Source organism: Dreissena polymorpha, chromosome 5, assembly GCF_020536995.1.
Source record: "Dreissena polymorpha isolate Duluth1 chromosome 5, UMN_Dpol_1.0, whole genome shotgun sequence".
Taxonomy (NCBI): domain Eukaryota; kingdom Metazoa; phylum Mollusca; class Bivalvia; order Myida; family Dreissenidae; genus Dreissena; species Dreissena polymorpha.
Window position 1 is genome coordinate 2,548,345 of NC_068359.1, and position 119,072 is coordinate 2,667,416.

At 35.3% G+C, this 119,072-nt stretch overlaps 2 protein-coding genes across 2 annotated transcripts; both read right to left on the bottom strand.

The window, feature by feature from the left end:
- Window positions 1–5,489: 5,489 nt before the first annotated feature.
- LOC127832260 (uncharacterized) lies at window positions 5,490–64,271 on the bottom strand. The gene is made up of 7 exons (XM_052357619.1): window positions 63,850–64,271; window positions 22,776–23,746; window positions 18,954–19,354; window positions 17,944–18,046; window positions 13,126–13,665; window positions 10,510–10,643; window positions 5,490–9,668 (listed from the first exon to the last, which is right to left on the bottom strand). Exons 1-7 carry the CDS (start codon window positions 64,170–64,172, stop codon window positions 8,781–8,783), a joined length of 3,360 nt encoding a protein of 1,119 aa, XP_052213579.1. The 5' UTR covers window positions 64,173–64,271; the 3' UTR covers window positions 5,490–8,780.
- Window positions 64,272–104,275: 40,004 nt separating this feature from the next.
- Window positions 104,276–112,579, bottom strand: LOC127832280 (uncharacterized). Its single transcript, XM_052357681.1, has 4 exons — window positions 111,055–112,579; window positions 107,924–108,010; window positions 106,653–107,198; window positions 104,276–106,366 (listed from the first exon to the last, which is right to left on the bottom strand). The coding sequence occupies exons 1-3, from the start codon at window positions 112,148–112,150 to the stop codon at window positions 106,909–106,911; spliced, it is 1,473 nt and encodes a 490-aa protein (XP_052213641.1). The 5' UTR covers window positions 112,151–112,579; the 3' UTR covers window positions 104,276–106,366; window positions 106,653–106,908.
- Between the last annotated feature and the right edge of the window lie 6,493 nt (window positions 112,580–119,072).

Sequence of the window (119,072 nt, forward strand, 5' to 3'; positions counted from 1 at the left end):
TTGCATGAATATGTAAATAATAAAAACTGTCGTAGCCAATGCTTAGCAATTTTGCTTCAATAATATTTTTTACACTTTTTATGACACCGTCATGTTATATAGTGATGTTACAAGGCGGGTTATTGAGATCCGCGAAGAACCTCTTTTATTGTGCATGAATGAAGTGGTAAATCTGAGTTTTGGGAATTTGTTTTTCGCAGCCAGCCAGTTCGGATAGGCTCAGAAATTGGTATCATTACTATGGCCTTGGGGCTATATATGCCCCAGGCAAAAATTGTATTGTTTATAAATTATTGTCAATTGAATTACCAGTAGATCAAACAATAAAGCCATGCAACAACATTCAGGAAATATGTTTGTTTTTAGCAAAGCGTTATTACTAAAAAATGAGAGTTGTCCAGAAAGTTCATTTCCAAAGTGTGACAACTTTATACCCACTTTATACCCATGAACCAATATATAGGTAAGCAATAATACATGTAAGTACTTTGAATTATTCTTAATCAGAATATTATGCATTTTAATCCTTTCTAGTAAGGGAATGTACATTTAAGATTTTAGCACGTACAGAGCTATTTTAAGCCTTTTATTAGACAACTTTAAATTTTATAAACTGAGGGTGCATACTTTGAACTACAAAAACACATTTCAGAATGCAGATTACAGAAAGGATTTCATTTCCGGTTCCCACAGAAGATAAGTGAGAGAGCTGGACATCAAACCTGCAAAGAATAAATTTGTAGTCATGCACTCTATATACTCAGGTGGTATGAACCTAAAATAGCACCTGTTTTGGTATTTCTATACATCTCTGACATTATTAAAATAACTTTTGGATTAATTATGGATTTTGATAATGACTTTATTTATTTAGTGAACAAGGATGTTAATGAAATATTTGATTCTTTTAAGAAAACAAACATGCACATACATGTAATAATGTGAAATTTCCGATCTTGAAAATAGCACATCAGGACTATTTCTGACAATTTTGGGAACAATGCAATTTCAGGATTGCATATTTTTCGGCAAAAAGTCAACTGATTTTGGAAAACCAATTTAATGTAACTCTTTCATATTAATCCAATAATAAGAACAAAATTGTTTAAATTATAGTTATATACTTAGTGAGATGTAATTAAAATAAAATAGAGATGTAATAATAATTCAAATTTTCGTGGTAAATATTCTGCATGGGATTTGAGCAACTTGACTTTTTTTTAAAGCCTGCATTTGAGTTTTAAACTGAAGATTTAGAGAAATTAAGTACTAGTATTAGGCTGGCACTATGGCATTGCGTTTTTTGTTGAACATATTATGGGTAGCCAATAATGCAGATTGTTTTTAAATGAAGAATGCTCCATTCCAGTGATTGCATTTTAGCCACAGACACAGCAATACTAATGATGTATGTGGATTGCTTGAAGATGATAAGTCACTTATAATCCTTGCCACTTGAAGGTATTAAAATACCCATTAAACAAAAATCTAAAATGTATGTTTATAATGTTGTTAAAGTAATGGTTTATTATGCTCCTCCACAAAATTTTGGGGGGAGCATATAGTCACCGCTCCGTCCGTCCGTGTGTTCGTCCGTCCGTGCACAATTTTTGTCCGGGCTATTTCTCAGCAACTAATGACCTGAATTCAATGAAACTTTATGGGAAGCTTCACTATCAAGAGGAAATGTGAATATTATCAGCGGGTTTTGTTCGGATGATTTTTCACTGAGTTATGGCCTTTTGAAATTTTCCATTAACTGTACATATAGTGCAATTCTTGTCTTGGCTATTTCTCAGCAACTAATGTCCGGAATTCAATGAAACTTTATGGGAAGCTTCACTACCAAGAGGAGATGTGCATATTATCAGCGGGTTCTGGTTGGATGATTTTTCACAGAGTTATGGCCCTTTGAAATTTTCCATTAACTGTACATTAATGGCAATTCTTCTCTGGGCTATTTCTCAGCAACTTATGACCGGAATTCGATGAAACTTTATGAGAAGCTTCACTACCAAGACGAAAAATGCATATTATCAGCGGGTTCTGGTCGGAATTTTCACAGAGTTATGGCCCTTTGAAATTTTATATAAAAACATTCTTGTCCCCCCAACTACTGTGCCCTCAAAACGTTTTCTTTTATCTGAATATATAGTGCACTATTGTGACAAAAAAAACTTTGGGGAGCATCACCTGTCTCCGACGGTTTCTTGTTCCTCCAGACAGTAATTTAAAAATTAGTTTTTTGTAAAAAAAATTCTTAAATATGTTATCTTTGAAGGAAAATTTCACTCCAACCAAAACTTTTTACTTTTTAGAAAATAATTGATTCCAATGGCCTTTGCTAGTTTGTTTGACATCAATATGTTTGTAGACAATAGTAACAAGAATGGCATTTCAAAGTGGTAGTTTCACAATAGATATGAAGTGGTCATTGCTGAAATGTAGGTTTCATTCTTTCCTATGTTTTCTTCCATTCCTATAGATAAAGCATACCACATATCTTTTAATTAGTAAACAAATTATGTCAGTGTTACTTATTCTATTAGAACAAGTGTTATATGATTTTATCAAAATTATTACAAAAAATATGTTTTCCAATCAAAATGATGACTGAAAAGATCAAATGGAGAATATATATTTTTTAAATCATACATGATATAGTACCTTCAAAGAATTGGCCCGTACATAAGGAAATATTGGAAATGGAAATGTAAATTATATATTCTTCATTTTATTTTGAAGACATACAAGTAAAATGTTGCTTGCTCATTGAGTATACAATGTTCATATAAATCTTTAGTATCTGTATAAATCGAAAAAGATGATAATTCTTGTTTGGCAACAGAAGTGTGTTCACTAGTGAAAAAAATTATTCCAGAGTGTTTGGACTCATTCATACTTTTCACAAAAAACTTTCTGATGCACTTAAGTTGGCACTTAATTGTCTCGGGACTAATGGTCTGTGGACAGAACTGATATGAATTAACATTAAATTTATGATCCAAGCAAATCACTGTACTTATTTTTCGAAATAAATTCAGTTTTTAATATATTTCTCGTTAATGACATTGATTATGTTGTGTAAAAAGTGTGAGAAAGCATTTTTATGCCAATCACTTGAACATTGGCTGATTTTACTGAAAAGTATGCCTTTATTCTTTAGGCTGAAAGTGCATGATCTTTGAAGATTTTTCAAGCATGTTTTGTTATTCCCATGACAGCTTGGCCAGCCACTTGTCTTAATTTCGTATCAGTATATACAGAGTCCAGACTTGCTTGCCTTTATTGAATTCATTTCAGAATATGTGTGTCCTGGTCTAAAGCCTCAAAAGTTATATCCGGGCACAGACCATGGACTGAGAGCTCGTTTAGGCCTTGATTGGAACTCAGAAAGCGTGGCTTACCATCTCTGCAAGATTGATAGAATTTATATAAGCTTGATTATTCACCACATAGTCTGAGATATACTTCCCACCCAAATTTTGGTGTCTGCCTCTGTTGCTCTGGCTAAGGTATGCATGCAACATCTCTGTATCACTGTTTGTACTACAGGAATTCAATTAAAACTTTACATATGATTGTAGTATTGGAATCATTGTGGGATGGCACTGACCAAGTTCCATTGCTCTGACATGCTGTTTAGCAAATTACGCCACTTTTTGTATCTCAGAAAATGCTGATTAATGTTTGTGTGCTACAACCCAATATTTCATATATTATCTACATGTACTACACATATTGCACATTAACGTACACATATGTGTTCAGGAACAGTCACTGATCAAGACAAGGCATAAACATAACTGTGACCAGCATTTTAGGACCATCATTCCCCTTTTTTTACTTCCAGTTAAGGGTTGCGTGCAAGATCAAACACAGTTTTAAGGTTTGTGCGTGAAAAGTGTAAATAACTGTAACTACTACTACTGGAAAAGGGGGGGGGGATGCTACATTTTTGGTCTTGTGCATGTATTTTATGTTAATGGGTCTAAAAACGTATTGCGTTTAAGGTCAAATATTCTATTGTTAAAAAACAGCCCTGTTAATTGTTATGCCTCCAATTAGTGGGTGCCATTAAGGATTGCAATTGTCCATCCACACATGCCAAAGCTTGTATTTTCAAGTCCTCAACGACTGAGTGGATTCTTCTTATACTTTGTCATCTAAATGACCTTAATGTGATTGATTGTGAATGAAGGAATTCTTGTTTTAGGTAAATTATTGATGGCCTTTTGTTTTCACTATATAATTTTGTGAACCCAACGCATCTGTACATATTGTCAAATCTCATTTAAACTTTCATACCTGAATGACCGCCATGATTCTGAAGAGGTAGCCATATTGTAAAGGAAGAAAAAATTCTGTGTCCACTTTGGTAGAGTTCCTCCTGGTATGTTTCCACTAAAAAATACATTTTGTATTTCAACATGTCTGTAACTGCTTGTTGGGTTTTAGTATAATGTTCACAGCTGATTGACCATAATGTGTAAATGATCATAAACGAGGGAATTTGGCTGTGACTTTTTTGGTAACAATAGTTCATCTGTTGCCACCATGTGCTTCATACTTCATTAAATTATGACATTTATTGGTTTGTTTTTACAGCATTAATTATATTGAGATGCCATTTTTGGAGGATGCAAAATCTCACTATCTGACCTGAGGTGATTTGTCCGTATCCAGACGTTTGTTGTTGGGGCACCAACGTGTTCTGTGATACATCTACTTGTATTTCAATTAGTGTTCTACTTAGAAAGATAGTATAAGTATGTTTGTACTAAATGTTGCTAAATTGGGGTTATATGTTAATTTTGTGCCATTTTAGCCACAGGTGGTTAGTGTGTGGCTATGATTTAATTAGTAAAAACATCATTTTGAGTGAAAATTAATCAATATAACAAAAAAAAATCAACTTCTCTGAAAAAATATTTGGTAGTGAATTTTTTTTTGAAGAAGTAGATTTTTCGTTATAATTTGAATATTTTTCATTCAAAATGATGTTTTTTCTAATTATCATAGCCATATGCTATATAATTTGAATATTTTTCATTCAAAATGATGTTTTTACTAATCATCATAGCCATATGCTAACCACCTGTGAGTTTAGTCACACATATATTTCAGACAATGGAAGAAAAAACAATGCAATTAGCATAAGCATATTGTTTGATGACACCAGTGTACAATTTTCAAGTTGTGATGGCAATATGGAAGTGTTCCCCATGATTGGGATACCACCTCAGCAGACTTAGAAGTAAAAGGTTTATGTTCATGTGTGTTTAAATCTTTAATGTTTGAGCATATTTATCAGTTGTAGGGATTTAAAACTTTAAATTCAAAATTTGGGAGTGACAATATGAGGGCCTTTGCAAAATATGATATGGAAGAATTTTTGAGGAATTCTAACTTAAACTGGTGTGTTTCGTTTAGGAAAGTACCTCACACGACATACATCATTAACTGTGAATTATAAAATAATACTGACATTCGGTTCGGAGAAATTTTTATTGCAGGCCAAAATAGGATGATATATAATATAAGTGATAACACAGGGCAAATCTGGGCCAGACGTCTGAAAATAGCACAAATTGAAATAATAACATCTATATTAAAATCTTTGCAAGAACTATGGTTGCCATCATCAAATGCACAAACAAAATCGGTTTTCCAATAAATGTGATCTCTCCAATCATTCAGGGCAAAACCCTTAAAGTGTTGCAATTCTTGTATTTGAATATTCTGAATTTCCGTCCCCAAAAGTTGTTAATACTGTTACATATCAAAGTTCATTATGAAAAAATATTTTAGAAAATTGTATTTCGAAATTTTATTAATTTTTTTGCTATATCATGCAAAACAAAATTGACATTAAGCTAACTACAAAGATAAACATGTCTAAAAATGCCAAAATAATGATGGTCTTTAGAAAGAAGTGAAAAATATTTAACACTTGGTAGATTTTTGTAAATCAACTTAAGCATTACACACTTATGGGAAACGTTGTATATTTTATGATTTTTTTTTATTATTTTAAAATTTATTTCATGTTTTATGCACTCTAAAGTTGTATGTGAAATTACCTTGGGACATGCCTTTAGGTCTATGAACAAAATATCAATATTTAGCATGAACGAGTCATGTACATATAAAAAACTTAAAAGTCATAGTCATATAAGTTGGAACATTTGCATTCTAACAACACAGAATATATTATTTTAGTTCAAATTACAGATAAAACAAAGTATTACAAATACAAATTGTGGTGTCATATAAAACAGTAAACATAAATATAATTATGAAGTGTGTTTAAACACCGTTAGTTTAAGATTTTACTATGGTTTCCAGTATTGCATGATTCTTAATTCATATTAAGGTATGCATGAAAACCACAGAACAAACAATAGACAAATCAAACTCTTGAATAAGTGTAAACCTTGAACAATCCAATCATGTTAGTTCTTTTATTGAAGCATACATTTATTGCAGCATTTTATAGTGTTCATGTACCATCCTTACCAGATTTAGCCAGTTGACCATTGACTTCACGTTGAACATTTTATTAACCAGGTTTTTCGAAGAAAAAAACTGGTTATTAGATTGGCGAATGTCGGCGGGCGGGCGGAACAAGCTTGTCCGGGCCATAACTCTGTCGTTCATTGTCAGATTTTAAAATCATTTGGCACATTTGTTCACCATCATTAGACGGTGTGTCGCGCGAAAGAATTCCGTCGATATCTCCAAGGTCAAGGTCACAATTTGAGTTTGAAGGTCAAAATGGCCATAAATAAGCTTGTCCAGGCCATTACTTTGTGATTAATTGTGAGATCATTTGGCACATTTGTTCACCATCATTAGATGGTATGTCGAACAAAAGAATCGCGTCGATATCTCCAAGGTCAAGGTCACAATTTGAGTTTGAAGGTCAAAAATTGCCATAAATGAGCTTGTCTGGGCAATTACTATGTCATTCATTGTGACATTTTAAAATCATTTGGCACATTTGTTCATCATTATTGGAGGGTGTGTCGCACGAAAGAATTACGTCAATATCTCCAAGGTCTAGGTCGTCACAACTAAAAATAGATTGATTTTGAAACAACTATGTAACTATGAAAGGATGATAACTCAAGAACGCTTAGGTAGGCCTAGGATCATGAAACTTCATAGGTACATTGATCATGACTGGCAGATGACCCCTATTGATTTTCAGGTCACTAGGTCAAAGGTCAAGGTCACGGTGACTTGAAATAGTAAAATGGTTTCCAGATGATAACTCAAGAACGCTTAGGCCTAGGATCATGAAACTTCATAGGTACATTGATCATGACTGGCAGATGACCCCTATTGATTTTCAGGTCACTAGGTCAAAGGTCAAGGTCACAGTGACTCGAAATAGTAAAATGGTTTCCGGATGATAACTCAAGAATGATTACGCCTAGGATCATGAAACTTCATAGGAACTTTGATCATGACTGGCAGATGACCCGTATCAATTTTCAGGTCACTAGGTCAAAGTTTAAGGTCACAGTGACTCAAAACAGTAAAATGGTTTCCGGATGATAACTAAAGAATAACAAGAGGGCCTGAAAGGCCCAAGGTATCCCCCGCAACATATGCTTTGTTTGAGGATGGGTGCAAATCGGACGGATGAACATAATGATAGATGGACAATTACACAAAACTAAGACAAAGGAAGGTTTTTAAGCCTTCACAATTTATTTAGGTGAATTAATAAGTCCTCTGGCGCGGGAATATATTCATTCCAAGTTTCAAAGAAATCCGCCAAAGCGCTTCCAAGATATGGCTCCGGACACAAAAATGCCTATAGTAAAAAGCATTTTTTCAAGATACAAAGGGCCATAAGTCTGTTTTTAACAGATGGTGTACAATGCCATTTGGCGTGCATCATCCTTTTATGCATATATATACTCATACCAAGTTTAAATGAAATCCACCAAAGCTCTTCCAAGATATGGCTCCGGACACAAAAGTGCCTATAGTAAAAAGCATTTTTTCAAGATACAAAGGGCCATAAGTCTGTTTTTAACAGATGGTGTACAATGCCATTTGGCGTGCATCATCCTCTTATGCATATATACACTCATACCAAGTTTCAATGAAATCCGCCAAAGAACTTCCAAGATATGGCTCCGGACACTAAAAAGCATTTTTTCAAGATACAAAGGGCCATAAGTCTGTTTTTAACAGATGGTGTACAATGCCATTTGGCGTGCATCATCCTCTTATGCATATATATACTCATACCAAGTTTAAATGAAATCCACCAAAGAACTTCCAAGATATGGCTCCGGACACAAAAGTGACGGACGGACAGCAGGACGGACGGACAACGCCAAAACAATATCCCTCTGCCTCTGGCGGGGGATAATTAGGCCTAGGATCATGAAACTTAATAGGTACATTGATCATGACTGGCAGATGACCCCTATCGATTTTCAGGTCACTAGGTCAAAGGTCAAGGTCACAGTGACAAAAAACATATTCACCCAAACAGCCCTTGTTTTCTGATTGAAATCAAGGTCAATTGTACACAAGAGGGTTAACAATACACATTTTGAATTGTCTCCCTTTATCAGACTTTTTCAACTGAAAACCTGGTTTTGTGACAATTTTGTCCCTTGTTAGGCATTTTTAGGTTTTTGTAAAGCTCACTTATCAACACTAGTAATAAAATACATACACACCGGTACATACAAACAGGTACATATGATGCAATACAGATAATTGCACTATGTATATGAATATAAATACTGAATTTAAGGGGTAGCAGCAGCATCTTCACACATTTTAAATTCTGACTCGTAGAATTCGTTTAATTCTGCAAATGCTTCTTTGAGAAGAATGGCAAAATATGTTGGTTGCTTTGAATTTTGAAATTGTCCAATTAGCATGGCTATTGTGGTTAGTGTGCTTGCTTCGCTATCAGTTGAACATACAATTGCTCCACTGTCACCAGGTTCGCTGAATGGCTTATCAGGAATACGATTATGTATTTTTATACACTGTACACCTCCAGCATCTTGCATATCCATGATACTGTCCAGCATCCCCAAACCAGGTGCACTTTTTGCACCCCATAAAAAGACTGGCAGTCCAATTAAGCAGTCATTGTTTTCTGGTAATTGACCATGCATCTGCTTTTTAGCCTCAGTTTGAAATCTTGTGTTGCATTCCTTTATAAAATGTTCATGAATATCAAAAGGAACTATATCAAGAATACCTTTGTGAGGTATTTTGTGTATTTGCCCAACTATGTTATTCCCAATATATAGACTTGCATTTTCAGTTGGAGTAAAAGCCTGAGCAACGTGCCTTGAAATCAATGCAACGAGTTTTCCTTTTGTGCCTGGGCTTTTTAAACTGCTCATCCTATCTGCTGCTATGCTGTTGTATCTTGTTTTAGGAAACCTCTGTGCAAAACCTCCTAGTGTCCCCTCTCCCGCATAAACTGGGTCTCCGGGTGAAAGAAAATGTGAGAAACTGCCATATTCAAATGTGGCTCCAATTTTTTCTTTCATGAGCAGCTGTTTAACCTGGTCAGTAGTTTTATCTTTGTCTTGTTTACTATCAACAGAGACTTCAAGGATTCCAAATTTCTTTGAGCAGCCGACTACGCCTTGTATTCTAAGAAGTGTTTTGATCACCTATAAAAAAAATAGATCAATAAGTTTGGTGCTCACTGGAATAAAATGTATAAGTATAAATTGTACTTCCACAAGCAGAAATTAAAGGACATCAACTGTCAAAATACAGCACCTTCTTGTCAAAAAACGGCTTGTCTTCTCTGTCATGCTTTAAGGATTTTGAAAACAAAATGCAGAAATGTTCACTTTTATGAGCTTCGGCAGGGTGCATAAGAACCAAATGGCAAGCTTCAAACATAGTCTAAGTCAATCAGTCGAGGTCAGATTTAAAAAACAGTATTGATTTTCAAAATAGGGGTCATTCCTTATACCTGTAACTTTACTGTGCACTGGATGATTTTTTTCATAACTTGGCAACATTTTTAATCAATATGTGTTGAAGAGTTACTCACAGGAACATTATTTGCTAACTTCAATTTCAAGGTTATTCTTAGCAGTCAAAAGTAACAGAAAATCAGCTTATTTTTCAAACATAGGGCTAGTGCAAACGATAAGTGAATAATGAACTTAAGGATGTTAAAATAACGTTCCACAAAAGTTAAAATATATGAGAAAGTTTTAACCTGCAAGAACTACTACTACCTTGAAGGTCAGACTTTGTAATCAAGTCATAATGCTGAATGTTAAGACATGTATGTCTGTCTCAAGTTTATGTGGGGGTATCATTGTCATCAAAAGCTCTAGTTTAAACCCATTATTATATGGTAATCTAATGAAGTGTTTCAACTAGAGCTATCAACAACAGTGACTAATGTTTGGCCTCCGTGATTCACGTGTGTCCTTTTAAAAACGTTTAGCATAAACTGTATTTCAAAACAATCATTGCAAAATAAATACGCACGTCATTAATATTTTCAGGATAAGTATAAGTGATGGCTGGGATGTTCAGTCTTTCACATTCTGGTAATTTACTTCTTTGATATGCTGCCCTTGAATAGGCATACACACTTTGCAAGGTGCTTTCTTTCTCCAAATCTGAAATTTGATTATTACACATACATATTTTTGAAAGTCAACAGTCATACATGTGCATGTTTTAGCATTTTCAATAAGTACAAGCTACATTTACAAGCGCCTTGACATGTTTTTATCTCCCCCACCACTATAGTGGAAGACATATTGTTTTGGCCCTGTATTTTGGTTTGTTGGTTTTTTATGATTTGTTTGCTCTAAATTTAACATTTTGCCATCACTTTTGCAATATTGAAGATAGCAACTTCATATTTGGCATGCATGTGTATCTCATGGAGCTGCGCATGTTCAGTGGTAAAAGGTCAAGGTCATCCTTCAAGGTCAATGGTCAAATATATGGGTCAAAATCGCTCATTTTATGTACACTTTTGCAATTTTGAAGAAAGCAACTTGATATTTGGCATGCATGTGTATCTCATGGACCTGCACATTTTGAGTGGTGAAAGGTAAAGGTCATCCTTTAAGGTCAAAGGTCAAATATATATGGACATAGTGTTTCACAAAAACATTTTTTTTTCAATGTTTTCCATCAGTATTTTGGTCATGTTTGTGCATTCCTGTTGGGGTTTTGTAAATATACAAAAAAAATGATGGCTTATCAAAATTGCATGTATAATATTCCTTTTTTAGCAGATTTTGTGCAAGTGGTCTGGTAAAACGATGGATTAAAATTGATTATGGCAAAAAGAATGTCATTCTTAGATAATTTTAGTTTACTAATAGGTAACAATCATGTGAGCATTTTGATGAAATTTAATATTAATTAAATATAGTTGTTTTAAGTAAACTTTACTGAGTTAAATATACGGTAATAAAGTTGGGTGTAGATGATTTTACTAAGATAAAAATGCATCACCATTTCCTAATTGAGAGGATGCTATTTTCCTTTACTAATATTTAACCATTGTATCTTTTATATAAAAGGTCTCATTTAAACATTGCTGAAGAAATATTTTCTTCTTACAGGTGAATGGGCTCTAATGTTTGAGCATAATATATTTTTCTACATAGACAATCTGATCTTGTCCTCAGTAAAATAGTGTGATTTTGACCCTATACTACTGTGTAAATTGTCAGCATGGCAAGGTGGGGTTCATTGTGTGCAGAGTTACAGCCTTGTCTAGTTTTGCACCTTATAAATCATTCTGGAGATCACTTCATAGAAACCCTGGGCTGGATTATAATGATACTTCATGGGATTTATCTCTACTAAGATGCACATATCTTGATTCACATGTACAGATTTTATCGAAGAGGTAAGGCTGATCAGAAAGTTTTTAACTCACAGACCCAATGTCTGCCATTGTTAGCTCACCTGAGCATGACATTCTTAAGCTAAGCTATAAGTCAGTCTTTGTCCAGTAACGCTTGTTGTTTCATCATCAACATCTTGCTTGTTTCAGGTTAATATAAATCAGTATTGATGAATGTTGGGCAGAATGTTTCATCTTTACAAAACCTAAGCCAACTTTTACTTTGGGTCATATTGGGATCAAAACTAGGTCACCAGGTGAAACCTTTGAAAAACCTTGTTACCAGAGACAACAATATTGTCTTATTCTTGATTTTACATTTTAAGCCCTAGATTGAATATTTGGGATCATGAGAGGTAAAAAATGTTTCAACTGGTCAATCTTATATTGAATAAACATTCTTAAACCAAGCACCTTATAAATTACCTAATTAGGGTTTAACCTTTCAAATTGGAATGTTTGAACTGATCAATTTAAAACTGGGTTACAGTTTATGTCAAGTCAAAATGGTACCATGTTAAAACGCTTTAAATGTTAACATTATTGCTTGTTTTGACAATATTATGCGCCAAAAGCAAAAATTCCAAGGATTACAATCATGTAGTTGCTACTTTTAATATCATCAGTGTCAGAAGAATTGATATTGGATTGTTGTATGTTGTTATTCTTGTCATATTTTGGTAAAATATCAAGGTTAAGTATACCTTATATAAAAGTACTTAAATACTATTTGTAATGTAGTGTATAAACAAATTCTGTGTCAAATAACTTGTTTTTAATGAAAAAAGCAAAACTAATTACTTATAATGGTTACAGCTTGCTCAATTATGCAACTCTAAGTTTAACAATTTTAGACTTTTTTAATATTGTCCATGTATAGGATGAATCAGAATATATGACACAGGCACATTTTGTCTGGAAAAAGTTGCATCTTATATTCCAGAAAATACAGTAAAATACCAAGTCAAGTCCTACGTATACTGTATCACTTTCACTCTGGTAAGTGCCCTAGAGCCTCTATTACCCACTTTTTTGTCATAAACATAATGACTTGATATGAGAACATAAAATTTGTAAGTTTTAAGCAAAGTTGTTCACTTAGCCAGTACATCTTCAGTTTTCTGTTACCGGGTATTTCATTGTAAGATAAAAACACTTTTTTTTATAGCAGGTAGTCCTTAAACATAATATTTATAAATATAAATATAAATAGTCATTGTGATGTATCTTACCAGTTAAATCTGTTGAGGTTCCATACTTTTGCATCAGTGTTTTAACAAGGTGCTTCAAAACTCTATAAATTGCTCGTTCTAGCAATTTTTGTGCAGCCATCATTACCTCCCACCTATTTGCATTAGTCAGAAATATATTATTCTGTGGGGAACGATCAAAATTAAATATATTGCCTTTGCAAACTACAACAACACATAAACCAGTAATATTTTTGCGAATGTTACTTATCCAGTCCTCGATCATGTATTGGTGTTTCTCTTTCACAATAACAATAGCAGGAAATAAAATGTCTTGTCTGCTTTGCTTGTAATCTATTGTTGAAATAATCTCAGGACTGTATGCCTCTATCTTTTTTAATAATGAGGCATTCGCATATAGCTGAATACATTCACAATTCATCATCTGGTTCTCTGTTGCACTGAAAAGATGCCAGTCTAAAATGTCTTTGCCCTTAGTGACAATCCCTTGAAGTGCTGCACGACCATGGGAAAATGCTGTAAATGAGTCAGCTTTACATTCTGCCCTTGCATCTATGTTGACTGCAAAAGTAATAGTTGATTATACAAGAAACTGCATTTACTATAATGTCTTCACATGGGAAATTTGCATAATTGCACAGGTGAAATTACATCAGTCTCAATTTCAGAGCTCTTACAATTCCTACATTTAAAATAAAAATAGGTATTACTAAGTATGTTTTAATTTCAAAAGTGTAAAGTGTTTGTTAAATTGTGTTGATTTTGTCATATTCATTCTTGCAGAGCTTTTGTATAAAAATGGTATGGATATTTTTTATAAATTAGTTGGAAAAAAATAATCAAAATTTTGTTGAGCATTTAATAAAAATGTATTGAAGCTTTGTTAACAAGTTGTTGTTGACATTTTGAATCAAATGATGAAAATGTTGTAGAGTGTTAAATCAAAATATGTTGGAGCATTCAAAAGTTGTAGATTTTTCCCAAACTGATGTAGAGCTTTTTTTATCAACATTTTGTTTAGATTTTTTTTCACAATGTTGTAGAGGATTTTTAACAAAATTTTGCAGAGCTTTTTATCAAAGTGTTTTTGCCCTCAAATATATTATCAAAATTCTTGTGTAGCTTTTCATCAAAATCTTGTGGCACTTTTTTTTATAAAAGAGGACCAAGATGGCCCTAGTTCGCTCACCTGAGAAGAGTCGGTTCATTCAATCTTTACCAAATGTCAAACTTGACCTAGATATTGTCCAGACAAACATCCTGGTCAAGTTTCATCATTATTTCATCTGGGAGTCATGATCAATGTACCTATGAAGTTTCATGATCCTAGGCGTAAGCATTCTTGAGTTATCATCCGGAAACCATTTTTCTAAGTTGAGTCACCTGACCTTGACAGCCATTGTGTGAATACGTTTTTTGGCACTGTGACCTTGACCTAGTGACCTGATAATCAATAGGGATCATCTGCGAGTCATGATCAATATACCTATGACGTTTCATGAACCTAGGCATAATCGTTCTTGAGTTATCATCCAGAAACCATTTTACTATTTCAGGTCATTGTGACCTTGACCTTTGACCTAGTGACCTGAAAATCGATAGGGGTTATCTGCAAGTCATGAATAATGTACCTATGAAGTTTCATGATCCTAGGCATAAGAGTTCTTGAGTAATCATCTGGAAACAATTTTACTATTTCGAGTCACTGTGACCTTGACCTCTGACCTAGTGAACTGAAAATCAATAGGGGTCATCTGCGAGTCATGATCAATGCACCTATGAAGTTTCATGATCCTAGGCCTAAGCGTTCTTAAGTTATCATCCGGAAACCATTTTACTATTTCGGGTCATCGTGACCTTGACCTTTGACATAGTGACCTGAAAATCAATAGGGATTATCTGCGAGTCATGATCAATGTATCTATTGATTTTCATGATCCTAGGCCTAAGCGTTCTTGAGTTATCATCCGGAAACCATTTTACTGCTTTGGGTCACTGTGACCTTGACCTTTGACCTAGTGACCTGAAAATCAATAGGGGTCATTTGCGAGTCATGATCAATGTATCTATGAAGTTTCATGATCCTAGGCATAAGCGTTAATGAGTTATCATCCGGAAACCATTTTACTATTTAGGGTCATCGTGACCTTGACCTTTGACCTAAAGACCTGAAAATCAATAGGGGTCATCTGCGAGTCATGATCAATGTACCTATGAAGTTTCATGATCCTAGGCCTAAGCGTTCTTGAGTTATCATCCGGAAACCATTTTACTATTTCGGGTCATCATGACCTTGACCTTTGATCTAGTGACCTAAAAATCAATAGGGGTTATCTGCGAGTCATGATCAATGTATCTATGAAGTTTCATGATCCTAGGCCTAAGTGTTCTTGAGTTATCATCCGGAAACCATTTTACTGCTGGGGTCACTGTGACCTTGACCTTTGGACCTAGTGACCTGAAAATCAATAGGGGTCATCTGCGAGTCATGATCAATGTATCTATGAAGTTTCATTATCCTAGGCATAAGGGTTCTTGAGTTATCATCCGGAAACCGTTTTACTATTTCGGGTCGTCGTGACCTTGAATTTTGACCTAGTGACCTGAAAATCAATAGGGGTCATCTGCGATTCATGATAAATGTACCTTTGAAGTTTCATGATCCTAGGCATAAGTGTTCTTGAGTTATCATCTGGAAACCATTTTACTATTTCGGGTCACTGTGACCTTGACCTTCGACCTAGTGACCTGAAAATCAATAGGATTCATCTGCAAGTCATGATCAATGTACCTATGAAGTTTCATGATCCTAGGCCTAAGCGTTCTTGAGTTATCATCCGGAAACCATTTTACTATTTCAGGTCATCGTGACCTTGACCTTTGACCTAGTGACCTGAAAATCAATATGGGTTATCTTCGAGTCATGATCAATGTATCTATGAAGTTTCATGATCCTATGCATAAGCGTTCTTGAGTTATCATCCGGAAACTATTTTACTTCATTGGGTCACTGTGACCTTGACCTTTGACCTAGTGACCTGAAAATCAATAGCAGTCATCTGCGAGTCATGATCAATGTATCTATGAAGTTTCATGATCCTAGGCCCCAGAGTTCTTGAGTTATCTTCCGGAAACCATTTTACTATTTCGGGTCATCGTGACCTTGACCTTTGACCTAGTGACCTGAATATCAATGGGGGTCATCTGCGAGTCATGATCAATGTACCTATGAAGTTTCATGATCCTTGGCATAAGCGCTCTTGAGTTATCATCCGTAAACCATCTGGTGGACGGACCGACATGAGCAAACAATATACCCCCTCTTCTTCGAAAGGGGGGGGGGTCATAATGAGAAAACTGCCCCCCTCCCAGCAGCCATGTTATTCAACTGACCGAAACCATTTTTGAACTCAACTCTCGTATTAAGGAAACAAATGTTCTGAACAAATTTCATGAAAATTGAGCCAAAAATGTGACTTCTACTGTGTTCACATGTTTTCACTATATACATATAGAGAAAAATGCCCTGCCTACTGGTGGCCATGTTTTTTCACCGACCCCGACCATTTTCAAACTCGTCCGCGATATCAATAAAACCAATGTTTTTACCAACTTTCATGATGGTTTGGCAAACATTGTGACTTCTAAGAGTGTTTACAAGGTTTTTCTATAGCCAAATAGGGAAAACTGCCACTACATACATATAGAGAAAAATGCCCCGCCCACTGGCGGCCATGTTTTTCCACCGATCTCGACCATTTTTGAACTCGTCTGAGACATCAATTAAACCAATGTTTTGACCAACTTTCATGATGATTGGGCAAAAATTGTGACTTCTAGAGTGTTTACAAGGTTTCTCTTTAGCCAAATAAGGAAAACTGCCTCCCCCCACTGGTGGCCATGTTTTTCAACGGATCGGAATCACTTTTGAACTCAACCAAGACAAACATTTTGACAAAGTAACATGAAGATTGGGCATGAAATGTGACTTCTACAGTGTTAACAAGGTTTTTCTTTTTTTTGACCTAGTGAACTAGTTTTTGACCAGGCACAACCCAGTTTCGAACTTGGCCGAGATTTCATTGGGACCAAGCTTCTGACCAAGTGTTATGAAGATGGGACAAGAAATGTGGCCTCTAGAGTGTTTATGAGCAAATGTTTTGGAAGGACGGACGGAGGGGCGGACATATGACGGACCAAGACCGGTCACAAAAGCTCACCTGAGCAATCAGGTGAGCTAAAAAATTGTCTGGAGCTAACCATGTTTAGTTTGTAAGAGTTTTGTACAAATAATTGGCTGCATTTTTGTAAAATCATATTTTTATGCACATTGCCATTCATATGTCAATAAAAGTGTGCATGTTATACTGTGTACTTATACAAGCTGATATTTCAACATTTTTAAATATTCAGACTTTTAGAGATTGTTGTATGTGAAAGATGTTCCTGCATAGCAGTAAATGGGCACATGTAATGAGCGGTTATTTCTGTTCTGTAGTTTTAATGCAAAACAATCATTTAAAATTAATTCTTATTATTAATGCCAAAGACCAGAGTCATAAACAATACTTATTCTCTTGGGTGTAAGGTCAAATACTTAATACACGGTCCTATGTAATCAATTTTAATTTCCACATTTTTACTTTCCATGATTAATTTTTGTCCAGTTGCAGTATTCAGTTACTAGTGTACTGCCCTTTTTACATACGAATAATTTGGAGTCATATGTCAAATCCTGTAAAATGATTTGAAAGTTGCAATATATCTGTCCTTCCTATTGCATTTCTATTACTAAGTACTCTACATTTATCAGTTCAATGATGTTTTAAAAACACCTACGTATTCTCAACAAGTCCTTGAGTTCTTCATCTGGTGTCTTTTGTGCAATTAACTCCTTTAATGCTTTCGTCTTTTGTGCAAGCAACACATTTACAGCTTCCTCCTGTAAAAATAAAAGTCACTTGTGTTTGCCTACAAGATAATTTTATTGAAAAGGTTCTTCATTACAGGGTCCTCAACTGAAGTTTTCTCAATAATTATGTTGTTTTACCCAAAAAGGTCAGTTCAACATATAAAAATATGTTTTTAAAAGAGAAAATTCCAAACAAGCTCTTTGCCTTAACCACCAGGTAGAATTTTATCACACTTAACAGTCTCAGATGTTCCTCTTTAAGATAATATAAAATCCCACCTTCTATGCTTATTATCACATGAACTACAACAGTTTCTTTTTTATACTAAACACTTAACAGCCTTATTCTAAATAAAGTCATGTCTCAAGAATGGAATCTCATATCTTAATTACAAACATATTATTTAATGCTTTCTGGTGGTTTATAGAGAAATATCAGTGAATTACCACTGACAATTCACTTTTTCAAACTGTGAAAAGTAACAGTGAAAATAATCGATAATTTTCGCTGTTTTACTGTGAAATGATGTCAATTTGTTTACGAAGCGACGTCATTATTCCAGCGTTATTATTAAGCTAAACTCTTTAACAATGTAAATAAACAGTAAAAAAGCATACAATAAAAAGAAACTTTTGTTGGATTAGTTGGAATATCGATTTTAATTCACAAGTGATCATAGAAAGTATATTTTTTCTATGATCAGGAGTTAATTAAAATCAATATTCCACCTAATCCAACACAATTTTCTTTTTATTTTATGCGTTTTAAAATATTTATTTACATTATTACAAATATCCGCTATTTTTCACTATATTATTAAAATTATTCGCTAAATCTTTATACAGGAACAAATGTAAGTGTTCATGTTTATGTAATATGGTGGTTATCAAAGAATTACCACACTCAACACCATTTAAATAAAGATACTTGACACACCTTCATTTCAGTCGAAAAAACCAGAATGTTGTTAGTGTGCGCCATTCCCACAACAAGTGATTGTGTGATTCTGCTGAAGTAGAAGGATAGTGGCCATTTCACATCATCTATCTCTGTTACCATCTCTACCAGTATCTGCCGCCCATCTCTGTCCACTTGTATTATTTTATGGGATCCACACACTAGAACCTGTCCCAAGTCTGTCACATGGAGACCAAGAAAGTCTGGTTCGAAATACGGATGAGGGTTCAATGGTATTAGCTGTTCCGACTTCATGGGAAAGACAGTTAATCTGGAGATCACTGTGCCATCTACAGCCAGTGTAACAAGCTGGTTACCGGTCCTCAAGGCCACATATATCCTCCCTCCATCAGGACTGACAGCACATGATCCAATCATGTCTATGAAGACATAAAAAAGTATGATTGCTACCAGGTTATTAGTTTCTTGAACAAATAACATATACTAATTACTTTAAAATTAATTTACACAAACATCTGATGGCAAATAAGGTACATATTGTAAACACAGCTATAATGATTATAAAGTGAAGTGACTTGTACATATAAAACTATTTCGCACAAAATAAATTCCCAATATAGACCCATATAAACAAAGCAATGTAGTATTGTGTATGATTTCTTCAGCTTGTTATGAAGTTTCTTTCAGATAAATCTGTGTTTTTATCTTCATGTATTATGTTTAGATGGTATCCATTAGTTACCAACTATGCATATGTTTAGAGATTTAATATGAATTGTTAGCTTATACAAATATGTAAATTAGCAGGAGCCCTGGAACACTGTCTTTGCCTTTAAATTAGTGTTAGTCTCCTAGAATTTCTTTGTCAGTTTTGGATAATAAACAAATGTCATGTTTCAATCATTTGTTGCCAACTTAACGGTTGTGCTAGCTCTTCTTAAGTGTGTGCGTGTATCTGTCTATTAAATCAATAAGTGTTTTCCTTTCCGCACAAGTAATTATCATACCAATATGCATGATCACAGATCAATGCTTTCTCAATTTAGTGATTAGAAACAAATGTAACTTATGTTACAAGCTTGAGTGTTGCTGTTCTTGGACCTGTTGACCCCAAAATGTTTCATTTCCTCTCTCGAAAGAATCATAGCACTCTAGAAAGAATCGTACTAGCAATATGCATGATTGTAGCTACCAGAAAGGTCACGCTGTATAATGTCAATGTCACAGGGTTTTGTGACATGTTTGCACAATATTCTGAGAGTGCTTTGTCTAAAAAATAAAAATAGTGTGCTAGTAACTTAGGCACAAATGAGAAGAAGAAATGTACTTATGTATTTTTTACTTTTGGATGACAAGAGGGCAAAGATGGCCCTAGTTCGCTCACCTGAGAGGAGTCGGTTCATTCAATCTTTACCAAATGTCAAACTTGACCTAGATATTGTCCAGACAAACATCCTGGTCAAGTTTCATCATTATTTCATCTGCGAGCCATGATCAATGTACCTATGAAGATTCATGATCCTAGACGTAAGCATTCTTGAGTTATCATCCGGAAACCATTTTTCTAAGTTGAGTCACCGTGAATACGTTTTTTGTCACTGTGACCTTGACCTTTGACCTAGTGACCTGATAATCAATAGGGGTCATCTGCGAGTCATGATAATTATACCTATGAAGTTTCATGAACCTAGGCATAAGCATTTTTGAGTTATCATCCAGAAACCATTTTACTATTTCAGGTCACCGTGACCTTGACCTTTGATCTAGTGACCTGAAAATCAATAGGGGTCATCTTCGAGTCATGATCAATGTACCTATGAAGTTTCATGATCCTAGGCATAAGCGTTCTTAAGTTATCATCTGGAAACCATTTTACTATTTTGGGTCACCTTGACCTTTGACCTAGTGACCTGATAATCAATAGGGGTCATCTGCGAGTCATGATCAATGTACCTATAAAGGTTCATGATCCTAGGCCTAAGCGTTCTCGAGCTATCATCCGGAAACCATTTTACTATTTCGGGTCATCGTGACCTTGACCTTTGACCTAGTGACCTGAAAATCAAGAGGGGTCATCTACGAGTTATGATCAATGTACCTATGAAGTTTCATGATCATAGGCCTAAGCGTTCTTGAGTTATCATCCGGAAACCATTTTACTATTTCGGGTCATTGTGACCTTGACCTTTGACCTAGTGACCTGAAAATCAATAAGGGTTATCTGCAAGTCATGATCAATGTATCTATAAAGTTTCATGATCCTAGGCATAAGCGTTCTTGAGTTATCATCCGGAAACCATTTTACTGCTTTGGGTCACCGTGACCTTGACCTTTGACCTAGTGACCTGAAAATCAATAGGGGTCATCTGCGTATCATGATCAATGTACCTATGAAGTTTCATGATCCTAGGCATGAGTTATCATCCGGAAACCATTTTACTTTTTCGGGTCATCGTGACCTTGACCTTTGACCTAGTGACCTGAAAATCAATAGGAGTCATCTGCGAGTCATGATCAATGTACCTATGAAGTTTCATGATCCTTGGCATAAGCGCTCTTGAGTTACCATCCGGAAACCATCTGGTGGACGGACGGACCGACATGAAAAAAACAATATACCCCATCTTCTTCGAAAGGGGGGGGGGCATTATGAGAAAACTGCCCCCCCCCTCCCAGCAGCCATGTTATTCAACTGACCAGAACCATTTTTAACTCAACTTTCGTATCAAGGAAACAAATGTTATGAGCAAATTTCATGAAAATTGGGCCAAAAATGTGACTTCTACTGTGTTCACATGTTTTCACTATATACATGTAGAGAAAAATGCCCCGCCCACTGGTGGCCATGTTTTTTCACCGATCCCGACCATTTTCAAACTCGTCCGAGATATCAATAAAACCAATGTTTTGACCAACTTTCATGATGATTGGGCATGATTGGGCAAAAATAGTGACTTCTAGAGTGTTAACAAGGTTTCTCTATAGCCAAATAGGGAAAACTGCCACTATATACATATAGAAAAAAATTCCCCGCCCACTGGCGGCCATGTTTTTTTCACCGATCTCGACCATTTTCGAACTCGTCCGAGACATCAATTGAACCAATGTTTTGACCAACTTTCATGATGATTGGGCAAAAATTATGACTTCTAGAGTGTTTACAAGGTTTCTATATAGCCAAATAAGGAAATCTGCCCCGCCCACTGGCGGCCATGTTTTTCAACAGATTGGAACCACTTTTGAACTCGACCAAGATATTATTAAGACAAACATTTTGATAAAGTTACATGAGGATTGGGCATGAAATGTGACTTCTAGAGTGTTTACAAGGTTTTTCTTTTTTTGACCTAGTGACCTAGTTTTTGACCCGGCACAACCCAGTTTTGAACTCAGCCGAGATTTCATTGGGACAAAGCTTCTTACCAAGTTTCATGAAGATGGGACAAGAAATGTGGCCTCTAGAGTGTTTACGAGCAAATGTTAACGGACGGACGGACATACGACGGACAAAGACCGGTCACAAAAGTTCACCTGAGCAATCAGGTGAGCTCAAAACCAACTTCCACTAAAAAAAACCCAGAATAAACACAGTTTTATGTTGGTTTAAGTGGGTTTTGGTATGAAAGTGGATTATTTTTTGACAAGGGTAATGGCCTGATGTGTCAATATTTGTTGATAAACAAAACTGATTCGGTCCATTAAGTCGATAAAAAATCCCAAATTTGCCTTTTTATCTCTTTAACAAATCCCAATTTAAACAGACATCCTTTTCTAAAAATGGCTCGAAAACCCCTGTACATAATACAAATGTTATCAGGATGAATCCACCATGATTCTTACCTGTATAATTATCTGGTTTATTTTCATAGAGTTTGCAGACTAGTTTGCCATTTAGTTTGTACTTGTACAGAGCTGTACCAGATCCAATAAACAGGTCTCCCTGATGGTGGGCAATACTATAACAACTATGTTGTAACTCAAGCTTCCTGCCTTTGGTGAGTTGGCTCTGGCTTACTGTGATAAACTGGACCTCATTATTCATAGCCACTGCAACCTCACTGGGTGTGATCTGACACATGTCCAGTAGCCAAGCAGTCACATCCCAGTGACTCACCACCTGGTACCGCTGGTTTAGAAGCTTGACTCTCTTATTATGGTTGTTTACAACCAGGACCTGTCCATCTGGGAGAGCACATATGCCTGTGATATCACATGAATCTGAATCACTTGGTATTCTCACATTGTGCACAGACTTCCGCTGGACGTTAAACATCTTGCCTGACTTTCCTAGAAGAGTCAATGCTTGTTGTATTTTATGCTTACATTTTATGATGGCTATAAGACAGAGCTCCTTATTATCTCCAATTTTCTGAAAACTTTCATGGAATTGTGACAAGTCATTGTGAAGAGTGGTGCATTTATGAATAGAACTTGTAACTGACCCTTTAATGCTTATAACTTCATCTTTCATCTCGTTAAGTTCCTTCGCAGTAATATTATTGAATTCATTCACGATAGAAACAACATTCCTACACAACTCTTCTTTTAAATATTGCTCATTTCCGCCTGATGTACCCACAGAATTAATATCACATTCATCTATGTAAGTATTTAAATTGCAACACAGTTGCTCTATCATAACTTCCCTATGTTCCTTGTATGTTCTCTGCAATGACTGAATGCTGGCCTCCTGACTGATTTGCAGGGTTTTAATTTCCCCCAGGACAGTTTCCAGCTCCACTGACAGCCCCTCTAAGCCTGTGGGCTGCAAGTTGGTCAGCTCCGAAATCGGAGTCACTTTTCTGCACTGGCTGAAATAAACAGTTAAAACATGTACATACCAAGAAATAGTCAGTGATATTATGTAATGCTTCAAACAAGTATGAAGTGCCAAATAAAAACATACATGGACAATAAATTAACGCTTCTTGGGCTTAATATGGAGGTATATAGATTTGCACTTTTCCATCCATCTGTGTGACTTTTCTGTCATATATAACTCAACATGTATTCCTGCAACTTTACAAGTACAGTAACCAGGCATGTGAGCTAATGCGCACCTCTATATGTTGTTTCTGTTGTTTCATCATAATTGTAGTAATGTCTCATATTTATACAAAAATGACATTAAAAAATATGTGTAGAGTGTAAAATAAACAGTATTGTTACAAGAGGACTAACACTTTACATAAATATTTATCATGTAATTTTACCCACATGCATAGTTTGATAAGTCTTTTTTCAACATACCCAGCGTAATGGCCCCTGTTTAGCAAAGAAATCACATTTAAAATTGTGTTGTGAGTAACTCAAAGGGTACAGCTGATTGAGGAATGAACTATTCTTAAAGCATTACCCACCATGTGAAATTATGCACCTTGATATTTTTTTATTTATTTTTTTTACATAAGAAGAGTTTTGTGACAATCCCTTTAACCAAACGATATTTGTTCAATTGTGAGAAGCGTTACTCAAATAGAGGGATACTTCTACAGTAACATTATCGTCAGGTTAGTGGTGCAACTCCATATATTTGTTCATACCTTAGGTTTCTACGTATAGCGCGCTCCCGTGTATAGCGCACAGGCTGTTTTTTAATGCAAAAATGGAGAAATTTTTTTTAAAGACAATAAAACCCTCAAATCGGACCGAAAATGGCCGCCATTTTACTATTGCACAATCCAATAATCCGGGGCATTGGAAAACTTAATTAAGCATTCAAATAAAGAAGCGTGATTATGATTAGGAGCATGGGTTGCAAATCACTATACTTTTCTGACAATTTTGTAATTTTCTAGCAAAAGATTAACAGTCCACATGCATTTCGTGAAAAACGTGAGAAAATAAGAATAAGTGTACATCGTGTGATTTTTCCTCGGGGAAAGCATGGGCATTACCGGTAAATTTGAATGTCGCATGGGAGACAGGGATACAGTTGTTGAGGTACACCACAACGTTCGATATTTAAACACACAAAATGCAATTGCATATCTTCACGTTCTCAAGTGTCAATTAGTGTCTCAAATATCAATTAGCGTCTTAACAAGTCGTGGCACATATTACTCAATAACATCTGCCAATTTCGAAGTACAAAATGACCCCCTTTCACACCTACCGTTACCCGCAAAAAAGACCTCGTTCGCACCGACCCTTGCATGCTCTCCGGAATGTCGACAACAATCCCCATCGGAATTCATCAATAAAGAAGTGTAAAAACACAAACAAAGAAATGTCCGCAAGTTTATTCAAACAAATTTATTTTTGACCAAAACTTCTTCTACCGCGTTCATATCTACCAGTAGCGACTTCTTGTTGTTTCGACAATGGCCCCTCAGTCTGTACGGTTATAGGGTGGTAGTTTTCTGGAAAAAAACATGGGGGCCATTTTGATTATTTACAATTACACAACATATTTTTTTACCAATTTAGCAGCCAGGATAGCGTTGTATCAATGTATAGCGCGAACCAGCTTTTTAATTTGAATTTTGGAGGTAAAACACTGCGCGCTATACATGGAAACCTACGGGTAATTGTTTGACATTAGTGCAGTTGTGGGACAAATTGGATTGTAGAGGTATCCATTTACTAAGAATACATTTCTAGTAGTTTATATTGTTTTCAGTTTTAGTGTCATTGTACACCTTGACCACACTATCCATAATAACACATGCAAAAAAAAAAGATCATTAATGCTCTTCCATCCCACAAAAAAACAAGCATGACGTATATTTAATGTCTATTCCCAAACTCAGTATGTACAATCTAGCCTGTGATGAGCGACATATGACATGCAACCTGGTCTACTATCTCCCAATATTTGTTGTTGTTATTTACCCTATTGTGATTATTTTGCTTTTGTTGTTGTCACGTGATCTATTTGTGGAAAAGTAAAGACGCCATTGTTAAATGTTTGAATGGTCAGGTTAGCGTGTGCAACTCCATATGTTTGTTCAAAATGTTCCTTATTATTCTTGAATTATCATCCAGAAACCATTTTTACTATTTCGAGTCACTGTGACCTTGACCTTTGACCTAGTGACCTGAAAATCAATAGGGGTCATCTGCGAGTCATGATCAATGTGCCTATAAAGTTTCATGATCCTAGGCATAAGTGTTCTTGAGTTATCATCCGGAAACCATTTTACTATTTCAAGTCACTGTGACCTTGACCTTTGACCTTGTGACCTGAAAATCAATAGGGATCATCTGCCAGTCATGATCAATGTACCTATGAAGTTTAATGATCCTAGGCATAAGTGTTCTTGAGTTATCATCCGGAAACCATTTTACTATTTCAAGTCACTGTGACATTGACCTTTGACCTTGTGACCTGAAAATCAATAGGGGTCATCTGCGAGTCATGATCAATGTACCTATGAAGTTTAATGATCCTAGGCCTAAGCGTTCTTGAGTTATTATCCGGAAACCATCTGGTGGATGGATGGACGGACCGACCTACCGACATGTGCAAAACAATATACCCCTTCTTCTTCGAAGTGAGAAATGTGCATGGCTGTAGGCCAAAGCATGCTCTAAGTATCTTTTGGAAATAATTGGTCTACAAACCAAACAACAAACGGACCAAAGGAAAAATGCAAATTAAAATAATCCCAAATCTTAGAGGAGGTCCTCTATATTTATATAAAGTGTCAGTATATACAATCTAGCCTGCGTTGAGCAGCTTATGACATGCAACCTGGTCTACTATCTCCTAATAAGTTTATTTGTAGTTTAACCAATTGTGAATATTTTGCTTTTGTTGTTGTCACTTGATCTATTCGTTGACAAGAAAAGACCCCATTGTAAAAATGTGTTAAAGGAGGATCCAAGAGATTGGCCTATTGTATATTTATTTGTGATATTGACATTTCTTACAGTAGCAAGCCTAAAGTAAATGATTTTTAAAAAATTAGGAAATACACATGTATGAATAATATTTTGCAATTAACTTTATACTACACACAGTAAAAACAAGTGTTCTGCGGTCGGAGGCATATGCCTACTTATTGTGACAGTGACCTAAACCTTTGACCTAGTGACCCTAATTTTGATAGGGGTCATCTACTGTCCAAGGCAAATGCACATGGGAAATATAAAGCCAATCAGTCGATTCGTTGACGAATTATTGATCAGAAACGCTTTTCCCACTTATTGTGCCAGTGACCATGTCCTTTGACCTAGTGACCCCAATTTTGAGAGTGGTCATCTACTGTCCAAGGCCAATGCACATGACAAGTATCAAGCCAATTGGTGAATCAGTTTACCAGTTTTTGATTAAAAACTATTTCACATTTAGTGCGTAACTAATTTCAATAGGGCTCATGTACTGTCCAAGGTCAATGTACATGAAAAGTATCAAGTAGGCTAGTGACCTTGACCATTGACCTAGTAACCTCAATTTTGATAAAGGTCATCTACTGTCCAAGGCAAATGCACATGTGAAGTATCAAGTTAATCAGTCAATTCGTTGATGAGATATTGATCAGAAACCACTTAATGTGATAGTGACCTTGACCTTTGAACAAAAGACCAAAATTTCAATAGGGGTCATTTACTGTTCAAGGCCAATGCAAATGTGAAGAATCAAGCAAATCGGTCAATTTGTTGAAGAGTGATTGATCGGAAACGTTTTTCACAGTGTTATAGTAACCTAGACCTTTGACCTAGTGATCCCAATTTCAAAAGGGGTCATGTACTGTCCAAGGCCAATGCAGAAGCGAAGTATAAAGCCAATCGATTAATTTGTTGATGAGTTATTGATTGGAAACCATTTTCACACTAAGTGTAATAGTCACCTTGACCTTTAACCTAGTGACCCCAATAGGGCTCATGTACTTTCCAAGGCAAATGCGTATGTGAAGTATCAAGCCAATCAGTCAATCAAGAGGCACATGAGGGCCTGAATTGCTATACTGCTAGAAACACTGTGCAAGTTTGGAAAGAATAACATGGAAACTGTGTACTTAATCGCGCAAACAATGCTAATTTTCTTAAATTCAAGGGGAGATTAATGTGTACTTATTTCTCCGATAATGCTCATATTCAATATGGTTCAAGTCCTCATTGATATAAAGAAACTGAGCAAATTAGGAAATAATTGGATGAAAACTGGAATTAATTGGGTGGAATTAATTGGGTAAACAAGCGGGATTTCAAAATTTTCTCATATTCAAGGGGAAGTCATTCTGGACTTATTGCTTCGATATTGCTCTTTTTTAAAAAGAGTTTGAGTCCTCATTGATACAAAGACACTGTGCAAGTTTGCTAAGAATTGGATAATAATTATGGACTTATCACATAAAACAAGAGGCCCATGAGGGCCTGAATCGCTCTACTGCTATAAACACTGTGCAAGTTTGGAAAGAATAAGATGGAAACAGTGTACTTAATCGCGCAAACAAGGAGAATTTTCTCAAAATCAAGGGGAGGTTATAATGTACTTATTCATCCGATACTGCTCATATTCAATAGGGTTCAAGTCCTCATTGATATAAAGATACTGTGCAAATTAGGAAATAATTGGATGAAAACTGTGGAATTAATTGCGTAAACAAGCGGAATTTCAAAATTTTCTCATATTCAAGGGGAAGTCATTCTGGACTTATTGCTTCGATATTGCTCTTTTTACAAAAGGGTTTGAGTCCTCATTGTTACAAAGACACTGTGCAAGTTTGTCAAGAATTGGATGAAAATTATGGGCTTTATCACATAAAAAACTGATTTTTCTTTTTTTTCCTCAAATTCAAGCGGAGAGAATTCTGGACTCCGATAACTCCGATATTGCTCATTTTCAATAGGGTTTGACTCATCATTCAGATAAAGAAACTGTGCAAGTTGGGAAATAATTGGATGAAAACTGTGGACTTTATTGCGCAAACAAGCCTTATTTCACAATTTTCTCAAACTCAAGGGGAGATAATTATGGACTTTTTACTCTGATGTAACCCATTTTCAATAGGGTTCAAGTCCTCATTAAAGGTGCCTTTTCACAGATTTTGGCATTTTTTAACTTATTCCTTAAATGCTTTATATCGATAAATGTAAACATTGGATCGTAAAAGCTCCAGTAAAAAATCAAGAATAAAATTAAAAAAAGGAAAAGAACATTGCCCGGACTAGGTTTCGAACCAGTGACCCCTGGAGTCCTGCCAGAGTCCTGAAGTAAAAACGCTCTAGCCTACTGAGCTATTCCGCCGAGTACACTTAGTTGATGTATTTTATACCTTAAATAAGCAATCTTCGTAGTTTCACAAAATTTAACGACAAAAACAGAACTCTCCAAATTATTCAATCGTTTCGCGTTGCAACGCTTTATAATTTATAGGTTTTAAAATCGTCAAAAGATGCATATAATGGCTATATTAGACCATGGTAAATGTTCAGTATTACTGTTTCCTCACAAATATCATAACTAAAACGAAAATTTGCGAATCTGAAACTACTTTTTTCAATTTTGTCAATTTACCAAAGCGTGAAAAGATCCCTTTAATATAAAGACACTGAACAAGTTTGAAAAGGATGAAAATGACGAAAACCACTCCATGACATAAGCTCTTCAGGCCTTCGGCCATTAGAGCTAATTATTGATAAGCTATTGATCGGTTACCATTTTCACTCTTTGTATCATAGTGAACTTGACCTTTGACCTAGTGAACCCAATATTGTTAGGGGTCATCTACTGTCCAAGGCCAATGCACATGTGAAGTATCAAGCCAATCAGTCAATTTGTTGACGAGTTATTGATCTGAAACGATTTTCACACTTAGTGTTATAGTGACCTTGACCTTTGACATAGTGATTCCAATTTCAATAAGGGTCATCTACTGTCGAACGCCAAGCACATGTGAAGTATCAAACCAATCGGTCAATCGATTGACAAGTAATTGATCGGAAACTAACTGGTCTACCGACATTCAGACTGGTATACCGACAGACATCCAGTAAAACAATATACACAATCAATAGGAGCCTTAAAGTAACCACCTGCTCTACTCTTTATAACAAGCGATAGGGCCCTTAAATCAATCGCATGTACTAGTCTTTCTAATGATTCATAGGGTCCTTAAGGCAATCATCTGCACTACTCTTTATAACAATCGATAGGGCCCTTAAATCAATCGCATGTACTAGTCTTTCTCACAATTCATAGGGCCCTTAAAGTAACCACCTGCTCTACTCTTTATAACAATACATAGGACCCTTAAATAAATCGCATTTACTAGTCTTTCTAACAATTCATAGGGTTCTTAAAGTAACCACCTGATCTACTCTTTATAACAATCGATAGGGCCCTTAAATCAATCGCATGTACTAGTCTTTCTAACAATTCATAGGAGCCTTAAAGTAACCACCTGCACTACTCTTTATAACAGTCGATAGGGCCCTTAAATCAATCGCATGTACTAGTCTTTCTAACAATTCATAGGGTCCTTAAGGCAATCATCTGCACTACTCTTTATAACAATACATAGGGCCCTTAAATCAATCGCATGTACTAGTCTTTCTAACAATTCATAGGGTCCTTAAGGCAATCATCTGCACTACTCTTTATAACAATACATAGGGCTCTTAAACAAATCACATGCACTACTCTTTATAACAACCCATAAGACTCTTAAACAAATCACCTGAACTACTCTTTTTAATAATTCATAGGGCCATTAAGACAATCACCTACACTACATCCATAGGGCTCTAAAACCAATCACCTGCACTACCATTTATGACAATACATAGGGCTCTTAAACAAATCACCTACATTTCTCTTTATTACAAGCCAAAGGACCCTTAAACCAATCACCTGACCAAGTTTCATGAAGAACGGACAGTAAATCTGGCTTCAAGAGTGTTAACAAGGTTTTACTATAGCCATACATAGCCATATAATGAAAAATGATCCGCCCCGTGGTGGTCATGTTTTTCAACGAACTGGAACCATTTTCAAACTGGTCCAAGATTTCATTGGGACAAATCTTTTGGCTAATAGTCATGATGATCGGACAATAAAGGTGGCCTCTAGAGTGTTAACAAGGTTTTACTTAAGCCATAAAAGGCCATATGCCCTGCATCCTGGGGACCATGTTTTTCAACCAACTGTAATCATTTTTGTAATCATTTTTTGAACTCATCCAAGATATCATTGGGATAAATCTTGTTACCAAGTTCCATGAAGATCGGACATTAAATGTGGCTTCAAGATGGTTAACAAGGTTTAACTAAAGCCATATTTAGCTCTAAAATAAAAAATGCCCCACCCCCTGGCGGCCATGTTTTGCAACCAACTTTAACAATTTTTGGACTCGTTCAAAATAAAATTTGGACACATTTTTTTGTTTTCATGATTGATAGACATTACATGTGATCTCAAGAGTGTAAACAAGGTTTCACAATAGCCATATAAGGAAAAATTCTCCGCCCCCTGGGGGCCATGTTTTATAACCAATCGGAATCATTTTCAAACTCTTCCAAGATATCATTGGTACTATTCTTCTGACTAAGTTTCATGAATTCGGACAAAAAAAGTTGCCTCTAGAGTTAAGAGTAGAGTGTTAACAAGGTTTTACTACAGCCATATATGGCCATATTATTAAAAATGCCCCACGTCCTGGTGGCATGTTTTAAAGGGGCCTTTTTACACTTTGGTTAATGTACAAAATAGAAAAAAATTGTTTCAAATTCGCAAATTTTCCTTGAAGTTATGATATTTGAGAGGAAACAGTAATACATAACATTAACCATGCTCTAAAATGGACCCCCCATCCAAGCACTTGTGTGATGGATGGGGGGCATTATTGGAAATAAGGCCGAAAATATACAAGCAAATCACTCCAGTGACCAGTCTATTTCGCTACTTGAAAGTACAAACTGAAATTTTGTGACGAATTCACACGTGACCACAGTTTTATAAATACCGCACCTTGCACGAGAAAACTCATAGGTTTTAAAGTCAGATTTTATGTTGTCATAAACTACTCAAACATTCAATATGGTTCTTAGTCTACAAAGGGTGGGCACATAAGAACATAATTCTTCCATTCAAGGATGGGTGCTAGTATATTTTCGGACTCCGGCCTTATTTCCAATAATGCCCTCATCCATCACACAAGTGCTTGGATGGGGGGTCCATTATTTTCATAAGGCCTCCAGCCTTCAATATACAAGCATATTTAAAGACGACAACATAAATAGAACAGACAAATACTCAGTTGTATCAATTGTATGTGTCATAATGCATAATTTAATGAATGTCTACATAATTTTGTAAACATATATACCGTATGCAAGTATTACCACATATATATCAATATTACATCCATATTATCTATAATAATATAGCATATAAGGTTTGATATAAAATCGCAGTTTCAATCCGTTATAACAAACAATAATAATAAAACAAACCTGGCCATGAATAATGTAATACTGATTCCAGTACATTGCATCCACTTAGAAAGTTCTGGAGCAATATAAATACCAGTTATAAATTAAGTATCTGAAAATAATAAGATATTACTTAGGTATCCGACCAGAACAGAAAATTAATGTCTGCAACACAAAACAGCTTCACTAAATAATGTACTATTTTGTTGATTAATGTCATCACCCATATCTCATAAATAGAACTTCTTAGCAGTAGACCAATCTGCAGTTATCAAAATCGCAGAAGTTTTACATCCAACCATGGCAGCCGCCGAAACTGATGCGTAAATGTGTTAACATTAATACCTGCCAGTGTTTTTTTCACCTATAGGGGAATGGTGGCGGGGCCCGTCCAAAGGGGAAAAACACGTCGTTTTTTTGGAAAAGGGGAAAATAAACAAGAGGGCCAAGATGGCCCTAGTTCGCTCACCTGAGAGGAGTCGGTTCATTCAATCTTTACCAAATGTCAAACTTAGATATTGTCCAGACAAACATCCTGGTCAAGTTTCATAATTATTTCATCTGCGAGTCATGATCAATGTACCTATGAAGTTTCATGATCCTATGCGTAAGCATTCTTGAGTTATCATCCGGAAACCATTTTTCTAAGTTGAGTCACCGTGACCTTGACAGCCATTGTGTGAATACGTTTTTTTGGCACTGTGACCTTGACCTTTGACCTAGTGACCCGATAATCAATAGGGGTCATCTGCGAGTCATGATCAATATACCTATGAAGTTTCATGAACCTAGGCATAAGCATTCTTGAGTTATCATCTGGAAACCATTTTACTATTTCGAGTCATCGAGACCTTGACCTTTGACCTAGTGACCTGAAAATCAATAGGGGTCATCTACGAGTTATGATCAATGTACCTATGAAGTTTCATGATCCTTGGCATAAGCGCTCTTGAGTTATCATCCGGGAACCATCTGGTATACGGACGGACCGACATGAGCAAAACAATATACCCCCTCTTCTTCTAAAGGGGGGGGGCATAATGAGAAAACTGCCCCCTCCCAGCAGCCATGATAATCAACTGACCGGAACCATTTTTTAACTCAACTCTCGTATCAAGTAAACAAATGTTTTGAGCAAATTTCATGAAAATTGGGCCAAAAACATGACTTCTACTGTGTTCATATGTTTTCACTATATACATATAGAGAAAAATGCCCCGCCCACTGGCGGCCATGTTTTTTCACTTTTCCCGACCATTTTCAAACTCGTCCGAGATATCAATACAACCAATGTTTTAATCAACTTTCATGATGATTGGGCAAAAATTGTGACTTCTAGAGTGTTTACAAGGTTTCTCTATAGCCAAATAGGGAAAACTGCTACTATATACATATAGAGAAAAATGCCCCGCCCACTGGCGGCCATGTTTTTTCACCGATCTCGACCATTTTCGAACTCGTCCGAGACATCAATTGAACCAATTCTTTGACTAACTTTCATGATGATTGGTGTTGTAATTTTAGTATATGATTTCAATTTAGACTGCTCTGTTTGATGCCATGTGGCATGGTGGGCATTTGTTATCAGAACAGGATACCAGTTGGTCATCATTTTGTAATAAAGATTAGCAACACTGGTCTGTTCTGGTGCTCCCAGAGTCTGCTTGTCAAATATGTCAACACTTGCAATAATAAATACTAATTAAATGTTAGGTCCTATCTGTGTCTGTCCACACATCCAAATTTGGGAGGGTGGGCAGAATTGTATGAAAAGCCAGGTTGAGAGAGAGGCTGAGGAGAGTAGAATTGAATGAAGAGATGTAAAGATACAAGTAGTATGAGAGAGAGTTGGTGGCAGTTTGATAGAGAATGGATTTTACCTAGATTGTGAAGACAGTTGACAAATAAACATTATTGTTGTATATATTTATTCTCGTAGTGTGTAAATAAAATCGAGAGTATATATACTGTGTTGTGAACTGATGAACTCTTCCCCCTGAAAATTGTAACACTGGTGGCAGCGTCGGGATATGGACTTTAACACGCCACGCTTGTGAGGAAAACGCATATTATATCATTGTGTCAGGCTCAAGACTTTAACAGTCACATATTTGTTTTATATGGATTAGTTAATAATATTTCAAGCAAAGACATGGGACTAAAACGCCAAAATGAGAAGGACTCTTGCAATGGCGAAGATAGTGTTGATGTTGATGATGAATTAATACAATTGCGAGAAAAGTTACGTTTAGCAGAGACGGAAAATGCACAATTAGATAGAAGATTAAGGACTGGTGAAGAAGCAGCTGTACATCAACGGGATGAACTTGTGAGACAATATCAACAACGTATAAATGACATTTATACAGATAAAGAAAAACAGATCAATGACCTTCAGCAAGAAAATAGTTTGTTACGGGAACAGTCTCACTATGGTAGTTAGAGGCGCGCAAGCAGTGGGGCAGAACGACGTAATTGTGAGGATTCAATGCCCAGACATCTGTTGTTTGACGGGAAGTCTTCTTGGGAGAGCTTTATACATCCTTTCTCTGAGATGGTCAACGCATGCAATTGGGATGAACACGAACGACTGTTTCGTCTCAAAAACAGTTTGAGAGGAGAAGCAGCAGAATATACTTTTCGCCAGCTTCCAACAGACACGCTGAACAATTATGACATGCTGAAATCAGCATTGGAGTTGCGGTTAAAGGAGATACGTTCAGTATCATCATATGTTGCTGAACTTGAAGTCAAGCGTTTCAACAAGGATAAAGAGAAATTAGCAGAATATGTGTCAGATATCAAACGACTTGTGTTGAAGGGTTTTTCAACCGCTGATTATGAAACGCGGGAAACTATAAGCATACGTCACTTCCTCAAAGGGCTTTACGATACACAAGCAGTAGTATTCATAGGAATGAAGGAACCCAAAACAATCGATCAAGCTCGTGATCTATTGGAGACGTACCATAGCTTACGGGAAGAGGATAAAGGGGCGCGTGTTAGAAGCGTCGAGTCGAAACCACAGCAAGGCGATTACGTAACAGAAGCAAGACTTCAAGAGTTTGGCCGGGATTTAAAAACAAATCTTGGAAAGAAGACTGATAATTTAGCAAACAAGCTACTAGTCAGAGTGGTGGCCAAAGGCAGAGAAAATCGACATGTGACAGAAAAGACATTGAAGGTTTTAAATTCATCGCCGTGGACACTCGAATCTGAATGTACTGCAGATGTGTTCCATAACCGTTCGGAAAACTAGGGCAGACCAAGGCTAACGGCCCAGCGTTGGTCTTACAGACAAGCGAACATTTTCAGACAATTAAATGTAGAAGTACTAGTAGTGATGGACTTACTGTGCTTTTTATGCCCCCTTCGAAGAAGAGGGGGTATATTGATTTGCTCATGTCGGTCTGTCGGTCGGTCTGTCGGTCTGTCGGTCCGTCCACTAGGTGGTTGTCAGATGATAACTCAAGAACGCTTGGGCCTAGGATCATGAAACTTAATAGGTACATTGATCATGACTCGCAGATTACCCCTATTGATTTTGAGGTCACTAGGTCAAAGGTCAAGGTCACGGTGACCTGAAATAGAAAAATGGTTTTTGATGATAACTCAAGAATGCATACGCGGCCAACAGGGCGAACTCTGAACAATATAACTGAAGCAACTAGTCTGTTATCCTAAATCTATAATTATCAGTCCAATGAAACATCATTATTTGAGTAAAATAAATTGGATCAGTAAAAATATTATCAGAATATGAGATTTTTTGTATATTTTGTATAATACATATTGTGTTAATGTTTAATTTTGTTGATTAATATAAATATAAGCAGGACAGGGGAGGTAATACACTATTATATCTTTCTTATATACAGGGGAAACAAATGCAATAAGTTTAAATTTCATGTTTAAAAAATAGAGGATATTTGTTCATGTCAGTGTGAGATCATTTGTTATTTCTTATGATCACATTTTATTATTACTTTGACAAAACAACACTTACCTGAATACCACAATGGATTCCACCCAAACAATACCCCACGCCCCTACCAGAATCCCTTCCCCCTCCCAACCTCTACCCCCCCCCCCAAATTTTTTTTTAAAACATCATCTAATGAATTACCCCACCCCACATTATACCCCCCTCTCACTCCAACCCCCCTATCTCCCCCTTTTTGTTAACATCTAATAAATTACCACACCCCACATTATACCCCCCTCTCACTCCCCCCTACCCCCCCCCCAATTTTTTTTAAACATCAAATAAATTACCACACCCTACATTATACCCCCCTCTCACCCCCCAACACCCCCACACATCTCAAAAAAGTTTTTTTGTTTAACATCTTATAAATTACCACACCCCACATTATACCCCCTCTCACCCCCACCGACCCCCCCCTACACCCCCACACACCCCCAGAAAAACAACTTTTGTTTAAACATCTAATAAATAACCACACCCCACATTATACCCCCCTCTAACCCCCAACCCCCCTGCCCCCCAACCCCCCCCCCCTCCCCCCAATTTTTTTAAACATTAATAAATTACCACACCCCACATTATAAACCCCTCTCACCCTCATCCCCCCCCCTACCCCCCGCCCCCCCCCGATTTTTTTAAACATCTAATAAATTACCACACCCCACATTATACCCACCTCTCACTCCCCCTACCCCCCCTACCCCCGGCTCCCCCCCACACACATTTTTTTAAACATTTAATACATTACCACACCCCACATTATACCCCCTCTCACTCCCCCCTTGATCATGACTGGCAGATGACCCCTATTGATTTTCAGGTCACTAGGTCAAAGGTCAAGGTCACAGTGACTCGAAATAGTACAATGGTTTCCGGATGATAACTAACATTAGGTCAAAGGTCAAGGTCACAGTGACAAAAAACGTATTCACACAATGGCTGCCACTACAACTGACAGCCCATATGGGGGGCATGCATGTTTTACAAACAGCCCTTGTTCCTGTTAAATTTTGCGAGTCTCTTAATGTGAATTTTGTTATAGACACATGTGCATGTACAACAATTATATCAACTGGCGTGAACAATAAGATACCAATAGAAAAATGACGGAACGTTTGAAAGTTGATTCATCAGTGCGTCTTGAAGTAGCGGATGATGGGATTTTAGCTTTAGATGGACAGTGTAAAATATCGTTTAAATCATGCGGACAGTGGTTTGAATATACTGTGTTTGTTGCACCAATTCGTGAAGATGGACTTGTAGGTATGGAGTTTCTATATGACTATGATTATCAATTAAGTGCTAAGAACGGATTACGTTTGAATGGGAAGAGGTGTAAAACAATTGTGGAGAAAATACCTCTGAGGGCAGTTAGGGTCACTACACGAGCCAAGGTAAAAATTCCAGCCAATTCGGAGTGCATAATACCTTGACAGGCAATTAATCTCGGGTCAATTAACTCACCACTTGGAATGCTATGCCCTGTGTTAAATAAACAGCCTGCAAATGGGATTTCATTAGGGCACACTTTAATCTCCCCGGGGACAGTTAAAAGCAATCAAATACCTGTTAGGCAGGTGAATACTTCTTCGAGGAATGTTACGCTGGTTTAAGGTGCTACACTGGGATTTTTACAAGAAATTTACTCCAATGAATTATTGAAAGAAAATGTCGATTTAAATTCAGAGAACTGTGCTAGTGAAAACTTGAGTAATATTAAACCAAATATGACATTATGGGGTGATGATTTAAAAGCCTTGTATGAAAGATTGTCGCAAAATCTGAACGATTCACAAAAAGAGAGTGTATTACGTCTCTTGGAAAAATATAAGAAGACTTTCTCCAATTCGCCAACTGATTTAGGAAGAACATCACTAGTGAAACATTATATTGAGACACCGATGGATATAAGACCAATTAAAATACCACCAAGACGAGTACCTAGAACATTAATAGACCAGGAAAATAAAATAATTCAAGAGTAATTAGATATGGGTATTATTGAAGAAAGCAGCAGTCCATGGTCAGCACCATTGTGTTTTATAAGAAAGAAAGATGGAGGTGTTCGCCTAGTGTGTGACTATAGACGCCTGAATGAGGTACCGAAAAAGATTGCATACCCTCTACCGAGGATAGACGAATGTTTGGAGAGTTTGGGTGGAAATAAGTGGTTTTGACCCATAGATTTGTTAAGTGGATTTTATCAAATCGAATTAAATGCTACAGATAAAGAAAAAACAGCATTCTGCACTTCCCATGGGGGATTGTATCGGTATGTTACCATGCCACAAGGTCTTCATGGATCGCCAGCAACTTTTCAAAGATGGATGGATTTAGTGTTCAAAGGCCTTCAATGGAAAACACTAATAATTTATTTTGATGACATTTGTTCATATGCGAAACGTTTGAAGAATCCATTCAGAGACTCGATGTAATTTTGGGAAGGTTAGAAAAGGGAAATATGAAACTCAAAACTTGCAAGTGTCACCTTGTGTCAAAAAACAAATTGATATACTTGGCCACACAATTGACTGTGATGGAATTTGCCCGAATGATAAAAAAAGTCTGGCTTTTTAGTCATGTATGCAACTATTTGGCTTAATTGAGGACAATTAAGAAGCTAAGGCGAGGGGAGTGTTGTAATTTTAGTATATGATTTCAATTTAGACTGCTCTGTTTGATGCCATGTGGCATGGTGGGTATTTGTTATCAGAACAGGATACCAGTTGGTCATCATTTTGTAATAAAGATTAGCAACACTGGTCTGTTCTGGTGCTCCCAGAGTCTGCTTGTCAAATATGTCAACACTTGCATTAATAAATACCAATTAAATGTTAGGTCCTATCTGTGTCTGTCCACACATCAAAATATGGGAGGGTGGGCAGAATTGTATGAAAAGCCAGGTTGAGAGAGAGGCTGAGGAGATTAGAATTGAATGAAGAGATGTAAAGATACAAGTAGTATGAGAGAGAGTTGGTGGCAGTTTGATAGAGAATGGATTTTACCTAGATTGTTAAGACAGTTAACAAATAAACGTTATTGGTGTATATATTTATTCTCGTAGTGTGTAAATAAAATGTAGAGTATATATACTGTGTTGTGAACTTATGAACTCTTCCCCCTGAAAATTGTAACATTGGGCGAACATTGTGACTTCTAGAGTGTTAACAAGGTTTCTCTATAGCCAAATAAGGAAAACTGCCCCGCCCACTGGCGGCCATGTTTTTCAACGGATCGGAACCACTTTTGAACTCAACCAAGATATCATTAAGACAAACATTTTGACAAAGATACATGAAGATTGGGCATGAAATGTGACTTCTACAGTGTTTACAAGGTTTTTCTTTTTTTGACTTAGTGACTTAGTTTTTGACCCGGCACAACCCAGTTTCGAACTCGGCCGAGATTTTATTGGGACAAAGCTTCTGACCAAGTTTCATGAAGATGGGACAAGAAATGTTGCCTCTAGAGTGTTAACGAGCAAATGCTTACGGACGGACGGACAGACGGACGGGCGGACATACGACGGACAAAGACCGGTCACAAAAGCTCACCTGAGCAATCAGGTGAGCTAAAAATTATCAATAATTACTATACAAGTTATTTTAAATATGTTTTATCTCTGGAGCGTGGTAAGTGTTGACCCAACAGCTGTAGCAGAGGCCTACTATAAGACGTTACATGCCAAACAACAAGCCACAGGGCTTTAATTTTTCAGAAAATAATATTTCAAAGTTTTCACTACATACACATAATAAAACAGGTTGCCCCGAGGGAAGGGATCATTTTAACCCCAGATGCATGATTTTAACAAAGTTGTTAGAGGACCACTATACGATGTTCAACAACAAATATATACTCCAAGCCTTAATGTTTGAGTGAAAAGTACCTTTTTTTAAATATGTAAGTCTATATAAATTTATTCACCCTTGGGCATGGCCAGTCTTAACTTAAGGGAAGATTTTTTAAGAAACTTGGTACACAATACAATGATACAGGCCAAAAGCCATAATCCTCTGTCTTAGAGTTTCAAAGAATAATTGTTTAAGTGTTTGCTCTATACTTATACATGTTAGACAAGAAAGTGAACCTCAGTGGAGTGCCAATGTTTACCTCAGGGATTTTCGTAAAAAATATTTGGTATAACTTCAAACGAAACTAATTATCTACAAGAATGCTTTCTATATACTCCCTCGATGAACATATTTCACCTTTAGTCTTATTTTGGACCGGACAGAAGCAATGTCAAATATGGTGGTGGTAGTTGTGGTCGGTGTGTAGTGTTGGTGGTGGGTGGTGGTGGTGGTGGCGGTGGGTGGTGGTGATGGGTGGCAGTGGTGGCTGTGTGTGGCAGTGGTTTTAGGTGGTTGTGGTGGTGGTGGGTGGTGGTGGTGTGTGTTGGTGGTGGGTGGCAGTTGTGGTTGGTGGTGGTAGGTGATGGTGATGGTTGGTGGTGGGTGTAAGTTGGTAGGTGGTGGGTGGCAGATGTGATGGTGGGTGGCTGTGGTGGTGGTAGCAGTGAGTGGCAGTGGTGGTCGGTGGTGGTGGTAGTGGGTGGTGGTCAGTGGTGGTTGGTGATTCCGGTGGTGGTGGTGATGGTGGGTGGTGGTGGGTGGTGGTTAGTAGTAGGTGGGGTTGGTGTGGTGGTGGGTGGTGGGGTGATGGCGGTTGTGGTGGGTGGTGGTGGTGGTGGTAGCGGTGAGTGGCAGTGGTGGTGGTGGTTGGTGTTGGTTAGTGGTGGTGGTGGTTGGTGATGGCGGTGGTGGTGGGGGTGGTTGGTGATGGTGGGTGGGTGGTTTAGTGGTGGGTGGTGGTGGTGGTGGTGTTGGGTGATGGCAGTTATGGTGGGTGGTGGTGGTGGTGGCAGGGGTGAGTGGCAGTGGTGGTAGGTGGTGGTGGTGGTGTGAGGTGTTGGTGGTGGGTGATGGTTACTGGTGGGTGGTGTTGGTGTTAATGATTGGTGATGGGGTGATGGTGATGGTGGGTGGTGGTGGGTGGGGTTGGTGATGGCGATGGTGGTGGTGATGGTGGGGTGGTGGTGGTGGTGGGTGGTGGTTAGTGGTGGGTGGTGGTGGTGGGTTATGGCGGTAGTGGTGGGGGTGGTGTGGTGGTAGCGGTGAGTGGCAGTGGTGGTGGGTGGTGTTGGTGGTGGGTGGTGTTGGTGTTGGGTGGTGTTGGTGGTGCTGTTAATGGTTGGTGATAACGGTGGTGGTGGTGATGGTGGGTGGTGGTGGTGATGGTGGGTGGTGGTTAGGGTGGTGGATGCTGGTTAGTGCTGGCTGGTGGTGGTTGTGGGTGATGGCTGTGGTGGTGGGTGGTGGTAGTGGGTGGAAGTGATAAGGGTGGTTGGGTGAATAGTTTTATAATCCAAAGAACACATCGTCCTGATTGGTATATTATGCAGCAAACACATTGACCTGAATGTTTTACTATGCAGCCAACACATTGATCTGATTTTTGTAATATGCAGCCAACACATTGCTCTGATTGATGTATTATTCATGTAGTAGTACTGGTGACATACACTCAACATTTAAACTGCAGAGTATGTAAAAATCACAATACTGTGCGAAGAGTGTTTTAAATGTAGCTGATTCAATCATATATTAAAGTTAACTTAATTTAAGACAAATATTAAAAGTCAACAATCTGATCAAAGATGACGATAACCCTTACTGTACTATTAATGTTCTAATATTTTACCTGCCTACATGTATTCATGTTACTTGATTAACAACATTAGAAATTGCATATCATTAGGTGAAGTGAAGGTAAGATAATGTAACTAGCATCCCAGTTATCTGTTGATTTTGCCATTTTTAGAACATAGTATTCTTGAACCATTTGTTCTTTGTCCTTATGCATGAATACAGATACAGGTTGCAAAATATTTTTCCAGGAATCATTTAATATTATTGTGCCTGTAATTTCAATCTTTGGGTTCATTGCATTTCACATTTGACACAATGACACCAGGAATAAAATATAACTAGTCAAGTAGACTGTAGTTCTTACAATTAAAGTTATATTGTACCAGTATTAACTGAAAAATGGCTGCAACTATGTTTTATTTATGTTAATGTTTTAGCCTAATTAAATTGTTAATTTCATTTTATTTCTGACTTAAACACACTGCATTAACCATTTGACGAGACTTTGGTCTAAATGTATTAATGCAATCTAATTGACTCCATTTTGTAATGAATTACCTTATATTGTAATTAATACCACTACTTATATGTATATAATTTCAAATAAAAACAATGTTAACCCTTTAACACTTAGATACGTATTTCAACGCATTTGTAGTCCCTTAGAAATGTTAAATCTAATTAAATGCCTTTCTTACGAGATCCAAGTTTAAAAGCTTCATTTCCAATCCTTAGTTACTGATGAGCAGCAAACAGCATAAACCCTGAACAACCTGCTAGTTACTGGCTGTTCTAGTTTTATGCTTTTTACAAATAGCAATGTTCACTTTTCTTTAAGTGGGAAAGGGTTAAATAAAAGGTATGGTTAAATAGAAAATATAATTAAAGTTTTGGTGTATATTAGTATTTGCATATAAATTCAAACTGTTTAATCAGACTACTATTAACCCTGACATGAAAGGTTTAAGATTCATTGCAATGATATGGAACTTGTAATCTGTGATGCTACTTTCTCAAATCGTGTACACACAAGGGTATTTACTTGATATTTGTAGTTAATTTATTTTATCCCCAGACAGTTTTTTAGATGGGCGCTTTAGCGACCGTCTAAAGTGCTTAGTGTGAAATTCAGGTCGATACGGCCTAGGTATGATTAACCCAATAACCGCTTGCGTATCCGCGCAAGAAAGAGTTGTATAATTTATGCAAGAGGTTTGAGTTCTCCAATTATGTGTATTCACAAATGGAAACATTATATTAATATCGTGTTACATTCAATATTTTCGAACGGTGTTTTATAGAAAAGAATCAATAAACAATGATCGTATTGTACGTGTCGCGGAGGAGATTGTTTATGAATGATTAAAATATTCCACTTTTTGCTGCGTGTGCGTGACGTAGTATTTTCGCTCAATTCATTCATAAATCTGAGGCTGGCGATAAACAAAGGGGAGTCCGTGTGAGAATAACGCAGTAGTATAAGGTTACGCTTGTTTATATTCACAGGTCTCAATTAATAATACGTTGACCACGAGTTCAACAATTATTACAGGGATACGATAGAAAACATAAAAAAATGTTTCATTATCGCTGAAACTGTTAAAAAACATTTAAATATAACAATAATATTCTCTAAAAAATGTAGTCTTGCTGTTTTGAAATAAGGTTTGGAATTTTGTTTTCTAAATAACTTAATTCAAACAAAAGTTTAATTATAGTGTTTTTTACTAGTTAGTCGCATATTTACCGCATTGTAATGTGTGTTATAATAGGTAAACCATACATTAGTAAAATTCAATCTGCCTTCGCACATAGAAGGAATGGGTCAATTAGGTGCTGCGTTTCCTTTGCTTACTTCAGTTAGAGGTCAATTATTTACGTAATAGCAATCAAAAGGCTCCGGCTTCAAAGGAATTGCGGAGCGTTCTTACATAATAAAAGTCGTAGTCGCATGGTATTTGCGTTTTGCGTCCTATTTGGTCACGTGGTTCTTTTTCGCGGGTGTTTTGGCATTCATGATATGAGGCTATTAATAGATGCGCCTGTCGATAAACAAAGGAAAGTTTACGGGTTATAACAACGCAATAGGTTACGCTCTCGCATACAACTCAATGACGTAGTACAGGTCGTAAATTGAGAGATTCGGGAAAAAGTTGACGCTTATTTATATTCTCAATTTATAAAACGTTGAACTTAAGTTCAACAATAACTTCAGCGATACAATAGACAAAAAAAAGTTTCATAATTGCTTAACCCGAATATAACAAACACTTGATAATAATAATACGAATGCAATAGTAGAAGGTTAGTAGAAGGTTAAGCTTGTTTATATTCACAGTTCTCAATACATAGACAGTTGGATATGAGTTCATCAATTACTACAGGCATACTATAGGCAACCTCGAAAATGCTTTTTAATCGCTAAAACTGAAAACAACTTAATATATTATATTAAATATATTTATAACAATAAATGTCTTTTAAAAATGTAGTCGGCGTATACGCTGACTTTGAAATAAAGTTAGCAATTTACTTTTCTAAATAATTAAATACAATTAAACAAAAGTTAAACTATTGTGTTGTGTTTTTCACTTGAAAGCTGCATATTCACCGCATGAAATGTGTGTTAGCATTGTCAAACCACACATTAGTGTGAGTAAATAAAAAATATACTACGGGAGAGCACTTCATATGTGTCCTCATATGCCTTGTTATGAGTATCTTTCTTCACTATCGAAATATATCGTATGTTTATATTTGATTTAAACGCAGTTTTCTTTCGACACATTTAAATCACACGTCAATAGCGCCGTCATGCGAAAATGGGTCTTATGCGTTTCGGCAAGCGTTTGTTAAACCCAACATGTGCTTTTGCGCAGTCAGGCCATGGGCGATGCTGTTCGCTTTAAGATCACTCAATATTTTATGTTTCTCCTTACCAGAAGGAGGGATAGCTGAGTGGGCTATTTATATGATGGGCGCATATGGAATAAGACCCATTTTCGCATGACGAGGGTCATTACAAATCTCATTGCGAATTGAAAATGCCACATTTAAGAACAATGCTTTTTGATACAAAATTGAATTGAAAATAGCAAACTTGTTAATAATGGCAGCCTATCTACACATTAAGGAATGATTTCCAGACGTGCTGACCAAGTACGGCAAACATTGTGGTATGATAATTAAACGATTTTCTCTTATCGTGACACTATACTATTTCGCTAATGATTGTTTTCTCATCTTGGAGGCGAAAGTGAAATTCTGCGAGATGGATTGAAACGCGTAATAGTAACAGGGCCACAATTTGTGTCGTTTGAGCATACAGAGCGTAGTCCGGAATTCCTTACATTGAACAGTGCTACATCCTTTGAATTGAGCACATACGCAGTGATGTAGCATAAATTCAGAGGTTGTATCTCGAATCAGCTTATTAAATATTCGAAAATATTCATGCGTGTCTGTTGGCGTTATGTAAAAGTCACTAAGATGAAAACTGAAACAGCTACGCCTAAAAGCGCATTAGTGCTCTATACCTATGTTTATGTTAGCGTTGTTGACACCGTGTGAACTGCTCGGGTAACAAGTAAAGCATAAACAGCAATGTTTATATACTTTTATTCCTCCATATACAAGATACGAAGATTGTTGTATATTTTGAATTTGTATATGGTGTCAAAAATCAAAAGTTTTGTACACGGAACTTTCATTATGAATTTATATTCTTGGTGAGATAGTCATTTGATATTAGAAAAAAATATTCCTTTAATATGATGGTGACTGCAAATTTTCTTTATATTAAGTTATCATTACCATTTTCATCATACTTTCTATGCTTTCAGAACTTCCAAAAAGCATGTTGTTTTTATTTTGTCTTAGTTATTTCTATGAATTAATAAGGATGATAAAAAGTGCACACAAAACTCGACCCGTGCGCTATGACACACACTTTATAAAGTTGAATGGCGTGTGTTCATTTCAAACTTGCGAATAATTTTCAAAAATGAATTGCGTGTTAAATTATGCAATAGCGAACATCTTCAGTGCCTTCAGCGCTTTGATTGTTATTTTGCTCCTGTGCAGATTTCATCAGTGTGTAATTAAATTGCAATTAAACTGAATTTAATTGTATGTAATTGTATTTCTAATCTGATAAATGCTATAACTTTGATGGTATTGCATATGTGTATTTACATGTGTGTACACGTAATTAATTATGGACTAAATATGAGGTTCAGCAAGCCATCTAAGAAGACAAAGAAAACTCAATAGACAGAGGCTTTTCATGTTTCTTAGAATATACTGTAATCAGGGGGGCACGCGTATACGGGAGCTTACCGCGTTTAAGTGAGAAAGTTGTTTCAAAACTTCAAAGATGGCGTCGTTTAAGTGTTTTTCGTGAAGGAGTGGCGGATATTTTCACCCGGTAAGCCAGTTTATATTTATAATTCTTTTAAATGAATAAGCCCTTTCGGCTCTACGGTGTTTGTGCTCCCCTCGGTTTTTCGTTTCAAAACCGTAGACGTCGGAATAAAAAAGTTATTGAAGCAAAATCGTCGACAAATTTGTTGTTTAATTTCTTGACCTTCGAGATGTTGGATGTTCGAATATCATTTTCTCTCAAAATAAACAGTATTTGTGCATGTGTACAGTAAAATATAACATAAATCACGAATATTTTATCATCTCGACGCGTTGTTATGTCTATTAATTCATTCAATGCCGAATTATAACGGGTTAACCCCCATTTTTGGAACTAAACTTCCTTTTTAGCACATTTTGGAACCTGGCTTCCAAATGATAAACAGCTCTTTCCTATGTTAGAAAGTTTTATGCGAAATAACTTTCGTGAATGAATTCCGCATTGGTGCGAATGTCTTGGAAAACATTTTCACTTGAAGAAATTAAGAGTTATCTTTTTTCTATTAATTGTTATATTATTAATTTTTATTATTATATGTTTTATCGGCTATTATCGCGTACTTAACGCTAACGTTTAGTGTGTGTAATATAAGACATTCGACGGTATTATCAACACAGTGTAATTCTTACCTGTTTATTTTAACACATATGGACATATTTATGTATGAATATGCACCAAACGGAATACTATGCTTACTTTTTCCAGATATCAAGACGCCAGTTATATATATTGAGGATGCCAAGATAAAAAAGACGGCGTAACGAAGTGTGTACCGCTCTAGAATGCGATAGGTACATGAAAACCCACCAATCAAACAAAAAAGATTACGTCGAAGTACCTAGCCAAACAATCACATATACGTGCAATAAAAGTGTAATGAAAAACAGACGAGGGTAAAGCCGGTTTGATACAATATAAGGTTGATGTAACCAAATACTGCCATTGTTGCGATTCGGAATACATGAAGCAATTTGGAATACCTGACATCTGCTTAGAAGATGCATATCGGTGGATGTTTTTTTTTATGATACTTAAATATGAATTGTTTAGTTAATACAATGACATTTGACGCGTTTTACCATAACGATACTGATACATGTATGTGACTTTGATGTGACACATTTTGGACGACCTTCTTTTAAACCAGTTCTGAGTTGGTCACTATATTATAATCGCAAAAAGTGAATTTGTAGTGGATAGAAAGATTTGTGCAAATGCAATACACGACATGATTTCAATAGAAGTGGTCAATATAATTTTTATACATGTATGTTTTTTCTCTTTTATACCTATGTGAATACATATTATTTATGACTGTTGTATTGAGGGAATAAAGTATTGGTTCACTTAGAAAGATTATTTCGTTTGTTCCTAACATTGCCTTCTAATCGTAAGTAATGTTAATATGTCAAATGCATAACGAATTAAATCCGACCCAAATCTTTTTTTATCATGTATATAAGTGCTGAATAGAATTGAAAATGTATGCAGAGACATCGTAGGAAGAAATGACGTAACACAGATAATGGTTTATTTTCATAACAAAGTGAGAAACTAGCATCATGACATATACGGAATAAAACGTGTAAGTAAGTAGCACTCATAGCAATTATATGTCAGACGTGTCTATGTAGACTTTATAAATAAAACAAAAACACTACAAACATCAGCTGTACATGTTTTGTTATGTTCGTGTTTTTTATTTGCTGTTTTAGTCCGGCTCTGTTGAAGGATTCTTTCTTGCATATTCTACATTTAAACTCATGTGGTCCATGAATGGGGCATGATATCTCAATCCTCCCCTGATGTAAAATTCCTCACTACATATTCTCCAACGAAAGATGCACTTATTTTTGCCTTTTAACCTGCATCATCTGAAAAGACAGTAAAAGAATGGTTAAAAAAAGTTCATAGCAGAATAAGGTCGACACGTCATAAAATACATGAAATTAATTATAATATTACTGAAAGATTAACGTTCTATTATCTCGTACATCAGACACCACACAACCCATCTTCTTGAAAATAGGTGAATTGATTCAATTGGTCTGCAGGTTTTTCGAACAGCATTATTATTATTCTACAGTAAGTAACGTGATTAAGAAAACACTTATATTGCACCACGTAACATGCTATAAAACTATAATATTGAAGTACACATATACACTTTATTTAAGATGGGTAGGTATATCATGTCAAGCTCTTTTACATATGAAAGAGCGGTTTGTCATTTGGAAGTCAGGTCCCAAAATGTGCTTAAAAGGAAGTCAGTTCCATATAAGGGGGTTAAACAATAATGTTTGCCAATAAACTAATTATCAGTGATAAAACGGCGTCGGTAAAATGAAATAATCATGATTTCATTTATATTTTACTGTTCACGTGTGTCACTACTGTGTATTATAAGAGAAAATGATATTTGTACATCCAATTTCTCGAACGTCCCGTAAGTAGACAACAGATTTGTGGACTGTTTTCCTTCAATAACTTTTTTATCCTGACGTCTACGATCTTGAAACAAAAAACCGAGGGAAGCACACACACCGGAGAGCCGAAACGGCGTATTCATTTTAAATAACTATAAATACAAAGGGGCTTACCGGGTGAAAATATCCTCCCTTCCTTTAAGAAAATCCAACAAACGACGCCATCTTTGAAGTTTTGCAACAACTTTCTCACTTAAACGCGGTAAGCTCCCGTATACGCGTGCCCCCCTGGTTATTCCTATCATGTGCAAGAAAAGAATTGTTTTCAATATGTTTATGATATGTATCCTCACTGCAAATTTATTAAAATCCCCATTAAAGATGTATTAAACACATTACTATAATGCAGAGTTTAATATAAAGCAGCGTGCTTGGGCAATCCCTGAAATAGTTATGTGTGTTATGAACATTATGTATGTAAACGCTTATATTTTTAAAATCATGTCACAATCAGTATCAACCTATAACAATTAATGAAAAGGGCATGTTCATTTTGGCAGTCATGTTCTGACCGTCTGTGCCATAAGTTTCCATCCACTTCTGCTGTCATGGAATGAGGCAGTTCTGACCTGCTTGCAAGTGTATGCCATTAAGGAGCTCATTTTCTAATATTAGTGCAACTATGCATTTTACATTTTTAATTGCAAAACACGCCACATGTTGAGAATTTATCATTAAGTACCTGTATAATTGTATGCATTTATAAATTTAAAAATATTGGATTATAGATATATATAATCCGACTCTGCAAGACTTTTATGCTTACATTTTATGGTCAGTTGCTCAGCAGAAGAGCAAAGTCGCGAAGAAACAATAGCATGTAATGAGTATCTAATACTTGCTTTTAACGCAGAAGTCACTTTCATGTATCATGCTTTTTCAAAAGTGCTTTTGAATGCTCTTGATTTCATTTGAAAAATATGCTTTCATAAAAGAATCTCTTGATTAATAGAAAACATTCCCATTTAGTTGAATCCAACAAATCTGCATCCACTTTGTTTATCATGATTGTTTTGTGGCACGTATTTATTGGTATTTGATTTTTTCTTCCTAATATAAATGTCACACTTGTCTACTACAAGCTGCTTTAAGTCATAGACGCAGCTATTGCAACGCATCGATTTGTTAAAAGAAATTTCTAACAGAGTTATTGAGAAATTCAATGTAAAAAACTACAGGGAACTGTTTAATACTTGTCAAAAAAGCCAGTTGTCCAGAAGATTAGAAATACCAACTGTTGATATTTACATCATTCTAAGCACAGCATTGATAAATAATTAATGACCAGTAAAACTTAAGCAAGACAGTGTTACAAAATAATGTTATACTTGTCACTGTATAATCATGCTTATCAACAAAAATATAATTCCCTTATGATCCCTTATTATCATAAAAGCCCGATAAAACAAGAGCTGTCTTTAAGAAAACACAATGCCCCCTACTGCACATTGAAGCCGCACGGCAGCTATTTTAGAAACAATGTTATATTTTGAATGTTAAGGTCACAGTGACCTTGACCTTTGACCTAGTTACCTCAAACCATGTTTGATTGTAGATCTCAATGAGATGCATGCACATGTGAAGTTTAAAGAACAAAGACCTAAGATTTTTCATTTTATCATCAAGGTTAAAGTTTTGGGACATAATTACAGGCAGACAGGCAAAAACCAATATTCCCCGGATCATTCGATCCGCGGGCATTAATAATGTCCACCTTTCCCTTACTATCATAATAGCCTGCTGAAAGAACTTGCCAATATAAACTTTGAACATCTTGCCTGGCAGTTAAATGTGATGCACCTGGTAGTGTTTTTTTACCATTCTGAGAATCCGGCTGTTGCATTTGGGTTGGCAAATACTGCATTCTTTTGACTAAAATTTGGAAATCAATATTGTTGATTATATTTTTACAAGTACTTCATAATGGATGATACAAGTGATTTCAATATTGTTGATTGTATTCTCACAAGTACTTCATAATGGATAATACAAGTGATCAATATTGTTGATTGTATTCTTACAAGTACTTCATAATGGAGAACACAAGTGATCAATATAGTTGAATGTATTCTTACAAGTACTTCATAATGGATAATACAAGTGATCAATATTGTTGATTGTATTCTCACAAGTACTTCATAATATATAATACAAGTGATTTCAATATTATATTTACTAAGTTTCAACTCATATAACTGGTTATGGAGATGAACACTGGTTATGGAGATGAACAACATGTAACTTATTTAAAAATAGTATTTTTTCAAAACCTTCAATAAGAATTGTTTAGGTCCAATTTGGGAAAACATATATATTTATTCCATTAGGAATGGGTCCCCTCCGCGTTTGCTCGTAAATGTTTGGATATCGTAGCTAGAAATTTACATGGAATAAATTGTTGCACAAAAAATAAAAGCGACTATGATGTATCTCGTTACATATATATTACCATATGTGTTAACTTAATTTTATGAAATATGTTGCGGAATATTCGTTGATTTTGAGTATTTATGTTACTTTAACTTTTATCTTGCTTGACCGTAGTATTGCTGAAATGGGATTTATCAAGGCGATCTTGAGGTATTCCAGTATTATTATAATAAAAATTCACCATTAGAATGACTAAATATTATGTAATAGTGGCAAAATTACCAAAAGCAATTTGGTACAGTACTAGAGTTCATTTTATACATTAATATTAATTTGTGTTTGCGTCTACGTTGGCTGATAGTTTTCCAGCCTAGCTCATTAAAAAGTTCTTCTCTTGAGACTAAACGTGTGCATCAAGATGTAATTCGCGCGGCTTCGGTTTGGATTTTTCTAGGTCATCTTTTTCATATTGCGTACAATTATCATATACAGCGTCTGAGTACTCAAGGATTGGTCTTATAAAAGAAAAATATATTTTCTCGAGAGTTTTTCTATCAAGTATTGATTTTAACCGACGCATTATATGAACGCGTGTCCATGCCTTTTCCTTTATGTATGAAATATGAGCATGCCAAGTGCAGTCATTAGAGATAAAAACACCTAAGTGTTTATGGACATCAACGATGGGTATATTCACGTTATGCGTGGTCAATGGTGGATGAGATGGTTTAATTAGTTTTCGAGATATAAGCATTGATTCGGATTTTGAGGGGTTAAAACATACCAACCATTTGTCAGCCCAACTGAATATTTTATCAATGTCTGATTGCAAAACGGCTGCAGATTTGTTTGGCGAATTTGCGACCATAAACAGACTAGTGTCGTCAGCAAACAGATGTATGTGTGCTTGTATATCAGCAATAATATCATTTATATACACAAGAAACATAAGTGGACCTAGAATAGAACCTTGAGGGACACCGGCGAGAATTTCAATAGGGATTGAGTGCGCTCCCGGTAGGATTACTTTTTGTTTGCGATCAGAAAGATAATTAGTCAAGAAAGATAATATATTTCCACGAATGGCTGCTTGTTGTAGTTTGTATAATACACCTTTATGCCATACTTTATCAAAAGCTTTACTTATATCAAAAAAGATTACTCTGACCTCAAGGCCATTGTCTAGTGCTCTGCAAAAAGTATTATAAATATATGTAAGCTGATTAACAGTCGAATCACCAGGCAAGAAGCCAGATTGAGTGGGCGCAAAGAATGAACTTTCTCGAAGAAAATTAAAAATGTTTTTATGCAATATCCTCTCCAAGACCTTCATTATAGTATTTAGCAATGATATTGGTCGATAATTGGACGCTTTCGCTGGGTCACCCTTTTTAAAAATCGGACACACATAAGCAATCTTCCAATAAGAAGGCATTTTGTGAGTATTAAGACAAGATTTAAAAAGATCACACAATGGGTAGCTTAATTGATGCATTGCTTCTTTGAGGATACGATTATCAATTCCATCAGGACCAGATGCTTTGCCTTACTTAAGACATGTGATTGAGTCAGTTATTTCTTCCTGTGTTATATGAATATTCTGAAGAGTGTTAGCGTTTGAATTGTTGATTATTGGGAGTTCGTGATTGCTTTCGTCAATTGAACATTGGTTTGCAAAATACCTGTTTAGCATATCGGCTTTACTATATCATTTGCTACAAAGATACCTAATTGTTCGTCGAAAAGAGGTGGAATTAAAGTGTTTTTGTTAGTAGGAATAAATGTTTGAAGTGTTTTCCACCAGTCTTTTGCGCAAAGGTCAGATGACTTCAGTTTACGTGCAATATTGTTACAGTATTCATTTTTTGAGTTACGTATTAGTAAAACGATTTCATTCCTGACACGACGAAAATTTAGCCAATGCATATCGCTATTAAATTGCTTGGCCTTTCCGTATAGACGCTTTCGTTGTCGAATTTTGTTTCTTTATAATATTATTTAGCCAGGGGAGATCACGAGAACGTATACATACATTTTTGTTAGGAATACATGAGCCAGCAATTTGTAAAATTGTCTTGGTAATATTTTCCGCATAAGTATCAACATTTTCGCATTTAAGAAGACCCCAATTAGTATCTGTCATTAGTTGTCGAAGTTTCGAATAATCACCAATGTCGTAACGCCAGATATGTCGATAGAACGTTTTACGTAAAGGTTTTATGAATTTTAATGCAACAAAAACAGGGCAGTGGTACCGAATAGTTTGATCTAAAATGGGTTCACCTGTTCCAGAAAGTAATACGGTATTCGGATTACTTACAAACATAAGATCAATTATGGAAGATGAGTGTTCAGTATAGTGTGTTGGCTCATTAATTAGTTGCGTTTAGTCATATTGTAGACATAATTCATTAATTGTTCGTGCTGATAATTCGGCAATAGTATTTATATTAAAATCACCTCTAATAATGATATCATTTATTTGTGTGTCTCTGGCTAGTCCTATAGAATTTTCAATAGAATGCATATACGATCTATCCGCACTAGGCGGTCTATAAAACAAGCCAGACAGAACGGATTTATGTTTTGAGGGGAACACTTCAATCCATAAAGACTCAACGTTATTTAATTCGAGATCGTGTCTTCGTTTGAAAGCAATATCTTCATTAAAGTATATAGCGACGCCCCCACAAGAGTCCAGGCGATCCTTGCGAATTGGCTGGTGGAAGCCTTCGAAATGAATATCAGTAGATGGAATAGAACTATTTAACCATGTTTCAGTAAAACCAATTATATCAAAATCACGTAGCCCTGTAAACAAAACATTTATTTTTTGCATCAGACTTTGAATATTATAATGAACAAGGGCTGTTTGTAAAACATGCATGCTCCCCATATGAGCTGTCCGTTGTAGTGGCAGCCATTGTGTGAATACGTTTTTTGTCACTGTGACCTTGACCTTTGACCTTGTGACCTCAAAATCAATAGGGGTCATCTGCGAGTCATGATCAATCTACCTGTGAAGTTTCATGATCCTAGGCATATGCGTTCTTGAGTTATCATCAAAAAAACCATTTTAATATTTCGGGTCACCGTGACCTTGACCTTTGACCTAGTGACCTCAAAATCTATAGGGGTCATCTGCCAGTCATGATCAATCTACCCATGAAGTTTCATGATCCTAGGCGTATGCATTCTTGAGTTATCATCCGGAAACCATTTTACTATTTCGGGTCCCCGTGACCTTGACCTTTGACCTAGTGACCTCAAAATCAATAGGGGTCATCTGCAAGTCATGATCAATCTACCCATGAAGTTTCATGATCCTAGGCGTATGGGTTATTGAGTTATCATTCAAAAACCATTTTACTATTTTGGGTCACCGTGACCTTGACCTTTGACCTAGTGACCTCAAAATCAATAGGGGTCATTTGCGAGTCATGGTCAATGTACCTATGAAGTTTCATGATCCTAGGCCCAAGCGTTCTTGAGTTATCGTCTGACAATCACCTGGTGGACGGACCGACCGACCGACAGACCGACAGACCGACCGACAGACCGACATGAGCAAAGCAATATACCCCCTCTTCTTCGAAGGGGGGCATAATAAAACTTAAGTGGTGTGTTGTAGAGGCATCGGAAGTGGATAAGGAATTATTCGCATTTGTGTTATAAGATGTCTCAGACAAGGTAGGCCCTGGGTTTGGATGTATATCACCCGAGCGTAATAAAACTATAAAGACATCCAGCAGCATGTTAAACCAAACAGGAAACATTGTAAGACAGTTTTGAAAAAGATAATATCAGTATGTATATTTTTTCCTATCGGGATACGCTTACGTGGGTGTTCAATACTTCGTGATATATTAATAGACTGGTAGACACTACTTTGTAATGAAAAGAGACTAACAACACTAAGCCATAATTGGCATGCAAATACTACGTGTATGAGAATTGGAAAAATAGCTGGTGGTCGATACGCATTCATGACAGCGTTTTCTGGCCTCTGTTTAAGTTACAACATAATGATATGTTCCAATGAAGAAGAGGTGAGCCAGAAACGCTTACATGATAGTCGTTTAATGCATTTGATCATACAAACATATTGCAAGGCTGATATTAAAATTGGATTACGTCTTTTGCTACAGAACTGCTTCAAATAGGACGTTGAGATAAGAGAGAGTATAGGAGAAAGAAAGGCAAAGAGGACGATGCTAAAGGAGGATAAAATGTTTGGTAACATTTGAATGATATGTTAGGTTATGTTGGGTGTGCAGATCATAATAAGAAACAAAAATTCTAGAAAATCAGTTAAACCGTTTGCACATAAATAAATCACCCTTGGAGAGAAGGCAAATAGTGGTTGTATATGATTAAAGTTAGCATCTGTGTAACGATGATAATGTACGTACACGACTATAAATAATACATCCTTGAAGAAAAAAGAAATAGTGATTGAAAATGATTAAAGAGAGCATCTGTGTTAGGATGATAATGTACGTAAAAGTACACACTAACATATATGCAAAATGTGAAAGCATTTAACGAAAACAGTAGCATATAAATAAAGAAAGCATCAATATAAGCTGATTTACAATGCAGCATAAACTTTGGTCCTTTGACCTAGTGACCCAAAATGGGTGAGGCGTGAAGAACGCATCAAGGTTCATCTTCATATGAATTGTTCAAAGTTGAAGGTGGAAGCACTGTGATGTTAGAGGCAAAGTTAAAGTTTAATATTAGAGGACTCAGTGACCTTGACCTTTGACCTAGTGACCCAAAAATGGATGTGGCGTTTAGAAGTCATCAAGGTGCATGTACATATGAAGTTTCAAAGTTGTAGGTGGAAACACTATGATGTTAGAGGCAAAAGTTTTATATGAGAGGTCACAGGGACTCTGACCTTTGATCTAGTGACCCAAAAATGAGTGTGGAGTGTAGAAGTCATAAAGGTTCATGTACATATAAAGTTTCAAAGTTGTAGGTGGAAGCACTATGTTGTTAAAGGCAAAGTTAAAGTTTTATATTAGAGGTCACAGTGTGGCGTGTAGAACTCATCAAGGTGCATGTACACATGAAGTTTCAAAGTTGTAGGTGGAAGCACTTTAATTTAAGAGCTTATGTTAAGGTTTTAGCACGACGCCCGGACGGCGGACGACAAGGAGGCTATGACAATACCTGGGGTTTTCTCCGAAAATAGCCGAGCTAAACATTGGGGGGGGGGTAGGGGGGTTGAGAGGGGGTTATAGTGTGGGGGGTGTTGTCATTTATTAGATGATTTTTCAAAAAATAACAAAAAATTTAAAAAAATGGGGGGGGGGGATTCGGGGGGGGGGGGCGTGGAAGATGGTTTGGGCGGAGTCTATTGTGGTATGTCAGGTAAGTGTAGTATTGTCATGGTATGAATCGAGGCTGGTCATAAATAAAGAAATTATGGTAATTTTAGCAAAATTTATTACATGGACCTTGAAAGTCAATGTCATTCAAAGGTCAAGGTCAAATTCAATTTGCCAGGTACAGAACCCTTATGCTACTAAAAAAGTATTTTAAGTTTGAAAGCAAAAGCCTTGATGCTTGAGAAGTAAAGTGGATCTAAACTCAAAATTTAACCAAATATTCAAAGTTACTTAGTCAAAAAAGGGCAATAATTATGTCAAAATGCCTGTCAGAGTTAAATAACTTTGCCTGCACAGTCCGCTTATGATAGTTAGTAAGTGTTGCAAGTCTGAAAGCAAAAGCTTTGATACTTTAGGAATAAAGTGGATCTAAACACAAAACTTAACCAAATTTTCAATTTTGTAAGTATAAAAGGGGTCAGAATTCTGTGAAAATGCCAGTCAGAGTTACATTACTTTGCCTGCCCAGTCCCCTCATGAAAGTAAGTAAGTGTGCCATGTTTGAATGCAATAGCTTTGATACTTTATGAGAAAAGTGGACTTAAACACAACACTTAACTGGATGCTCATGTGATGACAATAACTCATAATTGTTTTTTTAAATGAGCTAAAAAGTGCTTTGATACATAGGTCATGGTAATTCCTTGTGTCTTTCATCCATATTAAATATATCAAAAGTTCAGAGATAAATTAGGAGTCCTTCAATTGAACCCAATGTTCATAATGATGACAGAAAGTTTGAAACCTCTTAAGCATAAAAGTAACTGCAACGCAAACAGTAGATTTGAGCATGTAACAGCCACAATTTACTGCTGGCTATCACAGCGGTATCCCCAAAACAGTTGTAACAACAGAAGTTATAACGGTTACAACAACGCCAACAGTAGATTCAAACATACATTAGTTTTGTGCCTTGTTTGCATTATTTTCCAAGGTTATGATGTTGGCTGCATGAAAACTATATAGGGTCACATATTCCTGGTATTTGATGACGTTGGCTTGTAAAATACTCAACTCCTTTTAGAAAATGGTTATTTTTAGTGTATGACACATATGATGAAAGGAGCTTCCAAAATTCTGTCCTAAACTTTCAGCTAAAAGAGTTAGCTTTTAGACGATCATAACAAACATTAACTTTATGTTTATTAGTTTGCGTTTCAAAACATTTGGAAAATAATTATGAGCTATGAGACATTTGCCCTGCCTTTTATGAAACTTCACCAGAACACTGCTTAGGAAATGCATAATCCTGTCATCCTGTTTTATATGAAAATGCTTCTAGTTCAATTTGTATGAACTGACACAGCTTTCATTATGTCCGTGGTAGTTAACAGTCTTACAGTGCGATGACTTTTTGGTGCTTAGCCCTTTTTGATGTTTAAAATGTTGAGCCACATACGTAATTTATCCATAGGAGTGGATAGGTTGCTGTTCATCAAATGGCCTAGGTTCTTTTACCTGAGCAGAGTTACTTTTAGTTTTTCGTTTCCATAATTTAGCTGTTAATAAATAAAATGAAATACGGGATTTTTTATAATTTAATATAAACAACAAAAGCTATGCAGAGATGGGTACAAAGCGTATGAAAACAACTTGTCGATTTGTGCGGAAAAATGCTTCAAAATTGATAATAAAAGTGTTGTGAGTATTATATTCACTAATTTTGAACTTATATAGCTGGATGGAAGATGAACAAAATGTTGAGATCTACAAAACATAATTTTTGGGAAACCTTCAATTTGGAAATTTGGAAATTGTAGGTCTTACTTGGGAAAAACTAACTTTTTTGCAAGTATTTTCAGTTACTTTCCGAGACATTGCATGATCTAGTTCTACGGAAATACAGACTTATGGACAGGAAGAGCGACATAAAGATCGGTAGGGTAAACCTATAGTCCCCATAAGGAAAACAAGTAGCGAAAAAAACATATACCAGAAACGGTTAACAAGTTCTTAACATCAAGGGCCTAACTTCGATGAGCTTATTGCAATTTTACATTGAATTCATGTTGTTCTTTTATTTTCCTGAAGAATGGTTTAATTTTTTTTTTTCCTTAGATAACAACAAATTGTCAGATCCAAGCATAAGAACAATTTTTTAATGTATTATTGACTGGTTATCAATCATAACAGGAATAACGGATATTTCTTTGCTTTGGTAAAATTATATATTTTATATCATGAGCAATCAGAAAATTATTATTTTCCAATTAGCCCAGCCACAAGTAAACATTGATTTTCTTTTTCTTATGATCACGAGTCATCCTATTGTAAAGTTTTTAACAGGAAATTTCAAGGATGACAGCAAATGAACATTAAAACATCCTTTTACAGAAAAATATTAAAGTTATTAATACTTCTCGCATTTTTTTCGCTGTTTGAAATGATGAGTTTCAACATTTAAATATATTTCCCTATATAAGCATAATCATTATTCTTAACTTAAAGACCCATTAGTGGACTTAAACATGAGCATGAACTTTGTATTTAAGACTTTTCTTTTGATTTACATCATGATTAATATGGGTTTAAAAGCCTAACTGTCTGTAATTAATAATTTGTGCAATCATATTGTTATAAACACTAAACAGCTGAAGAGTACATAGGCCCTACCTGTGTTGATCAGATACACACTGAGGGCAGCACAGCTGTTTGTGCAGGTTGCAGAATTGGTCAATTTTTTGTTCGTTATGAACATCACAAGTTGGTAGAAAATCCACCACTTTTTTTGAAACTGGCCATTTATCTATATCAACCCTTCCAATGGAATTATGTTTTGCAAACAATTTACCATGCAGATGAATACAGTTTCCACAATAAAATCGTTCACACTGTTTACAATAGAAATCAGCACTGGTCTCAGCATTATTCTGGTCTTCACAGGCATTACAAATATAGTCCTTCACTTCATTAGAACTGGGCTCAACTGAAGACTGAGAACTTGTTGCCATTTTGTAGATTAAATAGTTTTAACAAAGTCACTTTCTGACACTATAATTACAAACAAATCTGCATCAGTATATAAACACATGATACATACATATATATTATATACTATTTATATTAGATCAACAATTACCACTTATAACATGACTCAGAAAATATCATGTGAACATGTAAAACCTTGTCCCACGCATAACTCTAAGAGCTCTTTGCGGCATAGTATTGTGGGACTAGTGACCAGCCTCACTACGTCACGATGTAAACTGTCATGTGAGAACATGTACAGTGTCAGTTTAATTTAAACCTACTGGAATGAAATTGTAAGAAGTGCATTCAATAAAATGCTAATTTAAACTGACTTTAAGCGCATAAAACATATTGTACAAATGACTGCCCAGGTTAACAAGAATGGTACATTTTATTTAAAATTAATTCCAGATGGGCTATGTTATGACGTTTGAACTTGAATTGTGGCTTTGACATGGGCCTTTATAAAGAATACTTGTTAAACAATACAATATAGTCACTACTTATAATGAATGTAAAATTATGTCTATGCTAGCCGTACTTATTTAAAGGGACCTTTTCACGTTTCGGTCAATTGACTAAATTAAACAAGAGGGCCATGATGGCCCTGAATCACTCACCTGACTATACAAATACAATCACAACCCAGTTTTCATCAAGATAAACATTCTGACCAAATTTCATAAAGATTGGATGAAAACTGTGACCTATATTGTCTACACAAGGTTTTTATAATATTTGACCTATTGACCTAATTTTTAACCCTAGGTGACCCAAATAAAAGCCCAACCCAGATTTCATCAAGACAAACATTCTGACCAAATTTCATGAAGATTGGATGAAAACTTTGACCTCTATTGTCTACACAAGGTTTTCTATTATTTGACCTAGTGACCTAGTTTTTGACCCAAGATGACCCAAATATAATCATAACCCAGATTTTATCAAGATAAACATTCTGACCAAATTTCATAAAGATTGGATGAAAACTGCGACCTCTATTGTCTATACAAGGTTTTTCTATTATTTGACCTAGTGACCTAGTTTTTGACCACAGATGACCCAAATACAATCCCAACCCAGATTTCATCATCCCTAATATCCACCCACATGTTTGCACTTCTTCAAAATATTGTTCAACATTTTTACACTCTTGTGTCAATGCAACAAATGTCACATATGTTTTAGTCCTGTTGGCATTTGTGTCAAATCTTGTTAAAAATGCCTGTTTAATTAGTCCATAATCATTTTTGGTCTCCTCGGATAAGTTCATGTACCAATTTTCAGCTTCTTTAGGCATGGACATGCACACCTGTACACATTTTTGTTCGTCATTCCATTTATTCATTTTTGCTAATTCTTCCAGTTTTTGTATGTAAAATTTGGCACTTTCGCCAATTTCAAATTTTGGAACATTATCACTCATGTTTCCTCGAGACATTTTGAAATCTACAATGTCACCTATACACATACACCAGTCTTGATTAATTAATTATCCGAAATTCTACCAAGTAAACAGTCGAAATGATACCCGTATTCTCCACCATTATGTCACAGGACGCCATTTATGCTATTGTTGACGTGGTGTAATATCAATTAAATCAAAGTTCTATTTTTATATTTTATTTCCAATGTTATCAACTAATTTTGTATGTGTCCACATTATTAAAAATCTATTAATTGCTACTCGCTTTCACGCATCCAGTTCTTAACCTTCCTAAACCCTTTTATTTGCAATGTACTCAACTAATCTTGTATGTGTCCACATTACTAAAAAATTATTAGGTAATTGCTACTCGCTTTCACGCATCCAGTTCTTAACCTTCCTAAACCCCTCACTGACTATCATCTCAATCCCTAACTCCCTTCTCTCAGCATTTTGACACATCCCTAATTCCTTTCTTCCAATCAAATCTAATTATCTTAATATGCATCTTTCAGTCATTGGTCACATTCATATCTTTCACCCATCCAACTGGCACTCACAACCTTTTACATAACAATTACCCCCTACTATTTCACACATGTGTAACCGTCTACCCCTTAACCTGGTGGAACTACTTCTCTATAGGTGTCCCTGAATTCTCTTTAATGATTATCTCTGGGTCTCTGGTATTACCACACCAATATACTTAAAGCCAACTTACATAATTACCAACATACATGAAATATAAACTAATGAGCATCATAAAACATATTAAATATACTTTCATAACTTGCCCCTGGTTACAATAAGTACCAGTTTTGATTTATTTGATTAGAAATGTATTAAATCATATAGACCAATAAACTAAGTATAAGTGCGATGAATAAATATTCTATTAATAATGGGATCAAATATCAATGTTCGACAAACCACAAAAACAGGTCTGTTCGAAGAACGCAGGTATAAATATTTCAAATATGTACAGATGGTTCGTGTTTATGCCAGCTGACCTATATGCTTTCATTTATGTTCATTCTTCTTGTGTTTTTTTATTCTATAACTATAGATATCTGTTAAATAATATCTAATTAAGCAAAACAAGCCATGAAATCTGGCGCAACTCCTCGTAATTGATTTGTGTGTGATGCAGCTAATAACTGCGCAGAAAAAAGGCAATCGCTGTCTTTGATCTCATAAGTATAACTTTTGCTCGTTCATCAACACCGACCACAATCAACACTGTATATCTTTTTTATGGTCCCGGTATAGGTTGACAGCTATAGCAGTTGAACTGTCCGTCAGTCTGTGTGGCCGTCCGAAAACTTTAACATTGCCATAACTTTTTCAATATTGAAGATAGCAACTTGATAGTTTGCATACATGGGTATCTCATGGAGCTGCACATTTTGAGTGGTAAAAGGTCAAGGTCAAGGTCATCCTTCAAGGTCAAAGGTCAAATATATGGCTTCAAAGCGGTGCAGTAGGGGGCATTGTGTTTCTGACAAACACATCTCTTGTTTAAAGATATTTCTTGTTGCTATTTTAATTATTTTAGACTTTTCAAATATTATAGTGATGTTCATAAATGAATTAGATGACTTGAAAAAAAGTGCTGACAAGTCTATTTATTTCAAAGGTAAAATTTCCCCTGTCTTAAGCTTTATACAAAACGTATTTTTAATTCAATGGTTCAGGTAAGTAATTCCTTACTGATCTGTGTGGGTAAACTGTTAACATATTGAAACTATATAATGCTAAGTATCAATGCTTAAGTGATGAATATGAACTAAGCAATTTTTTACAATAAGGGGCATGATTGCTTTCGTTTAGAAATAACTACATGTTAATCATACTTGAAATCAGTTTATGATAGTTGTATATTAATACAATATGTTTCATAAGTTTGTGCAATAGATAAAATTCTCAACTGAACTATGTTTAAGGCATCTTCATTTGTGCAAATGTCATTTGTATAACAAGTGAAGCTGGAACTTGAAACTTGTGGCATAAAACTAAACTATTTTTCAATTTTTTATCTAGGATACATTGTAGCAAATGTACATGCTCAAAGTTTGTATTTACCTTCTGATGTTTTTTTGAAACTGTTTTTAAAATGATATATGACTAGATGTACGTTGGTATTTTTCTGGTTTTCTGAGGGGAGAAAACAACACTTGTGTGCTTATATTTTCTTTAGTCCACTTGTTACACCTCATTTACTTTTTTATATGCATATATAATGCATTTATGTATAAATATATACCAAATTAGTCTTGCTTAGTCAATATTCATATTCATAAGAATGGAATTTGTAATTAAATGGTTATAAAAAATGGAATAAAATATCTTGGCAACATGGAATTTCGGAAATACTTTACTGGTTCAGTACATTTTGAGTAAAACTTTGATTTCAAATGCATAATATCATGGCAATGTTTAATATTTTAAGAAAGAACATAAAATCAAAATGTCGTATTACAGTTCAAAAAAATGCATTCAATTAAAAAGGTCATAGTAAAGATAAAAACATTTAATCTCATTAGAACTAGTCTTATGCACGTTTGAATTGAATTTATTTATTTTTAATTGAATTTGACTTTATACTGTATTAAAAGTGCTGGCACTTAATATGTCTGCTTATATGGCAGACATGACATAGCAGAATTGTTACTCATGGTCCTCAAAGCATACTGTCAGTTTCTCATGTTTGTGCTCTTGACATTGCGCTTGTAAGTCCACAGTTGCTTCTGGCCCGAGGTGCTGATCTTGTCTTTACCCAAAGTTGTGTGCTTTTTAAAAAGATAAATACAGTGCTAATACTTACTTGTGTGTGTAGATACGGCAGACACGACACATCAGTTTACTATGGTCCTCACAGAATGCTGTCAGTTTCTCACCCTTGTGCTTCTGGCATTGCTCTTGTACATTCACATTGGTTTCAGGCCACTGGCTTATTTTTTCCTTGCCCCAAATTGCATGCTTCTTAAAAAGAAAGTTATGGTACTCCCCACATGTTCCACAGTAACACTTTGAACATTCCTTACAGAAAAATTCAGCCTTTTTGTAAATGATGTTGCCCTGACAGGTAAAAAAAGGAAAGATCAAATCATATCCGCTTTGAATTAGGCTCTCCAAATTTGCACTCATTTCTATCACTTTATTATTTGAAATATAAATTAATGTAGAAAAATAACATGTGCGTATTGCATTATTGTCCTGTGACAAAGACGTGCACTATCCTGCCCATTGATATTATATGGTATGTGATAACATATCTTCACCTCCAGATAAATTTGGTAGGCATGTACGTATGATTAAAGGGACATTGCTAATCGTAATTCATTCAATAATTATAACTCATACCAAATAACTGGTATAGAATTTCAAAGAAAATTAGGAGCGAAAATTTAAATTTATATTAATTAAATCAAATTAAAATGCATAAATTAAACATCTGTACATGTGTAGTGGAAAAAGCTCATAGGCAAGAATAACAAACAGAAAATGCAGTTCCAAATAGTATGAATCTTTGCTTTAAATTAAATTAAGCATTATTATATCTTGCCAAAAAAACATGGCTTCAAAGTTCAAATTGGGACCTAATGATTTCTCACCTTCACTGCAGGGCCTGGAACAGTGTTAATAGCATGTTATTTTTTTAGAGGCCACTATCGAATGTGAAGTAGCTTGAAGACAATACTTGCAGCTGCACAGTGACTTTGTATTTCATCATATCTTTTGCTCCATTAATTGTCATGAAATAAAGACCTAAGATGGCTTGTAAATATATTGTTTAACTCAAATGAAATACTGGGTTGTCTTTTAATACTGCTACCACCTTTGTGTTGCAATTATGTGTATTTATTTGTAAATACCACACTGTTTTCAATAAAAACAGATTGTAATCAATTAACATTTTACTTATTATTATAAGTAGTAATATTTAATATAAATAGATTAATTATAGTTATTTTTATTTATAATATTGTATAATTTGCTATTTTTAATCATGAATTTTCAAGACTTATTGTCCTTAAATAATAGTTACATGTTCCCTTTGAACTTAATCAAGCAAGACTGATGAGCATTTTGTGACCCTACCATTGACACCTCATAATCAGAACGACACCACAATTGGGGACATTAACTACAGTTTATAAACACAATGGCAGTGTGACTATATATATTTATAAGTGTGGCTGATGAAGCAAACGTTATAATTGACTATAAAAAGACTTCCAGTTTAATGAAGATATTTTATATGATAATAATGAACACAAATAAATAATACAATTGTTGATTTTTGCCAATACGGACTTTGACAAGTTCATACTGTTTTCAGCTTTTCAGTCTTGAAAAATTACAATCTTAGAATATGTAATAGAAACATACAAATTTATAATTCTGGTTTTACAAGTATATATGTTAAAATAATTAAATAATTTTTAATCAAAGATCAACGATTGTAAGTTCATTTCAAAACTGTATGCTTTGATTTTAATATTTGCAATTAAAACCAAAAAAGTTAATATCACAGTGTCTAAACTCACTATTACAGTAGTATTCCAAAAGTCAGAAACTATCAAGATAACATTGAAATAGATTTTGCAAGTACTATAGATATCAAAGATTGTTATTCTATTAAGTTATCCTAAATCCATATATCTGGATTGTAAATACAGGTGTGTAACATAATTAAATGTTTATAATTCATAACAAGATGAATCAGGATTAACTTTATTATCCCCCGTCAAAGGCGGATAAATGAAGAAATTGGCGTGTCTGTCTGTTCATCTGTCTGTCTGTCCATGTCAGTCCTTCTGTCACACAACTTCTTAGGGCTATATCTCAGAACTATATAAGATATCAAATGAAACTTTATAGATGTATAGATATCAATGAGGAGAAGTGCCATGCACAAGAACAATAACTCTACTCATTCTTTAATAGGAGTTATTGCCCTTTGTTTTTTGTATGATGAGTTTTTTAGGGCTATATCTTATATACCATGCAAGCTTTCAACACGAAACTTCATGAATGTATTGACATTAATGAAGAGATTAGTGCCATGCTCAAGATCCATAACCCATTACTTTCTTAAATAAGAGTTATTGCCCTTTGTTGTTTTTGTAAGATGGAAATTTTCTGGGCTTTGTCCCAAATATGATACAACATTTTAACATGAAATTTCATGGGTTTGTAGAAATCAATGGGAAGAAGTGTCATGCATAATAATCATAACCCTGCACTGTCTTAACTTAGAGCTATTGCCCTTTGTTGTTTTTGTATTATGCAACTTTTCAAGGCTATATCTTAGATAATCTGCAAGTTTTCAACATGAAATTTCATGGTTGTGTTGATATCAATGAGGAGAATTGTAATAATAAAAAAAATACCATAGTACACTTAATTATTACCTATAAATTAGTACGCTATTTAATGATTGTACTGTATATCAACCGATTTGAACCCATCTATAAACAAAGTTTATTGGCAGGGGATATCAATTCAAGGAATTCGCTTTTTTATGTTTAAATTAATAAAGAAAATGTCATTGTGTGTCCCTGCAAGTAATAATAAATTATTAAATTAAATTATGACATTATATTGAGCTTTATGGTGAGATATAGTTTGAAGTAATAGTAATAATAAAAATTCATTATTTCTACCCGAACGTAAACAATATTGGGCCTAATGGTTATAATTTGGCATTAATTCAGGTCCCAGTGCATGTGAATATTTTATATATAAATCAAAGGTAGAGTACTCAAATACTAATATGGTGACACAACTTACTACGCCCGGGAGTCATAAGATTTATATAGACTTGTATAGTACATAATTTAAAAAAATCTTCTCTGAAACCACATTGCTCAGTGGTTTGAAAGTTGACGTGTTATATCGTATGGCAGTTCTTAACAAGTTTTTTTCAGCATAGCTGTCTAACCCAGCTTTTCACCTAAGCTGACCTCTGCGACCAATCAATTTGAAGATATAATTTCCAGTTGGTAAGCCTGAAACTTTTTGAAGTAGAAAATGGCAATCTACGAACAGTTTTCACATTTACATGAATATATTGTTCTATTGACTTTCTATTTTTAGAAAGTATAGGGATACTACAGGTCATTTAACATGTAACATGTGTGTTCGGCATAAAATTTTTTATCTCTAATGATAAGGCTTGATTCGTCTTAGTTCCTGCTGATAAGGCTGCTTATAATGTTATTATAATATGACGAGTGTTTTAAGTGCAAACTATTTCACAAGAACTTTCACAAACTACATCACATTGTGAGTACAATAAGCAACCTAATGAAATTATTACCGACCATATTGTCCAATGCATAAAGTTAAATGTAATAGTCAATATTACTGACAAAAAATTGCCATCACTTTACTGGATACCTAAATTACATAAGACGCCATATAAAAGTCGTTTTATCGCTAATTCAGTGTCTTGTACCACCAAACAATTATCAGTGTATCTTACATCTGCATTGAGTGCTATTAGATATCATATAGCTAAATTTTGTAATATAGTTTATGAAAATAGTAATATTAACCTATTTTGGTCAATAAAAAACACCCTAGAAGTTATTGATAAAATTGAAAATAAAATATATAAGGTGTCACAGGTAAGTACTTATGATTTTTCTACACTATATACAACGCTTCCTCACGCTTTAATAAAATCCAAACTTGTTTCTTTGATTGAAAAAAACTTTTGCTAGAGAAAAGTGTTTGTATCTAGCTTTAAACACTAAAACAGCTTTTTTTACTAATCTGATATTAGATAATTACATCATTTGGACTGGTCTTGACTTTTGTGGAGCACTTACTTTTCTTTTGGATAACTTGTTTGTTGAATTTAATGGAAAAATATTTAAACGAATTATTGGCGTTCCTATGGGTACTAATTGTGCGCCACTTATAGCTGACCTTTTTTTATATTGTTATGAAAGCGAATTTATGTTAGAATTATCTAAAACTAAGCAAGTAGATTTGATTAATTGTTTTAACCTTACTAGTAGTTACATTGATGACATACTTAATTTAGATAATCCATTATTTGAACAATATATTCATAAAATCTACCCAAAAGAACTAGTCTTAAATAGATCGTGTATATCCACTACAGACGCTGCGTATTTAGACTTACATTTAACTATTAATAATATTTTGATCAAAACTAGTTTATACGACAAACGGGACGATTTTAACTTTGAAATTATGAATTTTCCGTTTCTAGATGGCACCATCCCTAAAGGACCTTCCTATGGTATTTACATTTCGCAGTTGGTACGTTATGCCAGAGCATGTTCGTGTATTAAAGATATTAATGATCGTAATCTAATATTAACTAAAAAATTGCTAAAACAAGGCTTTTTGTATCATAACCTAAGAAATACATTTGCTAGATTTTACTCTGAGTATGGTGATTTAATTTCAAAATATAATGTTTCTTTAAAATGGCATTGAAATAATGGAATGTCCCATCCATCATTTTACGGAGATGTTTTGAAGCGTGTCCGCAAATTAAAATATGTTAAACCAAATTTTCATATTAAACTTTTCAATTTAATTAACTTGTTTTTATCAAAAGGATACGATGCTTATGTACTTAAAAACACGTGTTTGATGGTTTTCGATTCACTATATCTTTCTTCCCTTAAAATTTGGAATCATTAGTGATATTATAGGCATTTTCCGCTGTTGAATAAAATTGTGTCATTGTGTCGTATGAACAAATCTGCATGAAAACTACACTATAGGCATTTTTCATTGTTGAATAAAATTGTGTCATTGTGTTGTATGAACAAATCTGAATGAAAACTACATTTGGACTCAAATCGTACATCAAATCATTTCTGTCTTTAGTTGTCAAAACACCTATATACTGTTTGATTCCAATAATGTCGCTTTAATGGAATTACCATTTTTATTCATTTGCTTCTTAATATTAAATCACCTAAATTTGTTTTATTAGTAGCACAGCCCCATTAATATTTTTATTTAGTACTGCCCCTGGAATTTGTTCACGTCATTATGTCATTATTGATCGTTGTGACGTCATATGACCGACTTTCCCAGTTGTAATCTACATGCATAGGTCATTGGGTTTATAACGTTCCGTTTTATTTATATTTTCTCTCTGATAGGCGTTTCTTGTTTGATTTAATTATTTTTAATTTTTTTTAGCAGTCACATAAACAACCAAGCTATGTAATATGGAATTTTTACACCCATTATTGCTGCTTCTTCCTGTATTTGCGCGATGATTATCTGAGATATTAACTCCATGACACTATATTCTCAAATCTTTTTCTATAAAGAAGGAATGTAGTTGACAATTGTTAATAGTTTTATTTGATCGTTCGTCAAAAAGTTGTAACTCTGTTACTCTTGTATCTTCAATGCAATTGAGTAATTAAATAGTAATTAAATTGAATGCGTTTTAATTCCCTTGTATTATTGTTTAATTTGAGTTACAATGCTATGACGTTAAATTTTATTTACACTTAAATGTTTTATGAATATTACTGGGCCAAGTGTGAGGTTGAGCGCTCTATAACCAGGTTTAAACCCCCAATGCTTTGCATTGACCGTTCCAAGGCGGTGACCCCAGCTTTATTCATATTTTGTGTTTATGTTGGTTTGTATTGTGCTGTATTGTGCTGTTTTGTACTGTTTGGGCAATAAGTCACTTGCCTTAAATAATGGACTAACTAATTGTTTTTAATGAAAATTCAATACTGCTCCAGCAGCTGGAGTTTCACTTCTTTATTTTGAGAGGTAGAGCAATTTCACACTCAACTCTCGACATCAATACACTTTGTGTGTGTGTCCCTTTATATTAAGAAGATTGTCAGCGATAGAGCGTTTGTACTTAAAGGCTGTGTTCTCATATTTAGTAATTTAATACAACGCTTTTGTATTCTGTGCACCTGATATACGCTTTGACGGAAATATTTTAAATTGTTCTTGAAATTGACCGCAAAACATGTAAATGTATAAAGCTTTAAACAAGCCGTTGTTCCAGTGGTATATTTACCTCACTTTAATGAATTGCATTCCAAACCGCAAGGTATAAAGTAAATTCGTGGTCAGTAAGAAAAATTGTTATAGAAACGCTATCACGTTAACAATGTGAATTTGAAGTTTATTTTAATCAGAAAGATATGAAATGAAGACACTCTGCAACATAATTATGACAGGCAGGCCAATCATAGATTCTTAATGTGTTTTCAACAAGTGCATGATAAGTACCAGTTTTGATTAATTTAATTATAAATATTCAACCATATAGACCAATTTATTTAGCATGAGCACGATGATTCACGATATTATTAGTAATGGAATCAAACTATAATGTGCGACAAACCACTTAAACAGGTCTGTTCGAAGAACGCGCGTATTGCTCTTTTCATTCTTCTATATTATTCTGTAAATATAGATATCTGATCAATAATATCTAATAAAGGGAAATAAGTCACGACATCTGGCGCAACACCCTGTCACAATTGATTGGCGTCTGATGCAGCTAAGAACTGCCCAGAAAAAAGTCATTCGCTACATTTGATCTCATAGATATTACTATTGATCGTTCATTTACACTGACCACAATATTTCTTGTTTTAAATAATGACCCTGTGGTAAAAACTAACAATGCCCAAGGGGTCACATGATTTATATAGACTAACTTTCCTCTGAAAATGCATCCAACTGTCACTTTATGAATATAATTAACAATGTTGCATTATAACTTCCCAACCCAGGAAAGTCTTGAGAAAAAATAAAAATTAAACCATTGTTGTGATTAATTATATGCTTCAAATAATTGTAATATGAAACCATTCATGCATTTTAATATATAATTGTACTATTATGGATCATATGAGAAATTCCAATACAACACAGTTTCATCTCGTAGTCTAAGTCACATATTCAGGTGTTTTTTAAATGCCATTTTCCAATACAGTTTCTTCATTTTATGTTATTGCAGCACTGTTTTTTTAATTAATACACAAATTATGTCAAACTTTGGAACAGAGATGAGTAATCAAGGTAATTATTACTTTAAATTGAGAAATGGTTTCTGGTGAATATCTTGCTTTTGGATTAAGGTTTTATGCTGTAGTTTTTGGTGTAGGTAGCTTACACGCAGAAAAGTGAATAACATTAAACTAAATAAATGGTAAACAGTTGAAAATGTACTTCCTTGGCATGTTGTCTTTTTTTGTTTTAATTGATAAATTTTTAGCATTTAAGTTGTTCTAACTACTTCTGATATACAACTTCTTACATGTTTTTAATTGTTATCATTATTTCAGTTGACATTTTACTATTTAAGTGGTAGCATAGTCAAACGCGCTGTATTGGGACAGCTGTTGATTTGTTTTAAATTGATTTGTTTTTTTAATTTAGAGCATCAATTCCTATCTGTATTCCTATTTTGTTTTAATGATTTCCAAAAAAAGTATTTGGTTATTGAGACGATTTGCTGAAAGCAGCAATAATTCATACAACGTCATGATTAACTCTGGTATTTCTGTCCTGCTTCATAGTTGGAAGAAGTGGGGAAATATTGGTTAAGCTTGGTCTGTTGGTCTGTCTGTAAGTCTGTCAGTTGATCTGTTGGTCTGTAGACCTTATGTTTCTGCCCAATTTCTATAAAATGCTTACCATAAACCTACAACCATGCAAATTGGTAAGATGGTTACTCAGAAATCAAGGAAGACAACTATTTAGGTCAACAGGTCAAAGTTATAAGCCTAAGGGGCATGTCACAATAGATTTATTTGTTTCCAAAAGATATCATGAAAATGTGTTGAATTAGGATCGTGAAACTTGTTGTAGTGGTTACTTCTGAGAAAGAAACAAAGATGCCTATTGGTTTTGGGGTCACAAAAGCAAAATGTCATGATTTAAATTACTATTTTTAGCTCATGTATTTTTTTTAAAGAGCTATTGTCATCACCTGAGCGTCGGCCGCTGCTTTGGCGCCTGGGTCAGGTTAAGTTTTGTGTTAAGGTCCACTTTTCTCATAAAGTATCAAAGCTATTGCATTCAAACTTGGTACACTTATATATACACTTATTATCATGAGGGGACTTGGCAGGCAAAGTAAGATAACTCTGGCTGGCATTTTGACAGAATTATGTGTCCTTTTATACTTAGAAAGTTGAAAATTTGGTTAAGTTTTGTGTTTAGGTCCACTTTATTCCTCAAGTATCAAAGCTATTGCTTTCATACTTGCAAAACTTACTAACTATCATAAGAGGACTGTGCAGCTAGGCAAAGTTATGTAACTATGACTGGCATTTTGACAGAATTATGGCCCATTTATACTTAGAAAATTGAAAATTTTGTTAAGTTTTGTGTTTTCGTCCACTTAACTCCTAAAGTATCATAGCTATTGCTTTCAGACTTGGAACACTCGCTAACTATCATAAGGGGACTATACAGGACAAGTTGCATAACTCTGGTTGGCATTTTGACGGAATAATGGCCCTTTTTTGACTTAGTAACTTGTAACCTGATTTTTTGGTAAAATTGTGTGTTTAGATCCTTTTTTAGCTCACCTGATTGCTCAGGTGAGCTTTTCTGACCGGTCTTTGTCCGTCGTACGTCCGTCCCTCCTTTCGTCCGTCCGTTAACATTTGCTCGTAAACACTCTAGAGGCCACATTTCTTGTCCCATCTTCATGAAAATTGGTCAGAAGCTTTGCCCCAATAAAATCACGGCCGAGTTCGACACTGGGTTGTGCCGGGTCAAAAACTAGATCACTAGGTCAAAAAAAAAGAAAACCCTGTAAACACTGTTGAAGTCACATTTTATGCTCAATCTTCATGTAACTTTGTCAAAATGTTTGTCTTAATGATATCTTGATCGAGTTCAAAAGTAGTTCCGGTCTGTTGAAAAACATGGCCGCCAGTTTTCCTTATTTGGTTTTAGAGAAACCTTGTAAACACTGTAGAAGTCACAATTTTTGCCCAATCATCATGAAAGGTGGTCAAAACATTGATTTAATTGATATCTCGGACGAGTTTGAAAATGGTTCAGATCGGTGGAAAAACATGGCCGCCAGTGGGCGGGGCATTTTTCTCTATATGTATATAGTGGCAGTTTTCCCTATTTGGCTATAGAGAAACCTTGTAAACACTCTAGAAGTCAAAATTTTTGTCCAATCATCATGAAAGTTGGTCAAAACATTGGTTTTATTGATATCTTGGACGAGTTTGACAATGAAAAAAACATGGCCGCCAGTTGGCGGGGCATTTTACTCTATATGTATATAGTTAAAACATGATAACACTTTGAAGTCACATTTTTGGCCCATTTTTCATGAAATTTGGTCAGAACATTTGTTTCTTTGATACGAGAGTTGTGTTCAAAAATGGTTTCGGTCAAACCTTGTGATCGAACACTATGGAAGTCACATTTTTATGCCCCCCTTCGAAGAAGAAGGGGTATATTGTTTTGCTCATGTCGGTCCGTATTTCTGTCCACCAGATGGTTTCCGAATGATAAGTCAAGAACGCTTAGGTCTAGGATCATGAAACTTCAAAGGTAGATTGATCATGACTTGCAGATGACCCCTATTAATTTTGAGGTCACTTGGTCAAAGGTCAAGGTCACAGTGACCCGAAATAGTAAAATGGTTTCCGGATGATAACTCAAGAACGCTTCATACGTACATTGATCATGACTCGCAGATGACACCTATTGATTTTGAGGTCACTAGTTCAAAGGTCAAGGTCACGGTGACCCGAAATATTAAAATGGTTACTGGATTATAACTCAAGAACACTTATGCCTAAGATCATGAAACTTCATAGGTACATTGATCGTGACTAACAGGTGACCCATATTGATTTTCAGGTCACTAGATCAAAGGTCAAGGTCACAGTGACCAGAAACAGTAAAATGGTTTCCGGATGAAAGCTCAAGAACGCTTATGCCTAAGATCATGAAAGTTCATAGGTACATTGATCATGACTTGCAGATGACCCCTATTGATTTTCAGGTCACTAGGTCAAAGGTCAAGGTGACCCAAAATAGTAAGATGGTTTCCGGATGATCACTCAAGAACGCCTATGCTTAGGATCATGAAACTTCATAGGTACATTGATCATGACTTAAAGATGACCTCTATTGATTTTCAGGTCACTAGGTCAAAGGTCAAGGTCACGGTGACTCAACTTAGAAAAATGGTTTTCGGATGATAACTTAAGAACGCTTACGCCTAGGATCATGAAACTTCATAGGTACATTGAGGTGACCCAAAATAGTAAAATTGTTTTACTCAAGAACGCTTATGCTTATGATGATAAAACTTCATAGGTACATTGATCATGACTCGCATATGACCCCTATTAATTTTCTGGTCACTAAGTCAAAGGTCAAGGTAACGGTGTTTCAACTTAGAAAAATTGTTTCCAGATTATAACTCAAGAAGGCCTATGCCTAGGATCATGAAACTTCATAGGCACATTGATCATGACTAGCAGATGACCCGTATTGACTTTCAGGTCACTAGGTCAAGGTCACGGTTACTTGACACAGTAAAATGGATTTTGGATGATAACTCAAGAACGCTTAGGCCTAGGATCATGAAACTTCATAGGAACACTGATCATGACTGGCAGGGACCCCTATCGGGTCATCGTGACCTTGACCTTTGACCTAGTGACCTGAAAATGAATAGGGGTTATCTGCGAGTCATGATCAATGTATCTATGAAGTTTCATGATCCTAGGCATAAGCGTTCTTAAGTTATCATCCGGAAACCATTTTACTGCTTTGGGTCACCGTGACCTTGACCTTTGACTTAGTGACCTGGAAATCAATAGGGTTCATCTGCGAGTCATGATCAATGTATCTATGAAGTTTTATGATCCTAGGCATAAGTGTTCGTGAGTAATCATCCGAAAACCATTTTACTATTTCGGGTCATCGTGACCTTGACCTTTGACCTAGTGACCTGAAAATCAATAGGAGTCATCTGCGAGTCATGATCAATGTACCTATGAAGTTTCATGATCCTTGGCATAAGCGCTCTTGAGTTATCATCCGGAAACCATCTGGTGGACGGACGGACCGACATGTGCAAAACAATATACCCCCTATTCTTTAAAAGGGGGGGGACATAATGAGAAAACTGCCCCCCTCCCAGCAGCCATGTTATTCAACTGACCGGAACCATTTTTGAACTCAACTCTCGTATCAAGGAAACAAATGTTCTGAGAAAGTTTCATGAAAATTGTGCCAAAAATGTGACTTCTACTGTGTTCACATGTTTTCACTATATACATATGGAGTAAAAAGGCCCCGCCCACTGGTGGCCATGTTTTTTCACCGATCCCGACCATTTTCAAACTCGTCCGAGATATCAATAAAACCAGTGTTTTGACCAACTTTCATGGTGATTGGGCAAAAATTGTGACTTCTAGAGTGTTTACAAGGTTTCTCTATAGCCAAATAGGGAAAACTGCCACTATATACATATAGAGAAAAATGCCCCGCCCACTGGCGGCCATGTTTTTTCACCGATCTCGACCATTTTCGAACTCGTCCGAGACATCAATTGAACCAATGTTTTGACCAACTTTTATGATGATTGGGCAAAATTGTGACCACTAGAGTGTTTTCAAGGTTTCTCTATAGCCAAATAAGGAAATCTGCCCCGCCCACTCGCGGCCATGTTTTTTAACGGGTTGGAACCACTTTTGAACTCAACCAAGATATCATTAAGACAAACATTTTGACAAAGTTACATGAAGATTGAGCATGAAATGTGACTTCTACAGTGTTTACAAGGTTTTTCTCTTTTTTTTACGTAGTGACCTAGTATTTGACCCGGCACAACCCAGTTTCGAACTCGGCCGAGATTTCATTGGGACAAAGCTTCTGACCAAGTTTCATGAAGATGGGACAAGAAACGTGGCCTTACGAACAAATGTTAACGGACGGACGGACGGACAGACGGTCATACGACGGACAAAGACCGGTCACAAAAGCTCACCTGAGCAATCAGGTGAGCTAAAAACTTCCAAACACTGTAGAAGTCACATTTCATGCCCAATCTTCATGTAACTTAGTCAAAATGTTTAATAATATGTTGGTTGAGTTCAAAAGTGGTTCCGGTCCGTTGAAAAACATGGCCGCTAATGGGCGGGGCAGTTTTCCTTATTTGGCTATTGAGAAACCTTGTAAACACTCTAGAAGTCACAATTTTTGCCCAATCATCATGATAGTTGGTCAAAACATTGGTTTTATTGATATCTCGGACGAGTTCGAGAATGGTCCAGATCGGTAAAAAAAACATGACCGCCAGTGGGCGGGGCATTTTTCTCTATATGTATATAGTGAAAACCTTGTAAACACTCTAGAAGTCACATTTTTGGCCCAATTTTCATGAAATTGGTCAGAACATTTGTTTCTTTGATATGAGAGTAGACTTCGAAAATGGTTCTGGTCAGTTCAATAACATGGCTGCCAGGGGGTGGGGGGGGGCAGTTTTCCTTATTTGGCTATAGAGAAACCTTGTAAACACTCTAGAAGTCACAATGTTTGCCCAATCATCATGAAAGTTGGTCAAAACATTGGTTTTATTGATATCTCGGACGAGTTCCAGATCGGTGAAAAAACATGGCCGCCAGTGGGCGGGGCATTTTTCTCTATAAGTATACAGTGAAAACATATGAACACTCTAGAAGTCACATTTTTTGCCCAATTTTCATGAAATTTGGTCAGAACATTTGTTTCCTTGATATGAGAGTTGAGTTCGAAAATGGTGCCGGTTAGTTCAATAACATGGCTGCCAGGGGAGGGGGGCAGTTTTCCTAATTTGGCTATAGAGAAACCTTGTAAACACTCAAGAAGTCACAATGTTTGCCCAATCATCATAAAAGTTGGTCAAAACATTGGCTTTTTTGATATCTCGGACGAGTTCGAAAATGGTCCAGATCGGTGAAAAAACATGGCCGCCTGTGGGCAGGGCATTTTTCTCTATATGTATATAGTGAAAACATGTGAACACTCTAGAAGTCACATATTGGCCCAATTTTTATGAAATTTGGTCAGAAAATTTGTTTCTTTGATATGAGATTTGAGTTTGAAAATGGTTCTGGTCAGTTGAATTACATGGCCGGTGGGGGGGGGGCAGTTTTTCTTATATTTATATAAAAGCTTGTGAACACTCTAGAAGTCACATTTTTTGCCCAATCATCATGAAACTTGGTGACAAGATTGGTTTTATATACGTCACATAATTAATGCCGTAATTATTGCCCTTAGATTATCCAAATTTTCATTATATTATACAAAATCCTTGTAAACACTCTAGAGGTCACAATTTTGTTTCAGATTTAATGAATTCGGTCATAATATTTATTTTTGTAAGCAAAGTTTGATGTTTGGTAAGGGGGGTCAAGTCAAAATATAGGCCACCAGGTCAAATCTTATAAAAACAAAATCACTCCATATGCCAGAGTTTTGGTTCTATTATGATGAAACTTGACCAGGATGTTTGTCTGGACAATATCTAGGTCAAGTTTGATGTTTGGTAAAGATTGAATGAACTGACTCCTCTCAGGTGAGCGAACTAGGGCCATCTTGGCACTCTTGTACTTCTAAAGTATTGAGGCTATTGCTTTCAAACTTCAAAGACTTTTATACTATCTTGAGGCTACTGTACCTGGCAAGTTGAATTTGACCATGACCTTTGAATGACTTTGACTCTCAAAGTCAAATTATTAAACCCCAGAACCCCCCCCCCCCAATTTATTTTCTTCATTTTTTTCTTATTTTTGAAAGATCATCTAATAAATGACCACAGTCCCTCACACTATACCCTCCCCCCCAATTATTTTTATATTTTATTTAAACATGGTTAAAAAAACACAAATATCTATTATTATTATTTTATTTTTGAAAGACCGTCCAACCATCTCACCCAAGAATCCCCCCTCCAATTTTCTTTTTTTTTTCAGCTCATCTGAGTACAACATGGTGAGCTATGGGATCACCTTTTGTCCGTCGTCCGTCGTGCGTCGTCCATCATCAACATTTTGCCTTGTGAACACTCTAGTGGCCACATTTATTGTCCGATCTTCCTGAAACTTGGTCAGAACATTTGCCCCAATGATGCCTTAACCGAGTTCGAAACTGGGTCATGCTGGGTCAAAAACTAGGTCACTAGGTAAAAAAAAGAAAAACCTTGTGAGCACTGTAGAAGTCACATTTGATGCCCAATCTTCATGTAACTTTGTCAAAATGTTTGTCTTAATGATATGTTGGTTGAGTTTTAAAATGGTTCCGGTCTGTTGAAAAACATGGCTGCCAGGGGCGGTGCAGTATTCCTTATATGGCTATAGAGAAACCTTGTGAACACTCTAGAAGTCACAAATTTTGCCCAATGATCATAAAACTTTGTCAAAACATTGGTTTTGTGGATATCTCGGACGAGTTCGAAAATGGTCCAGATTGGTGAAAAAACATGGCCACCAGGGGGCGGGTAAGTTTTCTCTATATGTATTTAGCGAAAACATGTGAACACTTTAGAAGTCACATTTTTTGTCCAATCTTCATGAAATTTGGTCAGAACATTTGTTTCCGTGATACGACAGTTGAGTTCGAAAATGGGTCGGATCGGTAAAAAAAACATGGCCGTCAGGGGGGGGGTCATTTTCTTTATACATATATAGTATAAAAAGCTTGTGAACACTCTAGAAATCACATTGTTTGCCTAATCATCTTGAAAAAATTTCTAAACATTGATTTTATAGATATCTCGGATGATTTTAAAAATGGTCATGATCGGTGAAAAAACATGGCAGCCAGGGGGTGGGGCAGTTTTCCCTATCTGTATATAGTGAAAACATGTAAACAGTCTAAAAGACACATTATTGCCCAATCTTCATGAAATTTGGTCAAAATATTTGTTTCCTGGATACAATGGTTGAGTTCGAGATGGTTCGGATCGGTAAAAAAACATGGCTGCCAGGGAGGGGGGTCATTTTCCTTATAGTTGCATCATAAAAAAAGCTTGTGAACACTCTAGAAGTCATATTGTTTGCATAATCATCATGAAAGTTGGTCAAAACATTGGTTTTGTGGATATCTCAGATGAGTTTGAAAATGGTTTTGATCATTTGAAAAACATGGCGGCAAGGGGGTAGGGCAGTTTTCCCTATGTGTATATAGTGAAAACATGTGAACAGTCTAGAAGACACATTTTTTGCCCAATCTTCATGAAATTTGGTCAGGACATTTGTTTCCTAGATACAACGGTTGAGTTTCAAAATGGTTTGGATCGGTAAAAAAACATGGCCGCCAAGGGGGGGGGGGTCTTTTTCCTTATATTTATATAGTAAAAGAAGCTTGTGAACACTCTAGTTTATTCTTGTTCCTTTCTGAAGAGGAATATTATGATGATGATTGGTTGCGGATGAAGTGCAACAAACATATTTATGCCATCTGAAAACCCTTTATTAAATATTCTCCAAATTTCAAGTTGTAATATTGATTTCACAGAACATTACTGAATAGGGGAAAAACAACTGTATATAACTTGAATTGTGTTTAACCTCCAATCATGAATGTATGGCTTGCCAGGAATGCACTCTTATCTCTCCAATTGAACCCATTCAGGCACCTGCTTATCAGCAACTAATTAATTCTATATTGACTGTGCCTGAATTGTTCTGGTAAAGTAGTATATTCATTGATGCCTTTTGAAATGGTAATGTGTAACAGGCTTGCAGCTTAAATGCCCTTAGTCCCAGCTGGGAACTCACATCAAAGACCTTCAGACTGATATGAGTGAAAACAAGTTGTAAGGGCACACAGTATATCGATGAGCTGGGTAGTTTTGGTGTGATTATCAAAGATCTTTGTTTTAAATAGGGTTGATAGTTGTTTTAATTGGAAAAATCATTGCAAGGTGAGTCTGAAAAATAGTTCCAGTTTGTTTAAAAGCAAGGCCGTGAGGTGGGTGGCAGATTTCTTTTTATTGCTATAGTGAAACATTGCATGTGAACTCTCTATAAGTCACATTTTAGTTCAATCTTAATGAAACATGCTGAGAACATATGTTCCTTTAATGTTTTGATTTAGTTTGAAAATGGTTCCGGTGCTCTGAAAAGCATGGTTTCCAGGGGCGAGCAAATTTCTTCTTGTGAACCTTATAACAATATTTATGTTTCATGAAGTACTTGTATTATTTTGAATTCCACCTTCCCAGAATAGTTTAGTTCCTTCAGGTCTCAGGTGAGCACCTTAGGGCCCATGGCCCTCCCTCCTTTTTGATTGAAGTATTGAGATAGGTCCCTTCACCTTTAAAAAGAAAATTAGATGAGCGTTCTGCACCCGCTAGGCAATGCTCTTGTTTGATAATGCTTTGACCTGCAATCATTGTAATTTGTACAGTGATTACATGGGAGGAAACAAGACACATTTTTATATTTATGTTACTGGGTCAAAGGTCAAGGTAAGGTTACCTTTTTTACAAGAAATTGATTTCCTTCTGATAAACAGGGAATGCTTTGACCTCTTGTTATCTTATTTGTTATGCTCTTTTCTTGTGAGAAAATAATACAGATTTTGATGTCATTAGTTTGTAAAGACTAAACACCCATTCCTTAGACAAAATTAGTCACCAAGATTTTTTTAAACTCACCTGAGCAAATTAAATTAAATTCAATTTGTAGCTTTTTACCACTCTTGAGGCCACAATGTTCATTCAGTCTGATTTAAACTTTGTCAGAAAGGTAACCTTGACAATATCTAGGCAGAGTTTGAATCCGGGTCAGGTGTGTCAGAAAATTGTATCACTGGGTCTAATCTCACCACTCTAGAGGCCACATTTATACCTCAATTTTGACAAAACTTGGATATAATGTTTATATTGACAATATGGAGGCAAAGTTTGAATCTGGTACAAGTGCATCTAAAAACTTGGTCATCAGGTCAAATCTAAGAAATATCTTGTAACTACTATTTAAAATATTCAGCTGATGTTTGGTATGTGATTTTACCTACGTGACTTGCTGATGAAATGTGAGTTTCGGATTTTTGCAAAGATATGGGCCTTGGACTTGGACATTTTCTTTCAAGTGACATTTCTGGAATTTCTCCAAAATACTTTCAAAAAGCTGTCCAAGGACCACAACTTTGTAAAATATCAATGGACGGTAACTTAGTCATGATGTTTTCAATTGGGATTTAGCTGCTGTGTGGCTTCAAAGTGCAGTAGAGGGCAATTTGTTTCACAAATTTAGCTCTTGTTATTGCATGCTTTTGTACAACGACTTTGTAAACAAGGGCTGTTTGTAAAACACGCATGCCCCCTAAATGGGCTGTCAGTTGTAGTGGCAGCCATTGTGTGAATACGTTAGAAACCATTTTACTGCTTCAGGTCACTGTGACCTTGACCTTTGACCTAGTGTTCTGAAAATCAATAGGGGCCATCTGCCAGTCATGATCAATGTACCTATGAAGTTTCATGATCCTAGGCCTAAGCATTTTTAAGTTATTATCCGAAAACCATTTTACTGTTTTGAGTCACTTTGACCTTGACCTTTGACCTAGTGACCTGAAAATCTATAGGGATCATCTGCCAGTCTTGATAAATGTACCTATGGAGTTTCATGATCCTAGACCTAAGCCTTCTTGAGTTATCATCCGGAAACCATTTTACTGTTTTGAGTCACTGTGACCTTGACCTTTGACCTAGTGACCTGAAAATTAATAGGGGTCATCTGCCAGTAATGATCAATGTACCTATGAAGTTTCATGATCCTAGGCCTAAGCATTCTTGAGTTATCATCCGGAAACCATTTTACTGTTTCGAGTCACTGTGACCTTGAACTTTGACCTAGTGATCTGAAAACGAATAGGGTTCATCTGCCAGTCATGATCAGTGTTCCTATGAAGTTTCATGATCCTAGGCCTAAGCGTTCTTGAGTTATCATCCGGAAACCATTTTACTGTTTCGAGTCACTGTGACCTTGACCTAGTGACCTGAAAATCAATAGGGGTCATCTGTCAGTCATGATCAATGTACCTATGAAGTTTCATGATCCTAGGCATAAGCGTTCTTGAGTTATCATCCGGAAACCATTTTACTTTTTTGAGTCACTGTGACCTTGACCTTTGACCTAGTGACCTGAACATCAATACAGGTCATCTGCCAGTCATGATGAATGTACCTATGAAGTTTCATGATCCTAGGCCTAAGCGCTCTTGATTTATCTTCCGGAAACCATTTGGTGGACGGACCGACATGTGCAAAACAATATACCCCCTCTTCTTCGAAGGGGGGGGCATTAATATGTAATATTTGATATTGAGTCCTAACAGTTTGTGTATTTTGAAGTCATATATATAACATATGATCACAAGAATGGCATTACTTTAGTGAGAAATTAGTGCTTCATATTCTTTATAACTGCTGCTTAAAAATTCTATATATTTTTTCATTGTTTAGCAGGTTGAATTGTTATTGACAATTAAATTATTTAATTGCAGATGGAAACCAATTTAAAAGTAAACCCCCAAAATTGAAACAAGCAAGAATAAAATGATCAAACCACTTTATTTTATTTGAATTATAGTGAAATAATCATGATATCATTCACTGGTATTCTGCTTTAATCCAATGCTTTGCATGAAATAAAAAGCATTCATATTCATATCACATTATACTTGAGCATCAAGCATTCATATTCGAATGGCATAAAGTTATCATATTCAAATTAAATTATACTTGATCATAAAGCATTCATTTTCAAATCACATTATATGTTAGTAGATTTCATTCATATTAGTATCACATAATACTTAAGCATAAAACATTCATATTCAAATTCAAATTACTTTATACATGAGCACTTAGCATTGATATCTAAATCACATAACACTTGAGTAGAAAGCATTCATATTCAAATCACAATAATTTATTTAAGTAAAATTAAAACATTTATATTTATGTCTGTTAAAAGGAGAATCAAACAATCATATTCAAATATACATATAAATAAAAAGCACTCATTTATTGTCAATGCATAAAAAATAGGTAATACAACTTCATATTCATCAAAATTTTTGTGTATGAATATATCAATCATTTATATTCTGATCCCAGTATTTAATTAAAAAAAAACAATGATTTGTTATGATATGGAAAGATATATTGTGTAGTTAAGTTTTCAGTCTAGAGAAAATGGAGAGCAGCATATACAATCTGTTAAGTAACAAATAGTTATATAATGTATACAATTTTTTAGAAATTCTTTGGGGTTTCATGGTTTGCAATAGATACAGGAGAGTCTGAGGCTTGATTTTTTTAAATAATGTTTGAAACATTTATTGAAGATCATAAAATAATCATCATATTTTATTTTTGTTACACACAACCAAATTATGACCGAGTATTGGTCCCTTTTCAACTTAGATTCCCTTAAAACATGGATAGTTTCCAAGCAGTTGCGGTAATAAGTTTGACATTTTTTCTTAAAATCCTTAAAATAAAAATATGACATTTTCTATGTTAATATGGTGCTATGAACTCAAAGTTCAATTGTGTTTACAAACTGCTAGATAAATTATATCAATTAAATTAATCTCTTAAATATCCTAAATAAAATGTGTAGTCCCCTGTTGAAGAAGGCGGGGGAAGGGGGGGTGTTGGACTGCAAGCCTGTCACAGCAATTAATATTCAGTCCATAATTATATATTTTAATATTTCAAGTCAAAACCTGCGTGTATGATAAAAATATTCCAATTTATTGTAAAAGTTGTCAAATGAACATGTCTTTTGGATTATTGTATGTTTACTTACATTTAAAGGACCTTTTCACAGATTTTGGCAGATATTGAAGTATTTCATTAAATGCCTTATATTGTTTTTAAACATTGGATCTAAAAAGCTTCAGTAAAAAACTAAACTAAAATTAAAGAAAGAAAAAAAGAAACCCTCAACTGGGCTCGAACCACTGACACCTGGGGTAAAAGTATAACGCTTAGACCACTCGGCCATCCGTGCTCATACGATATGTGATGTATTTTATACCTTATATACCGTAGGCAATCCTCGTTATGTCACAAAATATAATGACAACAACAGAACTCTCTAAATTATTCAATCATTCTGTGTTGCAACGCTTTATAATTTTTAAGGTTTTTAAATCGTCAACAGATGCATATAACGGATATTTTAGAGCATGGTAAATGTTCAATATTACTGATTCCTCACAAATATTATAACTCCAACAAAAATGTGGGAATTGAAAACAATTTTTTACTATTGTGAATTTACCAAAACGTGAAAAGGTCCCTTTAAAATACTAAATTTTACCACATGAGGGTATTGTCTATTTAGGAGTAACATCAGAAAAGGTTAATGTGGGGTTTACCTTGGGCTAGATTCATCTTCACAGAGCTTAAATTCAGACTTGTAAGAGTCTTTTAATTCTTCAAATGCTTAATTTAAAAGGATTGCCATATAGGTTGGTTTTCTTGGGCCCTCAAATTTGCCAATTAGCATTGCTATTGTGGTCAACGTGCGGGCCTCCCGGTCAGTGGCACAAACAATGGCCCCGCTGTCACCAGGTTGGCTGAATGGGTGACCATCTGCGCGATCATGTATTTTAATACACCTTATTTGTGCTGTATCTTGCATATCCATGATACTGTCGAGCATACCCAAACCAGGTGAGCTTTTTGAGCCCCAAATATACACTGGCAAGCCAATCAGCTGTTCGCTGTTTTCAGGTAATTTGCCATGCATTGGTTTCTTTGTCTCTGTTTGGAATCTTGTGTTGCATTTTTCTATGAAATGTTCATAAATATCAACAGGAATTACATCAACCATTTCTTTGTACTGAATATTGTTTACATGTCCAACTATGTTTTCGCTCACAAGAAGACGAAAAGATTGATTGTCAGTATATTGTTTTGCTACATGCCTTGAGATGAGGGCAACTAACTTTTCTGTAGATACTTTTTAGCTTAAACTGCTTGCACTTGATGTTTCTTCTGTGCTGTTTAAGTTCTGATGTAGAATCCTTTTTGCAAACCCTCCCAATGTCCCTGATCCAGCACACACTGGGTCTCCAGCGGAAAGGAAGTGTGTGAATGTACCATACACAAATGTGGCTTCATTCTGCTCTTGTCCAAGGAATTGTATCACATCATCAGTGGTTGTATCTTTGTCTTTCTTCTAATCAATAGAGACTTCAAGGCCTCCAAATTTCTTGGAGCAGCCTACAACACCTTGCATTTTGAGAAGTGTTTTGATCACCTACAGTATAAATATATCGGCTAGTTTTACAGTGTTTTGATATTGAAATAACTTTGAAGAAATATCAATCATTATAAGATGTACATGTGTAGTGACAACCTTCTCCCTCTTCTCAAAGGTCTAGTTCTCACTCTAATCTAAAATGACAATTTGGCCATAAAACAGCTTGAACTTTCCAGTATCAGTCATAATTTTGCAATATGTTGATGCAGTTTCAAATAACTGAGTACAAATGCAATCTATCATAAAAAGATGTGTCAAATTTAACTCGCACCTCAAAGATCAAGGTAAAAAAAAGAGTTCAAAGGTTAAATGTGGACATACGAAGATTGTTAGGACTGCAACTGTTTCATTCATCATGAAATTTTAAATAACTTGCTACTAATGACGCTACTAATGACGCTACTAATGACTTACATGGGGAGACAGCATATTGTGTGTAAAACCTGTCTGCCTACCTCAGAAGTAAAGGTCTCACTGACAAGCCAAAGGTCAATTTTGGTGATAAAGCAGCTTATCAGCGCTGTAATATTGTCATGTATTATGTAGTTTTAAGATGAGAAAATGTCTTGTGTATAACTTGTCTCATTACCTTAAGGTTAAAGTAACACTTAGAGGTCAAGAGTCAAATTTGGGTACAAAGCAGAGTTTTGAGACAAAAGTGGAATGTGGAGGCATCCATGCCATATGTCTTGTTCTAAACTTTATCTTTGGGTTATAAGTTAATTATCTTAAATTAAATAGCTATTTTAATGTTTTGGAATTTTAATAAAATTATCTTCAATTACAAAATTAGTTAATGTTGCATAATTCATATAAATGAGGCATTTTAGACAAAGCAAAAAATTGTTTGATATGCCCGTCCACCTCAATGATGGTGTGTGAGCTGCCTCCGCACACCAGAACTTGTCCCCTGTTTGTGACATGTAGACCCCGTAGTCCTCCAGACTGCAGAATAGGGTCAATCAGTGTGGAGATTACTGGGCCATTTCTGGACATGGTGACCAGCTTGTCACTGTCCCTGTTTACCACATATATCCTGTCACCATCAGGACTGATGGCACAATATGTCACTGTGTTTAGGAAAATAATTTTAACTTCTATAAAACACTACCATAGAACCTGAACAGACTTAATTTACAGAGCATGAAACAATTTAGCAACCAACTTGATATTCAAATCATTTTATATTTTGGTACATGTTTATGTATTATAAGTAAAACTGTGAGTTACTGATACCGTGTATGGGATATACCCCCTCAGTAATTTCATACCATACGAGAGCGAAGCGAGTATGGTATGAAAGTACTGAGGGGGTATATCCCATACACCATCAGTTACTAACTGTGTAACGATTATATCACAACCGACTACGCGATTACTCGGGGTGTATGGAAATTACTCTGGGTGTATGGAAAATACACCATGGGTACGTGACAGCTCTAAGACATTTTTATAGGAAGTAAGATAAAGGAAACTTTGCATGGCAAGTCACTTATTGATTACATTTTCTGCCAAAAATACACCATGATGACATTCTGACTCGCAGATTGAAACTCTCTGTGGTGTTTTCCAGCTCTGGTTAAAACAACTTTCTTCTTATTTTCTTATATGGCTCTAGTGTAGTCTTACAGTCTCAATGCCTGACTAAGCCTTTATTTGTCAGTCAGCATTCCGCTGAAACATGACTGGCATGTATGTGCCCCGACCCGGGATGAGCCCGGTACCTCTGGATTTCAACGCAAGCGCCTTATCTACTGAGCTACGGAGGCACATTTACAATTAATCCATAGCCTGCTCGCCAATTTGATAAAACCTCAGATTTGTCGATAGAAAAATAGTATTTCAATAATTTATACAATTTGTGTTTAAAAAAATCCTAATTGACAATTCCACATGACTAACAAATTATTTATTTACACATCCAACAAGTAAATGTTTAGAGGAACACCACTTGATTTTTTTTCCTGTTATTAATTTTTACGCTTATTAATGGCCCTTAGATATGGAAGAAAGTTTAATGCCTGGCTTGCAGTTTTCAAAGCATTTTTTCTTGAAAAAAGGGAAACGGAAATAATAGTTGATGCTTTTCATTAAATTAAAAAAATAGTTTAAAATTTGTGTAATTGTAGCTCTAAAAATACAAACTGATCTCAACCAGGTTTATCATTTATTTGATTGATCGATATCGGCTGAAGAGAAATAAAATTTGTTTTGTTTTAGCGGTCTGTCAAAGTTAAATTGGTAAAATGTCCAAACTAAAACCAGTTAGAGATGTTATATCATGTATTGTTATTATGATTTAGTACTATCAATTAGAAGAACTTCATAAAGTGTGAACATTACTGCTTTGTTAGCCCCCAATACATACATACATTATTTCCGGTGTATGCTTTTGATGTTAATTTAATGCTTTTTGGCTATGAAACATTGCCTTCAGCTATGAATTGTTGAATATTCATATCCCAATTTGCCATGAAGACAACAAACTTTGATTTGCAAACTTTGACTGCTGTTGTGGAACCTTGTGAATCACCTTAACAGTCGTTGTTTTTCACAATCACCCTGAAACTTAATTGCTCAGAACATTTAGTAAAAAGTAGGAATGTTATCAAGCATGATGTATTTTTGGCACGATATGTTCCCAATTGTGGCATAATTATACTAATTGTAATACAAGAATAATTGTTAAAATTTAAATTATGCATCAAATGGGAGCGTACCTACCTGCAAAATCACATGATTTGTCTTCATACAACTTGCTCACCAGCGTACCATCCAAAGTGTATTGATACAGTGCTGTGTCTGATGTAATATACACATTACCATGCTCATGGGCTATACCTATACAAGGGTGTGAGAGTTTCAGTTGCTTGTCCTTTTCAAGCTGACCTTTTGTCACACTTATGAAGTGAATATATTCTCCTCTGTAAACAATTGCTACCAGATTGGAATTGATGCTGCACATAGACCATGGTATACCAGACAAGTCACAGTGGGCCACCACCTTGTAGGTCTGATCCAGCAGCTTCACCTTCTTGTTCCTCCTGTCTGTGATAACAAGGTCTAAGGCGACTGTCTCACATATACCTGATACACAGCATGTCTTTTCATCACTCTTGACCTTCACTGTGTATGTCATGCTGCTTTTGAATCTGATGACATGTTTTTGATAGGACATCAAGTTCGACCTGTACCCTTCACTTGTTTGCTTCACTTCACTTGTTTGCTTCACTTCACTTGTTTGCTTCACTTCACGTGTGTGCATCAGTTCACTTATTTGTGTTACAAGTTCATTCTCCACATTTGAACTGGTAACATATTTTTCTTCATTTTGTTTTGCCAGTTTGGTAAACGATTTTTCTTATTTTGTGCATTTGATTATTGGTGATCGGTTCACAATACATGTTATCTTTCCTAGTTCTGACAGAGTGGACACAAACTTTTGAATGCTTGCATCAAGTGTGAATCCAATGGCAATTTCTGGTTTTGTTGTCACTATCTGTAAAATTGATTCTGCCTGACATGACTGGTCAATACATGTTCTATACATTATGAGATATAAGGTTTTACTTTGATGATATTTATGGTTCATGCTGTCATGCACCATTTTCATCTTTGTCATCATGGTGGTAAATGTGTTTATGTCCTCTTCAATTGGTTGCCTCGTTGCAGCTAGTAATGACTCTGAATCCTTTATAGCATTCTTCTCTAATTGATCAAAACAATCATTTATTCTTGTGCGTTCATCTCTAATTTCTTCCAGATGTTTATTATATGATTTCTGAAGGGATTCTATGCTTTCCTCTAAGTTGCGTTTCATATGAATTAATGAATCAATTATTTGTTTAGAATTTGCTGACAGTTGCTTGAACTTTCCTTTCTGGTAGAGATCATGTAGTTTATCTTCTATGTTTAGCACATGGCTGCAATTTCTGTTAAAAGTAAAATAATATATAGAAGGTGTAAACAGTTTCCCAGCCACATGGCCATGTTCAAGCCATAAACTAAGCAAGCTTGATTTACAGTGGAAAAGGTTCCAGTGCCGTTCTGCAAGTGTTTCATTACTCTCATGTTTATGTGATTAATTCATGTAGTAACAGCAACTTATGTCAATTTGTCCCTCTTGTTGTGCAGAGGATAACTCATGAAGTATGGAATGGACTTAAATAAAACTCAAATAAAACTGTAGAGTACAAGAACCATAACTCCATGATTTACAGAGTTCTTTCCATTTAGTCAATTTTCTTGTGTGGGGCATTACTCGCATAGTATGGGTAAGGTGTAAGTACAGAATTGGACATTGGTAGAGGATATAGAGAGAAAGGGTAGAAAACAAGAACTGTAACATATCAGTAATTTTGGAGTTGTTGCCCTGTGCTTCTTATTATGCCCCTCTTTGAAGAAAAAGGGGTATTTTGTTTTGCTGGCTGTCTGTCGGTAGACCAGTCTGAATGTTGGTAGACCAGTTCGTTTCCGATCAATTACTCGTCAACAAATTGACCAATTGGCTTGATAATTCACATGTGCATTGGCTTTGGACAGTAGATGACCCCTATTGAAATTGGGGTCACAAGGTCAAAGGTCAAGGTCACTATCACATTAAGTGTGAATATGGTTTCCGATCAATAACTCGTCAACGAATTGACTGATTGGCTTGATACTTCAAATGTGCGTTGGCCTTGCACAGCAGATGACCACTATAGAAATTGGGGTCACTAGGTCAAGGTTGCTATCACACTAAGTCTGAAAATCGTTTCCGATTAATAACTCGTCAACAAATTGACCAATTGGCTTGATACTTAACATGTGCATTGGCCTTAGACAGTAGATGACCCCTATTGAAATTGTGGTCACTAGGTCAAAGGCCAAGGTCACTATCACACTAAGTGGTCTCTGATCAATAACTCATCAACGAATTGACTGATTGGCTTGATACTTCACATGTGCATTGGCCTTGGACAGTAAATGCCACCTATTGAAATTGGGGTCACTAGGTCAAATGTCAAGGTCACTATCACACTAAGTGTGAAAATCGTTTCCGATCAATAATTTGTCAACCAATCGACTGATTGGCTTGATACTTCTCATGTGCATTGGCCTTAGACAGCAGATGACCCCTATTGAAATTGGGATCACTAGGTCAAAGGTAAAGGTCACTATCACACCAAGTGTGAAAATTGTTTCCGATCCATTACTCATCAACAAATTGACTGATTGGCTTGATACTTCGTATGTGCATTTGGCCTTGGACAGTAGATGACCCCTATTAAAATTGAGGTCACTATTTAAAAGGTCAAGGTCACTATCACACTAAATGGTTTCTGATCAATAACTCGTCAAAAGATTCACCAATATGCTTAATTCTTCTCATGTGCAATTACCTTGGACAGTAGATGACCCTTATTGAAATTGGGGTCTTTAGGTCAAAGGTCATGGTCACTTGCACAATAAGTGGGAAAAGGGCGTTTCTGATCAATAACTCGTCAACAAATCGACCGATTTGCTTGATACTTTCCATGCGCATTGGCATTGGACAGTACATCGAGGGCTGAACGGAAAACTGTTGTCTCCTTCTTTATTTTATATGAGTTACAACAGTCTTCCGTTCACCCGTCGACATGACCCCTATCAAAATTGGGGTCACAAGGTCAAAGGTCAAGGTCACTGTCACAGTAAGTGTGAAAATTGTTTGCGATCAATAACTTATCAACAAATTGACTGATTGGCTTGATACTTCACATACACATTGGCCATGGACAGTAAATGACCACTATTGAAATTGGGATCACAAGTTCAAAGCCATGTTTGGAGCGGCATATGTCTCTGACTGCGGAACACTTGTTTGTGGTTTGTTTCTCAAATGGAGCATAAGTCTTCAAGTATTGAAGGTATTAAATGTACCTTCATATAATGAAAGTATTTACAGAGTTATTTCCTTTTGTTAAGTGTATATATGTATACATTTATGAGTAATAAATTGATTTAAAAAAAAAAGATATTGATAGAGGACATTGTGAGGAAGTGCATGGTGCCAGAACCGTAATCCTGTGTGTAGTATTTTTGGAATTATATAAATTTCTACAGAACATAACTGCATTATATAAATTTCTAATGCAGAGCATAACTTAAAATGCATTTAACAGGTTAAAATAAAACTACTTTTTTATAAAGCGGTTTGAGAGCAAGTAGATTAAAAGTAACATATAACTCTTTCTTCAATATTTAGAAACTTATTTCCACTTTTTTATTTTCTTGTGCACTCGATAATTAGATTACAATTGAAGATTAACAGATGGAACTTCATATAGCTTCATGGAACATAGTGTGTATATAAGAACTCCAGGCAAGAACCATAGCTCTCTTTTCAGCGATTTTCAATTTCCTGTCCTTGGCACATTTCTCGTTCAGAGCCAATTACAAAGTGTAATTTTGTTGTGCAGATCATAAATCAAAATAATGAAAGGGATTAAAATATCAATATTTACATATGTAAAGTCCTTTAATAATGTTCTTGTGCACACTATAATTTTATTACAACTGAAGATATAACGGTGAAACTTCAAAATGTAAAAACTCTCTTCAAGGTTTCGAGTTTTTCCTTTTGGCATTTTTCTTATGTGAATACTATAACTTAAAAAGAATAAAAGTTGGTCAACTGAAAATAGCCGACCTAATGAGGACTAGTAGTGTACTTAAACCACAACTATTTCTTTGATATTTATGGAGTTATTGACACTTGCTTATTTTTCTTGTGAAAATCATAACAAAAATTATACAATTGATTGTAATGAAAATTAATGTATTAATAGATGGTACATAGATTTCTGTTTTCCAATAAATAAATGAATGTGCCTGTAAAGCCTTTTTAAGATCAAGAGCACACTTTTGTGTCAGAACAATACTTCAGAGGGACTCTGCTATTACAGTGACAGCACTTGGTGATAAAACGCATTTGTCATTCAAATTTTATTTTGAAGGATTTCACACAAAAACTGTCTGTACGTACCTATGTTGATACACTTTTCAGTTACTGCATATAAGTTGATTATGGTCATCACAGTAAAAATCCAGTGGCTCTTTACTGTGCTCTTGGCATAACTCTAGTTCATCAACTCTTTCTTAAGCATCCCACCTTTTGTTTATTTCGTCTATATCAAATGCCATTTGCTTACTGTACAAACAATTATGAGTTTTGTCACATTTGTTAAAGTAACTCATGGTGCATTTTTCTTATCTTATTGAATTGCCTTTGCAAATCAAACAGCATGAGTAGTCCTGAATTAAGTTTGCTCTTCCCCAAAGGGTGCTCTGAGAAGTGGATGACATATTTCTTAAACATAATAAAGTATCTTAATGTCCTGGTTTACAAACTTTGTATGTTATCCAATATAATCTTAAACATCTCCTTGTGCATGTCACTGTTTTATATCTTTCTTTTCATGGAGATTTCTTTTCTTGTATGATGGTACTAATTCAGTTGATTCAAATGCTCCATTACCAATTAAAAAACAATGAACCTGAGTCCTATCTGAGGTGATGATCATTCCGTGGTAAGTTCACCTGATACAATGCAAAGCGACTACTCATGCAAATGATCACCAACTTCAGAAATGGAAGTTAATGTTTGAGCACATTATATGCTTATTTTGTTAGAACAACACTCTAATGAAACACAAGTTTATTTTCAAAGGTACCCATTTATTTTGTATACGATCCAATGTAGTGTTTCAAGACTTTATATGGAGCCAGTCTTTTATGATTTTTGCCTATTATCTGGTGCCTGTTTATAAATTTTTGACCTTTTACAAATGCAAATGCGCACGTTGTTGCAGTTGTCCCTTATTTCATTTGTGCAACATTCTTAACTAGTAGTAGTACATGTCTTTGTCTCCAGTTACAGAAAACATGCAATTTTTAAAAAACTATTTCATGACTTTAAAAAAGGCGTGGTTAATTGTTTTAATTTGTTCTGATAAATCCGTTAATTTTATAACCAAATTTGATGTGTACCATTTGCTGACATAATACAATTATAAGTGAATAACAGTCTTTTGAATAGTTAAGTGATTTTTTTTTACATTTTCATCAAGAATACTCTGCATCTCCTGCATTTAACAATATGTATGTTTGCTTTGTGTTAATTGCATTGATATAAGTGCAGTTTTGATACAAAAAGGGGAATATGGCGGCATCTATGTTCCACAGACACATTTTTAGTTAGGCCATCTTTTTCAATAGCTGAGTAGAGCTTTAAAAACAGAATTGTTTATAAACATGTTATACAAACAACCATGTTATTAAGTGTTAAAACATTACAAACATAAAAAATAAAATTAAAAGGATCAACATGATCAGTCACGTGATTTCTCGACCCCATTATATACCATATAAAAATAGTGCTTGTTATTAAAGAGACGAAGAATACCCTTGAAATTGCCTATTGACATATGTAGCAATTTGATACAAAAAGTTGGCAAGGGTTATAGCTACTTTTGAGTAGATCTACAGAGGCCTAGTTTTGTAAACTTAATAAATGACCACTTTGTGATCTTTGACACTTACTACAACACTTTTATTCGAACTGCAACACTTCGGATAAAGAGGGAAAAAATCTATATGAATCATTTGGACCCTGGTTTGTGGCTTGTTTTGATCCCAAGGGGCATGATAAAACAATCTTTTAGATGAAACCACTATCAACACCAAATATAGGAAAAACCCGCTTGTCCTTGGGTCAGTCACACCGTCTCAAGGTCAATGTATTACTTAAAGGTCAATAGTTTAGATTACATTAGTTACTATGTGCTTTATATTTCCTTTTCCCGTAGAGGAGTCAATTACGCTTGCTCAAAATCAAGGTCACCACTTCAAGGTCAATAGAATCTTGGCATTGAATATACCAGTAGCTGTCCCTTGGACAGCCTTGTAATAACCAGTACATCAATTGAAAGATTATAAACTTTAAAAATCACCATTCAATGATATTCTTGGAGTTATTTTATATTTTTGATCGCTCATTGATATGTGTACACATGAATGGTTAATAATAAAAATATATTAGTACACATTATTTTAGGACTTTACAAAATTTATTAATTTTATTATACTGAATTTAAACACACATCATGCCTAAAATATTTATTTTAATAAACTGTAAGCAAATTGAGCCATGCATTATTGGTATCTTCTTCAGTTTCTTGGATGCTTTATGTCTTTGATACAATGAATGGTTAATTATAAACATATATTAGCACACATTTTTTAGAACTTTACACAATTTATTTATTTCATTATACTGAATTTTAACACACAACATGCCTAAAATATTTATTTAATAAACTGTAAGCAAATTGAGCCATGCATTATTGGTATCTTCTTCAGTTTCTTGGATGCTTTATGTCTTTGATAAAATGAAGATTATGTTCACCATATCATACCAGGTGAACAGCATATGTTCATCTCAGCCTTCTTGTTTTTGCTGATAATTAAATACGTAAAACAGATACTGTGATAATGGATTTAAGTACTTTACAAAGTTTAAGTGTATGATGAGGTATGAGTATTTGGAATTTACCCAATCAATGTTCGTCTGAATGTTTTGTTTATTGTTTAATACAAAGGCAAGATTGTTGTTAAAAGATAATACATAACAAGAAGTATTAAATAACTAGTTGTTGTGGTTTGCACATGCGTCAAATTGATGTCTTGATATTTCTTAAAGAAAGATACATTTTTCTGTAACATCGTTGGATAAATATTAGGCATTTACAAACTTTAAAATCTTTGTTTGGAAACAATACATGTATTTGTTTCCTTTTCATTAAGTGCATACAGCTTTTGTATTGACGTATTCAAAAATGCCACTGACACAATAATAATACATTTTATGACAATAAATTAGCGCCTTCTAAACCATAACGCTCACAGATTTAATATTTGTTATGTAACATGTATTGTGGCCCTTAACCAAATTTGTTCCATTTGTTGACTGCTTCACAACTGTTCGCATCTTTAGTGCCTTGGGAGAATGCTTTCGAAAAATTGTAAAGTAAAGATTGTGAGATCAGAAAATCTGAAGACTTTTGTCTTGAATTGTTTTTATTCATATCATTTTTAATTTATCAATAACATAAGTTGCGTAGATTGTTTGTATGCCAAGATCTCTTATACAATTGGTTTAGTAGCGTGTAACCAATTTCGGTGTAAGACAAAATTGCTTAAAGAAAACAGCCAAACAAGTTACCAATCTCTTGCACGACGGTTATGTGAGAGCAAGGAACAACAACTCTGCGTGGAGATTGACAAATTACCGGTAATTATGATCACTCTCGGCTCTCGGATGATTTGAATTCTGTATTGAAAAATGTATTCTGACATTTTTCTTTTTTGTCCATATATTAGACGCACTGGAAAATAAGATTCTGACAACTATTATCTGGTAAAAAGTTTCTTCTTATACTCGTAAAATACGGTTTCTTTGTCACGCAGTAAAATCTACTGAAACAGTTGGAACTTACAGACATTAAAAGGTTATTAATAAATATTAATAAAAAATAAGTAAAGTACATCCATAACTCTTAAGTGTGATATTTTATATTTGTTAAAGCTTTCCTCCCATATTGCCATGAAAGGGCTTAAATATGTCCCCCATAACCAGCTTTTTGCTCTTTTTCCCCCAAACCATGTGTTAAAATGCCTTGTTTAAAATTACAAATTACAGCATCGTCCCATTTGCCCACCTGAGAAAAACACTACTTAAATGCCCAAACTATAAAACCTATGCCGAATCATAGAGTGCCATCGGTCATGGTGTCAAACCAAATAACCATGAAATGTAGAGGTAGCTTCTACTAGCTTGCTTTGAACATTCTCATGAAATATGGGATATATTCGAGAATGATCTATGGATAGTAGATGCTTAAGCAGGTTTCATAACAGTTATAATTCACAAACTTTGTTTAACCAAAATTCCAAATGAAATTCCATCTAATGATGATCTTATTTTTTTGTTTATTGATCAACTTGATTGTTAATTTATAGAAAAAATATCTAGGCAGAGTTCATATATGGGTAACATGCATACAAAAACCAGCTATACAGGCTAAATCTTAGAAACACTTTTTACCACTCAAGAAAACCACATTAATGAGTCTACTCAATATTGAAAAACTTTCGTCAGAATTTTTATCATAAAATATTCTAGGCCGAGTGTGAATCTATGTCACGTCTGTCCAAAATTAGGTCATCAAATAAAATCTTGTGAAAACCTTGTAACCTCTCTAGAGGCCACATTTATTACTTAATCTAGATAAAACTTTGTTACAATATTTTTCTTGACAAAATCTAGGCCTATTTCAAATATGGGTCTCATGCGGTCAAAAAATAGGGTCACCATGACAAAACTTTAAAAAAAACTTTGTTATCAATTTGGAAAAAATGTATGACACAATCTTGTTAAAATTTGGTAGGCTAAGTTCAGATACTAGTTCACCAGGTCAGATCTTAGAAAAAACGTTTAATATCTTTAGAAGAAACAGATAACTCATTGTGGTTAAATACAACGATATTGCATTCTGTGAAATTTTAGATCATATAATTATTGTTGTTCAATAACCTATTATATCTCACCTCCCACAAAAATGACCTAATACAATTGGCTTAGAGCGGTATTTTCCATACCCCCCAAATAATTTCCATACACCCTGAGTAATTGAGTAGTCGGTTGAGATATAATTGTTACACTGATTATATCTCAATTGACTACTCAATTACTTTGCTCTCGCTTGGTATTAAATTACTGAGGGTGTATATCCTATACACTATCACTTACTAACAGTGTAACTAATAATACACTTTGACAAAAATATTAAAATTGTTTTTGAAATTGACCGTAAAACACGTAAATGTATACAGCTTTATTCAAGCCATCGTTCCAGCAGTTGAATTGTTACCTCACTTTAATGCATTGCATCCCGACCTACAAGTTATCAAGTTCAGTTTTCAGTCAGTTACAGAGTTCGTTTTATAAATGCTATAAGGCAAAGACCTATAGAATGTTATCTATAGGTCTTTGTATAAGGTAATCTATATGCGCATGAAGTGCATTTTGATCAGAAAGGTATTGAATGAAGATAGTAGGCGATACGATTGTGTTATATCAATCGTAGATTCTAAATGTGTTTTCAATTTTTGCATGTTAGGTACCAGTTTTGATTAATTTAATTATACGGTGTTGTTGGAAACGAATATAAGCTGCGACTGTTTTTCTGTTAACTGCAACTATTTTTCTGGTGAAATGCGACTTTGTATTTTTATGTGTTCGTTATGTTCACTACTTTCGCGATTGATGGTTTCACTGTGCACACATTTGCAATTGATGCTTTCACTAAGTGCACTTTTGCGATTTATGGTTTCACTACGTGCACTTTCGCGATTTGCGTTCTTGTGACTAGTAGACCACATTAATGGAACTTCTGGCTGTTGCAAGACTATTACATGCGGGTTTTCATGCATTTTCATCAGCATTTTTTAGTTTTGGCGATACTCGTGACCACTGTCACCTGCTCGACCAATATGCAAACGCGAATACTCTGTGTCGCTGATGAATTCTGCTCGTTTCCATCCTTCTGGGGTGTGGATATTGAGAAAATCTCCTGGTTTCACCCCGTCCTTGGCCCCGGTATTGCGATCGTAGTAGAACTTCTGGGTGTGCCTGTACTCGAGAAGCTTTGATGAGACCTTCTTGGTTTTATCCAGCTCCGGATTTGGCTTTCGTGAGGAATTGGTTATTGGGACAAGTGTTTTGGCCCTGTCTCATTAGTCTCTGCAATAGCGATCCAAGCTCATCATCACGTGGAGTGTTTCTGAGTTCCAACAAGCTCAGATGGATATCATTACCTGTATGCAAACATTTCTTTATAAAGTTTTCGACTGACTTAACAGCTCTCTCAGCAAGACCGTTCGCTAGCTGATGCAGTGGAGATGTCACATGATTGATGCCGTACTCGTTAACAAACTTTTTGAATTCCCTACCCACAAACTGTTGACCATTGTTGGATATTAATGTGTCCATGATACCGTATCTGTCAATGTTTGCTTTCATGTGTTTTAGAACAGACTTGTTTAAGTGTAATTTTATAAAGGCGCAATTTCAATGACGTTCGAGTAATAATCAACCATTATTAGGTAGAGATTTCCTTGTATTTTGAATAGCGACGGAACAGGCTGAATTATAATTGGCTCTTTTGCTTGCTTGTTTCTGTGCGCTAAACATGTGGTACATTTTCTTACTAGCTCTTCAATCAGATGGTTCAAGCCTGGCCAATGTACAAGTTCTCTTGCCCGTTTCTTACAATTAACCACTCCGAGATGTGACTTATGAATAGCATTGAGAGTTTTTCTACTAAGTTCTGCATGGATGCACACTCTTTTCCTTCTGTATAATAAACCATTGTACATTGCTTATTCAACACGAACGTCCCAAAATGTTAGATCTTTTGCTGGAACCTCATTCTTTGTTGCTGGCCATCCAGAACAGACCACTTGTATAACCGCCTGGAATTGTTCATCTTTTTTGTAGAATCAGCAATTTTGTCATGGTTGCTGCAAGACACTGTTTCGATGATTAAGACCATAAATTTAGATAATCCACTATTTGAACAATATATTCACAAAATCTACCCAAAAGAACTAGTCTTAAATAGATCGTGTATATCCGATACAGACGCTGCGTATTTAGACTTACATTTTACTATTAATAATAATTTGATCAAAACTAGTTTACACGACAAACGGGACGATTTTAACTTTGAAATTGTGAATTTTCCGTTTCTAGATGGCAACATCCCTAAAGGACCTTCCTATGGTATTTACATTCCGCAGTTGGTACGTTATGCCAGAGCATGTTCGTGTATTAAAGATTTTAATGATCGTAATCTAATATTAACTAAAAAATTGCTAAAACAAGGCTTTTTGTATCATAACCTAAGAAATAAATTTGCTAGATTTTACTCTAAGTATGGTGATTTAATTTCAAAATATATTGTTTCTTTAAAATGGCATTTAAATAATGGAATCTCCCATCCATCATTTTACGGAGATGTTTTGAAGCGTGTCCGCAAATTAAAATATGTTAAACCAAATGTTCATATTAAACTTTTCAATTTACATGTTTTTATCAAAAGGATACGATGCTTATGTACTTAAAAACACTTGTTTGATGGTTTTCGATTCACTATATCTTTCTTCCCTTAATATTTGGAATCATTAGTGATATTATAGGCATTTTTCACTGTTGAATAAAATTGTGTCATTGTGTCGTTTGAACATATCTGCATGAAAACTACATTATAGGCATTTTGCACTGTTGAATAAAATTGTGTCATCGTGTCGTATGAACAAATCTGCATGAAAACTACATTTGGACTCAAATCGTACATTAAATCATTTCTGTCTTCAGTTGTCAAAACACTTATATACTGTTTGATTCCAAAAATGTCGCTTTAATGGATTTACCATTTTTATTCCTTTGCTTCTTAATATTAAATCACCTAAACTTGTTTTATTAGTAGCACAGCCCCATTAATATTTTTATTTAGTACTGCCCCTGGAATTTGTTCACGTCATTATGTCATTATGGATTTTTGTGACGTCATACGACCGACTTTCCCACTTGTAATCTACATGCATAAGGTCATTGGGTTTATAACGTTCCATTTTATTTATATTTTCTCTCTGATAGGCGTTTCTTGTTTGATTTAATTATTTTTATTTTTTTAGCAGTCACATAAACAACAAAGCTATGTAATATGGAATTTTTACACCCATTATTGCTGCTTCTTCCTGTATTTGCGCGATGATTATCTGAGATATTAACTCCATGACGCTATATTCTCAAATCTTTTTCTATAAAGAAGGAATGTAGTTGACAATTGTTAATAGTTTTATTTGATCGTTCGTCAAAAAGTTGTAACTCTGTTACTCTTGTATCTTCAATGCAATTGAGTAATTAAATAGTAATTAAATTGAATGCGTTTTAATTCCCTTTTATTATTGTTTAATTTGAGTTACAATGCTATGACGTTAAATTTTATTTACACTTAAATGTATTATGAATATAGCTGGGCCAAGTGTGAGGTTGAGCGCTCTATAATCAGGGTTAAACCCCCAATGCTTTGCATTGACCGTTCCAAGGCGGTGACCCCAGCTTTATTCATAGTTTGTGTTTATGTTGGTTTGTATTGTGCTGTATTGTGCTGTTTTGTACTGTTTGGGCAATCGGTCACTTGCCTTAAATAAAGGACCAACGAATTGTTTTTAATAAAAATTCAATACTGCTCCAGCAGCTGGAGTTTCACTTCTTTATATTGTGATCGGATTCAATAGTAAGGTCCTGTTTGCCATACAATAATGTGTGAAACTTTTCACAGCCATTAACCTGTGACTGCTAACATCTCCTTTTCTATCTGCGCATATCATTGTTCTTCTGGTGACAGCGCACGTGATAGGTATGCGACTACTCCATCTGCCTGAATTATAGCTGCTCCTAGGCATCTTATATATGCATTAACAGTAAATGTTGTTGGTTTTGCTACATCATAGTACTTCAGCACTTCCGTTGATGTTAGAACTGATTTTATCTTTTTGAAGGCTTCTCCAGCTTCTTTCGTCCATTGCCATTCTGTTTGCTTTTTTCAGATCACGCAAAGGAGCATTGAGCTCACTCAAGCCCGGAATGAACTTTGATACGTATCACAACATACCAAGCATTGTCTGGAGCTCACTATGGTCATGAGGGTCTCTCATTTTCACGATTGCCTCTACTCGCTGATCAGTCGGTTTGAGCCCTTATGACCAACATAGTCAACTTCTGGTCGTGCAAAAACACATGGGATTTGTTCAGTTTAAGATTTATTAATCTAGCCTTTTGAAGCACTTTTCTCATGCGCTCATTGTGTTCACTTCAATTTTTTCCATGGACGAGCACATCATCTACCGCTAGTTCTACCCCATGTATTGAACCGAAGTGTATTTGCATTTCTCGTTGGAAAAGTTTGCTCGCGCATTTTGCTCGCATGGGCATTCTTAGGAAGTTATAACGACCAAAAGGTGTGTTGAATGTCATTAAATAAGAGCTCTCATCTCAGAGCTTGATCTGGTAATAACCCATGTTGGCATCAAGTGTCATGAAGTATTTGCTGCCGTGTAGCCTAGTAACTACCTCCTCGATACTTGTCATCGGATAGTGTTCGCGCGGTATAGCTTTATTGAGATCAGTCGGGTCAATGAAAATTCTAACCCTGCCATTTTTCTTTCGAACACACACAATGCTATTTACCCAGTAGGTTCTTTAACTTGCGCAATAATTTCACATTTCTCTAAATGGTTTAGCTTTTTTTACTAGTTCACAAATAGCCACAAGAACCAATCTTGGTGCATGTACTACGGGTTGAACCAATTTGTCTACTTTCACAATGTATTGCCGGTAAACACCCTATTTCATCCCCCAATACATCACTGAATTCATTACAGATACTTTCTGTTGTTACTTGTATGTTGTTGACTCTCATAATTAGCCCTAGTTTCACTGAGTCATCTCTGCCTAACAAGTTTATGTTTTTCTTAGTATCTAGAACTTGAAAAGTCAAATTTCTTGGAGTACCTTTGTATGTGCACGGAAGAGTTATCTGTCATATGCTGTCCACAAACATCGTTTATAATAGTTTCACTTCACTGAGTTCGCGATTGTTCTGCAGTTGGTCTAGAAAGCACATTACAACCAGCTCCACTGTCTATTTCTAATTCAAGAACCAAATTCCCTACCTCGATTTTCACAGTCCACTCTGTATTCTTCTTCCCATCAATGCTGGCCTTGAACAAGTCATTTATCGAAGCGCGTTCTTGAAAATGTTTGTTATGTTGTCTGCGTCACGTGCTACATTATCGTCAGCATAATGCAAGTTGTGATAATACGATTTGCCTCGTCTTGGTCTACGTCCCCAACCACAGCCTCTTGTTCTCCCTCGAAAATGACAGCTTTGTGCTCTAACATTTTCTTTACAAAACTTGGGAGCTTTAAAATGTCCTTCATGGCCACAAGTGTCACATACCTTATTGTACTCAGGACAGTTTCGCGGATGGTGATGCCCCTGACACTTATTGCACACTGGAAAATTATTTCTATATCCAGGCTTTTTGTCTCTCTCCTGGTATTGCTGTCGCGTTAGATTGACATTGGCAGTCTCGACTCCCAATGTTTTCATGTCAGCAGATGTTAATTCAACATGCCTGCACGTTTCAATAACTCTTTCTTTAGTGAGTTGATCGGCGGGAATCTCCATGAGTTTCTCTGAAGTCCTTTTATCACCTATTCCATTAATGATCATGTCGCAAATAAATCCTTCCTGCATGGTGATTACCATATTGACATTGTTCAGCTTTTCGTTTCAGCTCTGATATATAATCCATGATTGACATATTTCCTGTCTGAGTATTCAAAAACTCTTGACGCTTAATGTTCCTGTAATTATGTTCCCCGAAGTGACGATCGAATTTCCCAAACACAGAATATTAATCGTACCTATCTTTGGCGCCCTGAGCAACGATGCCATATTCTTCGTTTGCCTCAATTCTTGTAACCCTAGTAAAAGAATCATATATTTTCACACAATCGCGTCCCATATTTGACAGAAGAACACTGACTTGCCTTCTCCCTGAAATCCCATTTGTACATCTCCCATTCAGGTGCACGGCCATCGCTGGAATTAAAACTCCGGCAACGGCTTTATCCCTATGGCTGCCATCGTAAAACTACAATAACTCCAAAGATGAATGCTTCTTATGCCTTTCTGCGTGAATCACATGTTCAATAACCTTCTCAGATAGCATGGATTAAAATCATTCCCCTCAACACCATGTGATAACAAACGCCATTGATATGCGGGAAACTCAACTTTATTATCTCCCCTGAACATATCATAATAAATATGTCAAGATACCATAGGTTAACAAATACATTAATACATGACATACGGTTGATTCATGTGTTGCCCGATGATGACGGTTGATTCATGTGTTGCCCGCTGACCTATATATAATATGCTTTCATTTATTTTTATTCTTCTTGTGTTTTTCTAGTCTGTAAATATAGATATCTGATAAATAATATCTAATAAAGCGAAATAGGCCACAAAATCTGGCGCAACACCCCATAATTGATTTGGGTGTGACGCAACTCTGAACTTTGCAGAAAAAAGGCATTTGCTATTTTTGATCTCATAGATATAACTTTTGATTGCTCATCAATACCGAGCACAATCAACACCGTATATATTTTTTTAAAGAGATTTCTTGTAATATTTACAATATCTAGGAAAAAATCTGTTTTTTTTTGCTTTCAAAAACTAGGTCATGGGTTAATGCTAATAAAAACCTTATTTCACTAGAAGTTATTTTCATGACTCAATCTCAATGAAGCTTGGTCAGAATGTTTATCTTGCCAATACATGTACATAGTTATGTTTAAACCTGGATTACGTGCATTCAGCAACTAGGTCACCATGTCAAAAGTTAGAAAATCCTTTTTACCTCTTTTAATGTATTCCGTTAAATCAACTTAACCTATAAAAATCTATTTTCCTTATAGCTAAATCAAAAATTTCAATGCTTGATGTGGTATGTAAACATAGATTTAACGATAAACAAAATGCTTGTTTTTATCATTTGTGCCACGATATCCGAACATTCACGAGGGAACACAAGATTTCAGCGTCAGAAGAGGAACTACTTCCTGTTTCCAACTCTGCCCGAGGACAATCTCTGTAAATTCTCTGATTTGGTATGTGTTAACTTTATTTTTTTGAAATTTTGTACTAAAATATTTGTTAATGTTGAATGCTTAGAGGCTTTTAAGCATTTGTATTTATATTTAATTGCATAAGAAACTCCCTGGTAATGTTTATTTATATATTTCCAGCCAAATCACAGTATAAGCATGCATGTTGAATCATATAACAAACTTTTAAAATATTTATACAAACCGGCGCCCTTTGTAACCCATTCATACCATAATTATCTAAATTAAAGACCTGGGGTGGTATTCCAGAAGCATCTTAAGTTAAATTTTATTTTTATCCTTAAATTGGGAATTTTACTTAAGTGTTTCATTTCATACTGCAATAGTTAGACATCGACCATATCAAAATAACATCATTATGTCAATGTAATTTGAGTTAAACCAAAAAAACATGCATGCCTTTATTTAGTAAAGAAATACAAAACATTGTAATTTTGAACTTAAGTGAAAATATTTAAGAAATGACTTAAGATGTTTTTGGAATACGACCCCAGATCTAATTATAACAAACTGGTGCCAGAACTCAGAGGCCCCAGTTAACATATCCTCTTTTCAAGTCTTATCTTATAACTCATCATTGACAGGGAACATGCATTAGTTGCTTCACTAAAATATCAATTATAGTCTGTGGTATGGGACAATCCACACTTTTGTCTTTAACCCAACTAAAAAGTTTTCTAGGGGCAATGGCTAAATGGGAATATCCCAGTGCATTGCACAAAATGTACTACTAAGCAAGCATTTATAAATTTACTGGTTAGTCTTATTTACAAACCATTTATCTTTACATGGCCCTTCTTTTCAATGAGAGGTATCATGCACTAAGCTCAATTTATTATTTCAAATTGTAAATATTGTTCACCAGAATATCTTGCATGACTGTAATTATGAATACTTATGGTTTTATGAAGTGGCTCCATCGTCTTCACACAGCAGAAACTCTGACTTGTATAATTCTTTTAATTTTTGGAATGCTTCACTGAGAAGAACAGCCATATATGTTGGTAAGATCTTAATGCCTTCATACTTTCCAATCAGCATGGCTATTGCGTACAAATTCCGCCCCCTGCTGTCTGAGGCACATACAATAGCCCCACTGTCACCTGGGTAGCTGAATGGTTTACCATTGGTGCAATCACATACTTTGATGCACAGTCCACCTGTCATTTTAAAATCAATGTCTACAAGTGTACCCAAACCTGGGGATGACACTGCTCCCCATATATGAACTTTAGTTCCCATTAATGTTGATATGTGTTCTTTATCAATCAATTTTGCATGCATAAACTTGTTTTGCTCTGTTTTGAATCTTGTGTTGCAATCACCAATTAAATTTTCATAAATGTCGATTGGAATAATGTCGAGAAGGGTCTGCGGATGAATATTGTCTGTATGTCCAATAATTTTATTGTTAACAAGAAGATGCATAATGCCCATTTCCATATTAGCATGAGCAACATGTCTGGAGATAAGTGCAACTAGATTTCCTGCTGACTCTTCTGGTACTGATTGACTTGCACTGCCTGTCTCTTCTCTGTTATTTAACTCAACAGTGCTATTTGTAGATTCAACAGGATATCCTGTTGATTCTACTGGACTTAATTGATTTGCGCTGCCTGTCTCCGCTCTGTTATTTAACTCCATATTGGTTTTTGTAGCAAACCGTTTTGCAAAGCCTCCAAGTGTCCCTATTTTCCCTTTCTTGCCCTGGACTTGGTCTCCAGGACAAAGGAAATATGTGAAATTACCATCTACAAATGTAGCTTTGATTGATTCATTCTTGAGGTGCAGTTTTACTTTTTCAACAATTGTCTTTCTGTCTTTTGTGTCATCAATAGAGACTTCTAGGCGTCCAAGTTTCTTAGAACAGCCAACTACTCCTTCTATCGTAAGAAGTGTTGTGATGACCTGACAGAAAAAAAGAGATGTTTGGGAGAACATTTTTTTCCATTGGAATGTATTGTATCTCACTAATCTGATATTCACAATTTAATGGGTATTATCCTGTGTAACCTCATTCAGGACACTTCATAATAAGTTGTCAATGGATAAAATAGTGTTTGGATAGTTATAAGTCTTCTCTGGCATGTTTGGTCTTTCACACTCAGGTACTTCACTTCTTTGGTATGCTGCTCTTGCAAAGGCATAAACACTTTGTAAGGTGCTTTCTGTCTCCACATCTGAAAGTTCATAATGACCTTGAAGATTTTCTCATCAATAATTTGTTATATCAAAATGTGGCCGTGTGATTATTGTATTTTTTTTAATGGGTTTCTTATAGGTATATAACAACTTTAAGAGACCTTATACCAATTAAGGTATTCTTATACTGTATTTCCTAATCAGTATTAAACTTTATGAAATTTAATTCCATTTCTGATTTGATGTTCTTTAGATAATGGTGGTCTGTTTAGAAACTGGTCATGGCTTTAAATAGTTGACAATCATGACTTGTTAAAAGCTTACCTGAGAAATATGTTGTTGCTCTGTATTTTTCCACATATATTTCCAGCAAATGCTTCAAAACTAAAAATATGGAGCGTTCTAAAATATCATCTGCAGCCGCCATGATATCGGATAATGTTGCCATGTTTAGAAATAAGCCCTTCTCTGGGGAAAAATATTGCTGTTCTCGTTCTCGTCCCTTGCTTAATAATAGCACACATATGCCATGAAGATTGTCATTTTGAGTTTCAATCCATTCCTCTATAATGTTCTTCTTTTATTGTTCTACTATTAAAATAATAGGGCAAGACATGTTCTTCTCCTCCAGACAGAACTGTTTCACAGGATCCATCTGCTCAGTATTAGATGCATTGATTTCACCAATGAAAGCAGAAGTTGTGTAGATCTGAATGCATTCAGATTTCATCATTTTGTTTTCAGTCTCACTAAACACTGGCATGTCCAGAATGTCTTTTCCCCTGGTAATAATGGCCTGAATGGCTGCACGACCATGGCAGAAGGCTGGGAAGGAGTCATTTGGGTATTCTGACATTGCATCAATCTTGACTGCAACAATTTAATCTGACATTTCAGTGAGACCTCAAGCAAATCTTTTACATGTAATAGAACTGATTAAACTCCCCAAAAATTTAAAGTTAACAAAAAATAAGCTGATTGTGTGTGTGCATTATAATGATTTATTCGCCGTTATAATAATGAAATAACACTTTTCCTATGATAGATACTTTACCAATACTTTACCAGTAACTGAATAATAGGACAGTACAATATTTTCATACCCAATCCACACAAAAGTTGTGTGGCCAGGCTGTGCATCAAACCTGCTATCATTAGTTTTCTAGTTCCTCTTTCTACCAACTAAGGTAGACAGCTCTAGTTTTAGACCATTGCAAAGGAAAGAAAATTTAAAAGTATACCATGCATTGGTTGCAAATTTAAGTTTAATTAGTTATGGGGATTAAACATGTTTAAATAGTTCATCTGGTATGCTTACTGGTATGTAAACTTAATTGGTCAATTAATTGTATTATTATGTTAATTAATCATAATGGAGTATTTTGTTTGGTCATAAGAGTAATGTTATCAATTTCTGCTTTCTACTGACATTTATTTATATGTCAATTCCAATAATTATGATAATGTGAATTGATTGATCTTCTTGACTGTTGCATGTGATCAGTTAGCAGACAACTATATTGGTGATTGCATAATTCAAGTTTATGCTACTATATGGTTGATAATTCAAATGTAAATCTTCTTAACATGCTTACCTTTTTTAAATAAAGTCCTAAATATTTCTTCTTGTGACAACTCAAGTGTTTTGTTATCTCCATCTGGATTGACTGCTAAAGATGTAACTGAAAATTAAAAGACTATACACACTTACTGGTAGTATTTTATTAGAGTCTTAAAATATATTTAATTCCATCTATTCCAGTTCAATATTGTACTTCGATTGTAATTGTAGGTATGAGCATTGGTCGCAATATATTGGTTTAAATTATATTAAATAGTTTGATAAATACTTTTAATATTCCCTTAAAACCTAAATCTTGAAGTTGCTACCTTTGTTAGCGACCAAATCATCGTGTAAAACAAACTTGATTACTCGGTTTTTGTTCCTCAACTACTCATGGTATAATATACTTCTCACCACAATGTGGGCATTTTTATCCCCGTAATGCCCTGGTTAAGGTAAATGTGCAACTTTGCCATATCACTGTTTATAATACAGATATTCAATTGAAACTTTACAAATATGTTTGGAGTGATTGTGTGAAGTCACTGACCATGTTTCATTACTCTTTCTTGAAATGTAGCAGAATTATACCCCTTTTTGTACTTTAATTTATCAGGATTTGTATAAAGTAATGTAGGAATCAATTGAAACTTTACACATGTGTACAGGGTCATTGAGTGAGGTCACTGATCAAATATATAACTCTGCCGTGCAATTAACCAAAATTATGCCACTTTTTGTACCGTACTTACAGATTTGGTTTTAAGGTAAATGTGCAATATCTCCATATCATGACTGTTTCTGTTACAGGTATTGAATGGAAACTTTGCAGATGTTTTTGGGGTCATTGTGTGAAGTTTCATAACTCTGACCTGCAGTTGAGTAGAATTATGCCTCTTATTTTACTTAAAAAAATCTGATTGACTTGCAACTTCTCCATATCTCCATATTTGCTGAATATATTGAAAAAAAAAGTTTGTGATCAGGATCTTAATAAACATTCACTGACCAAGTCCTTGAATTTAAACTAGCATGATTATGACCTCTTTGGTAATCAATATCATCATCATTAATCCCTTGACCAGGTTGGCTGTTGGGGGGAAATGAGGGAGAGCGATACAGAAATTTTCATCCAGTCAGGTCATCTGTGTGCTGCTGAGAGTAATTTATCCATGGGAAGGGATTCCACTCTTAAATTGTCAATCCAGCTTTTCTTCTGACGGCCCTGATCTCGACGTTGACCTATGTCAAGCGTGCCATTTATAACAGTTTTAAACAGAGAGTTGTGCCTTGTGACGTGTCCAAACCAAGCCAGCTTTTGTTGTTTCACGGTTGCCAATAAGGGCTCTTGTGGACCAACAAGTGTTGCAGTTATATTCTGGAAGTATTCGTTGGTCTTGTGCTTCGTGAAGGAGATGCGGAGCAGTCTTAGTAGACATTTATGTTAAAATGTGTTCTGTGTCCGCATGAAGCATCAAGGTCTTGCCATCGAGTAGGATGGAGACTACCAGGATCTTGTAAAAGCCTGTACTTGGTAGGAAAGCTTATCGAACTGCTTGTCCACAACCTGCTCAGTCTGGCCATCGCTGTGATCGCCATGGCAATTCTTATTTGATCGTTCTCCGTGCTGATCTCCATCCCATATGCTCTTGCTCTTTGATAGAGTCTGTTGGTGACATCTTGAAGTTCACTGCTTGTGCCACCCATGAGGTCAATGTCATCAGCAAATCTCAAGTTGGATATATGTCTTCCATGGATTGAAGTGATGCTAAAGTGTGCATGTAAGATGAAATTCAGATTAAAGTTTGCATTCTACAAATACACATCATTGTAACTACTTTAGATATTCGAAACTTCACAAATGACATGCGGCGTGGAAGACCAAGGCCCCTAACTCTGACCTGCAATAATGCAGAATTATAAATTTGGTTTGTACTTGTTTCCAGGTATAAGTGTGTGTCCAACAACATCTATCTCTAGCTGACATGCATATCCACCATTTGGCTGCATTTGGGTCTAGTTTGGTAATAGTCAAGTACACTGTTGTCAGCTATTGGGATAAGATAATGTCGGTCAATCAGCATGTCCTTGCATCTTTAAAACTTCACAGGAATGGTCCTGGATTAGGGAAGTAGTATGGCCCAAAAAGAGGGTTTTAAAAATGAAAACTGAAAGGTCTTCTTTTATCAAACTGCATGGTCTGGAGATTTCGTATCTGGTATGTAGAATTTCTTGGTCATCGGCAAAGTTTGTTTTAATTATGCCCTTGGAATTAAAAATGGCCTTGCTCAAGGGTCTCCAGCTTGAAGTCGGAAATCTTCCTGTTGAAAACTGTCATAATTGGTATGTAACATGCTCTAGAGGTGCTGTAAAATCATGCACCTGGGGTCAAAACTACCCAATTTTACATTCTATATAGACTCAAAAAGAGCAAATCCATTAAAACTACTCATGTTTTTAACCCCAAAACATAAAGCTTACATATTTGGTCTGTCCCTTCATCAAAGGTAGTCTACAAAGTTGTTTGGGAATTATTCCCCTGTAGTCGAAATTGGCCTCACCCTGCAGCCAGTTTATAAATTCACCATGCCAAGGTGAATTTTTTTTAAGTTTTTGTGAAATAGCTTCAAACACTTATTATCTTAAAGGACAAGGTCCATTTGTGTAATATTTTATATGTGACATAAGACAGTGGTCCTCATCTAAATGTGTAAAAAAAATCAACTTTCGAGCCATCATTTTGAGCACACCCATGTGCCAGTGTGTTTTATATTGACTTTCGTGTTTAAATATGTTCAATTTATGCCCTTCGGTCAAATGCAACCCCAAACCAATGGTCTGGACTTTTATTTTACTTAAAGCTACAGTTTCTCAGGTGAACGTTCAAGAATACTGAAGGTGCATTTGTTCTTTTACAGTTTCAGGTTCAATAGTTATTGGATATTAAATTAAAAAAATATTGTACTTCAATTCAGAAAAGTAAGGCTTTCTCGTTACACTTGACATAATACATTAACTTAAGCATCTGGCATAATGATTGCAATTACTAAGATTTGTATTCTGACTTAATTTGATGTACTTGTATAAGAATTTCCAAAACAAAATGTACCAATTTAAATTCCTGAACAGTTATGTGTAATTTGACCACAAATATAATATTACCAGTCCATGTATTGGGTGCATCTTCATACATCTTGCTCAAAAGTCGTCCATCGAGTCTGTAGTGGTACAGAGCAGTACCAGATGTGATGTACAGGTTCCCCTGGTGATGGGCAATTCCTATACAAGAATGTTGGAGCTTCAGTGTCCTCTCCTTTACCAGTTGACCATCGGTCACTCTGATGATGTGTACTTCATTGATTCCCATCAAAACAGCCACCATACTGGAGTCAATGCTGCACATGGACAATAATTTATCAGGTAGGTCATATTGTGCCACCACCATATTGGTCTTGTCCAACAGCTTCACTCTTTTGTTCAGACAATCTGAGATGAGGAGGTCTCCAGAAGCTGTCACACAGATACCTGATATACTATTTGAGCATGTATCACTTTTCAATTTCACTGTTAGCCTTGTCCTAATTCCTTTGTGGATATCTTGGTTGCAATTTGAATTTGGTACCAGCTTTGGAATGCTAATAGCAGGTGTTTGATCAGACAGTGAACTTGAAACCAGACTTGGATGAATAGATACAGGCTTTGCATGACTGATTACTTTTTCTTGTGTAGAGCCATCAGCAAATGTTTGTGGCTGTTGTTCATTGCAATGTATGACCCCTAATCTTGTCATAGCAGTCAGGGTTTGCTGGAGGCTTGTATCAAGGTTAAATGTAAATGCCACCTCAGTATAGGAGGATATTTCTTGTAGAAATAATTCTGCTTTATTGCATTTATCATACATTAACACATTTCTGGTCTCCTTTTTTACATTTATTTGCTTGATGTCTTCTTGCAAATGATTCATATCTTTAATGGCACTAGTACATTTATTTATGGCATTTATAATATTCGGGAACAAGGCTGCCAATAAATTGTCTATCTCTTTCATAGTATTTGTTTGCAGTACAGTGAAACGTTCATTCATTTCCTTACGTAAACTCTGTATTTTGGTACAGATGTTCTTCTTGGATGTCAGAAGAGACTTCTTATATTCCTCAAGCTCATTTTGCCTCAGAAGCAACATTCTATGAAGTGTACCAACCATGGCTGACATCTGTTTAAAATCTTCTTCTTGTTCTTGATCAACTTTGAGCACCATGTTGCTCTATATGGAGTTTACAGAAGGAACAATATACCATATGTTAACAAGTCCCTGTAGATGAAGTTACAAGTTCCATAATATATGATTAATGGTGTTGTACTCACTGAAGTTTGAGCTTTTTGTCCATTTGTTCCTAGTAATACGATATAATTCTTCAAATACTTTTCAAATACAAGAACTCTATGATTGTGTCAAATACTATCTTTTTTACCTTAACACTTTTAATATTTCTCACAATAAAATCAGCTTGTCTAGTTATGAATTTTCCTTTTGTTATATTATAGAACAGCAAAAGTTATTGATGATAAAAAAAATATCCTCCTCAATGTGATTGCTCAAATTAAGACACTATAATTTCAGCAAAACAATTTATTCAGATTTAAATTCTTACATAATATGAATGATTTTGCACTCATTTAATATAAAATATCTCTTATCGTGTGTTTGCTTATCTAAGATCTTCACTAAACAGTAAAAATCAATATACACCTAATCATTGCTAAAATCGATATCAAACTTGTATCAATAAATAATGCTTATCTGAGTATTGAGATCGGCAGCTTATCTCATGTTTTTTGTTTTTGATTTATGATTCCATACCATATTTGTTCTAATGGACATGCCATTATGGTTATAATACCTCCATTACCATTGATATTGGGGGCTATATAGGAGTCACTTTGTAGGTCTGTCTGTCTTGAAAATTTCATCCGATCTTCACCAAACTTGGTCAGAAGTTGTATCTAGATGATGTCTAGGTCAAGTTTGAATATGGGTCATGCCGGTCAAAAACTATGTCACAGGGTCACTAAGTGCGTTTTTGTCCATACCATACCTATGTCCTTTATCGTTAGATTTTAAAATGACTTGGTAAATTTGTTCACCATCATGGGACTGTGTTTCATGCGAAAAAAGTATGGCGATATCTCCAAGGTCAAGGTCACACTTGGAGTTGCCCATAAATGAGCTTGTCCGAGTCATTACTTTGTCATTCATTGTGAGACTTTAAAATCATGTGGCACTTTTGTTAACCATCATTGGAGGGTGTGTCATACCAAAGTATTATGTCGATAACTACAAGGTCAATGTCACAATTTGAGTTCAAAGGTAAAAAATGGCCATAATTGAGCATGTCTGGGCCACAACTATGTCGTTCATTGTGAGACTTTAAAATCATTTGGCACATTTGCTCACAATCATTGGACGGTGTGTCATGCGAAAGAATTACGTCAATATCTGCAACGTCAAGTTCACACTTTGAGTTCAAAGGTCAAAAATAGCCATAAATGATCTTGTCCAGTCCATAACTATGTCATTCATTGTGAGATTTTGAAATTACTCAGTACATTTGTTCTCAATCATTGGACGGTGTGTCATGCGAAAGAATTTGTCGATATCTCCAAGGTAAAGGTCACACTTTGAGTTCAAAGGTCAAAAATGGCCAAAAATGAACTTGTCCAGGCCATACATAACTATGTCGTTCATTGTGAGATTTTAAAATCATTTGGTACATTTGTACATTATCATTGAACAGTGTGTCATGCTAAAGAATTACGTAGATATCTCCAAGGTCAAGGTCACACTTTGAGTTCAAAGGTAAAAAATGGCCATAAATGAGCATGTCCGGGCCATAACTATGTCATTCATTGTGAGATTTTTAAATCATTTGGCACATTTGCTCACAATCATTAGACAGTGTGTCATGCGAAAGAATTACGTAGATATCTGCAACGTCAAGGTCACACATTGAGTTCATGGGTCAAAAATGGCCATAAATGATCTTGTCCAGGCCATAACTATGTCATTCATTGTGAGATTTTAAAATTACTCAATACATTTGTTTTCAATCATTGGACAGTGTGTCATGTGAAAGAATTTGTCGATATCTCCAAGGTAAAGGTCACGCTTTGAGTTCAAAGGTAAAAAATGACCATAAATGAGCTTGTGCGGGCCATAACTATGTCATTCATTGTGAGATTTTAAAATGACTATGTACTTTAATTTTGTTCACAGTCATTGGACAGCGTGTCATGTGAAAGAATTCAAGAGTTCAAAGGTCAAAATGGCCATAAATGATAATGGCATAATAATTCTTAAAAATCTACATAAATTAGCTTCTCTTGTTTTGAGAAGATAGCATACAAAATACTCTGTGTCAATGCAGCATGTGGGGGAATATGTCACGTCTGTGACAAAGTTCTAGTTGATTTGTATTGCCACTATAAAAATAACAAGGCTATTTAAATAACATTAACAACTAAGAATGTGTTGTTTAATTCTGTTACTGTACCTTTCGTAAATGTTTCCCACGTATTCAAATGGTTCAGCAAAGACAAATCTTTAAGAAGCAGGTTTCCCTCAATGATATCATGGAGTCAAGACCATTTAGGGAAAGGACAATGATATGCCCCATGGCTTGTTTTAGTTTTTTTTTTAAATCACCCATAGCTTGTTATACCCCCCCCCCTCCCCCCACAAAGGAAGTTTAGGGCGGTATATAGGCGTGAGCTTGTCTGTCTGTTGGTCGGTCGGTTGGTTTGTCGGTCGGTCGGTCCGTATCAAGTGTCCACTCTCTTTTTTAAGTCGTTTTCATCAGACCTTCACCAAACTTGGTCAAATGTTGCTTCTAGATGATGTCTAGGTCAAGATTGAATATGGGTCATTCCGGGTAAAAAACTAGGTCACAGGGTAACTTAGTGTGTTTTTAACATTGAGCATGGTGTCCGCTCTTTAATTTAAGTAGTTTTCATCAGAGCTTCACCAAACTTGGTCAGAAGTTGTATCAAGATGATTTGTAAGTCAAGTTCGAACATGGTCCATGCCAGGACAAAAACTAGGTCACGGGGTCTCTTAGTGCAAAATATTATGTGTCAATGCGGCATGTTGGGGTATTTGTCACGTCTGTGACAAATCTCTAGTTAAAGATTTGTTTGAAAAATCACAGAAAAAATATCAAAATAATAATAAGCCTCAAAAGGTTGGGTTTGTATTTAAATATGATTTTCAATCATGCTGTAAATAATATACTCAATAGATCCCATGTATCGCAATATGTTTTTGTGATCCAACTTATAACTAAATTCAATTTGGGCCAGTTTATTGCATCGTTTATCACATTAATGTTTTTGAAGTTTGACAAACAATAACCTGACTTTCCAAACATCAAAAATAAACAGCACTCATTCGGCTGAATACATGCCATCCACATAAAGGAGTATAAAATATCTTTACATGGCACAGATGAATACTGACATATAACAAAAAATGTAGCAATGTAGATACAGAATAAAATATTCATTTTTGAATTTAGAGAAAAGGTTTACGCAAAATGTAGCAATGTAGATACAGAATAAAATATTCATTTTTGAATTTAGAGAAAAGGTTTACGCAAAATGTAGCAATGTAGATACAGAATAAAATATTCATTTTTGAATTTAGAGAAAAGGTTTACGAAAAATGTAGCAATGTAGATACAGAATAAAATATTCATTTTTGAATTTAGAGAAAAGGTTTACGAAAAATGTAGCAATGTAGATACAGAATAAAATATTCATTTTTGAATTTAGAGAAAAGGTTTACAAAAAATGTAGCAATGTAGATACAGAATAAAATATTCATTTTTGAATTTAGAGAAAAGGTTTGCCATTTTTGTAAAAGTGCAACACAAATTGTTTAACGACGAGTAAAGACCTAAACATTCTCTGAATTAGGAAGTTTTCATTCTGCAATAAAATATCTTGGACCATGCTTTTAATGAGGATGATATTATGAAGAAGTATAATTTTCAGGCTTTTAATCAGGACAAAGGGTTTACATAAAATACATGAGAAGTGTTAATTTTTATCTAGAATTTGAACAATAATATGCGGCAATTCATGTCGGATTACACATTTAATTACCAGTATATGCATTTGAAATACTCATGTCCATTGATTGTTTAATAACTATTTTATTTAATTTTTATAAAAAGGTTATACTTATTGCTAAAGGGGGGAATTTAATTTAAGTACAATATACTGGAAATAAATATGTTGGGACCGCAGAGAGTGGTTATCACAACACATTTTTGTGTTGGTTAACAATAGGAGCAAAACACCAGTTTTCTGTTGATTTTTTAATGAAATGTTAACCATGTGTCTCAGAAAATTTGGGGATGAGCATTTAAAAGTGCGTGTGCATCAAATAGAATAAATACAGTAACTGGTTTAAACGTTAAAGTAATCATTGAAATTTTGATAAATTCAAGGTTGTATTGAAAATGTCTTTTTTTATTCTTGGCAGTGGACAGGATTTGGTAGTTATATTAAAATCGCAAAGTGGAAGCCATGATTTAAATAGTGAATTATATTTCCGTTCTTATAAAATAAATATTTTGATAGATTTTAACAAATATAATTGTTTGCTTTAATTTGTGTATGCTGGTTTCAAGATGGGGGATGGGGGGCAGGCCGCTTCCAGGACAAAAATGTTAACTCATCTACTCGTATTTTTACAGTTTGAATAAAATCATAATGAAAATTTGTGAAAATTTTTGTGGGCACAATATCTCCATCAAGTTCAATAACCAGTCATATGGCTTGAAATCCTTCCAAATTATGGCCTTTAATTTATTTTTACAATGGCCAAAACCTTATTCCCTCTAAAACTTATACTGATTTATCAAATAATTATAAAACTTGATGCTTATGTGAATGAACGTAATATCTTGACAAAGTTTTAAGCACTTCTAAATTGTGGCCTTTGAATAGTAAACTAAATAAATCTGATCATCTTGAAACTTGATAATGTTCGAGAACATATAATTAATCTTGGTCCTGAAGGATAACCAGCCAGATTGCTTAAAGCACTTTTGAGTGATTGCTCTTGAATTATAAATAACTTGCAAAATTAACCTTAACTTCTCTCTAATTTAAATAGCTAAAATCTGACAATCATGAAACTTGGTGTTTATGCAAATTGGCATATTATCCTGACCAAGTTCAATAATCTACCAGATTGCCAGAAACAATTCTGAATTATGTTCCTTTATTTATAAAAAAAGGCCAAATAACCCTTGTATGTCCTTAAATTCCATTAGTTTTAATTGTATTATCATGGAATCAAACTGTTTTTAGGAATTAAGACTTTGCCAAGTATGTAGCAGGCCAGATTGCCGGCAGGATTTCTAATTAACAGTTCTTGAACAAGCTGAAATTTGCCAAATTACTGTAAATGTTTTTGCTCTCTAACATAAATAGTTTACTTTCATAATCCTCAATTTTGACCAATATAACAATTCAAACAAGCACATTTTGTGACAATTGTGTACTCTTGTTTGCATATCATTGCAAAAAATATTTTGTTAATATGTTGTTTAATACAGAGAGTGATCTGTTTAAGAGTACTAAAACATTTTGTATGAGAATAGTGGTTTTGTAAGTATCAAAAACTTAATCAATCAAAAAGTGAGTATATCATCGCTGTCGTTCTCAAACCTCGTAGCTACAAAATGCCAACTTTTCAGGATAGACAAAAATACGTCACATTTTTTTATAACGATGTTTTAAAAATTCAAATTCTGTAAAAATACCAAACAAATGAAGCTGCAAAATACGGTGAAAGCTGTAGACGGGTAAGTCATACTGATAAGTCATTCTGATATTCAGAAATGTTAGCTACGATATTTTGTCACCACAAGTTTGTCATTTTTATGAGGTACGACAATTCGTCCTGATTGGAAACCTCATAGCTGCAAATATAAAAACGTTTTTGTCAAATTGGTCCAAACGAAATGACGTACCTAGAGGTGACATGACGTCGCTACAACTTTTCGCCGGAAAAAAAGCCATCAATCATTCTACAACATTTCGTCACGTGGCTTTTTCAATGGCTCTGATTTGCGAAGAGCTACAAGATATAGCACAAAACACGTGCCAGACTTCATATATTCCGAAAAGACACAAAAAAACAAGAGGGCCTAAAAGGCCCAAAGTCGCTCACCTGATAACAAGATATTATTGGGACAAATCTTCTGACCAAGTTTCATGAAGATTGGAAAATAAATGTGGCCTCTAGAGTGTTAACAAGGTTTTACTATAGCCATATAAGGAAAAATGCCCTGCCCCCTGGCAGCCATGTTTTTCAACCAACCAGCATCATTTTTTAACCAAGATATTATCGGGATGAATCTTCTGACCAAGTTTCATGAAGATCGGACAGTAAATGTGGCCTCAAGAGTGTTAACAGGATTTTACTATAGCCATATAAGGAAAAATGCCCCGCCCCTTGGAAGCCATTTTTTTCAAGCAAACATAAATAATAATAAACTAGAGTGTTAACAAGGTTTTACTATAGCCATACATGTATAAAGCCATATAAGGAAAAATGCCCCGCCCCTTGTTTTTAAAGCAACCAAAACCATTTTCGAACTATCCAAGATATCATTGGGACAAATCTTCTGACCAAGTTTCATGATGATCGGAATATATATGTAACCTCTAGAGTGTAAACAAGGTTTTACTATAGCCATATAAGGAAAATAGCCCCGCACCTGTGGGGCCATGTTTTCCAACCAACCTGCATCATTTTTGAACTCGTTCAAGATATTATTGGGATGAATCTTCTGACCGAGTTTCATTAAAATCGGACTAGAAATGTGGCCTCTAGAGTGTTAACAAGATTTTACTATAGCCTTATATAGCCATATAAGGAAAAATGCCCCGCCCCTTGGCGGCCATGTTATTCATAAAAACGTAACCATTTTAGAATTCATCCAAGATATCATAAAGACAAATCTTCTGACCATATTTCATCAAGATTGTCAGTGGGACAAATCTTCTGAGCAAGTTTCATGAGGGTCGGTAAATAAATGTGGCCTCTAGAGTGTTAACAAGGTTTTACTATAGCCTTATAAAGAAAAATGCCCCGCCCCCTGGCGGCC

What these genes read in the sequence shown, in the direction of transcription:
- LOC127832260 (XM_052357619.1), bottom strand. Translation starts at nt 64,172, where the DNA reads ATGAGTGCAAATTTGGAGAGCCTAATTCAAAGCGGATATGATTTGATC. An exon ending in TAAACCAGATAATTATACAG is followed by an intron (nt 19,355 to 22,775) that starts GTAAGAATCATG and finishes ATGTCTTCATAG; the next exon opens with ACATGATTGGATCATGTGCT. An exon ending in ATCCTGAAAATATTAATGAC is followed by an intron (nt 9,669 to 10,509) that starts GTGCGTATTTAT and finishes TTTTTTTTATAG; the next exon opens with GTGATCAAAACACTTCTTAG.
- LOC127832280 (XM_052357681.1), bottom strand. Translation starts at nt 112,150, where the DNA reads ATGGTGCTCAAAGTTGATCAAGAACAAGAAGAAGATTTTAAACAGATG. An exon ending in TGCACCCAATACATGGACTG is followed by an intron (nt 108,011 to 111,054) that starts GTAATATTATAT and finishes TTTAATTTTCAG; the next exon opens with TTACATCTTTAGCAGTCAAT. An exon ending in TAGGACTTTATTTAAAAAAG is followed by an intron (nt 107,199 to 107,923) that starts GTAAGCATGTTA and finishes AAATTGTTGCAG; the next exon opens with TCAAGATTGATGCAATGTCA.